This window comes from Micromesistius poutassou (assembly GCF_964030765.1).
Source record: "Micromesistius poutassou genome assembly, chromosome: 12".
NCBI lineage: Eukaryota > Metazoa > Chordata > Actinopteri > Gadiformes > Gadidae > Micromesistius > Micromesistius poutassou.
In genome coordinates this window covers 15,946,201-16,058,700 of record NC_140282.1, presented here as the reverse complement: position 1 = coordinate 16,058,700, position 112,500 = coordinate 15,946,201, and the positions used below count along the sequence as shown (strand labels likewise).

Genomic DNA, 112,500 nt, shown 5'->3' with positions numbered 1-112,500 from the left:
ATCAGTGCTGCTGGTCATCTTCTATTTACTCCACGCGTGTCTGTTTTATATCACCGCTGGGCTTGCTAGGCGCTAGCTACATGGCTTTAATAATCAAATCTCTGCTGGTTCCTGGCTTTCTGTCACACCACTCTGTTTTATCATAATGTTTCTATCCAGGCTGATGCTTTCTGGGCTGAGCCTCAAGGAGTCATGTTATGTGGTTAGAATGATAAAGTGCATGCCTTTGATGTCATTCAATAATAGCATTACCCATTAACACCGCTGTCTGTCTGTTTGCCTGACCATCCGCTTGTCTGCTTGTCTGACTGAACACTCATCTCTCTGGCTGTCTGTCCGATTGTCTGTCTGTCTGACTGCCTGTCTGTCTGTATATCGGTCTAGCTGCCTGTCTTCAACCCTGTCCATCTGTCTGTCGTCTGTCAACATGCTTATATGCTCTACCTGTCTTTCCATGCACATGCTTGCCTGTCAGAAGCCTGTCTGTCTGTCTGCAGCCTGTCGACCTGTCTGTCTGTCAGCATGCTAACCCCAGCTCCAGCGGGCCCCATGGGGTGTTGGTCAGTGCAGATCGGTCATGCCCCAGGAGGCATCGCAAGTTTCCAGCCCCCTCACCCCCCCCCCCCCCCCCCCCCCACCTTCCCGGGTACCAGGAATAGCCCCAATCAGCTGTTTATAACCCGGAGTGGTCCTATAAACAGCCCTGCTGACCAATTGCTCTGCTCCCGTCCTATCTCTCCGGGTTATTTATGATCGGGTGTTGACAGCAACCCTCGCTACGCTTTCCAGTCACCCCGTAACGGGTGGGGGGGGGGGGTCACATGACCTGCAGCCCCAATGGGAATGCACCACAGGGTTGCGAGTGGTGTACTGGAATTAGTCCCCCTCCTCTCGCTTACAGTAACCCCTCACCCCACAAACACACACACACACACACACACATCGCCCCGCCAACACACACACACATCACCCAGCCAACACACATACACAACAGCAGCTGCAGAGCGGTGTGTGACCACTGTGCTCAGATTCTTTCCACTCACTTAGTGTTTAACTCCCCCCCCCACTCACCCCTTCTCCCGCCCCCCCCCCCCCCCCTAATCCCAGCATGCCCTGCTTCACCCTGATGGTGATGAAGGTGATGTCTGTATCACAGCTGTCTCCCTATCACATGCTGCAGTGTTACTCCAGGAGAGAGGGGGAGAGGTAGTGTGGGGGGGGGGGGGGGGGGGAGTGAGGGGGTGAAGGAGGGAGGTTGGGAGGGCAGGAGGTAGGGGGGAAAAGTGTGGAAGGAGGGAGGGAGGAAGAGATAAAGGGAGAGAAGGGGATGGAGGGAGCAATGGAATGAGAGATGGAGGAAGGGAGAGAAGGGATGAAGGGAGAGAAGGGATGGCAGGAGAGATAGGGGGAGAGAAAGTGAGTAGAGGGGAGGGAGGGAGGGAGGGAGGGAGGGAGGGAGTAGGACAGACTTAACTCTCTCATGTTCCGAGGCCGTCTGTGAATGTTAATGATTGTGTAAACGAGGGTAATATTGAGTTGTGTCGCCTCATTAAAAGACTGTACAATACCCTCAGCTCGAGTAGCTTGAAAGAAATTACTAATATAGTGAGTGAAAGTGATGATATTTATTTAACTGTGGACACAGAAAAGAGGCTTGAAAGAGAAAAGGGCATGTAGCAAAGCCAACGCAGATCACAATCGCACCTGCGTGATTGACGTTTTGATGAATGGGAGACATTTGTCTAGATACCACCTGTAAGGATACGCACCCACCCACCCACTTCAACCCCCACAATCAGCACCATGCCAGTTCCTCCTACCCACCCAACCAGGTATCACACGGTTTTGTGCTCATGCGCATGAACGTTAATCTATTGAATCGTGTCCCAGAGCACGATTGTCCAACTTTTTTCATGCTCTCTCTCTCTCTCTCTCTCTCTCTCTCTCTCTCTCTCTCTCTCTCTCTCTCTCTCTCTCACAAAATCGTGATACCGGGTTGACCCACCTGGGATGTAGCCATGTTTCCTATCTGAATGTGTGTGTGTGTGTGTGTGTGTGTGTGTGTGTTATATGTGTTATATGTGCTGCTAATTTCCATGTGGTACTAACTGCTGTGGTACCACTGCTGTGGTAACCAGGCTAACTTACTGGTGGTACTTCAGCTCTGCGGGAACAGCTCTTGCAGAGTCTTGATTGGAAATCAGATGGAAAACGGCAGGAGGGGGGCTGTGATCAGTCAAGCTTAACATTGAAAAGAGAGCAAGACAGCGAGTCATTGAGAGAGAGAGAGAGAGAGAGAGAGAGAGAGAGAGAGAGAGAGAGAGAGAGAGAGAGAGGAGGGGGGGGGGGGGGTGGGCAGTAACAAAAGGGGAGATGAGGTCCAATGTTGAAAACGTTTTTACAACCTGGTTGATTTTAATGGAAAAAGTGAGTTAAAGAGGATCTGTCTCTTACGGAAGAGGATTAGGGCCACACATAAGAAAATAAATTGAAATTGACTTTCTCAGAATTCTGACTTCAAGATCCGAATTTTGAGATTAAAGTCAGAATTCTGAGAATAAAGTCAGAACTATGGAATTCTGATCTTAAAGTCAGAATTTGTTATCGTAGTAATCTTAATAGTTAGCAGATTGTGTGATTTTTCCTTTAAATAGTAATGTCTGAGATCCAAGCAATGTATTCACATGTCGCTCCTAATGATAAAGTCAGCAGAGGAAAGATGTACTCACAGTACTCTCTTTGAGGTAAAATACAGTCATAATACTCTTAAACTTCTGTCAGAATACTCTACCAGTCCTCTCCTACTGTCACAATTTTACCTGAAAATACTGTCAAAGTACACTATGAAAGTACTGTCAAAATAACCTCTTAATGAGAATTGACAGAAAGCACAACACTCTCGCAGTTCTCTATTGAAGTTCTGTCACAGTACTTTCTTAAAGTGCTGCCACAATACTCCCACACAGTACTCTCACAGTCACAATACTCTCTCACAGTTCTCTCTTAAAAGGCTGCCACACTAATCCCTCACAGTATTGTCTTAGTACTCTTCCAGTATTCTACGAAAATACTCTCTGAATGGCCACAATAAAGGGCTGACTTTTATGTTGCCAATCTTCTAAACAAATTACTGTTCATTCTATGGTCCATCCATGAAACATTGGAGAGGATGTTGCTAAAATAGACTAACCAGCGAGTGACGCACAAGCTATTTCATTCAAGTTGCTGTTAAAGACAACACAAGTCGTGGTGGAAATTGAAGTGTTTATTTTTCTATCGTTTTCTCAAACTATATTTAGGCTACCACAAAGATAGTGACTGGGATTCAAAACAGTGAGCAACTAACTAAATACTTGAACGTTTTTTATTTTTAACAGACTGCAAACCACTTGTTTAAATATAGACTCCATTTTTATATTTGACACTTTCATCTCAAGCATATCATACAATAGCATGAGCCAGTAAACAGGTTGTCACCCTGCTGATGGAAGAGGCACAGGCTCTGGAGGAACTTACTCATATCGGTCCTTAGTCCCCTGGATGCTGGCCAATCACACTGTCCTCAGCCTCACACTTTCCTATGGTTTTAAGTTCACTTTAATACACCTTTGATCTATTAAACTACTTGTATTACTGCAACACAACAATTGTTTGTCACTCTACTGCTATTTTGCGACTGAGGTTCAATATAATAATTCCTGCTTAATATTTTGTTTCTAACCATATTCTAAATTTTGAACATGTTTTGTGTTTGTATTTTGCTGGATGGGTTGGAGGGATAGGTGGTGGTTATAATGTCTACCATTTCTGCCAGTGGTAGGCTGACAGATAACAAATAATAAATGTGTCAGTGGCATTACACAGTAAATATGATCAGTTTACAGTGAGAATATAAATAGGTCCTAACTTTTTTTTTGTATGACATAACAGGACATTTCTGATCGATGGGAGTTTCTGATTGATGTGCAGAAAGCCACAGTGATTCTGGCGGGAATCCCACCTGGCTGTGTGATGCAGCTGCACTACTGAGTTCACTGGAACTGTTTTTCCCAGCCCATCGTTCCTGTCAAGGACTCAGGCAGCTGGATACTAGCTCGCACCTCGCTCTAAAAGCTATCGACCACATTTCAGAGAAGGGGAAACTCTCCTGACATCTCTGAACGATTGCTTATTCTGCCGAACACCACATTTACATAAGGATTACACATGGGCTCGTTTAACCTGGACTCTCTATCTGTCATTCAACAATCAAGAATCAAGAGTCATGGCAGCACTGTAACAAACACACATGAGATTGTGTCGGACATACAGCAGATTTACACACCTGGTATGAATAACTAAATGACTCTTATTACTTACATTTACTTACACTTACTATTACTTACATAGTTTACTTTTTTTTTTTTTTACTTTTGTAATCTAGAATCTGTGTGTGTGTGTGCGTGTGCGTGTGCGTGTGTGTGTGTGTGTGTGTGTGTGTGTGTGTGTGTTGTGTGTTTCAAAAACAACAGAAAAAAGTGCACAGTAGCTCTAGGAATCAGTGTGGAGTGTGGAGTAGAACTAGCTCCTCTGTTTTTAGTGACAGTGCATAACGGTTCAATCTGATGTGTGTGTGGACGGGCTGAGCCCCGTCTGACTGATGACGGCCGATTCGAGAGAGGACACTTACACTTTAGGTTTTCGAAAGTACACAACATTTGCACAGCATTGCATGTTTCTTGCAATATAGGAGGACGAAATATCACACCTAGACTTTTTCTGTAGCAAATTAATATTTGTTAATGCATCATCGACAATATGAAAAATGTATTCCTGATATAGTAAGCTTTTAAAATAAATAGTTAGTGACAATTGCCCAAAAAAGTCTACATTTCTTAAGACGTAAAGACTCGCTGTTGAGGCTTTGAGGGGGGTCTCAAGTGTCAACCAAGGGGTCCTGATATAGTGTGTCTGCACCCTGCCTTGTTAATCACCCTGTTTGCTGCTCAGCGGAGCGTCCTGGGCTTTGGTTTCGTGTCTGTTGTATTATGTTTGCTGACTCCAATCCATTCTGGAAGGGGATCCATCTCATGTTCTTTCATTTTCTCAAGGTCTACCTCAAGGGTTTTTCGGAAAGTGATGTTTTCTCCCCATGTCCGTTTAGGCGTGACACAATTTGTTTCTGAAAGGCCATATTTAATCGATGTGCCTGCGAGACATTAACATGTATTTATTCTTATTTTCCATCTCCAGAAGAGTAATTGCGACAAACAATTTCCTGTGGGATTAATAAAGACCTCTGACGCTGCATCTTATACGTAGAATAACCGTTATAAATAAATGTTATGATTTACAAGAGGCTGGCTATAAATAGCCTTCATTTGACAACACACCTCATCTCTGGAGGGCTGAAGTTAACGACGTTTTTGCTACAAACACAACTAACCCTATCTGGGGCTTCAAATATCCTAGAATTGCGTCATGGTGGTTGTCATTGTGGTCGTCATTGGTTACGTTGTGATTAATGTACACTGTTGTATATTTTTATTTGAAACGGTGGAAATTCATTGTTAGTTATTTTTAGAGAAAAGCCCCAGTTCAGTTCCATGCCACTGAAATGTGTTGCTGCTAAACCAAAGGTCGGTGAAATAACGGCCTTAGGGGAAACATGCTCCAAAGTTTATCAGTTTATCAAGAGCTCTTTTTTTTGAAGATGGGACACAAAGATGGGACACAGCCGGCCTCAGAAAGCTCTTCTCCCCTTTCTTAGCCTAACAAAGAGGCAAACACGCTCAGAGGAAGCATGTACAGTGGAGTAGTTTACAGTTAGAAAGATCTCTACTCAAGTATGACAGACAGTTTGCTCTTTGTCTATGGTGCGGCCGGGGCCGCGGCCTGTGGTCATTGGGTTTGAGATCTATTAATAGCACCAGCGTGTATGAAGCTACAGGCCGGCGTTACCGCGCATCACGGCCGCGGCTCTCGGCCCTAACACGATTACAAGGCGTAGGCAGTTCTGCTCCATCTTATTAAGTTTTGAATTTTATTAATTTATATGCTATCATATTATTATCTGTAGGGCGGAGAGAACATTATGGTTTTGTGAAATCTTTGTAGTTTATATTACTATGAATAGCAGCCTACTCAGTATTGAGAGAAATCAGACCTACGTACAGTTATTGTGTAATCATGTCGTGTGTGGCAAAGACGTGTTTAAGAAACGTTGAAATCAACATATATGGTTATACATGTTCTTTGTTTATTATGATCACAATATATTCTTCTTTCATTATAGCAGATGATAAATACAACTTCTGCCCAATTCACAAGCTTCTTTTTGTCCTCAAGAAATTAATTAATTAATTATTATCATTGATAACAACAAACAAGTGAGAATTTGATAATCATATCCATTCATTTCATTATAACAAGTGACATCACATGTGATCTGCAGAGAACTAACAGATTAAAGCATCACAACTCTCGCATGTGGTTTCACAAATTCAAGAAATGAATGAACCGTTAAAACAAGACAGCTGATCATTTAAATGTGATATCCAACCTAAACAATATGTTGGTTGTCAATACGACCCAAAACGACCCATGTGTGTTTGCTGGTAAAGCGCCCCCTTTTTAGAGATGTCCACAGAGTGATCTGAATACACCCCTGGTTGACAGGTCTAACGGCCAAATCCTAATCCCAAAGCCTAACCCATCTATTTAAAAATGTATTTAGATTAATTAATTGCAAAGCCTTTTGTTTTCAATACTTTTAATGTCACATTTGATGATGTTTTGTGAGTCATTTCATGTAGAGCTAGAGTCCAAAATTGATAATCATACATGTCATATGGCCATCGTTCACATAAAGATACCTCAGATCTCTAGCTCACTCCCAAATGTCCTTGACCTCTTAGGTCAGGTACTAAGTTCAATACTTCCTGTAGGGCTCGAGCCTCCAAATTTATAATTTTTGAATTGTATCTAAATCCCAAATCATGCCCCCATGTGTGTGCTTTCATCACTTCCTGTAGGTCTATGAACCCAATGCTGATATTCTTGTGAAATTATTTTTCGTCTTTTTAATTTATTGATTGTATTCATGCTTCAAAAACCTATAAAACACTATTCAGTTCTCATGATTATCTTAATAAAACAATTATTGATAACATTAGGATTTAGAATGGAATAAAAAGTCAGCCTAGTCCGTCGCAAAGAAGAAGAAGAAATGTCATCCCTGGGTCAGTCGAAAATCAATGTTTTTATGAAAGAACATCATCAGTTACATCAAACAACACTTGAAGGCTCAGAAGACTACACAATGCAAAGATTATGATTAGCATGATTCAAAGATTATGTACATTCACCGAACAAAGAAAATTAAGTCAAATGTACATTTCTTGCCGGAAATATTATCAAAAGACAAATGAAAAACAAATGTCATCCATTTGGTTTTTGGCAAAGAGAAATCTGACATACAGATTTTCTTTAACCAGTTTGTTGGCTCTACCAGTGACCATTGACCATTTATTACTATTACTATAACGGTTTTCCTGACTTCCCTGACATGAGAGGACTAAATGAGCGTGTGGCATCGTGTCCTTGACATGGACGTCCTTTCCGTTTGCCCCTTTGACCCCTGATCGCTGGCTTCCCTTCCGGTTCACAGTGAGATGTTGAGGGGAACTCTCTCTTGGCTGGTCTTACTCGGCCGTTTGGGGTTCTGATAGGACAGTCGCACAAAGATCACGACGAGGATGATACCTGGAGGACAGAGAAAGAGAGAACAGGCTGCAGTCACCTGGAAATAAAGTCTAGAAAATGACATTAAAGATTTCACCAATGATGTCCGTTTGTGTTTCCATACGGCTCTTTGTTTGTTGAAGGCAGTAAAACATGTTGTTAGCTTAGCTTGTTGGAGATTTCAATTGTACCTGTATCATTTGCGACATAAAAAAGCTTTTACATTCATTTTTTTCTTTCTTTTTTTTCCCAGTGACTCACTGAAGTGACTCACAGTTCACTGCTCACTGTGTCCTAATGGACCTTCTTTCGCCCGCTCATTATCAACTGAAATAACATCACAACCTTCCGATTCATCAGCACACTGCTTCATTCACATCATAAATGTATGATTCATTCAATAAAACATGTATCTGTCCTCTGTGGTTCCTCAAAGCACTCCAAACAATTAATTCAGTGATTCACATTCTCATTCACACATTAATTCACAGAGCGACCACGGTGAGGGTCAGGCCGTGTGTGTGTGTGTGTGTGTGTGTGTGTTACCTATAAAAGCAAAGGTTCCCAGCAAGATCCCTACGGCAGACTGGATGGTGGGCATCCCCTGCAGCTGCTTGGCCGCCATCTTGCAGTTCCCTCGGATGTTACACGGGCACACGGAAACTAGCACGGGAACAATAAGAAGTTGTAGTATTACATTTTAGAAACAATGCATGCATTCATAAAGGGCTGACGTTGCTTAGGTCGGCAACAGTTTTGAAACAAACATCTTTCCTGCAAGGATAGCCTCATACACCCCCTTCATCACCACCTCCACCATCACCCCGACCACAACCGCAACAACAGCAACAAAACACAGTTGTTCTCTTACTGTGTTTGGATCTAATCACGAGTAATTTAATATCGGATCGTTTCAGCTGAAATTGGCTTAACTCTCTTCCAGACAAGTGGATTGTTTTTCCTTTCGATTGAACAAGCAACATGCATTTCATTCTCACAGTCGCTGGTTTCCTGTTGACCACTGCATGCATTAAGGAGTTCTCCAACAGCTCCCAGTGACCAGCGGGGTCAGGGTGTACAGTTCGTCCATTAAGCACGTCACAGAGTTTCCACTGTTTGTTTATAATAGCCGGAGGAACATTGCTGTGTCTGAATGCTGTGCAGTCCCTCAGCGGTTTCACGCCGGTTTAACCTTAGTTGAACTTTCCTCTCAAATACGGTGACCTTTATATCGACGCGGATCCAACGATAATCAAGGGTTCAAGAGTGACAGAGGTTAGTGGCCTGTGTTTTATCTGAATGAAAACTTCCAGTAACTGAAGTATTTTTAACTATAGGAATGTTTTTTTTTTTCTAAAATAGGAATGTTTGGTATTCTGGTGTGAGAGAGTGAGAGAAGGAGCGAAAGAGCAGAGTGACAGTGAAATGGGTTGGGAGGGTGAGGGATAATACAGCAGATGTGAGAGGGTAAAAGAGTAGAGCCATAGTGTGAGATTGTGAAAGTATGAGAGAGCAAAGTGAGAGTGTGAGACCAATAATCCAGTCATTTTAAGCCAAAATGGGGGTCAACCTAGAAGAAATTGCAACAGAAGCAAACTCAACAGATTTTGTATCCTCAATATGTCCTGACTCCTGAGTAAGGAAAAAAAAGCCCAGAAGAATCCCATTAGGGGAAAGTTTCGAAAAACAAAATATAAATATAGCCTATATAGCCTATTCATTCTTTTTCTCATGTGAATAGGGTAAAAAGTGTAACATTTAGATATCACCATGAAAATGAATGAGTTGATTACTTACATCAAAACAACATGACAAACAAAAAATGTATCACACGTTTTTGGAAATTGTTTGTTAACATGGGCATATGGTGCATAATCATTGGGCCAATCATTATAGCTAGGAGAAAATGTCTTCTTAGTAGAATCTTAGTAGAATCTAGTTGACATCTTACAGTAAAAGACTGTGGTGACAAATGTGGTGTGGACAAACGTCACCACAAGGGGCAGAGATTCAGTCGTTCATTCAAGGTCCACTCAACTGTCAAGGTAAGAAAGATTGACCTATCTATCTATCTCTTGATCTTTTTATTTGACCTACCTTTTGTCTTCTGCATTTTCATGTAATACATTTTTTGTTGGTCTTGATGTAAGTATTTAACTCAGTGATTTTCATGGTGATATCTAAAGGTTAACATTTTTACCCATCTTCACGTGAGAAAAAGAATGAATAGGCGTATGAATAGGCTTTATTTTGGGTGTTTTTCAAAACTTTCCCCTAATGGTATTCTTCTGGGCTTTTTTTTTTCCATACTCAGGACATAGTGAGGATACAAAACCAGTTGAGTTTGCCTCTGCTGCAATTTGTTTGACCTTTTTTCCATAAAACGACTGGACTACAAGTAGAGGGTGAGACAGCAAGACGTGGTGGTGAGGGGAGGAGTGGGTCAGAGAAGCAGCGGGGAGTTTGTTAAAGAGGCAGCTTGACGGGGGTGAGAGAGCAGAGTGAGTGAGAAGGAGTGAGGAGGGGGGTGAGGGAATGAGGGAGTGAGAGTGGGGTACCTCGGGGGAGGATGAAGGTGCTGCTGAGGGGGGGTGGGTGATGATAGGTCTTGTGAAGGGTGAGAGAGGGGTGATAGTGTGAGGAGGTGGAGGCACCTGGTAGGTTGATGAAGGTGCTCCGCGGGGGGGAGCTGCTGTCGGAGATGGTGAAGGGGACGGTGTAGACCTCCGGGGCCAGGTAGGGGATGTTCAGAGACAGGTTGGTGTGGGTGTCTGGAGAGGAGAGACACACTGGTTATACTAGTTACAATGGTTCTGTTGGTTAAGCCGGTTATACTGCTTGCACTGGTTCAAAAACACCCAAGAGGGGAGAAGCAGTGACTACTTGACATATTACACACAAATAAATATGTGTAGGCAGAAGGCACGTGCGTCTGACCTGTGTCACAGTACACGCACGTCTGAATGTGCTTGAGAATTGCGCAGGCGAACGTGCACCGTTGTATTTAATGCGGCCACATGCGTCCGTGTGTACGCATGAGTACCTGCGTATATACACAAGTATTATCTAATCTCAAAAGTCAGCTCCTAAACCCCGTCCTGTGCCTATGACGTAAAAGCGGTGGAGGAGCAAGGTTTTTATTGAACCGCGTGCGAAGTCATATCTCCGGGTTCCCGACCCCGAGCTACGACCCTCCCCTCGCCGCCCCTTCATGTTCCATTAGCTTGTCAGCTCAGTGGAGAGCCGCTGCACACCTCCAGAGAGACCTTTATCTCCCCACCGGCACAGTACAGACTCCCAGTGCCTGTTCTCTGTGTTCCCTGTGTTCCCTCCAAGTGTCCAGGGACAGCTCTGTTAGATAAGATTGGACACGGCGGTGGTGGCCGTTTTTAACATAGATCTAAATCCGGGAGTTCCCGTAGGACATCGAAACCGACAGCATGTTCCGGTTATTAGCATCAGTACCACGTACGTAGACCACGTACTTGAGTAAACGGTGAGATACCTAGTGTAAAAAAAAGAAGTGAAAGTACTCCCTTCAAACATCGACTTGAGTGAAAGTATAAAAGTACTCGGCTTCAAATGTGCTTAAGTATCAAAAGTAAAAGTAATTTGGTGTAATGTAGTTCCAATGTCTTGCTATGTCCTTTATACACTCAGTCAAATAATTTAAGGTTAAAAAAATACCCACTAACACCACTTTAAATAAAATGTTTTCTATTTGTGATATCTGGTACTGATATCTTTTGAAATAATCATAAGCATAATAAATAACATCATAACTAAATGGAAACCACATGGTTAGGAATTAACAGGATGGGGGAAAAACACATTGGACACGTGTTTCTTTAACAATTTATTGTTTGAAGAAATTACTCTTCACTGTATCAAAAACTTATTCACTGAAGTTTACTAACTATGTCTTTTTTCCATTTACCATACCAAACATGACTCTTTATATCTATGGTCATTGGTGCTCCATTTCAATATCTGGCGCTTCTTCCATTATTGTGTGTTGGCTATAAACGTCAAACGTGACAGCGAAATTCGAAGGCTAAACTGAGATACGAGGACAGAAGCAAAGTTGGGAGAAACCGGCCCAAACTGCACGAATCACGATGTGTTCTGATTGGTACACTTGCCGGTGCACGCGCACTCATTTAGTCACTTTACTGTCTATGGTCACGCATGCATGTTGTGGAAAGGAACGTCGAAAGGAACAACAGGTTTTTGGAATGTAGTGGAGTAAAAGTAGCCTATAAAGTCTCACAAAATAATGACACTGAAGTAAAGTACAGCTACGCTAGTCTCACAAAATAATGATACTGAAGTAAAGTACAGATACGCTAAAAAGTTACTTAAGTACGGTAACAAATGACTTGTACTTCATTACTGTCCACCACTGATTGGCATTCAGGAACAGAGGCTGCTTTGATTGTCTTTGACCTTTACTTTATATCTTAACGAGGTCTGACAATGGGGGGCCAGCACTTGGCCAGTCTAACAGCTGCCTGTTGACGATGAGGATATGTTGATCTCAACCAAGCAACATCTGAGACTACAAGTGTACTCACACACACACACACACACACACACACACACACACACACACACACACACACACACACACACACACACACGTGTACCCTTCAGTGGGACTGTGACATGTGGCTTGATTTCTGTGTCCGAGTGCAGTGCATCCTGAGAGATTCCACTTTGAGTGCGAGCGGTAAGCAGTCAGGGAGACGATCAATAGCAATTGGAAGCAAGGCGAGCAAAGAAACACTCTGACACGCCGCAGACGTCATCCAAATGACTTTTCTGGCTATAATTACAGACGTCTCCGTCAATAGCTGCCGGAACAAAGCACTGAAAAAAAATTGAAATGATGGAGAAATAACAACCCACTGCATCAAACGTCAGAACAGATGACAACTTTACACATGTCTGCAGACGAAGAGCCATGTTTGGAGGAGATGACGAGAGATGACGAGGTGGAAAGAGAGAAAGTGAGAGACAGAGGAGGAAGTAGGAAGAGAGGGAGATATGGATAAATGGAGAGAGTGAGATTGAGAGAGAAGGGAAAGAGGGAGAGAGACATGGAGAGGGATGGACAGAGGGAGAGAGAGAGAGCGGGGGGAGAGGGAGAATACACCCAAACAATAAGAACTAGAGGACAATATAAAATCACTTGAAACCAAAATTGCCTGTGGTGCCACTCCACAAAAGCTGAAACAGATTTGGCAATCATCTTGGGCTCTGTGTCAACAACAACCCCAGGAATATTCTCTGTATGATCATCAACCACACACTTCTGCATTTCCTTACGTCAAATAATGTCTAGAGCAATTCACAAATTGCCTTTTTACCAAATTATCGTACAACAGATCATATTTTAACATATATATAATATAATACTAATTCATATAATACTAATTCAACTAAAATAAATAAAAACAAAGGCCAATTATTGTCAGTTTTTTGTTATTTAAAAGAAGCCTTAGATTACATTTTGCATGAGAGCTTGCTCTACAAACTGTTTGAAAGTATTGTTTGAGGAAAAAAAAAATAGGCCATCCTAAACTCAATATACACAAACAGCAAGTTTGGCAAATAAGATTGATTGACAAAATCAAGACCAGATCAGACTGCCTCCTCAAAGGCAGGGTTAGACAGGGATGCAGCTTGAGTCCAACCCTCTTCAACAGAAACAGAAATTCATTGGCAAAGACAGTACAACAGTCTGCAGCATCTGACGTCCCCCCAGTAGACACAGATGTCAGATGCCTGCTGTTTGCAGTAGGCTGGTGCTGCTGTCTCAGAGGAACATCAAGTAAGACATCCCAATTCAACTCTGGTTCAAATTGTGGACTTTGTTATAGAACCTATTTCCCTTAATGGTTGTGAGTTTGGGGGACCACTGGCTAACCAAGATTTTACAAAAAATTTGACATTCATCAAATCCTTGTCCTTGCATCTAAGGCAAAACACCGAATAATACATGCATAGCAGAATGAGGATGATGCCCACTAATTATCCAAAGCCTTTACACTTTATAAACAGTTAAAAAATAATTACCCGCTTTATATGCTTTAATACAGAGTCCTCACCTGCAGATAGACTCTAGAGAGAGACCCCCTCATCCAGCTTGTTTTGGGACTGCTCACAAACACAAGCAGCCACACACAAACCTCCTTAGCACAAACAAAATTCTAAGAAAACAAAAAAAAATGTGTGACTGATCAGCTCTTTGATCGAAAAACTAAGTAAATCCTTGACCAGGGGCGCACTCAGTGAGCAGCCTCCCCATTGAGGTCAACACATGCAGACCTGGCACCCAACAGAAGACATACTGAGCACCTACTGCACACTTAATGAGGTTGAAACTGAAGCTGCCATTCTTAACTACCTGCGAAACATACCAACAAACACAAACACAAACACAAACAACACCTACAATTATTTTTGAAAACATGATTGCAAAAGCGTCTTTATCTGCTGGGTGAAATACAGCAATGTGCAAACAGAGCAGGAGGATTTGTGAGCTGTTCATACAACGGAATACAACTACGTAAAGACCGTCAATTATCAGTATATTCTGCATTATTTGCACCGTCTGATCTCTAGACATAGACATACTGTACACAGAAGCCGAATAGTTACCATGGAATGCAAAGGTAAGCAGATATTCTGCTTACTGCATACTGCTGTATTTACTGCTGCTAGTTGGGCTAGTTGCCGTGTGTTTTTCACCTTTGGTTGGTAGCTTAGTAGCCAATGTGCTTATAAGGTTGGATTGATCAGGGGGCATTGTCACTACCTGGAGCTTGCACTTAAACGGAGCCTGGGTCTGTTGAAGGTGGCATTGCTGTTTTTAGGCTATGATAGCCATAGGATAGGATAGGTATATTGTATTGTATTTATTTATTTATTTTTCTTTTCTTTTCACCCTTGGTTGGTAGTTCGGTAGCCAGCGTGCTTGTAAGGTTGGTTTGGACAGGGGCCTCTGAATATGTGTTTTCCTTGGATTTTGGCACAAGGGATTATAACATCTGATCCTGTGTATTAATGAAATCTGTAAATAGATCTACATTTTTTTTTTTACAGCAAAAGCACCATATTTCTGTTTGTATTTTTTAAGTTAATTTTACCTACTCTGATTTATACTGTATATTGGATTGCAATGTTGCAATTTATACAGTTCTGCTTTCACATGTCTTTATTCATTTCTATTACACATTGCACACTTTCTTTGGCAATGTAAAGGTTTCCCATGCCAATAAAGCCTGATTGAATTGAATTGAAAATGAGAGCGACGGCATGCTGTCCCCTGCAGTCTGCAGGTCAGGTCATCTCGTTCTTTCCTCTCTCTCAGTGACCTCATGGAAGACGTTGCTAATAAAAACACCAGCAATACCCAAATCACTGCATCACTGCCTCTATTTTCCAACCAACTGCATTCTCCTCCTCTGACTTCATCACCACAGAAAAAAACGGTTCTCTACTTTTTGTTAACACGGGGTTGATAACAAATGTTTTTTTAAAGAATAAAATACAGACCTCATCGCCTAAGCTGTTGACGATCATGGGCCGGCTGTGGTTAACAAGAAGGGGATAAATGATGTCTGCTACTGGCAAACCCGTCACTATTGTCATACAATGGGTCCAGGCTTGCGCACTCATGGTGACGCACCCCTTTTGCCCTCTCAATCAACAGCAGCCCAGCTTTCAATTCCACATCCTTCAGCACCCTCCACCCGAGGCTGCGGTTGCCATGGTGAGCTATGAAAGCCGGCGATTGAGCGTGAGCGAGCGAGTTTGACGCCAGTGTTTCGTCGCGTCGACACAAACGGGGGTCTGTGTTTTCTTTTTGGTGCGAGTATAGGATGCATTCAGCGTGCCTTCACTTTTTACTTTTTGCAAATATGTTTGTCCAAAAGTATCATTGTAAATGTTCAGTGATATTAAACCTGTGATCAATCTCGACGTGTGTTCAAATGGAGGGTTTAGGCAACACTAATGAAATTAAATTCCACGACGGATCACCTCGGATCCCCAAACAGTTGGGCTAAGACCAAAAATGTCTCATCAGCCACAAACCCTGCCCTGATTTAACTCAATTTGTCCACAACAAAATGTATATTCCTTTTAAATATGTGACCTCCAATGGTCTCACCACTACAGCGTGGGCCTCACCACTGTGGGGCTCTCCACTACACCATGGGGCTCACCACTAAACCCCGGGCTCACCAGTAAACAACGGGCCTTACCACTACACCGTAGGCCTCACCAGTACACCCTGGGGCTCACCACTAAACCCTGGGGCTCACCACTCCACCGTGGGGCTCACCGCGGGCCTCACCACTGCACTGTGGGGATCACCAGTACACTGTGGGCATCACCAGTACACGTGGGGCTCACCACTGCACTGTGGGCATCACCAGTACACCCTGGGCATAACCACCTCACCCTGGGGTTCAGAACTACACTATGGCACCCTCGACTGCACTGTGGGCCTCTCCACTGCACCCTGGGCCTCTCCACTACACCCTGGGGTTCACCACTACACCCTGGGGCTCACCACTACACCCTGGGGCTCACCACTACACCCTGGGGCTCACCACTACACCGTGGGCCTCAGTGCTACATCGTGGGGCTCACCGTTGATGGGCGTGAGTTTCCAGTTGCGTCGCACGGTGTCGTCGCTGCGGAGGGAGAAGTTGAGGCGCCCGCCGTGCTGGGGCCCGTCGCTGTCGCGCGACGCCAGCACCAGCGCCTGCTCCTCCCAGCGGGGCGTACACAAGTACTTCCAGGAGTAGTCGCCCACCAGCACCGGGCTGTTGTCGTTCACGTCCAGGATCTGCACCGTCACCAGCGTGGACGCTGACAGGTTGGCGTTTCCTGGCAGGTGGAAAGGTGAATCAGTTGATTAACCAACCAATCAAGCTTCATATACTATTTGGGTAAAACTGTGACACAAATTGCAATTCAAAATCGACCCTGCACAATCAAGTGGGAGTTTCAAACACAGATGTTTGGTGGAAAGTGATTTAGTTGATTTATCTATCATACAACTCGGTGGACGCTCCCACTTGTAATATCGGTAAACAGTCCTTTGCTGGTTCCCCTGTAGGCGATAACAGGCGCTTAGAATATTGATCTGGTGTTGGAGCTTTGCGATAAAGGTCTCTAGTTCTGCAGCCTACAGTATCTTTCTTGATGCTCTCAGCTTGAAGCACCAAGTAAAAATATTACATCATACTAGTACATGATCATTGATCACAGTATGCCAGCCATGCAGGTAAGGTAGTTCAAACCATTTTCACTTCTATCAGGGTGAGTTAGAGGAACCACGGAGACCTATATAAAGCTATGTATTTATTCAATTTATTTTATGATAATTGGACCCCAGGGTTCGACAACTCAGCTACATAGATACATAGATACATTCAGATACATTCTGCAAACCTGATATGGTTATTGTTCATTCAAGTGTCAAATGTATTTCTATGTCTCCATGTATATAATATCACGTAACTGTACACCATTCAATGTCAACCTTGAGTGTACAAAGTAAGACCAACAGGCATAAACAGGCAAGGGGAAGAAATGCGTCATGCGTTTGGGGTCAGGCGACGGTGTGTTACCGTTCATGTGTTGTTGTGTGGCATCTTATTGAATCACATTCAATGTTTTTTTGTCATCTAGAAATGCCAGAGATGGATTCATTTTCAACTCATCTGAACCATGGACCAACGTCTGGGATGCACTGGTTAGAAGACTTTGACGTGCGATTCGCCAGCAAAGATGATGACTGAAATTATACATCTCGTCTCTGACAGAGGACGATGACGGTGGTGCCTGGCTGATGTCTTTGTGAAAGCAAACACTTAAGCTGCCGCTAGCCCATTCCCGCCCCTCAAGGTTTCTCTTAATTGTATCTTAAGTATAAATATAGCCCTGAGGAACAGGCTACATGAGCAATGGAGCTTTGAAGCACATGCCAAGGCGATACTGTCATCACGGCTACATGCTTCAAATTAGTATTCAGACTCATAACTTACAGCTGCTACATTAATGTTTTCTTTCTTCTTTTTGTTTTTACCATTCCATCTATTTCAGACAGTGGGAAACTTTACCGATTGTTAAATAATCCTGATATGACATTACATTTAGGGAAGGATAGTCTAGTGATTAGGGTTGTTTTACATCGAGCTGAATGACCAGTCTCTGTATTCACCGTCTAACGTCTAACTGCTCCTTAATGATCTGTCTCTGTATTCACTGTCTAACACTTACCTGACCCTTAATTACCTGTCATTGTAGTCACTGTCTAACCCAAATCTGCTCCTTAATTACATTGTGATTGTATTCCCTGTCCAACCCCTACCTGCCCCTCAATGACCTGTCACTGTATTCACTGTCTAACCCCTACCTACTACTTAATGACCTGTGTCTGTATTCACTGTCTAACACTTCTTACCTGACCCTTAATTATTTACATTTACATTTAGGGCATTTAGCAGACGCTTTTATCCAAAGCGACTTACAATAAGTACATTTGTCATAAGAAGTGAAACAATATATCGCCGTCGGTACAGTAAAGATGTTCATAGAACCAAGTGCAAGTACTGACAATCGCTAGGCTAACCCATTCCCCGTATACAGCAGTGATAGCTAGCTACTGCAGATGCTACACAATTAAGTACATGCTACACAATTAAGTACATGCTACACAATTAAGTACAATGAATGAATACAACATGCATTAAGTGCGTTCAAGTGTCAGGACGTAGAACAGACAATAGTGGGCAGGGGGACTGAATGGCTATGCAGAGTCTAGGTGAACTCTGAACAGGTGAGTCTTGAGTCTTTTGCGGAAGCTGGTGAGCGACTCTGCGACCCTGACATCGGCAGGGAGCTCGTTCCAACCACTGTGGTCCCAAAACATCAACGTATTCACTGTCTAACCCCTATCTGCACCTTAATGACCTGTCACTGAATTCACTGCACAGTGAATTCACTGTACATTCACTGTACTGTACTGTACTGTCCAGTATTTCCAGTCTCGGATGAAATATGAATATGAATATTTTTGCGGTATCTTAACTTAGCCTAAGTCAAAGCAAACCGCTGTTATCCCGGGCAGCCGTCTTACGTCCGTCCACAGCGATGACCTCCATGGTGTAGGTGCTGTTCTCCTCCCGGTCCAGCGCCTGCACCGTCTTCAGCTCGCCCGAATACTTCCCGATGGAGAAGTAGTGCTTTGTGTCTCCTCTCAGGGAGTATCTGGACACGAGAGGGACGGAGCACAACGTTTTAGACCGGGTGGGATGAGAGCAGGAGACACAGTCAAGGCAGGAGTCCTGTTTATTGTAATATTGAAAGGGCAAATCAAATGAGTGAACATAGAGGCGGACCTCACGTGGTCTTGGAGTTTGTTGTCAGATGTGTGGCGGTGTAGATCAAAATGTAAAAAGACGCTTCACCTTGCTTAGTTCGAACCCTGGGAATAGTGAGCAGGCCAAACTCTCTGTATGACACTTAATGTTTTTTTTTTTCCTGTAGCGTCAAATAAACGGGGTGAAAATGATTTCACCCAGTATGACAAGAACACAAGGAGCTTCCCTGTCCTGAATGAGAACACTTTGTATTTCCCGAGCTAGAGGCAAGGAAAGTTTATTTATAATAACCTTCAAACACAAGGCCATGCATAGAGTATGTCAAAAAATGTCCAAAGTCTTTGAACCATTGCTTTTATCCATCATCTAACAATTGATCATTAGTGTGATGTCATTAAGGACCAGGTACAGAGGTAGCCATCTGGCTGAAGGTTGCCTACAGGTAATTGGAACGACCTTTAAAGGTCACTTGTCATACCACCAGGTGTGAGTGTGATTAGTCGTTACAAGCCGTTTTGAAAATCGGGCTCTTCTGACATCACAAGTGGGAGTGTCCACCTAGATGTGTGCTGGATAGACGAGCAACATTTGCTACAGTACAATGGGTCGGCTGGTAGACTGATCTATCACAGCACACGTCTAGGTGGACACGCCAACTCGTGATGTCAGAAGAGCCCGATTTTCAACGGCGTGTAACGGCTACTCACACTCACACCTGGTGGTGTGACATGGGCCCTTTAAGGCTGAGAGTCAAACACCCGGATCACTACGCTATCCTACTCATGTTTCCAATGTCGAGGTAATTCCAAGGTCAAATGTAGAGCTCACCTGATTGGATGGGAGTCAGGGTCATGACCCCGGATGGTGGCGATGACCCGGCCAGGCTCCTCCCCCTCCCTGACTGTGACCTCATAGTGGCTTTGCGACAGGATCGGTCCTTCGTTTATGTCATCGACGTAGATGGAGACGGTTGCCGTGGAGGCGGGCCCGTAGCGACCGCGGACCAGAGCCACTGGGTTGCGAGCGCTGAGAACTAGGATGTACTCACTCTCACGCTCAAAGTCCAGCACCTGCACCGCGCACACACACGCAAACATTCATAAACCAAACACACACACACACACACACACATTCATACAAATTAAAACTCACTCACACACACATCTATATACACACACTTCCACAAACATTCATACACACACAGACACACGCACACACAAATATACAAACACACACACATACACATAATACAAACACACAGACACACACATGTATATGTACAAACACACACACACACACACGCATACACACCCACACATGCACTGACGTACACACACACACACACACACACACACACACACACAACCATGCATAGATATACATGGATACATACAGACAGACACATTCCCATACACACACCAACACACGCATACACGCATACAACACATTTTAACACAGTAATCCCATTATGACTTACAGTTTTTGCCCGTTGCTTGAACACGTTTTGCAAAACTTAGCTCATTGTGTCAAAATTCAACACACAAGCAAATAAGACACAACACTGGGAAATATATCATTCATCATCTATCATTATAGATTATTATATTATTATCTATCATCTATGTCAAATTGAAACTCTGCTATCGAAACCTAACGATCCTTTGTCAAAATGTCACTCTGATGACAAAATGATACACACTTGCATCATATGAATACACGTTCAGATCAGCAGCAACACACTAGTCTACTTTAAAACACTGCAGTCTTTCATGTTCACTGTTTTTCTTCAGTTCCACAGAAAGCACGTTTTTACAACAACCAAAAAATCAAATACTCAATACTGTACATTGCAGTATGGTACTTTACAATGAAGTAAATTCAGTTTAAGCAAAAATAAAACAAAAATACACTACAGTACTGTAAACACAGAAAAACACGGCAATTGTGTGTGGGAGGGCTTATGGATCCTAGCCTTGTGTGCCGAATCCATCCATGGATCGACCTTACCTCAATGTCTCTCGGCCGGTTCCATTGCCTGCAGAAGAGGCATGCGGGCATGTGGTTGTCATATATAAATAGTTTATAGTTTAGAAATGGCGAGTAAGGGGGCAAGTATACGACTTCAAATTGTTCATGGTTGGTGAACCAGTTCCGGACCAAAACAGCCCGATGGAAACTAACATTATCCCAGACAACAACAAACCTGGGCTGCTCTGATCCGTCCTGTACAGCTGCATCATCAAGTGCATCTAGAAAAGTGGTGATATGTTGGGTATTGTAGGGACCTACTTTTGCATAATGGTGCAGTTACCCTCGAAGGCTTATGGCAGCACACAATGAGATATTTCCCCCGCACTGCCCCTGGATGTGCACAATTGCCCTTTGGCCTTTTTGTAGCTGGCTGATTGGTGTTCAGTTTTGTAAGTAAGTGTTTACAGGTGTGTATCTAAGTATTACCAATGTGTTTTGTGTTTTGAATAGATGTGTTTCCCCAATGGTACGCTGAGATTTCATTTTTGAACTAAGTGTCTTAATGTATGTTGCAACTAAAGTGCAAAGCAGCACTTTTATTTAAGGTATGGTTACACGTGTTTAAGGTATAGTAACAAAAACTTCAAGTTGTGTTAAGCATGTCTCTATAGTGTTCAAGCAATGGGCAAAAACGTACATGTAATACATGAATAATCATTGGCACAGGTGTGTAACATGTGTACTGATATAATATGTAGTGATCACATGTGTACAGAAGAGGATGCGGCCTGCATCCCGGAGTCCTGTCACTGAAGGGATGTAAGTAATCCTGTAAAATATCTGTGTGTGTCTGTGTGTGTGTGTGTGTGTGTGTGTTTGAGAGAGGAACAGTGTGTGTGTGTGTGTGTGTGTGTGTACATGTATTTGTTTGAGAGAGAAATTATGTTTCTATGTGAGTGTGTAAGACAGCAAGGAAAGTGTAAATATGGGAGTGTGTATATTTGTATAGGAGAGCAAGTGAGACTGTTTGTATGTGTGTGTGTGTGTGTGCGTGCGTGCGTGCGTGCGTGCGTGCGTGCGTGCGTGCGTGCGTGCGTGCGTGCGTGTGTGTGTGTGTTTGTGTGTGGGTGTGCTAGATGACAATACTTCTGGTAATGCTCCTGGCATAAAGAATCAAAGTGATAGTAATTTGAGTCAGACGCTGTAGAGCCTCAGTAAAGTCCCAGAAGTTTCCCCCCCCCCCCCCCCCCCGCCACACATCTTCTGTGTGATGCATCACCTCTGATTCCCTTCCAAGCCACGAGGCCGGCCCCACCCACTGCTTGCTTGGTACACTGCTTGGAAACAAAACATGAAAATTCCCCGTCCCCCCCCCCCCCTCCTCTCTCTTCCACATACGGTCTTCTGTGTGCATGAATCACCTCTGGTTCCCCTCCAAGCCAATTCGGTATGCCCCGCCCACTGCTTGGTACAGTAACCGTGGCAACGGTGTGAGTTTTCACCCAGGCTCAATAGAACATTGGTCATCTTGTCCATCTTCTCTGTCTCCCTACTGACCTGTTCCCCCTGCTGTGACTGCTGTGACTTGCTGAACACATCAGCGTTCATAATGTTCAGAGCTTTGGGATGCTCCTGTTTAAAGTCCACTGTCAAACCCAGTCTGTTGTATTTCCCTCTACCGCCCCCCCTTATCGATAGCTTTTAAGCTGAATTTTCTGAATCACTATGTTCATAAATGTGTAGGGGGTAACACTCCATCTTGGTTTAACTTGACTTGCGCCACGCTGCCTTTGATACCAATAGTCATACCATCCTAATTAATAGACTCAATGTGGCTGGTGTCTCAGGGAAAGCCCTGGAGTGGTTTGTGCCATATCTTTCAAATATACTGTATATGTTTTTCAGTCTCTATGGGTACCTTTTTTGACCTAACCCGCTCCACTATAGGTTGCCACAGGAGTCAAATCTCTGTCCTATCCTTTGGATGAACGTGCTCCCTTTGGGGCAGTTAATCTGACGCTTTGGTTGTATATCCCACAAGTGTTATGCAGATTACACTCAGCTATATTTATCAGTAAAGCCAGCAACATAGTCACTCTTCACAACTGTTTAGCTATTTTAAAGGACTGGATGGGACTCAACTAATTTCTCATGGAAAACAAATTTATCAGCCAGGAAAATATTACATATTACATTTCTCCAGTGTATTAGTCGGATTGCTCCCAATGTCAAACCAAAGGCTAGGAATCTGTGCGTTATTTTTTTTATTTCAACTAACTAGATCAGTCCTGTGTCTCTCAACTCAAAAGATAACTCACAGGATATTGCAAGAAGGGAATTATTACCGGCCTCTGACGCAGAAATCATTTTTTCTCATCTTGATACGGCAAAGCCCTCTTCCCTTGCCTTAGCTGGCTGCCCTGTCAGGTCTTCAGCTGTACAAAATGCATCCTCTGTTAAATCCATCCGCTGTTAAAGGAGCTGCACATTCACTGTACAAATCATAAAAGGATTCAATTATATTTAATAAAAGATATAGAAAACAAGTCTAAATAGTGGCTTCTCTGACAACAATTCTACAGTCAGTATGTTGTCCTTTGCCCATTCCGGGGTTAACAGCAATGAAACACTTTGGCACACAAACACAGTGTGCTGGAGCCATGGAAGCAGGCAAACAAACTCAATAAACTCAAATTGTAGTAGATTCTACTGGAGCTAAAACGCCTCATCCTGATTCGTAATAGCTCCACAGCCAAAGCTAAGCTAAAACAACGATTAATCTTGGAATTGCAATTTAGAGATGGAGACAGCTTTTGTATATAAATAAAGTTGTACCTACTTACTTTTACTATTATATATAACTGTAGGTAATATGAGCCACCAAGATAAATCATGAATCCACTATCCACATCTATGTATCCCTCCTTTTACTTATCCACTCATCCATTCACACATTCATCCATACAACCATCCACCCATTAAGTCTTATATTCAACCATTCATCCAACCATCCACCCATTCACTCATCCACTCATCCAACCTTCCACTCATCCAGCCACGCATGCGTTAATTCATCCATTTAGACTTAAATCTGTCCATCTATCCATCCATCCATCCATCCATTTCAAGTAATGGAGATGAAGAGAGTTAGTGAGATAAAGAGAAAGAGAGAGTGAGAAATAAAGGGATGGAGCTTCATACGTGAAGAGTGAGCGAGAAACAGGACGAGAGACACCAGGAAGGCGGTCTGGCGGGGGAGGAGGAGGAGGAGAGGGGGTGGAGGGGAGGCGGGCCAATAGATGAGATTGATTAGAATCCTGGAGAACAGGCTGTGTTGTTTTCCAAGAGACGAGACATTCCTTTCCTCTCCCTGTTTACGATTCGTTAGACCGTCGCTAAAGTGCTTTAACCGTTAATGTCTGTTCACACAACCTGACTCCTCTGCTTGGGGGGGGGGGGGGGGCGGTGGGGGTATTATTAATAATGGAGAGGTTCCAGAGGGCTCTCCTAGTCATCCCAGCTATAAAACACACCACGGGTGTCCTTTCAGTGATATTTGAATCAGCTTTCGGCTTATTAGGTCACATTTGCCAATGATGAATTATCTAAGGCATACACAGACACACATACTTACACACGTGTGCATGTGAATGTTTAATGAAAGTGTCTATTCCCCCTAGTCATCGTATCTAATGGTGTGGTCGCAGTGCTGCACAAGTGCTGCACCAGGGAAATGTGTTTATAATCTATTTTTGTAAGCATGTAATATGAGATAAACCCCTTTCTCTCAGTCTCTTCCCCTCTCACCCCCTCCACCCCCACCCACCCACCCACCCACCACACACACACTCCCACACACAAACACACACACACACACACACACACGCACACACACACACACACACACACTCCTCTCTGAACATGCTTTGCAGGTGTTGGAGGAGGATGATGGATGATTGGGTAAAAACAGTCCTGTGTTGTCTAGTCTGTTATTCTCCTGAAATATAATCTGAACACCTGGATAATCAACCTGGGGCTTTAGACAGGCGGTACCTAGCAGTATCTTCCACAATGCAGCTTTATATAAATAATAGTGAGAGAGTGGGCCATGAGTGTGTGTGCGTCAGAGAATGTGTGGGTGAGTATGTAAGCATGAGTAGTAGTATTGTGTAAGAAAATATATTGTATGAGAATGTAAATGGGACCATTGCATCAGTGTGTAAACGTGCATGAATGTTTTTATCTTTGAGAAAAAGAGAGACAGAACCAGCGAGAGAGAGTGGTAGATAGGGAGAGAAAGAGAGAAAGAGAGAGAAAGAGGGACATAGAGTGAGAGAGTTCTAATCTTTTCAATGCTGGAACCATCTGCATCAGCACCAGCCTCCGACCACACCTTTCTATATCACATTTAAAACAACTATCCTATAGTGACACTTTTACTGTACTTCCTATATCACATTTAAAACAACTACTAGTAACACTAGGCCTGTACTTCCTATATCACAATTAAAACAACTTGACAAAATGAATACATTCAAATAGTTAGATCAATGGAAAACTTTGGATTGGAACGTGAATGTGAAAAATATGAATTGGAATGAATGCTAGCGATTACTTGAAAGATATTTTGAAGTGGCTCCATACTTAAAAATAACAAAACACCCTTGTCATTACATTGCATACAATAACAAAATACATGCTGAGTGACCACAGACTGGCTGTTTAAACTGGTCGTCATAGAAACAATTGTTGGATCTAAATAAAATAAAAAATCTCGAGAGTGAGAGAGAGAGAGAGAGAGAGAGAGAGAGAGAGAGAGAGAGAGAGAGAGAGAGAGAGAGAGAGAGAGAGAGAATAGAGAGTGTTAGAAAGAGAGAGAGAGCGAGAGAACGGGCAAGCTAGCGAGAGAGAGAGAGAGAGAGAGAGAGAGGTAGAGTTACTCTGCGTTCACCTTGGAGAGGACCAGTGAGACCTCATTGGTGTGGCGGTCTACGGCCAGGGTGAACACGTCCTCTTCGTTCCCAGACTCCAGACGGTAGTTGACCTGCCAGCTGTCCCCTCCCCTCACATCCGCATCCCCCGCCACCACCGCCGTCACCGTGGTACCCACCAACGCATCCTCCGGGATGTGGTACGGCCCATACTGATGGAGAGGGGGAGTGGGTGGGTGGAGGTGTGAAGGTGGTGTAGAGAGGGAGGTGGGGGAGGGGGGGGTGGAGGTGGTAGAGAGGGAGATGGGTGGAGGGGTGGAGGTGGTAGAGAGGGAGATGGGTGGAGGTGGTGGAGGTGGTAGAGAGGGAGATGGGTGGAGGTGGTGGAGGTGGTAGAGAGGGAGATGGGTGGAGGTGGTGGAGGTGGTAGAGAGGGAGATGGGTGGAGGTGGTGGAGGTGGTAGAGAGGGAGATGGGTGGAGGTGGTGGAGGTGGTAGAGAGGGAGATGGGTGGAGGTGGTGGAGGTGGTAGAGAGGGAGATGGGTGGAGGTGGTGGAGGTGGTAGAGAGGGAGATGGGCGGAGGGGTGGAGGTGGTAGAGAGGGAGATGGGTGGAGGTGGTGGAGGTGGTAGAGAGGGAGATGGGTGGAGGTGGTGGAGGTGGTAGAGAGGGAGATGGGTGGAGGTGGTGGAGGTGGTAGAGAGGGAGATGGGTGGAGGTGGTGGAGGTGGTAGAGAGGGAGATGGGTGGAGGTGGTGGAGGTGGTAGAGAGGGAGATGGGTGGAGGGGTGGAGGTGGTAGAGAGGGAGATGGGTGGAGGTGGTGGAGGTGGTAGAGAGGGAGATGGGCGGAGGGGTGGAGGTGGTAGAGAGGGAGATGGGTGGAGGTGGTGGAGGTGGTAGAGAGGGAGATGGGCGGAGGGGTGGAGGTGGTAGAGAGGGAGATGGGTGGAGGTGGTGGAGGTGGTAGAGAGGGAGATGGGTGGAGGTGGTGGAGAGGTAGAGAGGGAGATGGGCGGAGGGGTGGGGGGTGGTGGAGGGGGAGATGAGGGTGGGGTCGGAGGTGGTGGAGGGGTATAGAGACGGAGGTGTCGGTGGAGGGATGGAGGTGGTGGAGGGGTAGGGAGGAACATGGGAGGGAGGGGTAAAGGTGGTGGACAGGGAGATGGGAAGATGGGATTGAGAGGAAAATGGAATGAGGATAGTGTTTAATACAATTTAACAAACCTTTAAGTATTTATATGATTGCATACATATATATATAGTATATCGGTATTCCCTATGTATCAGAGTACATATATAGATAGGGAATACTAATTAGAATTTTCCTGATCACTTCAAAAAGTAAAGTTAAAAGTTGAAAAAGGACAACAGAACAGTGCATATCTGTCTCTAATTCTCTTAAAGTTCATGCTTTAGATTTACTCACTACATCGTACGCATGAATATTTAAATGCTTGCATCTCACAAGTTTGAATGCGTGTGCGTATATATATATATATATATATACATATACTGTATCCATAACCTGACTAGCTAATGAGATGGAAGTGTACTATACATAAAGAACTGATAATATAATCAATATAAATACTATCAATTCTCCACACACCGCTCCTCGGCACCTGCCGCTATCAGCTGACCTTTCCTCACACACCTCGGGGGCGTATCGGTGCTTTTGGCCCCGGGCCTTTAATCACCCACTCACGGCCCTGCTCCTCCAGCCAAGAGGACCTTCTCTCATGTGGCCAGCACAGTCCCAGGGCCCCTGGCTGGGGGTCTGTCATCACTCCGTCAGCACCCCCCCCCTCCCCCCCCCCAATGGAGCACCATGGAAAATCCAGGGCTGCCCTGCCTGACCCCCGCTCAACAGTTTTTTCCACCTTGGGAGAAGTGTGTGTGTGTGGGGGGGGGAGGGGGGGGGGGGGGGGTCCTACTTTGTGTGTGTTTGTGTGTGTGCCAATCAGGTAATGCTGAACCAAGCTGATGCTTTTTTTCATCATATCACTTGCAATGCAGTTCTTTAATTCCACTTTGGTAATATAACAATGGCTAATGACTTTGAGATAAAATAGTATATCACTTTCCGAATTTCTGTTATTCTTTTAAACTTTTATTCCTACTGATCCCTTAAATGGGACTTTTCCATTTGTGTTTTTCTGTGAAGTGATTTTGAGCACTATACAAGATGAATGTCTTTTAATTAGCATTACTATTAGTATTATTATCTGTAAATCTGTATGTTCTTCCTTCTCTGTATGCCATAATACATAAAGTGATCATTTGCAGGTGAAATGTGAATAGGATGGATCTCATTCACACAGACATAGAGTGAATCCCCACAATCCCGATGAAGAAAAGAGTGGTGGGGAACATGGATGGATGAATGTGATGTGAACGTCAGAAGCAGTCTCTATTGTTACCTGGCCTTCATACACTTCACAATAATACCACGACTAAAAAATAATTCCCGCTCAGGCAATGACCACTATAAAACAGCTGACCTTTGGTTGATAAAAACACACACGCACATTCGCTTGTCCATGGGCATGTGTGGGTGTGTGTGTGTGTGTGTGTGTGTGTGTGTGTGTTCATGTGCACGGCTTTGTTTCCGTGTGTGTGCGTATCGGAGCGGTTGTCTATAAATAAATGAACTAGACCTTGATAGAGGCCTTTATCAGATTAAACTCAGAGAACACAGAGAATAGAAAATAAGTTATACACACACACACACACACACACACACACACACACACATATCCTTCTATCTTTCTGAGTGGGAGATCAGGGAACAATTTTAGTCTCTTGACCGGGAGAGTGACATCAGTGACCTGTACGATGGACTGCATTGCTTTGTGTTTTTGATATATTTATAGGTGTGTGTGTGTCTGTCTGTGTCTAAGTGTATTTCTGTGTTTATATGTTTGTGTGTGTGTGTGTGTGTGTGTGTGTGTGTGTGTGTGTGTGTGTGTGTGCGCGTGTTCTTTTGTGTACCTCGTGTTGCGAGAAGACCGGGGCGTTGTTGTTCTCATCCTGGACTGTCACGACCACCGTGCAGGAGCTGTTCAGACCTAGCGATGACATGATCAGCTAGAGACCCTCTCAGTCTCCGTACACACAGCCTGACGCCTCAGCACGTCTTCATCGTCTAGCCCTGCTGCCGGCACTGCCTGAACCCGACTGCTGGCATTGCACATTCGCACTTTTGGAAGTGAACTTAAAACCTGCACTTTAGGTGAACTTCCACTAAAGTCACTTGCCACTTTTACACTCTTGCCTATGTAGGGACGAGCCATGAATGAATGTATGAATCATGTATGTACTATGTCTTATGTCTATGTCTATGTCTTTGGCTTCCTATTTTTGTGTGGTGTTTGTCTTGTCTGTTGTATTGTAGAGCACACTGCAGCAAATTCCTAACAACTTCTGTTGTATGGCAATTAAAGTATTGAATCTTGAATTGCTGCTGGTGCTACCGTTAAAGACCTGAGTAATAGTAGCCTTGGAAACGTCTATTTGACCATCAAAGCACCCATACCAGAATCGTCTTATAATATCTTCACAGATTCAAAATGTGAGCCAGATGCGGACTTCAGCTCACAAAACCAGTATTGTATGAAGTCTAAGGCTCATGCTATGTTTCGCGCCACTATTTTTACTCCTACTATCTTCACTATATCCAAACTATTTTGGTTCATGACTAAGCTGTTGAAGCAATTTCCTTGTACCTCAAGAGTCTTAACTCGTCTTCTCTTCTTCTTTCAGCGAGTGAGTGACACGGCCCTAATCGGCGGCACGGCTAGACTCAAACCGCGAGATCGATCAAGGTCACCTTTGGCGTCCTCGGCGGTGATGGTGAGGGTGTACTGGGGGGCGGTGCCCTCCATGCTGTCCGCCTGGACGGAGATGACGCCCGAGTCGCGGTCCACCCTGAACAGCGCCCGGGGGGTCTCCGGGATCTGGACCACCAGCCGGTAGAAGATGCGGACGTTGTCGGTCTTGGGGTCGTCGTTGTCCGCCGCCTGCACGGTCAGGATCTCAGTCCCTGTGGGGTGGGGGATGAAGGGGTCTGTGTTGTAAATCGAATGAAACGAGGGAAGCCCCTCTGAAAACGGACCAAAAGCAACATTGTTGTGCAGCATGTTGTACACAGTATGTACATGTCATGTCGCACGTTACTTGCAGCACATAGCATCTAACATTTTGCACGTTGCATTCAGCACACAACACGTTGCAATAACAGCATGGGAACGAGGGGGACATCTATGAATCAGCTATTGTTTTTTTTCCTGTCCGTTTGATCTCCCCTTACTGATTTCATTGAGTCGAAAAAGATTGTCCATCGCCATTCTTTTCCCAGAATGACCAAAAAGCGAGAAAAAAAAAGAGTTGTGTTGTTAAGTAACACAGAGCTACACTACCAGACGTGTTTATTGGGGCCTGGTCGTCGTATCCGTCACCGATAGCATGAGGTCTAATCAGCTTTCCCCTGCTTGGCCATGTTATTACCCTCGCTGGCCCTGCTCCATAGTCACTTCTAAAAAATCCTATTCTCATGATAGAGGACATGGGTCAGATGATGTGTGTCCACACCCCACCTTTCCCCTCATTTCTATGAATCGTAACAGGAAAGAGCGGCGAGAAATACACAATGGTTTCAAATGAACTGTTAGTTAAGCATGAGTGCAAACTAAATATGAAATATCATAATGTTCTTAAGGCTGGCAATGTTTTGTGGTATCTTTTTACAACATCGATGAAGGGCTGACAAATCAAGAACTAATTTACAGGCGGAGGTACCATCAAAACAGACAGGTAGGCACCCCATCATACAGACAGACAAACAGCTAGAGATATGGATTGATACACATACCACACACACACACACACACACACACACATACACACACATACACACACATCTACACCCATACCTAGGGCTGTGCAATTAATCGAATTTTGATCACGATTTTGATTCTTGGGTCAAACGATCTCCAAATTAATAAAATCGAGTTGGAACAATTATTTTGAAAAAAAAAAGAAAGAAAAAGTGGATTCTGAAGTTCAAGACAAGTTAAATGCATTTTATTTTCAAACTCAAAAAGAATCGTTTGAAGAATCGTTTCATTTCAATCTTGACCAAAAAAAACGTGATTCTCATTTTTTCCAAAATCGAGCAGCCTTACCCACACCCACACACACACCCACACCCACCCACACCCACACACACCCACACCCACCCCCACCCCCACACCCACACACACAAACTACCAGAAAGAGAAGCCGACCTCTGTGTGCCAGCTCCTTGACCACCGTGTGGTACTGGGCCTGGGGGAAGGTGGGCCTGTTGTCGTTGGCGTCTCCCACCATCACCCTCAGCTCCACTGGCTTGGCTATCTCCCGCCCGTCCGGTCGCTCCACTACGATACTGATCTGGAACTGAAACGGTTCCAAACACACACACACACACACACACACACACACCTCCTTAAGTAGCCGTGAGTGTAGAATCAGAATTGCAGAATTGTAGAATCACGAAACATAATTCGTAGTGCTATTTCAGATTTGTGAACTTTTAGTTGGTATTTTGTGGTTGCAGAAAAGATTTGTAAACCTGTGAATGGGCTTGCGTATCTGTATCATGCTTCTCTCATGCCTCTCACATTTCGCGATATTTGTGATCCAATAATATTTATTTGAATTCATAACAACTTCAACAAATTGATAAAGGTGTATACACGACTCAATGAATACAACTCCACTCCTTGCGAGTGACTAATCTGCGATTCCCAAAATTATTATTATCATTATTGCTATATTGAGCAAGAGCAATGTTACTTGATTATATGACACATTCACCTTCTCCTTTCGTAGAAGCTAGTACATCTTTTAGTGTCAGAAACAATAATATAACTAGAATAATAGAAAATAATAGAAAATTAAGAAGACCGTGAAACTTATGAAGATGGGCATTGAAGGTTCACACCCATTTAAGCAGGTTACAGATAACCTGTGCGCGACAGACAGACATATGCTGCGATCCATTTGTATGGTACACCGGTACGCCCGCCCTACTCTGGCGAGAACGTAACGTCATTTCCTGGCTTGCAGCGCTTAGAGCGTTCCCGTTCCTCATTGGCTAGGCATTGTTGTTGTTAGCTACATTAGCCTCTTTAGCAAACCAGCTCGAAAACAAACAACACAACTTTACATTGTATTGCACGCACAGCAAGACCGCGCAATGCACACATTGGTGACCGGAATAAAGCAGCAATGTAATAAAGTGTGTAAGAGCATTTAAAATCTACATTCAAATGACCAACGTGGTACAAATACAAAGAAAATAATTCTCTTCACGGGCGCAGCCATTTTTGTTGTCGAGTCGTACGGTCAGCTTCACTGAACTCGGTCTACTCTCAGAACTATGAATGGGAAGGTTTATACAACGACCAAAAGGGAGCGTGCCTCCGTGAAATGCCGCAAGACAGCTAGGAGATTTACACCTTACGACTCGTGCGGGCGGGAGTAACATACACATGGATTGCACCATTAGACTGTGGAGTGTGGTTCTTGGTGTTGATGTGGGTGTTGGTGTTTTGATTGTCACTGCCCGGGTTAGACTGTGGAGTGTGGTTCTTGGTGTTGATATGGGTGTTGGTGTTTTGATTGTCACTGCCCGGGTTAGACTGTGGAGTGTGGTTCTTGGTGTTGCTATGGGTGTTTGTGTGCCACTGATACAGACCTGGTCTTGGGTCTCTCTGTCCAGGGGAGCATTGAGGTAGATTACTCCATCCATGCTGATGGTGAACAGCATCTCTGGAAACTCCCCCTCCAGACTGTACTCTGCCTGGCTGCCACTCCACTTTACCTACACACACACGCACACACACACATGCATGCGCAGACACACACACACACACACACACACACCACACAGACACATGCACGCGCAAACACATACACACATACATACATGCAAGCATGCATCCATGCACAAAAACACACACACACACACACACACACACACACACACACACACACACACACATACATGCACGCGGAAACACACACACACACACGTTTGCAGCCAGAAAACGCATTCAGACACAGATAGAAATACACAGAAAATTACGAAAACAAACACACACATTTACCCGCACACACATAAGCATCATTAAGTCAAGGTATCTTTCCATCAAAAAAACAAACTGTGTAAGTGGTATCATCTGCAGCGAGAGCAGAAGGGGAAAACAGAACAGAAAGAGGTGAGCAGATGTATGATCTTTAAGTCGTGCACCAGGCGACCGCATGTTTACATGATAAAGAACCGACAGAACGAACTGACAATGATGAGGAACAGAGGGTCTCTCTCTCTCTCTCCCACTCTCTTCGACTCTTTCCCTCTCTCTCCCTCTCTCTGTCTCTCCCTCCTGGGATGGGGGGGAGGGTGGGGGATTTTCCACTTCGCTCCAAAGCCTCCTAAGCACACAGCGAGGCCCTGGTTAACCATCAAACAGAACCCAACAAGGAGAGAACAGCTTCAGCACCCCCCCAACACACACACACACACACTCACACACACACACACACACACATACACACATCCAGGGCATGTGAATCCACTACACCACCCCTCTCCCTCACCCCACCTCTTTGTTTTGGAGATTGCTGTGCTTCTGTACATATACACACACATGCGAGGCCACGCTGCTGCACAGCCGACTCCTTCCTGGTGTTCTGGTCACACTTATTGACCGCTACGCCTTTTAAGAGACGAGTGTGAAGGTTTGATTAATGATCAGTCTCGGCTTTATAAATAGGCTCTGTGCTGGACGTCCACACAAGTGGTGAGGTCATCTGTTTTGCCTGGACTGTGTTTTGTGGTTGTTGTGCACTCCAGTGTTTTTCAAAGATAGACTCTACTGCCCCAGTCTTTGCTTGGCTGCTGTGGTGTTTATGTTGGTGCGAGGAATGAGCTTTTAGGCATTAGGAGGTTTTCATGCATCCAAGATCAGGAAAAAAACATCTGAGGTCTGCCTAATGGCTTTACACTTTGAAACCAGTGTAATCATTTTCTGCAGTTTTTTATTAAAATATATACTTGCAATATAATATTTTTCAGTACAATCATATATATATATATATATATATATATATATATATATATATATATATATATATATATATATATATATATATATATAATAGTTCTCTTCTAAATTACTTTTAAGTTAAAATAAAATAGGATAGTCGTAAAAGTTTTAACGATCATCTCTTAAAATTTCTTTAAAATGTACTACAATGTAAATCAATTCTAATGGCCTTGTTTTTGAAGGGTGTATAAATAAAGTGGTCCATTCAGCCTGACTCCAGGTTAACTGAATGTAGACACATGTGATCTAATAATAAAACCTGTGGTTTGGAGTGGTCTCTCTCCAAATCAGACCATACTAGAAGCTTCCATCCAGATTCCCAAAGTTCAAGATCTTTTTTATGTCTTTTGGACAGATAATAAAACAATATTGAAATTCAACCACCCTCTTTTCCTAACAGTATTGCATGGAATTTGGCTTATTTTAATGGTTACCACATCGGCCACATCAACTCCATTTCCCGAAAGATATTAACAGAACGATCCCACTTTTTAAATTTATTGTTTGCCTAAACAAATTTGATGTTGCAGATGGCATGACGCAATAGGCCTACTCTGTAATGCTAGAAACTAGCCGAGTGGGATGGTTCCCCTGAAAAGCATTATTTGTATTATTCAGATATTTATCTTTTCCAGAAGTCTAACATCTCCACATTCATCATAGAAAATAATAATCGTGTTATATACAAGTCATGAATATATTTTGCAATATTCATGTTCTAATCCATGATAATGTAAAAGTTACATGTGGTTTAATGACCCAAAGTATAGCCAAATGTTGTTTAGAAGCGTCTTCCGCTGTTTCAAAAGTCAGTGTGTGTTGACAAGTGATGGAACAAACACATGCACACAAATCCATACCAATGTACAGGCTCAAAAACACACACATATGTCGACGTACACGTCCACATATGTGCGTGTTTTTGTCACATTGGCCAATATACACATTAATTATCCTATTCACACAATAAGGGAACTATTAAGGCTTGAGACCGAATATTAATCCAACATATTTTGCTAAACGACGTAAGATACCCCAGATAAGTATACCTTACACTATATGGAAATATTATATGGAAAGTTTACGAAGGTTCCATGTACTCTAAAGAGAATGATGTGCTTGTGTTGCTGACTGTTTCCATGGTTACGACTGTGACAGCCCACGAACAGAACAAACCGACCGGTAATCCCAGTCTAGGTAACTAGTCAACCAAAGATCCATCAACAAGGACCAGGCAAGATATCATTATTCATAACTCAATAAAACTGCAAACAAAATGCTCTTGTCTACTACCATGATGTCACAGAGACATTGTGTGTAGAAGGTGATTGGACCGGGGCCCGTACCCTGTATGTTCCCTTCAGAGAGAGAGAGAGAGAGAGAGAGAGAGAGAGAGAGAGAGAGAGATAGAGAGAGAGAGAGAGAGAGAGAGAGAGAGAGAGAGAGAGAGAGAGAGAGAGAGAGAGAGAGAGAGGAGAGTGAGTGACTGATGGAGTGAGCGAGCGAGTGCGTGAACATGTGAGCGGTGAAACCCGCCGCCTACGAACCGATGGCCCGGCGGCGGTCTTGTTACGCTGCGTGGGAGAAACCAGGCTTCCCTCCCAGCCAAGGTGAGTAGTCAGCCTGGTACTACAGTACCACATAGCATGGTGTAGTACTAGTCTGTCCGCCTGGTACTACAGTACCACATAGCATGGTGTAGTACTAGTCTGTCAGCCTGGTACTAAAGTACCACAGCATACAGTATTGTCTGACAAACTGGTACTACAGTACCACGTAGCATAGTGTAGTACTAGTCTATCAGCCTCATACCACAGTACCACATAGTATTCTGTGTGTAGTACTGTGTAGAATGGTGTATTATTGTGCAGTACTAGTCTGCCACTTGGTTCCACAATAGGGCATTGTATCATGCAGTCTCATGTTCAGTGTAGTATCCGGCAGACAGACTGCTACCATGATACCATGTAGTAAGGTGTAGTATAGTTTAGAAGTGTATATTATGGTGTATTACTGCCATATAATTCAGTTCCACATATTACTTTGTGTAGTATTGTATAGGGCTGTGTAGTGGCCTGCCTGAACTAATGAAATTTCTTGATATATTATTATATATATATACTTGATATATCATATTTGGAATAGCTCTATCTATCTGTCTCTTCCACTTTGTCAGATCTCAACACAGCACCAGAATGCATCAGAATGTATAATAAAGATAAAACACAACCAGATTTGTATCAACTAAATACTGTGTTTTATGTGCTATATTTCATGTTCATATGTAAATAAATCCAGGAGTTGCAGACATTGTTCATTCACGACACATGTATGACTAAGAAGAGAATATATATATATATATTTTTTTCCTGGAAGCATTCGTGATGGGCTTCTGAATAATGAGATGAAAAGTCGTCACTCCTACAACTGTGAGTACATATTTAGAGTGGGTGGATTGTGCTGTTATTACAGAACAGATAAAAGACTGAGGGGGCGTGTGGGAGAGGTGGAGAGAGAGTAGGTGGAGGGGGAGAGGAGATGGACAAGAGGAGGTGGTGGTGGAGTTTAACTCACCTAATGGAGGGACAATTAACATTTATTGGTCCTTTTATCATCTCCCTTTCTCATTGATTGATTTAAATGAATGTGTTCAACCTATACTATGTTTATACTATGTTTCTTTCTATTGTAGATTGTATAGAAACAAGCAGACTTTATTGTGTTGAATTGGGTTCCACCGACAATGTATATTTCTGCATTATAATCTGTTTCTATTTTTATATGGTACTGGATACTTTGGTACTTTGAGATTTGTTTTATTAACTTCAGATTGCCATAGAAAACCTTTCACAGCAAGATGTTAACAACCATCTCACCAAGCTGTAAACAATATATACTATATAGACTTATATATAGATATATCAAGGATATATATAGACCTCAGCCAGCGACTGGTCAATAAACTTGCGGTCTATATTCACAGTGTACTTCTATAGATAGATATATGTACCTCTGCCAGCTAGTGATCAATTGTACAATTCCTTGTGTTACCAGAGAACGTCTGATCTCAGAGGACAGTCTGTTATTAGATCATACAGTGTATAGTGACATGATGTCAGCTTAAAATCAATCTGATTCTACCACAAGTATAGACACCACACACACACACGCACACACACACACGCACACGCACACACACACACACACACACACACACACACACACACACACACACACATTTCTATATATATATACCCTGTAGATATATATAGATATAGATGTAGATAATGTGGATGTATGGATAGATGATGCACAGATAGATATATAGTTAAGAAAAAGAAACACAACATTTAAAATCAACCCGAAAGAAGAAGTCAAGTAGAAGTCATTGGCAGTAATGTGAGGAAACATGGCACATCTAAAACGCAGACACGGGACTAATGTGTGAAATCAGCTGTGCTCAGCACAGGCGGGGCTTAAACATGACACGTGTTCATTTCCTGAACCTGTTTCCCGACGGACGACTAAACTGATGACATCTGTATATCGTTGCCTGTGGTGAGCAGAGGTGGAGGAGGAGGAGAAGGAGGAAGAGAGGGAGGAAGGAGGGAGGAGAGAAGAGGAGGAGAGGGAGGACGATGAGGAGAGGAAGCATGAGGAGGAGTAAAGAAGGGAGGGTGGAGGAGAAGGAAGAAGTGGGGGAGAGGGAGGGGGAGAAAGGCTGAGGAGGAGGAGGAGGAAGGATGAGGAGGGAGAGAGGATGGGGGAGAGGATGAGGGGGAGGACGTGTGATGGCAGTCAAAGTGACCTCTGAGAGGTCATCTGTGAGGAGACATCTCAGCATCAGTATTAATAATGTATGATACTCTATTTGTTGGGTCATGGTAAGACAATCAGTGTTGATACAGTTGAGTTTGCAGTAAAGTCAGCACCTCTACAAAGTCATACCAACGGTACTGAGGAGCTATACTAACGGTACATATTATGGAACATGGAATACCAAAGTTTTATCTAGCATAGCATCGGGTTAACATAATAATATAACAATGTTTCATAAACAATATCCTCTGAACGAGGTGTCGCGAGATGGTGACCGATAATGATCATGTCACGATTTTGTCATGACTATGTGACTATTATGTCATGATGACGATGATGTCAAGGTGATGTAACGGCCCCTGTCATGGCGATGGTCACACCGCGCTGATGTGGTGCTGATGGTGACCGCGTGCTGACGTCACCTGAGAGATGGGGATGGGGTAGGGCCCGGGCAGGTTCTCCTGCAGGCGGACGGGATCGGGCGACGCCCAGGTGTTGCCCGTGACCTCCACGGTGACGGTGCCGGTGGAGAAGAAGGCGTTTGCCTTGCCGGCCATGTCCTTCACCATCACCAGCAGCTTGTAGCGCCCGCACATTTCCGGGTCCAGCGTGGACGCCCCTGTGAACACATGGCCCCTTTCCTGGTTCACAGAGACATCACTTCCTGCTTCAGAGACCCAACATCACTTCCTAAGATTAGAGGAGATGCAGATACCTAGATAGAAGTAGTGGTAATGTTTCTAGTAGTACTTGGAGCAATATTTATATTATATATTAGTAGCAGTAGTGCTAACCGTCCTCTGTAAGGGACACCTCGCCGTGGATGCTGTCTATAGAGAACATGTGGGCTGCAGGGATGCGGGGAGTCTGGTCCATCAGGAGGAACCTCAGCTCAGCGTGGGCAGTGTTCCTGTCGTCTCGGTCAGACGCCTCCACGCGCATGAAGGGGATACCTGACACACACACACACACACACACACACACACACACACACAATGGTGTGTGTGTTTTACGATGGTAGAACAAGATGTGCTGCATCTCTCTTATCCCTCCTCATCCTTCTTCACAGACATTTCAACTACTCCAGTGTGACCATGAGACACACAGGACGCTGAATTACGCCCAGGCAACCTGACACACAGATACACAACTACACACATACACAACCAGACACATAGATACACAAGGACACACGTACACACAGGTATGCATATACACAACTACACAGATACACATCTACACAACCAGACACACATAAACACACAGCTACTCAGATGCACAACCAGACACAAAGATACACAACTACACAGATACACAACTACACAGATAAACAACTACTCAACCAGACACACAGACACACAACTACTTAGGTAAACAACCATGCAAACGGAAACACAACTATGCAGATACACAACTCTACAGACACAGACCTACAGATATACACAACTACGCATCCAGATACACAGACACACAACTCAGCAACTACACTGCTACACAGATATACAACTATACACCCAGAAACACAGATACAACAGTAGGTAACTACACAACCAGACACAAAAATACACAACAAAACAGATAAACAACTACATAAGCAGACATCCAGATACACAACTAGAAAAATGTACAACTACACAAATACACAACGACACAATCATCTACTTCAGCCTTCAACCTGCTACAGAGAAACACAGCTGCGTAACCAGAAACACAACTGCACAACCAGCCGTACAGATACACACGTTTACACACAACTACACTATAATAGAATAGTACGGTTGTACGGCCATCTGGGAAAGCAGCATTATGCTACTCAGCACTGCAACTACATAGATACACAGTCATCTACGCAGCATTTCGACCCAGAATAGCATCACGCGATGACGTCACGCGATGACGTCATGGGTACCTTTGAGCAGGCCGAGCTGCACACTTCCGCGCATGCTGACCCCGCTGAAGGTGGGGACGTTGTCGTTCTTGTCGATGACACACACCTCTACCGTGAAGCTCTGCCGCTGGCCCGCCGCGCGATACAACATCTACACACACACACACACACACACAGCGGTACACCCACACACACAGTGGTACACCCACACACAAGCACACACAAGCACACACACACAGGCATACATGTAAGCATGCACACACATGCAAGCGTGCACACACAGTGCATACAGTAAATATGAACAAATGGGAAAAAAAGGGTTGAATAAATAAAAACAGAAGTACATGTGCACACAATGTAACTAACATACATTCACACACATGCATACATGCAGCCACACAATTTACACGCACGAGTGTTCTCGCGTTCTTTCGTTGGTTCAACAGAATAGTAATCATTTTCATCGATGACTGCAGAGAGAATAGCGAGGTATACAGGTATCTCACCTGTAGGGAGTAGGAGGGCTGCTTCTCTCGGTCCAGGGGTTTCAGAGCATATAGAAAGGCCGCGTCTACCCCGAAGATCCCCTCGTCGTCCCCCCGGATCAAAAGCTCACTGTAGTTGGTGGTGAGGCTGGGGAGCTTGAGACACAATACTGGTGGATCAACCTGACCATCTCGGTGAACGACCTGACCACTCTGCTGAACCAACTCACCACTCGGGCGAATCAGCTGAACCACTCTGGTGAAGCAGCTGACCACTCTGGTGAAGCATCTGACTACTCTAGTGACCCATCTGATCACTCTGGTGAACCTCCTGACCACTCTGGTGAACCAGCTGACTCCTTTAACACCCTTAACCAGCTGAACACCCAAACATATATGTGATATTCTATTGCATTCACTATTGCATAATCTCACCAATTGTCATAACCATTATATATTAAGAATAAAGCAATTGAAGGCAATATTATGGGTAAGATTATAGACTTGCTAGCATAAATAGAGAGACAGTGATGGGCAGAAGAGATCATGATTATGAACAACAACAACTTCCCTGCAGTTTCTGCTTCTTCATGCTCTATTGTTGCTCCGCTGGTAAGTGTTCCAAGATGGATTCCCTCAACCAATCACTGATGAGATACCCTGACTGGTCAGAAATTAGCAGGGAATGGTCTAAAATCTAAATTGGCTCTTACAGAGGCAGGCTCAGTCAACTTATAACATAACTTATAACTTTATTATATATTATTATATTATATTATATATTATATATTATATCTGAAGGATGGCTATGGCAGTCCTAACAAATAACATATTACATAAAAGAACATGCTGTGCAACCCTTTATTTTGTAAAACAGTATAAAACCTATAAAACAGTTTTTAACCTTTGTATTTATTAATTTCTGTTTATAGTTTAATGAAAGTGTAGGTAATATCAACATATTTGCTTTAACATTTTCTTTCATAAATCGTTACAGTATATTAGTTCATAGGCTGATAATTGTATTAGTCTTAAGTCATAAAAGTCATTCAGGTATTTTGGTCTGTTGTTACCTTTGAAAGATACCACGGGAAGATTCCATCGTAGTTTTCTGGGATTCCTATTTTAACGTTAGCTCCGAAGCAGGGCATAAAGACATGGAACATCCACAACTGTGGAAGACAACAAACTCTCTTAAATTGTTTTCGTTGTTAGCAAACAATGTTTGATTTAATTTCAAAGAATCGTTATAATTATTTAAAATTAAAAAACAGTAGCTTACTGTGAGAGCTCTGAGGAACATCACTAGAGTATGCTGGGCAGCCATTGTCGCCTACAAGTTTAGAAGGTAAATATCAACCACATATTTTCACTCTGATATATGTATTGTTGCAACAGGACTTAATATTGCTACTGATTGGTTTTCTGGCTTCCTGTTTTTACTAACATGGTATGTTTTTTAACAGTTCACTATCTGGCCCAACCCACAATACAGCCAAACAATAAGTATTTCAAACAAATAATATGTTATGAGCTACATTCAATGAAAATCTGTAGCTACATATATACAAATGTAGAATACTTTCTTCTCAAACTGAAAAAAAAGGAAATGCATGAAATGAAAGGTTAGTAGAGCGTTAATGCTTTCTTTGAGCTCAGATGTAGGTTAATAGTAATAATAATAATAATAATAATAATAATGATGATAATAATTATTAGATTTAAAGACGTATTATTATTAATAATAATAATAATAATAATAATAATAATAATAATAATAATAATAACAATACACAGTTGTCCATACCAATGTATCAGGAGCAGGTGTTTCTTTCTGGAAAGTAGTATTGACAACAACCCTCCGCTTTGGTTCAACAACAGCAATACAAGACGTCTGTCACATCCAGACTGGTGTTGTAAGATGTTAGTAGCAACAGTGAACTATCGCACTAACTGCCACACTGGCTCATGCCTTACCCGCGCTAGCTCCGTAATTCTGTACGTGAGTAAAGTGTGTTTGTGTCCTGGCAAAGGGTGTGAGAACAGTTTAAATTGCTGTGGAAAACTGTGTTCTTGTCGTTCTTAGTGGATTAATGGTTAACTCTTTCATCCAGAGCTGCCTAACTGGCCGCGGCCGCTTCCTGTGGCCTGGTAGGCAGACGGCCTCCATTCCGCTGATAGAATCTCATCAATGAAAATTCATGAGACCGTTAAATGCTTAAACTAATTCCCTCTGTGTCCCTTTGTGTTCTGAACCTTGCCTGTTGCCCAAGGCAGGAAGATATCCTGGCCCTATGTGAAGTGTTGTTAACGTATATCTACCATTAAACAAATCTACCCCACTCAACTTTGTTGGCTTCAAAAATAATTTTAAAAAGGTGGTGGTATGGCCCTTATATGTAGTTGAAGCTCATGCTTTAACCCCAACATAACTATATTCAGTCTTAATTCAGAGTCTTTCTTGATAGCTATAGTTTACAGCCCACTTTTTGTGAATGACATCTTCAGTTTTGCATATTGGAGATTTCAACAGTCATGTGTCTGATTCTCTCTTATTTGTTTCTGTCTAACACTGACGCCTTGGGCTTCAAACAGCAGGTCCAGCACCCTACCCACATTGGTGGAAACCCACTGGATCATGTCCCGACCTGTGTTTCTGACCTGGTTGTCTCACCCTGTTCCTCAGCTTTATCTGATCACTTTCCAGGTGGGGGTATCCACTTGGACTACACCCTATGGTTGCACTCTGAAACTAAGCGGCAGAAAGCAGAACGACAGCCTGTTCAGCTACAAAACCACATTAAATATTTCAAGAAACGCTTACTTCTCCGGTGTCGTTAATTTAAACAAAAACAACCCTACATTTCTTTTTAAACACTGTAAAAAGTCTGTAAAAATCCTTGTCTACTGGAACATAAAACCTCTACCCAAGAAGCCTGGTAGACCCTGAAGTACTCAGCATCTATCGGCCCATTTCTAAACTTCAATCATGTTTGAAGTACTGGAAAATATTATAGCTAAGCAAGCCATCAATCACCTGATGAGAAATGACTTGTTTGAGGTTTTTGGGTTTAGGACTTTCTACTCCACTGAACTGCTGTGACCAGAGTTGTAAACAATCTTCTCCTTACCATGAACAGCAATGCAAGCTCCCTGATGGTGATGCTTGACCTCAGTGCCACCCCCTACATCGTCTTGAACAATATGCTGGCCTCAAAGGTTCTGCTCCTAGTGCAGCTCTTATCTCACAAATAGTACGCAATTCATTCTCTGGTAAGCATTCAAATTCACTCACAATTAATCACACTTTTAAAACTTTCTATTTTAAATCCACTCCAATTGAAGTTAAATTTGATTATCAAATTACATTATCATTCATACCAAATGTACTTAATAAGCAAAAAGTAGACCAAGTGATCTTGAGGGAGTTTTATTGACTCACTCAGTGTGGGTTGAATATGAAACATACAGAACACCACAGATTTGAGAATTGTAAACAGGCAGTTAATTAGTACAATTGTAAACCAACAGTTACTCCAAGTGTAGTTAAATTCAAATAAGTAGCGCCACAGATATGGGAATTGTAAACAGGCAGTCACTTACTGCAAGTGTAATTGAATGTAAAGTAATTGGAACTAAAAACAAAAATGATTTCTGATACGAATGTTGACATTCTGTGGGCAAAACCTTTCAAAATCAAAGTAAAAAAAAAAAGAGAGAATGTGCGTTAATGCGTCAATTTGTATTAATCACGTTAAAATATGATTGCGTTAACGCATAATTAACGCGTTAACTTGCCCAGCCCTACTAAAAACGCAATCTCAGCTTTGGTCTCCCCCAAGGGATGCTCCTTGGTTCACTGCACAAACTACATGCTTCCTCTTGGCACAATTTAAAGACTTAAAGGACCCTATCTTGCACCCAGCGCAATTTACTTTCTACACCGACACATGTATCCTTGCTAGTGTGCACCCGGCGTAAAGCTGATTTCCCCCCGCAATTTCCCTCGTGCCACTACACTTGTGCCCTGGAGAGGCGTGTCGGCGAAAAGCAGAGGCATTTTCCAGTGCAAAGGATACTTGCTACGTGCTATTTTAGTGCTCCAAAAAGCAATCGCGCCACTGACCGGCAAATACCTGGTCTAAATGCACTAGCGGATAGCGCAGTTGGTGTTGCTGTTTTGACGTGCAATGGCAGGTCGGAACTGCAACATAAGCTTACACACACATAGGCTATACACAGCACAAACATGCAAATGATTAGCCTAATTGAAATATTATGATGTCAAAGATTTTTCATATGAGTGAAACTGCATAGAACTAGCAAAAAAAAAAAGAAATCATAAGGGCTGCATGAATGAACACTGTAGTAGTCTAATGCCATGCGTTAAAATAATAATAATACCAATAATAAACTTGAGCAAAGTATATCCCAGCCTTCCGAAACAAAATCTAGTTTTAGGGTAAATGATAACGTTGGTTAAATTATTTGTGAAAGAACAGCTGATACAGTGGTAAGAAGTTGTACTTTTAAACAATACATCTGCAAACAACGTACAGCAAAAACATATTTGTGGGAAAAAGTGGGCTACTGGTTAGGGCTTCGGCCTTGAAATCGAAGGGTTGCCGGTTCGAGCACCCAACTGAGTAGGGGAATGTTGGAGGGGGTTGTGGTTGAGCACTGCTGTCCCATGCCCACATTCATGGCTGAAGTTCCCTTGAGCAAGGCACCCAACCCCTCACCCCAAGTGCCACTGTAGCGGCTCACTGCCCCGGGTTAATGTGTGCTCTGTGTGACTCACGGCTGGCATAAATGGAGAGCCCAAATTCCTTGTATGTGTGAGCATATAGGCCAAAAAGCTGATTTACATTTACACATTTATTTTCTTGACACAGACATGGTGTACAAGCCCATAACTTTTAGGATTGATGAGTATTGATCGCGGTTTCACGTGTTTGGTGCGCATTTCAACAATATGAGTGCACCCATCTGGTTAAACACACGTAAACTAAACACGTAACCTATAATACACTGCATGGCAATGTATATTAATGGGGAGACGCATGCAATGTATACAATACTGGTAACAAACGATGTTCGTTAATGTATTGCCGCATATCATTAAATAGACCCACAGTTGCGGCCACAGGACCGCATATCATGAGCTATAAGTTAAAGGGGACATATTATACCAGCAGGTGTGAGTATGATTAGCCATTACAGTCTGGTGGGTAGGCTGGTATACTGATCTATCCAGCACACATCTAGGCGGACATGGCCACCTGTGATGTCAGAAGCGGCACATTTTCAAAACGGCTTGTAATGGCTAATCACACTCACACCTGCTGGTATAATATGTCCCCTTTAAGTTAGGGTTAGGGTTAGGGCCCAAAGTGTTTTAAGGGCTCGGCTATCCCCAAAGTCAGAAATATTCTTTATTTTAATCAACCAATCATCAATCATCAATGTAAAAAAGTATCACCAGAATTATATTCTTTCATCTTAGAAACATTATTAAAATCAGACCAATGTTATCCTCATCCCCTGTTCTTACCCACACCTAACCATCCCTTGAAGAAGGGATCCCCGACTTTGCGTTTCTTCTGAAGAATTCTTCCTTGTTAATAAAGGGAATTTTTCTTGCCATTTGGGGGGCTAGTTAGTGGGTGTTATAAATATATGGCCTGTAAAGCCCTTTGAGAGTGTAACTGGGACTAAGGGCCATTCAAATACAATATATTTGACTTGACTTGAGAGAAGATAAGGATAGTAATAATTTGACCTTTTATTGCAAAAGAAACAAATGTAAACAATAATTTCATAGTAACCATATGCTTCAAACAACCAACATCTGTTTATTGCTGTCATTCATCATGTCATGTCGATCTTTAAAAAACACAAACACAAATATCATGGAGCAATTTAGAATAAACTTCTCTCTAATCCTGACTTGGGCTGGGTACGAACCTGCGCACCACTCATCAAGTAGAACGGACTCCAGAAATCCAAGTTTGAGATCTGGCACAGTGTGCCTTGGACAACACCACGAGTTGTATGTCTTCCTTACACAATCTCTCAGAATACCGTTTATATACACACACTTTGGACCTCAAGACAATCCTACCAAACCATGAGACAAAAAGGACCATATGATGGCAGAAAATCATTTAAGGCAGACACAGAATAAAATAATAGTCTTGAAATAATCATAATAATAATAACAACAACAATAATAATGATAATAAATAAAAATCAACAACATGCGTATTATTCCTCTTGGCGTGGCCAGAATATTCTCAGTCCCACAAGTCCTCTGTTGGCTCTTGTGTTTAGTCTTCTAATAAAAATAAAAAATATATAGCATTTCTGTACAACGATACTAGTCCTTTAAGTGTTAGTGTTAAAACACACACACACACACACACACACACACACAGCTTCTGGTCTTCAGCGGGTGGGGGAGTGGGGGCGGGGGGGGGGGGGTCCTGCGTCCCCTCCCCCACCTCAAAGCACAGAGAGATCGTGGCAGGACTTGGACTTCTGTCTGAAGGCCATCTTCTTGTTCTTGCGCGCGACCATGCGGCCAAGGAAGCGCTTGGCCTTCTTGCTGATGCTCTCGCGCCGCTTGCAGTTGGCCATGCGCCGCGCGTTCTCCTCCTTGGTGTCGCGCCGCAGGCGGATCTGCCGCACGATGCCCTGGAACAGGTCCAGCACGTTGTGGTGCAGCGACGCGGACGTCTCGATGAACTTGCAGTCGAAGACCACCGCGCAGGCGCTGCCCTCTGTGGAGACGGCCGGAGACGGGACAGGTCAGAGGAGAGTCGGGTTGGTTAGTTGAAAGGGGTGCCAACACTTGGGCAGGTTTTAACGTCCAAGGATCAATGGACTGTGCACTTTGTCCAGCGGTTTATGCGGATAATGCAGTGCCGTAACGTTTTGTCGTAGCTGCTCCACTAATCGATTCTTCTTTGCTTTGTGCCTCAATGTAAATTGAGGCACAAAGCAAAGAAAGTAAACCGTGGCCCTGACAACTCCATGACAGAATACCTCGACCCTCCCTTCACCTTTCAGCCTAAAACACCTTTTGAGGCGCGGCCCCTTTTCATAGTCGAAGAAAAACAATAACGCTGACCACTATAAAAGTTTGTTACTCAATCTCTTTGACTGTTGTAAGGAACATATGTACACATGATGGACTATTAGATTTAACTACATTTGTACTGTTACGCCTAATAAGGAACCATGTCGGCTAAAGATGCTTTTCATTGTGGCTGATGTGCTGGCTATTTCTTCTCCACTTTAATGCCGGTATCGCTGCTCTCCCAATACCCTGCTCTTTAACCCTCGACCTCACCCACTCTCTAAACCTCACCCTCGACCAATCTCTAATCTTCACCCTCGACCAATCTCTCACTTTCATCCTTACCCATTTAATAACCCTCACCCTCACCCAGTCTCTATCCCTCACCCTCACCCAGTCTCTATCCCTCACCCTCACCCAGTCTCTATCCCTCACCCTCACCCAGTCTCTATCCCTCACCCTCACCCGGTCTCTAACCCTCACCCTCGCCCGGTCTCACCCAGCCACTAACCACCACCCTCAGAATTAGTCAGGTGGTTCACATGTACCATGATCCTAGGAGTAAAACGATAAAGAGCGTGTTATAAATAAACTCAATCAACCTCAACTCACCATCTTTAGACACCTCTCTGGACCTGACCAGGTCGCTCTTGTTGCCGACGAGGATTATGGGTATGTTTTCCGACTGCCGGGCCCGGCGCAGCTGTATACGCAGCTCGGACGCCTTCTCGAAGCTCGACTTGTCCGTCACAGAGTAGACGATGATGTAGGCGTCTCCCATCTTCATGCACTGCTCCTTCAGCCAGGGACTGTTGTCCTGGAAACAGAGACATACATGGCACACGTCACCACACACTGTCGCTCTGGGCACCGCCGTATCATGATGATAATCAGACCAATGACAATGTCAGTTTTTGCCGTGTATAGTCTGGCTCCTGGCTCACCTGTTCCCAAACGTCGTACAACAAAATGGATGCCTCCTCCTCATCCACCATCACCGATCTGTCATAGGTGTTTCCTAAAGAGTAGAAAACAGATGGAACTTGTATTAATATACAACAAATATACAGTGATATATATATATATATATATATATATATATATATATATATATATATATGAATATGCAGTGAATTCAAATAAATATACAGGCAATACATTAGAGATCAGTGAGTTAAATTAACTTTCAGAGTTTTGGAAATTAGCCTTAGTCTTGATGTCTTAATGGTCTTTATATAGTTAATATATGACATGTGCGGTAAGGAGGCCTACATGTGTATCTATCTATACACTCATCAGCATTTAATGACTATAAATGTTTCCTCCACATTGGGTCCATTAATGGATCTTTAATGGCCTGGAAAAACACAACTGTGAATGTCCACATAGACAAAAAACAAATCGATCCGTCCACTCAGATTCCAAACAGATTAGATACCACGAAGGTTAAAAGATTCAAGCTGCATTGAGAGACGATACAGTTTCATGATTCATTATTAGTTGTATCCATCAATAGGACGTTATTAATGATAAGGTCGTTTATTCATGATGAATAATTAAGTTGTAAACTGTCACTTGAAGCGAGAATCACACTTCGCCCACACCTCAATTATCTCCAGTGGACTTATGAGTCATCTGCGACAGCATCCCCACCAACATCATGATCATGATCACCACCTCACCTGTTTCCTCAGAGTCGTGAGCCTCCTCCACACCGCCGAAGATGCGCGCCAGGCTGGACTTGCCCACGCCGTGTTCCCCCAGCAGGACCACCTTGTACAGCTGGTTCTCGGCGTCGCTGCCGGACGAGATGACCGAGTCGGAGGAGTCGGACACGCAGCTGTCCCGTAGCGGCTCCCCGGGGGAGGAGTAGGAGGAGGTGCAGCGCAGCAGGTTCGACAGCTCGTCCACCTGGCTCGGAGGCAATGAGGCGTGCAGCTCGCGGTCGTCCACGGGCATGCTGCGCCGGTGCAGGTTGGGAAGGTGCATGGGGAAGGGGACGCTGCCTCGCCTCCTCTCCATGTTCCGCAGTTTATCTCCCTTGTTCAAAGTCATGGTCTACTCGAGGCTGTGGATATATGCCCAAAGCACGAGTTAAAACATGGACATTGAAACACCACACACACACGTGATAATTATCTTTTGTCGTTAGGTGAATTTAACTACAACATTACAACACACAAAACACAACTGGTTTAAAATGCCGACGGATAATGTTGAACTTACTTGATGTGGCTTCTGGTAGTAGCAGTAGCAGTAACACCAGTCCTGTTCAAATATCCAGGAGCCGAATGGACTCGGTTATGTTTAATCCTCTGTTGTCGTTAACGCGCTGGAGAAATTATGTGATTTGAGTTTGAGCGCAGAGAGAAGTCCTGCCCGCTCTATTTATGGGGCACCGGGAGTGACGTCGTGAAGGATTCGCCCCGGAGAATCTCGTTCTAGTTTATTATAGCCGTGCGTAACGGTCACATCATAGCGAGAGGGTGGGGGCAGAAGGGAGGGATGACTGGAAGGATATGCGGAGGCGGTGGAGGAATCTCCCCGTCTATCTCTTCCAGGAGTAGGCAGGCATATGTCTGATAGCAGGTAGAGAGATGATTTAATATCACTTAGTGCTTTCTTCTTGTGCAAATTTATTTTACGAATATGATTTTTTATGTAGGTGGATGCGTTGGGGTTTATTTGTATTCACAATTTAAGCAAGTATATTTTTATATTTATGATTTAAATCGATCATAGAACATCGGCACTGCATGGCTATTTATTGTTCATATACCTGCATTTATATTATCATTATTATTGACCAAACTACTGAGACATATCAAACTATAAAAAGGGTAGCTTACATTTTAAACAACTAGGCTACTGCTGAGACGAGTGATGAAACTCAAAGGTGTGTTGCTGCCCCTTGGTGGCCTAAAATGTTACTGCTGTTCTAACGTTCTGCAGTAGCTTACGTACGTACGCCTTTATGAAAACCATCGCACTCCAGCCATCCTTGGGAGGAAGGATCCCAACTTCTGGGTTCCTCTTCAAAGTCTCCTCCATGATATTATTCGAGCCTTTTCTTCTACCTTAGAGAGCTTGGGGTAAGGGGTGTTGTGTAATGCGGTATGTTAAGCCCTTTGAGACTGCAGCTGTTATAAGGTGTATACAAATAAAATTGACTTGACATGATGTATACATTTCTGTTCAAGGTTTAGAATCGATGCCATTCAAGTAAATTTGAGACATTATGATGATGATAATAATGAAGAAGTAGAATAATGATAAGAATAATTATACAATTATTATTCAAATATAAAATAAATGCATGAAATAAATTATATTTCTGTAGGGGATTAGGATCTTTAAATAGTATTAACAAATTACCGGTTTGCCTTATCGAGGCCTTTTTTGAATCCACAGGTTGACAGCTGAATACATATTGGATGCATTTGTTGAAACAACGGTTTGACAGCTGAATGAAAGAAACGCGCTGATTGGTTTAGCCACTGCGTCTTAAACCCGGAAGTTGTCGTTTCTCTTGAGCACGCGCAGTCCTTTACCGTCCGACCTCTGGTACAGTCTGGTAAGTGCTAAACCTCTCCGCTCATTTTCATCTTTAAATTATAATTTCTGGGCCTTGTCAAAGTCAAACAACGATGGAAATTGTGTTATATGGGATGATATTCCATTTCTAAAAGCATGTTTCTACTTATTATTCCGTATTTTTCGGTGAAATCTACCTTCAAGTGTAGCCAGACATGACCTTAGGTTGGCTCGCTGTCTTTTCTAAAATGTGATTTAGCACTCCCATCAATGCATCATCTACAGTGTTCCAAGTTTTCTCATTTTCTTTCCACAGATTTTCTCGAAGTAGTCGTGTCTGTGTATTGGACCACTTTATCCCATCAATATGTACGCCTGTGCTAAATTCGTCTCCACCCCTTCACTGGTGAGTAGAAAAATATAATATATATAATGACTGAATTGATGAATGAAAGCGCTCTTTTTGTCATTCTCAAGTTAAATGGTGTTAGTTTTTTCCACGTAATGAAGCCAAATCTTATGTAATAGCATTCTGCCCTCTATCTACCTGAGGTGAGTTCTCCACCAATGTCAAGTCCACAGCTAGCAGCCCGACTGTCCTCTATGAGGAGGACTTAAGCCTGATGACACATGATCAGATCTGGCCATGGTTTTACCATTTTAAGATGTATGCTGCATATGCAATAGCATTAAATTGGCTACATATATGTATAATTAATTACAAGCCTCTGAAATCATCTGCCCTTGACTCCTAAAGCTTCCTGTACAACAACTGTTATCTGTCTGTTCTCTGCAGTCACTAATATAAATATGACTTCACATGTTGAGTTAGCTTATTTTCCACTGGCTGCCTGTTTTTCTGGACTAATGTTTTTAAACCGATTAATAATCCTTAAGGTCAGACATAGGCTCCCTTTCCCTACACACTGGTCCTTTGCCTACCCTATGGGTTAAGTCAAAGGTCATGTCCCTGAATCTTCTGGCTTCTGCAGCAGAGCCAGCAGGCGTATATGCTGGCCATCTTAAGGACCCTTATCTTAAGATCCAATGTCTTGATAGTCTATGTCGAAGTCAGTAACTTAATGTAACTTTTAATGTCAAATGATTATATTTTAATTTGTATCTATCTTTATACATTGTGTTTAATATAATCAAGTTGTCATCTAATCCTGTTTTGCATATTGTATCTATTATGTTGAGCCGTGCACTTGAAACGGTCCATAATTCCAACCCTTCAATAATTCCAACCCTTGCTGATGCTGTGTTCCCTGACTACAGTTGCGTGCTGGAGCTCGTGCTCTCTACAGACCCCTCGGTGCTAGTGTGGTGTCAGGACGCGATGCTGGCAGCGTGGAGGTGAGTGTTGCTCCGTACTGGGATGGATTCTGAATGTTAACAGCGGGTTTGTATAATACTGTCAAGTGTCAAGTGGTCCCCAATCTTGCAATTGTATGATATGCATATTGTGTTATAGATGGTTGTTTATAAGCTATATGTATTTGATGGTTTTGTCAGTTGGTGACAAGCATTTTATCATCTGCCCTTGACACAGACAGCTTCCTGTATAACAACTGTTATCCGTAATCTGTAATATAAATATGACCTCACACGTTGAGTTCCCCACGTTTTCCACTGGCAGTTTTTTTTGAGGACTAATGTTTATAAGCTCTACATATTTGATTGTCAAAAAATTGGTCAGTTGGTGACAAGCATTTTAGACCTTTTTTAAAAACGGTCAGAACCTAGATTTATTGCTCTGGACCCTACCTTGAACGTGTTCAATAGCTAGAGTCTTGGCTACTGTCTTCATTCTGTCCGTAATCCGCGGCGTCTCCCCAGGCTCCCTCGTTCTTGGCCGCCCAGCAGCAGGTGGCGCTTCGTGGCTTCCAGACCAGCGCGGTGAGCCGGGACATCGACACTGCTGCCAAGTTCATCGGCGCCGGTGCTGCCACAGTGGGCGTGGCAGGGTCGGGCGCCGGTATCGGCACTGTGTTCGGCAGTCTCATCATCGGATACGCCAGGTGAAACATTTTGTGGTTTGCTGTTCTAAAAGATGTCATTAGTGAGCAACGTGCAGGTGTGGGGTGCTCAGTTGATGAATTCAGGGAAAATGAGCACAGAATCTAAACTGAGCATGCAATCAGTTGTGGTAAAAGAAATGCTAGAGCTGCAGTGAACATTAAGTGGAATCCCAGTGTCGAGCCTTCATACGATTTTAAACTTTGAATACAGCTTTCTGTCTCCCACTTGTTTAGCTCTGCCTTTGTACATAACATGTTATGACAACATCCTAAGGCTTTGGCCAGTCCTTCCTGTAAGAAGGAGCGTTTCTCATGGCCTAACTTCCTGAACATTGTGATTTTACATGCCGTCAACTAAAATAAAAAATGGATGGGCATGGGTGTACTGCTTTCCCCACATTAATTAACCAGGAATGCAAGTTGCCCTTTACATGATATCCTGAAGTCAACTCCCGGTGGTCTTGTTCTCTCCTTCTCTCCAGGAACCCGTCTTTGAAGCAGCAGCTCTTCTCCTATGCAATCTTGGGCTTTGCTCTCTCTGAAGCCATGGGTCTCTTCTGCCTGATGGTGGCTTTCCTCATCCTCTTCGCCATGTAAACAAATCCTCTTCCACAACAACCTCTACTGTTGGTCCATACCGTCACCATGACTACCAGAGAAGCACTTGAATATACTCAAAATTTATATATATATATAATATATATATAATATATATATTATATATATATATATAATATAGAGCAGCCGCTCTAGGTTAATTTAGACTAGGATCCTTGTAAAGGCTAGACTGATCCAAGTCGTTGAGAATGAATCCCGGATCCACTCATGTCTCTCTGTCTGTAGTGCTGGCTGTTTTTAAACTGGTGGATTTGTAATGGCATTGTTACTTGTATTTTTGTTGTTAAAAAGAACATGGAACATAACACACTAAAATAAAATAAATGTATTTCAGTCATTTCAAAGTGGTTTGTTTACATCAATGTTCATTTTGTGCTTTGGGAATTTGATTGCAAATTGTAAAATAGGGTGCATGGGGTAAATTTAACTGTTGACCTTATATACCTATGTGTTGTTTTTTTTTAAATAATAAGCCATATAGGGTTTCGATTTTGTTTTTACATCAGGATAGTGGAACAAAGTTCCAACTATTCTGCATTAATGAGTAGGGTTGTAATACAGTTATAATAAAATAACTGAAAACATTGGTTGAATACTGTTTAGTAACTAGAATGCGTTTCGTCCTAACGAACTGCGAAAGTGTGCTTGCTAAATTGCCGCAGATGGTAAACCGCCCAATCTGGCAACACTGCCTGCACGTCCTCCGCGCGCTAACCTCAGAGACCAACTGAAAACGAAGCCGATGTATGGAACTTAAACTGTGATTCTGAAAAAAGTATCAAGGAAATCGAAATTCGGTTTACAGATTATTGAAGATACAAGTGTGTTGATTTGTTAAATGGTTGAACGAAGGTTAGTCCATAGTAAGTGTGAGAGAAGGCGGACGGCTCTGCCATTGACTTACATTGTAAAAAAAAAAAAAAAAAAAGCCGAAAAAGCGTGAGTTATGAGTTGAAAAACGCCGAGAGATAGCCATCATGTCGTTAAAGAGCTGGACGTTTTGATAGTTTAATGGTTTCTGTAGCTGAAAGTATGCATTCGAAATTAACTGCAAAAAATCAGGCAAACGGAATAAAGAAAACGTATGAAGATCAGTAATTATGTAATGATATAATGGGATAATGAATAGAACGCCGGTCATTATGTAAGGGATAATGTATAGAAGGTCATCATCGGGAAATAAACCCCGCTGAAGGGGCTTATTTTAGATAATGACCGGCGACGTTATCCCGCTTATTACACGGCTACTTGCCAAAACGAAAAAAAAAAAAACTACCACTAGTAGTGTTGATCCGCAGAGAATGAGAGAAATAGTCCGCCAAAGACGTTGACGTCGCTTAGCAACCAAATACGCTGGGATGATAAATTACCGGACTACTTGCGGAGTGAGTGACACGAAAGACGTGAAAGAATCCACTTTTCTTGACTTCATTATATGCTTTATATTATATGTCATCATTATATGTCATTATATGCTTAGGTCGTTATTGAAAAATAATTAACTACCGGAAGTCTGGAAGGCCCATACAAGTGAACGGAGCGTTCCACAGCGTTGAGGAGAGCCGTGTAATAAGTGGAACCTTTGATACTTCGGCGCCAATTACTGTTCACGGAGAGCACATTTGGAGAACGCACCGGTTTTACTGTCATGGATCCCATGCTTATTATTATTATCTACACACCTATCTATTGACGTTATTTAATACATGTTATCCATGACATTGCGCGAATGTTGAAGCAGGTTATATCAAGACAAACGTTACATTCAAGGTGGAGTGTAACCTTTTACACAACATGCCTTATAACGCAAATACGGTGTCGTTCCTCAACCTTTGACTCGGTGGAGTCATCACTTAGTGCACAACAACAACCTTCAACTAACAAGGTAATGCATAACCATTATACAGACGGACTCTACGGACATGTTTCGAATAGACACATCGACACCAGTAAGTTTGGATTCCAAGTTCGTAGCAAGCTCTTTTCTTGGGGTTTTTGCTCGCTCCACATATACAGCTGACATTATTTACACTTCTTAAGTGCGTTTGTCAGTGTCTGCAGTAAGGTACAACAACATCAACACTTCTGTCGGTTCTGTATAGAGCTAGGCTTTAACAAGAGACAAACGGGGCTTATATGGTGATTATCATGTCCATATCTGATACACTGAAGTGCTGATACACACATATACATTAGTGCTCAAAGTGAACCTGCTCAACGGATGTTGATCCTAGTGTCGATGTGTCCCTGAGCAAGACACTTCGCCTTGCATGGTTGACTCCGCCGTCGGTGTGTATTAACCGTTGTAAGTCGCTTTGGATAAAAGCGTCTGCTAAATGTAAATGTTGATATAATTATTGTGAGGACATGGTGTGGAATATCAGGCAATATTATTATTGTTATTTACTGCTGCATATTCTGCTGCATCTAATTTCACTACAAATGAATGTATTCAGATGGGACTATTGTCTTTATACCTTTTTGATCAACAGACTCCCAAAGGACTCAAAGGAAAGAAGAAAGAGAATGTGACTAAAATAAGTAGGCCGCCCTGTCAACCCGTACTAGACAGGTTTGATGAACAGTATGGCCGTGAACTTGGAGACATATGGCCTTCTGCAAGGTAATGCTTTGGCTCTGAAGGGGTTATTGTTACCCATTTTGGAGATCAGGACCCCAGACTAAAATCCCATATAAGTTACTGGTACCGGGTTAAAGAATGGAATTTATCTCTAAAAGATAAATAATTATCAAATAATTATCGATGTTCAAACTACTTGGCCAAGTCTATGTTGTTTATTAACAGTGAAGGATTAGGTTGGTACTTTTATAAGGATTGTTGGATGATTTATGGACTCCGTCTTAATAGTGTCAATGCATAAAAGTGAGATATTAAATACTGCTCTCTAATCTCTCTCTATATATGACTTTGTGATCAGAGAGAGATGGCTCCCTCAAGTTATTATAAATAATAGTATACTAATACAGCTCTTACTTAAAATATAACTGTCTCCTGCAGGTCTGTACTCTTAGACCCAGACTCCTGGCAGTACGGTGTCATGCTCAACCGCTTCGCTACTCTGAACGACATCACAGACCTCCTCCAATCAAAAGGCTTCTCCAGCTTCTTGCCACATACACACAGCCCCATTTTACCAAAAACTGGTTCCCCAGCAATCACGTTGCCACAGCAACAAGGAAGAGGAGAAGTTGCGGCTGAGTCTCAATCCAAGATTTCCTCTACAGTAACACCAGACGTTCACAGGACCGTTCGGAACCCACACAACATCCTCGGAGCCAGCACTCTGAGGCCTCTTACAGACACCCTTGCCACCTCTTCCTCCTCCCATCTCTCCAACTTCACCTCCTCCTTTCTGTCCTCCTCTTCTTTACCCTCCTCTTCATCTCTCTTGTCCTCTTATTCCTCCTCCAACATCTCCTCTTGTCCAACCATCTCCTCCCCTCCCTCTTCCACTCTCTCCTCTTCTCCAACCACCTCCTCCTCTCTCTCCTTGTCCCCTTCCTCCCCTCCCTCCGCTCACTCTTCTACCTCCACATCTCCCTCCTCCTCTTTCCCTTCCTCCCTCCTTCCCATTTCCCCCCCCTCTCCCTCCCTGCTACAGTGTTTTCTCCATCCCCGGCCTGTGCGTTTCCCGTCCCAGGTCCACTGGCGAGGTGTGCTGAAGCAGTACTACTTGCTCAACGCTGCCTCCCTGCTACCTGTGCTGGCACTAGAGCTCATAGACGGTGAGAAGGTGCTGGACCTTTGCTCTGCCCCAGGAGGGAAAGCGCTGGCCATAATGCAGACGGCCAACCCAGGTACACAAACAGATGGCTGTGCTTCAACTTTTCTAATATCCTTATAATATTTCTAAGTATGTATAATGCAATGTGACACTATTGTACATAAAGTTCAGAATGATGACAATACTATTATAAATTATTATTATTACTTTGACTTACGTACTGTTGACTTTATAAATTATAAGGAGGGTTATATGGAGGGTTCTAATTGGTTGCCCTGCTGCTTTGTGATTGACTGTAGCGTTGCTCTGCTGTAACGAGTTGGACCTGCACAGGAAGGAATGGCTTGCCCAAACCCTGGAGTCCTTCCTTCCGCGGTCGCTAAGCAACAGGGTGATTTTGTCCAATCAGGATGGTCGTTTTTTTGGGTTGAGTGAAGCAGGGACGTACGATAAGGTGGGCAGAAGTATTCTTTCTTTTAGTTTTTTTTTTATGAGATAGGCTTTCATGTAGTCGCACTTCACTGTCGGGTCCAGCAGGTAGCGGTGAGGAAACACCAGCAAGAATTTGTGAGTGGGACATATTGAATGAACAAAACTCAAGTTGAAATGAAGGAATCAAACTCACCTTTGTTTTACACTTCTGATCCTCAACTAACCCTTTCTGTAACCCAACCATCTCTCACCTAATACCCCAAACTTAACCTTGAGACCTTACCTTTTATCTTTAAGATTATTTCCCTGTGATTGAAAATAACCACCCGATACAACCATTTATCTTGTTTGATTACATGGAGGAGCTTCACCAGGTTATGGTTATGGGTTACTATAAACCTACTATAAACCTACACTGTTATTCCATATCCACCATTTAATCTTTCTGCACCTGATAGGTGCTGGTGGACGCTCCTTGCTCCAACGACCGGAGCTGGCTCTATTCCTCCAACCGCCAGCAGGGGGAGCTTCGACTCAAAGAGAGAGCCTCACTGCCTGCTCTTCAGGCTCAGCTGCTACGGTAACACAGCCCTCCCTAGCGCCACCACCTCCCAGCCCCCATCTAGAGCTGCTCCCTCAGGGCTACCTGCCACTTCCATCCTCCCAGGAATTTACACAGAATCCTGCTGACTGCAGGTGTCCAGGTTGCTCAGCCCTGCTGCAATCATAAAGATATGTTGACCAGTGGACTGAAGGCTATGTTTGACCTTAACATAGGCTGGTCCACTATGTAGTTGTGCGTTTAGTTTAAACAAATAATATTTTAAAGCTCATAAAAAAAGAAAAGAGACAAACCTTCTGTCATCCAGTTACGGTTTAAAATATCAAAACAACACCACAGTTGTTTTGACCAAGAGATTCTTTGTTGGGTACATTTTGACTTGTTTGCAAAAACAAATTTTGCTAACGAATTGAAAGGACTAGTTTGAGGAAAGGCTCACCTGCTAGTTCTGGCTTTACTTTGTCTTTGTAAAGCCCTTTACTGCCCCCTTGTGTACATATTAGAAAAGTCCGGCTTTTTAAAATGACTGGGTTGCAGGTCGGCTCTGTGTGCGGTACGTCCCGGGGGCGTGGTTGTCTACTCCACCTGCACCTTATCCACCAATGAGAATGCAGAGGTGGTGGGGGCGGTGCTGGAGAGCTGCCCGGAGGCAGAGCTTGAGGACTTGTGGGAGGAGCTGGCCACACCCTTCTCAGCTCACTTTACCTTCATCCAGCCCCACCACCAACGCCGTCGCTGTGGGCTGCTAGTGGTCCCGACGCCCGGACGTACCTGGGGACCCATGTACTTATGTCGGATAAGAAGACGAGGCTGACTGTCCCAGAGTACACACAAGAGACTAAACAGCCAATGAACACTTTTAGATCATGCCCAAGGCATTTGGAAAGAATGAGCAAATTGTGAGTTAAATTATTCACTCTGAATTTTATGTTGTCTTTTTGTCATTTTATAATAGACGCAATAAACATAATTTATTTACGTTCTCCCATCATTATGTATTCCCAGGGTTTAGTGATGCGTTTCATACGTGAATAGCACATCCTGATGGATGTAGGCTACGGAGTCATCATGTTGCCTCCATCACTTCATCTCTCTTGAGGGGTTGAGTTTGTTATCAAGTGAGTAATAATCTGAATTTGAAAAACATATACATTAAAATGTGTTCAATTGGCTTACGTTTAATTTGAAGCATAATTTGGGAATAATGCGACCCACATGCTATATTTATCAATTATTTAAGAAGCAATATATCTAATGTCTCATCTTCACCACACAAAGCTTTCCAGAGTGACCTCTTTTTACTGTTGATTGTAGTATCTCTAGCCTGGAAACCACATCTAGAAAGCTGTAGGGTCTGGCAATAGACCTCTGAAGAATAAGTCCCGCCTCCGAGGCTCCCGGTTCCCTCGGTCAAATGTCTATGGGAAATAACATGGGGTTTTTTGAATGATCGTACATAACAAACTCTAGGTGGCGAAGAAGTAAAAGCTGCGGCAAGTTTTGAACTACACACCTTTTCCATCTAGTTTCCACTGAAGTTTTGGATTGTCGGTGCCGTTAAAGTAGTTAACTATTATTATTACGTGACGCAGCTTTTACTTGTTCGCCACCTACAGAGTTTGTAACAACCATTTCAAACAACTGGTGTTCATCCGTAGCAATCTTGCAATGTTTACTCACTTATTCCGGACTGATCCTGACTGAACGAACGACTCTTCTTGGCGAACTGACTGACGCAAACTGATTCATTCAAACATGAAATCCACCACTACTGTTTAGCTTGCTTCTGGCCCGCCTATATCAGATACACCGATGTGATTGGTTAATGTTCAGATCCAGGAGAATCGGGGAATGAGTATATTACTCATTCCCAGAGTGACTGACTGAGCAAATTCAAATTGTGCTCTTGCGAGAACTCCAGGGTAGTATCTCTGTCCAATCTGTATTAAAACATAGTACATCTTTACTGCTGCCATAAAATAGGGGAAGACAATATCAGCCATGAAAAGTCTGGTTTAACCATATTAATTTGGTTGTTAATGGAGTCATTAGTATTTCCACAGCTAGAGCGACTTCTTGAGTGATTTTAAAAGTCACCTATGGAACATGAATATTTTTCACAGTTCTTCAAAGTTTTAGGTATTTTAGGCTGAATCCGAGGCTTCTGCAGTTCTGTGACTATTGCTCTGTGCGGCTAAGCCTCTTCCACCTTATTTTAAGCACCGTAAGTTCATCCAGAACGGCCGAGACAATTATCCACTACTTTACTGAATGTTCTACTTTCCATCTTCTTTATTTTCTTTTTGGGGTGAAAGTAAAGGTATAGCAAACTCTGTCTGTCTTACTGGTTTGAGCACTTCATCTAGCACCGCAAAGACATGGTGAAGTAGGGACAAGTTAGTGGTCTCCAGGGTAACCGTAGCGTTGACCTCGCAGCGAACCCTGCGATGGTTTGCTGCGTTCAGGGAAGGATTCTGTGAGACGCCTCACTTTCACTTCAAAGGTGCAGAATGTAGGCCTGCTTTGCATAATCAGGTGGAGGAGGGGGTGGGGGGGGGGGGAAGGTGCCGCCAGATGTAATCATTAAATCCCCTGCTATTGACGACGGGAGGAGAGGAAATTAGAGAGAGAATTACAAGAACAGCAGACACACAGATCGGGAGGGAGAGGGGGGGGGGGGGGGGGGAGAGAGAGGGACCATGGGGGAGATTATCCCGCTTCCCGTTCCCTCCTCTCATGCGTCCCTTCAGGGTACTGGTTCCGTTCATCAGCACAAATATGTTCCGCCATCACAACACACACCCACACCTCCACAGTCCCCTTGGTTCAGATGGGAGTAGTAGTCCTACTACACCGGAATGTTTAGTTGTGTTGTTGGAGCCAATACTGTTTTCATGGTGGAAAGTAGGTCATTATTGAAAGAAAAGCACAAGCTTGTGATGTGAGAGGTCGATTTGTGTGGTTTTTTGTTTATCAAAGACGGAAGTTTGTGAAGTCTGGGTGGACCCATTGATGTCATCACACATTTAATCTCAGGCATAGCCGGTACATAGGGGGGGTCAAGGGGGGACCCTTCCCGTGAAAACGATGTTGAATTGTTGCGTTAAAGAGGAATTTAAGAATTCTAAAATGGATTGTAGGTAGGGCCCTTCGGTAAAGATGGAACGTAGCTAAGGCGGGCCCTTTGGTAAATATGGACCGAAGCTAGGGTCCTCCTGTAAAGATGGACTGTAGCTAGGGTCCTCCTGTAAAGATGGACTGTAGCTGGGGTCCTCCTGTAAAGATAGACTGTAGCTAGGGTCCTCCTGTAAAGATGGACCGTAGCTGGGCCCCTTGATAAAGATGGATTGTAGCTGGGTCCTCCTGTAAAGAAGGACTGTAGCTGGGTCCTCCTGTAAAGATGGACTGTAGCTGGGGTCCTCCTGTAAAGAAGGACCGTAGCTAGGGTCCTCCTGTAAGAATTTACTGTAGCTATGGTCTGTCAGGGCATCAACAGAAGATTTAATTTAGATAAGTTGAATTATTTTGTGTAATCAGCGTTGAAATCTGGATACGTTGCCCTGAAAACAGTTGGTCCTTCACAAGCCCAAAGACCCGGGGCCCCAGGGCCCTCTCAGCATCAGAAAGCAGGATGAAGCACCTGAGATCATTCCCTCCGTCGTTGATCATAACACTCGTATGATCAATATCGCCTAAAATCTATCTCGAGGAGCATTCAGTCTGACATGGAAACAGACATTTTATCGCTGACTCAAATGAAATTAACTTATGACATACTTGTCAGAAATATCTACACGTGTTCACAGCCCACACAGATTCACAGCCCAGTGGTGTAACCAGAGGGATGTCGTCAGGGTGAGCACGTGAGTGAGCAGAGGGCACAGGGGGGGGGGGTACCAGACCCCTGTGCTCGGTCCACAAACATGGCAATAAAAAAAAACATTGTGCATCATATAGCTAAACCTGTTTTCTGTTAGATTCTGACAACTTAAAACCCTAAACTACCGGATTAGGTTGGGTTAGGTTGGGTTGTCCAATCAAATAATATATTAATTGAGAGGGACTGCAGATGTCACCGCAGCAGGAGCACCCCCCCCCCCTCCCTCGTGCATGCCCCCGTGTACAACACTTTAAAGGTTCCCTGCTGGCTTTTAATAACATGGATCTGAAGCGCTCCCCTCAGTGGTGTTGCACCGTAATGGAGGACTATTGACTTCTCTGGTTCATAATGCATTACACAGCAGGCGGCGGAGGAGGAGGGGGATCAGGGGATCCCGGTGAAGGACATATCCGATAGCCAGCGTGTTGTTTCTGACAGAAACACATCGGCTGAGCTTTAGGTCCCGGGGAGGCGCCGCGTGCCACTGCTGTGACAGCGTCCAGACAGGAGCTTGGGGGGGAGAGAGGAGAATCTAAATGAACAGTTGAGGCGGACGATTTATTTTTGATTCACTCTCTTGGTGTTAAGCCAGATTGGAGAGCACGGGAAAAATACTCTCTCTCTCTCTCTCTCTCTCTCTCTCTCTCTCTCTCTCTCTCTCTCTCTCTCTCTCTCTCTCTCTCTCTCTCTCTCTCTCTCTCTCTCGTCCTATCTTCCTCTCTTGCTCTTTGTTTCTGTCTCTTTCTCTGTATCTCTCTCTCTCTCTCTCTCTCCCCCTCTCTTTCTCTCTCTGCCTCTCTGACATCTATCTCATAAGTCCTCATTATTTTCCATATCTATACTACTAACTACATAAAGAATTAATAAAACTGTTAACTGGCATGCAGCTAGTTTTGTATGAGAGACTTCAACAACTCACTACTCCAATACTGCCTTGTAGTTTTGTAATACAACAAAGTATAAGCCACTTTATACTATTTCATTTATCTGTAGACACGCACGCACACACACACACACACCCTCATACATATCGAGAAATGTGAACGGAAGAGGGGGTGGGGCTTCCTAACATGGTCGCCGCAGCAACCATGTTAGGAAGCCCCACCCCCTCATACATATCAAGAAATGTGAACGGAAGAGGGGCTTCCTAACATGGTTGCTGCGGTGACCATGTTAGGAAGCCACACCCCCTCTTTCATTCACATTTCTTGATATGTATGAGGGTGTGTGTGTGTGTGCGTGTCTACAGATAAATGAAATAGTATAAAGTGGCTTATGGTCACCGCAGCAACCATGTAATCAGACGACGGCGGGCGCCGGCGCCCTCGTCTCCTGGAGCCTGGTGGTCGGTGACCAGAAAGAGACAGAAGACATCCATTAGGATGGTGTCTGGACAAAGCGGCCCAGCTTAGCAGGCCCCGGCCTGGGAGTGATCACTCTATCGCCCTCATCTCAGCTTCACTTTGAAGGGAAAGGCGGGATTGATCCGGGGGATATAAAACTAAGCCCCCTTGATACCCTGCTGCCTGGCAGAGGTAGGGCGGCGGCGGTGGTGGTGGTGTTGGGTTCAAAGCGTCAAATTGAATCTGAATCAAAGCACTTTTTTTGTCTCAAGTAGGTCACAGATTGGCGACGAATTGGTCATGGTTATGTCGATGAGTAGATTATAAATAAATGATATAACGTGAAGCTAATTAGCATACATTTGAAATCTGTAGGATAACAAAAATGATCCCTCGCGAAACGCGTACCGGGAGTTTGTCCTGCTTATCCTGAATCAGGTTCATGTTTCACGTCTGAACTGGAGAATGTGAGTGATGGAAAGCAGGACAGAGCTATGTTTGACCAGTAAGGATATAATGATTAAGGGAAATACATAAAGGTCATGATTTCATGCTTTTGTAGCAGTTATGTAATTCAATGGCAGATGGAGTAGTTCTCATTTTATACAAAACAAATGAAACGGTTGTCTTTTGTTTTTAAAATAGCTCTTGACACCATAATTCCCACTCATGACTGCAATTGGTTAATTAATCAATTAATTAATTAATTAAACCTATCAGGGTTGTGTTAGAACATATTTAATCTATAAAGATGAAGAGAGAGAGCGAAAGAGAAAGAGGGTGAGAGAGAGAGACTATAGAAGGCTACAGTATCCAGGGCCAGAGGTGGGTTGCTGGGAACCGAACTGTTTTAGTGCCTTATTTTCTGGAAGAATCTTCCTTGCATGCCTCCTGTCTTTTCCAACAACGCCTGCTGCTGTCTCTTCCAACTCCTCATCTCTCCCTCTCCTCGTCTCTCCCTCTTCTCCACATCTCTCCCTCTCCTCATCTCTCCCTGTCCTCATCCCTCTCCCTCTTTCTTTCAGTCCTGCACAGTTTTCACCTATCTCTTGCAGTCTCTCTCTCCTTCCCTGTATCTTTCTCTACTCTACATGGACCTCTATATAACTCTATACAGGTCTCTTGGATGCCAAATCTATTTTATCTCACTCTCTATGTTTATGTCTCTCCTCTCTCTCTTTGTTTTTATATTTATTTTACTCTGTCTGTATGTCTTTGTGTGACTCTGTCTCTCTCTCACCCCCCCACCCCTTCTCACTACCGCTCTCAATGTGCCCCCTCTCCCCCTTTCCCTCTTCCCCCACATCTCCACCCCCTCTCTCTACCTAATACTTTGATGTGGAAGCAGGTCCCAGCTCCTAGCCAGACGATAATGCGTTTTGGCTCTCCTCTGCCCTGTTAGTGTATCACTGAGGAGCTCCGTTGAGAGGCCCACCCCTCACCTCACTCTGAATATTAGTCTAATGATTAGACCCTGGTGTGTGTGTGTGTGTGTGTGTGTGTGTGTGTGTGTGTGTGTGTGTGTGTGTGTCTGTGTGCGTGTGTGTGCGTGCATGTGTGCATGTGTCTGCTTACGTGCCTGTGCTTGTGTCTGTGTAAGGGAAACTAGTGGAGTATTCTGTGAGGTTAACAACATTTTTTTGTTATCATTTTTCTAATCAAATCTATCTCAACCTATCTAATCAGGATAAGCATCCAAGAGCACCCTAAATGTTGCTCTCAATATGATCAACAGAGAGACTATTAGTTAAAGATACCTGACCTGGTGGATGTTGAAATTGTAAAGGACACAAATTCAGCTTACCATTACAAATAAAGTCACTCATGGATTGATAGGAAACAGACAAGATGTGTCAAGTTTAAGTGGAATAAAATCTAAATTGTCATGGCATCAAACTCTCGAGACAAGCATTTATCCAAGCGTGTTGGCCCTTAAGCATCTTGTTCTGTCTCTCTCTCCCTTCCTCTCCCCTTGGTGGTTTGTACATCTTAGTCTTGCTGGAGTGGGTCTCAATTCCCTCCTTGGCTGTCAGCTGATGGCAGAGAGGAAGGGAAGGAGAAAGAGGAGGAAGAGGAGCAGCAGCAGCCCGCTGTTAGTATGGAGAAGGAATGTCAACCCAGCCCGACTCCACCACCGTTCAACTAAACACTAGGCGTCTGTTCGGTAGACAGGTTTGATATGAGTCATTTATCAGGTGTTAGCAATGAAGGCCATCATATAATTGAGGTTGAGACACTGGTTTCGTCTCATGTGATGACTGTAGAGAGATACCAGTCAATGTTAAGCCTAAGAGCGGAATCTGTCGCTATCTTGAGACGTCATATCAATAAATCAAAGGTGTAGTTCAGCATTTAGCACTAGCATCTCTCTCTCTCTCTCGGCCAGGCGCCACAGGGACCCTCTCCACTGGATTGTGTTTGATGTCAGACTGAAGTGCACAAGCCGGCTCCACCGCCACAACATGTGGATTGAGCACTGACTGTTTTCAGTGCAGCGCGGCACACAGAGTGGTGAGCGAGCGCCCGGCGTTAACTATTAATGCTTCCTCTCGAGAGCTCAGCATTCTCCCCTCTCCTCCATCTCAACCGGGAGCTCAATCCTCCCATTACTCAGCAAAACGGCACCATTCAGCTCTGCAGGGCGAAGCCCTGAAGTACACGGTAAACAACAAAAATTATCAAAAATAACAAATTGAAACAGGGGGAAACTGATTAGGATCTTCAAGAAGGAGAGGAACAGGAAGGACCCCTTGAGAAGATCAGTGTCCTAAAGTAGATGCTGTTTTTGTTTACAAAAATTATGGTAACACTTTACAATAAGGTACACAGAAACGTAGGTAGTTACTGAGGAACGAATGAGTAACGAATGAGGAACGAATGAGGAACGAATGAGTAACGAATGATGAACGACGAAGTGACAGTTACTCAGTAACTACTGAGGAGTTACTGGTAAACAGACCAGGGGACTACTGAGGAACGAATGAGTAACGAATGAGGAACGAATGAGTAACGAATGATGAACGACGAAGTGACAGTTACTCAGTAACTACTGAGGAGTTACTGGTAAACAGACCAGGGGACTACTGTATTCGTTACTGAGTAACGAATGATGAACAACCAGGGGCCCTAAAGTGACAGTTACTCAGTAACTACTGAGGAGTTACTGGTAAATAGACCAGGGGACTACTGTATTCGTTACTGAGTAACGAATGATGAACAACCAGGGGACAGTTCCTCAGTAACTACTGAGGAACTGTGACAGTTACTCAGTAACTACTGAGGAGTTACTGGTAAACAGACTAGGGGATACTGTATTAATGAATCATTCTGTGAAATAGCAAACTGACCAATTGATTATGAAAGCAACTGAATTTTCCTGGGATTTCACAATTAGTTAATAAATTAACAAGGCACAGACGGGATGATTGTCATATTTTAATAAAGATATTCACAATACATACATTCATATTCACATTTAAGGTTTATTATGTGGCATTAGTAATGTTGAAGGCTTAAAAGCAATTGTCCACCACTGCAGGGCACGCTGAGGGCTGGCTTGGGTCCCACACTGGATCGACTGGTAGAGCTGGATCTGACTAATGAGTTGTTACTCTTTCGCGATCCATTCGTTCACCAGTAGTTAAGCTTTATGAATCATTTGTTTACCATTAGTGAAGCTTTTTGTGTACCTTCATGTAAAGTAATGCATCATACTGAGTTGTTACTCTTTCGCGAACCATTCGTTCACCAGTAGTTAAGCTTTATGAATCATTCGTTTACCAGTAGTGAAGCTTTTTGTGTACCTTCATGTAAAGTAATGCATCATACTGAGTTGTTACTCTTTCGCGAACCATTCGTTCACCAGTAGTTAAGCTTTATGAATCATTCGTTTACCAGTAGTGAAGCTTTTTGTGTACCTTCATGTAAAGTAATGCATCATACTGAGTTGTTACTCTTTCGCGAACCATTCGTTCACCAGTAGTTAAGCTTTATGAATCATTCGTTTACCAGTAGTGAAGCTTTTTGTGTACCTTCATGTAAAGTAATGCATCATACTGAGTTGTTACTCTTTCGCGAACCATTCGTTCACCAGTAGTTAAGCTTTATGAATCATTCGTTTACCAGTAGTGAAGCTTTTTGTGTACCTTCATGTAAAGTAATGCATCATACTGAGTTGTTACTCTTTCGCGAACCATTCGTTCACCAGTAGTTAAGCTTTATGAATCATTCGTTTACCAGTAGTGAAGCTTTTTGTGTACCTTCATGTAAAGTAATGCATCATACTGAGTTGTTACTCTTTCGCGAACCATTCGTTCACCAGTAGTTAAGCTTTATGAATCATTCGTTTACCAGTAGTGAAGCTTTTTGTGTACCTTCATGTAAAGTAATGCATCATACTGAGTTGTTACTCTTTCGCGAACCATTCGTTCACCAGTAGTTAAGCTTTATGAATCATTCGTTTACCAGTAGTGAAGCTTTTTGTGTACCTTCATGTAAAGTAATGCATCATACTGAGTTGTTACTCTTTCGCGAACCATTCGTTCACCAGTAGTTAAGCTTTATGAATCATTCGTTTACCAGTAGTGAAGCTTTTTGTGTACCTTCATGTAAAGTAATGCATCATACTGAGTTGTTACTCTTTCGCGAACCATTCGTTCACCAGTAGTTAAGCTTTATGAATCATTCGTTTACCAGTAGTGAAGCACTTTCGGGTTAGTTATAAAACCCCAAACCACTGTTGATGACAATGAGGGATCTACAGCCACTTTAGTTAAAAATGTATACAACATAGGGAAATATATATACATATACTGCGCTCATGACACATAACATATAACATAATAACAGGATAATATAGAAAATATCAACAATTTAAAACACAAACAGAAACAAAAAAAGGCATTTTAAAATGTAACAAAAAAAGGCACTCTAAAAACAAAACAAAAACCAGCTCTCTTCATCTGACACGGCTGTAGCGATCCATCGCCTCTTCTGGGGTGAGGACTGAAACAAAGAAAATGATAAACATGTATTAACAGTAGTATTTTGTCAGGATGATGGTAGTGCAGTTGGTTAGGGGTTTACTAGTATTAATACTATTCTTGTATTAGGGTTATATAGTGGCAAGTTAGTTCTAAATTACATTCTAGAGTAATGAATGTACAGAGGTATAATAATAATAATTATTAAATTGTAATTTCCAGTAGTATCAAGAGTACTGTGAGTGTACTGTCTATTCAAGTAGTATTATCTGTACTCTTTAACAGTAGGTTATTATAAATCAAATGAGCACGACTAGAGAGTAAAGTGGGAGCACTGTATAGTTTAGACAAGTGGTAGAATAAGTGGATTATATTGTTTAGTGTTATTTGAAAGCCATGTTCCTGCTGTAGCTTCATCCATTATGCTGCTTTGAACAGTCATGTTCAGACGTGGCTTTGATATTATAAGCAGACTTGGGACCAGCTGACCACCTAGCTCGTTAAAGAAATGGGTAAGAATTGATCAATTAATCCAGCACCATGACCATAACCATAACCAAAAACTTTTTTATTTTCTACTTAGTAGACTAACTTAAAGTGGCTTAACTGACCTCAATCTAATTCATGTCATTGCTGTTCTAAGTTCCTTCCCATTCCCAAAGCACTTTCCGGTTACGATATCATGTAAAGGTAGATACTTGGTTACTGCAATGTTCAAGTACAAATGGAGTAAATATTACTAGCATCCTCTTGTCTTGGATCCCCTCTAGACACTAGCCTTCAACCAGTTAAGGTGAGCACCCTTATTTTAACATCATAAAACCAGGAAGTAGAAAAGAGGTTTAAAAATAACACTATTATAGTGTTTTCATAGTGACGTTCATCAGTTATTAATCATTATACTGTGTACAACTAAATTTCACAGTCACATGAATCTGAGTATATCTGTTAAGTATGCTTAACATTTAAAATAAAAAATTAATTACCTGCTTCCTCTGCTGCAGTTTGGCTACTGCGCTGTTCGGATTGTTCCCGCTGACTCGATGGCGCTGTAACATTTTGGAGCACAGAAAGAATGGTTGGTGTAAGGGGCTCAAAACCTCATGAAGGATATTGATGAATGCATACAGAGTGACGTTTTTGTTCATTTGAAAATTGTATGGATACCTTAAAAACATATATATACAGTTAGTTAAGAAATAAGGGTTTTATTCACTTTGGGCAATGACATTATCCATTGTCTTTAATGTTATAATATGTAATAATAATATGTATGATCATATGTAATTTTGATTTAAGACAAATCATCATCAACTCATTTGTCATGGTTCCACATGCAGTCCATTGTGTAGAAGACATGTTTGAGAGATTCAGTTGTTAACATTACATACTGTAACTATGGACTAAAATGAAAAGAAAAAAAACAGGGAGAAAGGTATTACCGTAATAGCACTATAACAGTGTAATGTAGCAGTCTTCGGGTTTTTTAGTAGTTAAAAACAACTCCAAAAACTATTCAAAGACGTGGTAACTGGCGCTAACATAATAACTTTACAAGTCCAATTTCAAAGCTTGGACCACATTTTCATCGCATATCGCCTAATTTAACATTAGATAAGTGGTTGAACCGTCGGTCTTTTGACCTAGTTAAGAGTTAAACTTTTGTGTTTGACAGATAATTAAAATTTGCTTGCAACGTCGGCTATCTAGCCAGCTAGCAATCCATTGGTTAGTGACAAGGTTAGCTAGCAAGGCCAAAAAATACGTGATAGAACAGACGTGGTACGATGTCAAATTAGCTCATTTTAGGAAGCTAAGCAATGTGACCGAATCATTACACTCTCAATTAATAATGAAATAACTTTAAAGCATGTACTTACATTCTAACATGGCTGTCTCTACATGTGGAAGCTCTTCCGTGGGCTGCCTTTTTCTCTTACTCTTTCGCTGAGTCTCCATTGTCAAGTCCTTCTGCACGACCTCCTTGCCCGTCGACGGAAGAGAGTGGGCGTGTCCGACGCATGGGGTAAAACGATCTGCGTATAACGTGCCCCCTACCCACTGTACACGTCCGTCGACGACAAGGGACGCTCCCGAATTGCATTGTGGGTCCGCATGTGCAAGACAGGAAGACGGTTTGATGCGAAGTTATCATGACCCTGCACGCTGAAGTACTCAGTCTTATTGAGGGAAGACAGACTTTTAAAAAGAAATTAAAATTGATAAAAATGGCTCCAAAAGAAGAAGTTACTTAAAGCCAAAATAAAATGCAAACTCTGCAAAAAGAGCATGAAAATGAAGGAAAACGCAAACGTTGACGGACTGCAGTGGTAAGTATTCTTTTTTGGTACGGTTTTTATCGATGACTTCCTTTGTTTACTGATATGTCATGTTATAAATTCAAGTTCAGTAACATTAATATTTATCATGAAGAAATGTGTTGTCTTCTGTAGGCAGTGCCGACGTAATAAACATAGAGGGAAAACGACGAGGAAGTCAGTGAGGTGCGGGTCACTTTTTGAGAGGAGCAAATTGTCCCTATTCAGCTGGATGAAATACATTTATAGGTAAGGTATGCAGTAGGGCTGTACGGTATGGACTACAATTTATATCACGGTATGATTTGAGGCATATACGGTAATGCCGTATTATATCACGGTATGTTCATTTTATCTTCTAATTTCTATATAAATGTTTCTGAAGGGGTATCATCATCACTACCATCATCCTGACAAAATACTACTGTTAATACATGTTTATCATTTTCTTTGTTTCAGTCCTCACCCCAGAAGAGGCGATGGATCGCTACAGCCGTGTCAGATGAAGAGAGCTGGTTTTTGTTTTGTTTTTAGAGTGCCTTTTTTTGTTACATTTTAAAATGCCTTTTTTTGTTTCTGTTTGTGTTTTAAATTGTTGATATTTTCTATATTATCCTGTTATTATGTTATATGTTATGTGTCATGAGCGCAGTATATGTATATATATTTCCCTATGTTGTATACATTTTTAACTAAAGTGGCTGTAGATCCCTCATTGTCATCAACAGTGGTTTGGGGTTTTATAACTAACCCGAAAGTGCTTCACTACTGGTAAACGAATGGTTCAAAAAGCTTAACTACTGGTGAACAAATGGTTCGCGAAAGAGTAACAACTCAGTATGATGCATTACTTTACATGAAGGTACACAAAAAGCTTCACTACTGGTAAACGAATGATTCATAAAGCTTAACTACTGGTGAACGAATGGTTCGCGAAAGAGTAACAACTCAGTATGATGCATTACTTTACATGAAGGTACACAAAAAGCTTCACTACTGGTAAACGAATGATTCATAAAGCTTAACTACTGGTGAACGAATGGTTCGCGAAAGAGTAACAACTCAGTATGATGCATTACTTTACATGAAGGTACACAAAAAGCTTCACTAATGGTAAACAAATGATTCATAAAGCTTAACTACTGGTGAACGAATGGATCGCGAAAGAGTAACAACTCATCAGTCAGATCCAGCTCTACCAGTCGATCCAGTGTGGGACCCAAGCCAGCCCTCGACAGCGCTTGAAACCAAGGGAGGCAGGTTTAAAGCGTGCCCTGCAGTGGTGGACAATTGCTTTTAAGCCTTCAACATTACTAATGCCACATAATAAACCTTAAATGTGAATATGAATGTATGTATTGTGAGTATCTTTATTAAAATATGACAATCATCCCGTCTGTGCCTTGTTAATTTATTAACTAATTGTGAAATCCCAGGAAAATTCAGTTGCTTTCATAATAAATTGGTCAGTTTGCTATTTCACAGAATGATTCATTAATACAGTATCCCCTAGTCTGTTTACCAGTAACTCCTCAGTAGTTACTGAGTAACTGTCACTTTAGGGCCCCTGGTTGTTCATCATTCGTTACTCAGTAACGAATACAGTAGTCCCCTGGTCTATTTACCAGTAACTCCTCAGTAGTTACTGAGTAACTGTCACTTTAGGGCCCCTGGTTGTTCATCATTCGTTACTCAGTAACGAATACAGTAGTCCCCTGGTCTGTTTACCAGTAACTCCTCAGTAGTTACTGAGTAACTGTCACTTCGTCGTTCATCATTCGTTACTCATTCGTTCCTCATTCGTTACTCATTCGTTCCTCAGTAGTCCCCTGGTCTGTTTACCAGTAACTCCTCAGTAGTTACTGAGTAATTGTCACTTCGTCGTTCATCATTCGTTACTCATTCGTTCCTCATTCGTTCCTCATTCGTTCCTCATTCGTTCCTCATTCGTTCCTCATTCGTTCCTCAGTAACTACCTACGTTTCTGTGTACCTTATTGTAAAGTGTTACCAAAATTATAAACGATAATAAGAGAAAAAACTTCTCACCGTCTCTCCCTTCTCCCCCTCTACTATTCTCTTTCATCCCTTCCAGCCGTCTGCCCATTCTCTGACACTTCAACTACTTAAGACAACGTAACTTGGTCAAATTTCAACAGTTAACCTCTATCAAACAATTTAACAAATATACACACTTTTATCTTCAATAATCTGAAAACAGAATTGCGATATTTCTTTTAGATTATTAGATAATTTCTTCAGAATCACAGTTTCACACCGGCTTTGTTTTCAGTTGGTCTCATTGAAGCTGTCTGCCCATTCTGACGCTTCAACTACTTAAAGATCCCATGGCATGCTACTTTATGGATGCTTTTATATAGGTGTTACTGGGCCCCTAATACAGTATTTGAAGACGTTCAAGAAATTCAGCCTTGGTGCAGAATTAAAGCCACTACGAGCCAGTCCCACAATGAGCTTTCAACAAACGTGCCTTTTTTTTAGAGGCGGATCAAGGTGGAGGGTGGGGGCGTGGCCCTGAGCAGCTTGTGGCCACGGTACCATGCACAAGTGTTTACAGTGGATGTATCGCAAAGTCTAGTCTTTTCATTTTTCACCAAATGCAAACTTTACGCAAGCTTGCATTATTGTGTTGCGTGTTATGCGCCATAACACCCAACAGCAGAACGGTTATCCAAATGACAAAGAAGTGTACAACACTTGCGTTACAGTGTGTGTATTCACACACACGTGGCGCTCACATGGTTGTAGCTCATTGTCTCATTGGCGGGCCAAATTCTCTGGGCGGGCAAAGCAGATAAAGGGGAGGTAACCTTATGACGACATATGGGACCAAATTCCAAATTGGATAATCTCCGGCTATCCCCTCATTAATATTCATGATTTTCCGAGATTCCGCCTACGAAAAACACATTCGCTTACGGAAGAGCATAAGGACGTTCAGCAGTGTTGCCAGATTGGGCAATTTTCCCGCTTTCTGCATTTTCGGCAATGCTTTGCGCCTTTCATTCAGCTGTCAGCATTCACACGCGTTTTCTGCAGGAAATGCAATTTCTAGTTATCTCTCTGGTCCCCTGGTGTCCACTGTATTCTGTGCTATCTGATAGAGAGTGTCTGAGCGGTAGACTGGTGATCTTTAGTTTGATCAACTGGGTCACCTAGGACTTCAGTTTAAGATGTTAAACACAGCTGTGCCTTAATGATTGCTTTTACATACATACATTACTGCCATTAGAAGACTAAAGAAGAAGATTAAAACTTGACCAATGTTAGAGCTGCCTGTAGTACAAAACATAGTCCTACAGCCCGAGCAGGGTCTGGCTGTGCATTATAGATAATTTCTAAGATATATATAAACATTTAAATAATTATGAATAGCATAACATTAATTCATAATCTGAACAAAATAATTAACATATTATGAATGATTAAAAACGTTTTTAATTAAAAAGAGATACATTTTTTATTTTGACACTTTAATTTTGAAATTTAATTTATAGTGTAGGACTACTGGTTGCAGTTCACGTATTGACCTATAGATGGCCAACTCCCTAGTGCAGTGGTTCTCAAACTTTTTATACCGTGTACCACCTCAGAAAACATTTGTCTCCCTAAGTACCATCTTTAGGAACAATGTTATAAGATAACAATAACAAACTACAGTAGCGTAGGCCTACGGCCCTATTCTGCTACACACAGTTCACGCCAGAGGCACATTTAGTCTTAAAAAATATATTATTTATTGTCAACTGTGGTCAGCTGTACAAAGTGGTAACACTAGAACAGACACAGAGACACACACGCACACAACAAGTGAGAACATTAAGAATAACAACTGTGTACCAACAACCTGTTGTAAATGTACGGCTATATACAAATAATATTGAAAGTTGGCCAGCCCGCTGATAACTGAACTTCCATAAGCCTCATGAGACGGGCGCGCCTGCCTCTGCAAACACAGTCCTGCGATGTCTGGATACATTGAGGTCAGCTTCAGTCTCAGGTGTCGCTGGCGATCTCTCTGCTCCACTTCACCGCTTTTTTTCCAAGGGGAGAATAACACCATCGAAAGAGGTGAAAACCATTATAAGTCGGGGCATGTGGAGAGTCTCAGTTATGCCGATGGGGAGATTGACGGTCTTGTCCACGCCAGTCGCAGGGAGCATGACGTCGCATACATGTAGTCTTTCTCATTGTGTATTCTCTACAGCCTTTAACTGAACAATTGTACAATAAATGGTCAAACTCTTGACATGAAAAATGATCATTTAAATCCACAAACATATAAAGGCATATAAATACTGGGACCAGAAAATAATTACTTTCTCTCTACTTTCTCTTGAAACCCATTCGTATTTTATGATCTCATCTCATCATGGGGTCTACCAGAAGGGGTGGGATTTTGCCACTCTATACCACTTCCTGCTACCCTAACTTCCTGCTACCCTAATACCACCTCCTGCTACCCTAATAACATAGTATCATTTGGTGATACCTTAATTCCTGGTGAGGCTCATTTTTGGCAACCTAACAATATTAATTCGATTTTATTTAACTTTCACACACTTGCACGCACAAAAACACACATGCACACACACACACACACACACACATACATGCTGGCACACACACACACACACACACATACCCACAACCTATTATATTATAGGAAAATAAAATTTGTACTGGTTGCCTTTTGTAATTCTTAAATACGTCATTGGCCCTGAGGGAATGTGGGGTGTGTGCATACTGGTATGCATGCATACATACCAGTGTGTGTGTGTCCTGTTATTGGTGCTCACTGGTGTTATTGTATGAAAACAGTCAGTGGCTGTATGCCGGTACCTCATGCATTATGCATGGTTAGTTAAAATGAATAATGCAGGTGACTAAACTGTTCTACAGAACTTGTTCAATTATCACCACGCATAATAAATTCATTACTAAAAGCCACTTGGTGAATACAGTCGCACAATAATACTGCCAGGTTCATCTCTTTACACCCTGGCTAGCTATTCAATCCCAAACTGCAGTAATTGTATTTTTAAACACAAAGTGTGGCAAAGGTTAAATATTTGCGGACTATATTGCAGATTTACACCAAAAACACATAAAACAGTCATGACAGTAATCTGGATTATCTGGGAAATGTAACTCTGACAGGAGGTAATGTAGGCTTTCTTCACTTTAAATAAAATGGCCATGCTCAATATGAGTAAAAACGCTGCATGGGGTTGGCGCTGCACGCTCTTAATTAGATGGTCACATAAAACATTCATCCGGTAGCCACAGCCACCTCACAACCTAACGACGATTCACAACCACAACCCTGCTTGTTATCTCCAGCAGGGTGACACTCCATGTTCCTAAGACGCTGGGACACGTGATCATTCACACCCATAGTGCTCGTCTCCAAAGTCGCGTAATTCAGTCGGATAACAGTTTGCATGCCAATAACAAATCTCAACTGTTATTATTATTTTTTATCCAAATCTTACCACTGTAAATTCCTCTTGAGTTAGTTACCAATTTACTGATTTAGATGTGTATGAAGACGATATCAATGAAATACCAGTTACTCCAGTTTGGATTGTTTCCATTGATTGTTCTCAGCTTCACTCGTAAGACTCGTGTGGATAATAACTCCAGCTAGATAACGTAACGTGTCTGTAACATCCACCGTCAAACCACATACTCACATTTCTTCCCAGACATTACGTTTTTGCTTGTAAATGTTACGGAAGTACGATATTGTTGATAATATGTTAGCATCAATCAAACACATACACACACACACACACACACACACACAAATAACATGGCCAAATTAGATTTGACTGGGGGAGGGGCAAGCTGTCCCAGTGTGTCGCCATACACAAATACAAAAACTCTAGAAAGTGTAGTGTTCCTCTAATTGCATGCCTTCTGTTGTGTCCCATCTCTTCTACTTCCCCACCTCTCTCCTCCGTTATCCAGCTCTCTCCTCTTTTTTTTTTTTTTTTGCCCACCACCACCCCCCCTCTTCGGAGGACAACTTTATTTTTAATAAAGCAATATATTTTTCCAATGCAATACAATATGATACATTACATTAAGTTAATTTACATGTTTGTCCTACCGCAACCATTTATGTGACCCTGGAATCATATAGCACCACGTATGAAGTGAAACATCAAACACATGAAACGCAACAAGGTAACAGACAGACAAGTGAGATGGAGAGACAGACAGATAGACAGACAAACAGACAAACAGTGGGACGGGACGATGACAACTGACAGGACGGGACTAGGCAGTTACGCATAGGGATGTATTCTTAGTAATTGAGTGGAAAGGTCTGTGAGTGTTCATGGTCGGGTTATGGGAAAGGGCTTTGGTAACACGCTATTTTTGAGTGTTGCTAGTGTGTGTCTATATGTAGAATGGTGAATGTAGGGGGGAAAGGAGGAAATATAGTTAAATAAAATAAATAAATTAAGTTTAATCAATTGATTAATCAATCAATTAATTAATTAATCAAATAAATAAACAAATAAGACAGAAAGGGGGGCAAGGAAAGGGGGGGGGGCTTATGGTTATGTTTTTGTTGAATTTAAAAATTATAGAAAAGGGGACCAGGTGTTTTCAAAGGCTGCCATTTGCGTCCCTCTATGTGCATGATGTTTTTCTATTGTAATGTATTCTGTGATTACCGGTAAGTTTTTCCAGTGATTGATATGGCATGATTTCTTTGATTTCCAGTTTTGGAGGACTACTTTCTTAGCAACAGTTAGAGAGATGAGCAAGGGGTTTTTGAAGTGTTGCGTAATGTGGATTTTAGAGATGTCATTAAGAAGACAGAGTGTTGGAGATTATGGGATTCTGGAGTCCAGGAGTCCAGGATGGTGTTGATTGTGATCCAAAAAGAGTAGACTGGTTGATAGTCGACTATAGGCTGATAGTCGTCTGTGCTACCTAAAGTACATTGTGAACAAATATCTGTGTTGGCTAAGCCCATTTTAAACATTTTACTTTGAGTGATGTGAGATCTATGAATGACTTTATACTGTATAAGCTGTAGGTTTGTGTTAGTGGTCATGGAAAATGTGTTATTGCAAATTTGTTCCTGAATAATCAGGGTTGGGAGAGAATGCCAAGTCATTTTCCCACTTGGTTGTTGGGAGTGTTATTGTTATTTTTAGGTTTGTGATCATTGTATATAGCTGGGAGGTTAATTTTTTGAAGTTATCAATTTTCATGAGTTTTTCTACAAGTTCAGATGGTTGTAATGTGTTGTTGGTGAGGCTTGTTTTATCTTTAATTTTAGGTTTAAGCTGTTGATATTGAAGGAACTGTTCTCTCCCACCCCATATTTCTGTGTCAGTGTATTGAATGACATGAATTGGTGGTTGTCAAACATGTGGTGAAGATGTGAGATTCCTTTTTGCGCCCATGTGGAGAAGTGAAAAGGCTTATTCTGTAATGTGAACACGGGGTTGTGCCAGAGTGGGGTGTATCTGTTTGGTGTTTGATTGCTGTTTGATTTTGTGATTTGGTTTGTTTCCCACCAGGCTGTCAGAGTTTAATTGATGGTAATGAGTTGGCAGAAGTTTTTTTATTTTTTGATTGATTGTGAGAGGAAGGGGAGGTCTGCTATTGTGATATTTGTACATTGGTTTTGTTCTAGTTCCAGCCATGGGTAATTGTGATTTTGTATGTTGATCCATTTGTATTGTAACTGATTTGCCAGGAAGTAGTGATGGAAGTTTGGTGCCTCAAGCCCGCCATGTGATTTTTTATTTTGCAGTGTTGATATTCTGGGTTTTTTATATTTCCAATAAAATTGTGTTGTTAATGAATTTAGAGTTTTTAACCAATTGTCTGTGGGAGTAGTGGGGATCATAGAGAAGAGGTAGTTAATCTGAGGGAGAGTTTTCATTTTGACAGCAGCTATTCTTCCGATGAGTGTGAGTGGGTGTTTTGACCAGCGTTTGAAATCGTCTTCAATTTTCCTGAGGAGAGGAGTATAGTTGAGGCTAAAAAGCTCTGACAGCCTGGGGGAAATATGAATCCCTAGGTATTTGATGTTGCCAGTTCGAAAGTGGGGGGAAGTGTCCTGAGCTCCAGAATCCCATGCATTATCGGAGAGGGGCAGTAAGATTGATTTGTTCCAGTTGATAGTGTAATGTGAGACATGATATTGAAAGTTTCTTTAAGTGACACCTGTGGGTTCTGTATGTAAAGTAAGAGGTCATCTGCATATAAACTCATTTTGTGTTGTACGTTTGCTACCTGAATTCCTTTGATAATGCTGTTTTGTTGTATTGCTGCTGCAAGAGGGTCAATGAAAATGGCAAAGAGGGAAGGCGAGAGAGGGCATCCCTGTCTGGTGCCCTGGTGCAGTGTGAAACTCTGTGAAGTGATTCCGTTAGTGGTAATTGTGGCCCTTGGTGTTTTAATCCAGTGGATGAACGACTCTCCGAAGCCAAACCTCTGGAGAATGTTGAATAAAAATGACAAGTTTACCTCATCAAAAGCTTTTTCTGCATCAAGTGAAATGATAATGGTTTTCTGTTGTGTTTCTTGTGATATATTGAATAGGTTGAACAGTCTGCAGACATTATCTGTGGCGTGTCTATTTTTTATGAAGCCTGTCTGATCTGGATGAATGAGGATGGGAATGACTGTTTCTATTCTGGTGGCTAGTGCTTTGGTGATAATTTTCAAGTCAGTGTTCAATAGTGAGAGCGGTCAGTAGCTAGAGGGATGAGATGGATCTTTGTTTGGTTTTAACAGTTAAGTCATTGCTGCTGTATTCATGTGTGGAGAGGAGATGGTGGAAGAGGTTTTAATTTCTATAGTTACTCTGTTTAATAGTGGTGCTAATATGTCCCAAAAGTGTCTGTACAATTTGGCTGGGAGTCCATCTAGTCCAGGTGATTTGTTGCTAGGAATTTTATTGAGTGCTTCGGTGAGTTCATTGAGGCTAAGAGGTGCATCTAAAATGTCGGTTTGTTCTTGAGTTAATTTGGGTAAAGTCACATTGTCTAGGAAGGTGTTTATTTCCAGTTGTGTTGGTTGGTGGGTGGGCGAATAGAGGTTGATGTAAAAATTCAGAAAAATGTTGTTTATATCCTGTGGGTCTTGATTAATGTTTCCTGCGGAGTCCGAAATGGATGGGATGATTGATTTCTCTTTTTTGTGTTGGAGTTGTAGATTTGCTAAATATTTACTGTTTACTTTATTGCTGTATTGAAAACCATTATATTTCAGTTGTTGAATTTGGAATTGTGTTTTTTCTGTGTGATATCGTCAAGTTGTGTTGAGTTTTTATTATTATTTTTGTTTTGGTTCACTGGGGTGGTGGGATATTTCATTTGTTAAATGTTTGATGTTTTATTCCAATGTGTTTCCCAATTGCTGTTGCTGTTTTTTCTTGTATGAAGAGTATGAAATGATTGTGCCTCTGATTACGGCTTTCCCAGTTTCCCATAGCAGTGAAGGTGAGGAGTCCGGAGAGTCGTTCATCTCCAGGAAGAATGCCCACTCTCGCCTTATAAGGGTTGTAAAGTCGGGGTCTTCTAACAGTGAGGTATTGAATCGCCATGTGGTTGAAGTTTTGGTATATGTCTGAGTATTTATAGAGAGGGAGACGGGGGCATGATCACTGATTACTATTGAGTGGATTGTGTTATCTGATGTCTTGGGTATTAGCGAGTTACTGACTATAAATAGATCAATTCTAGAGGAACATTGGTGAACTGTTGAAAAATATGAATATTCTCTTAGAGAGGGGTTGCTCATTCTCCAACTGTCGCTATAAGGCCATAGTCCTCCATATATTGTTTTATTGTGTTAGTCGAATGCCAAGTTCTTGAGTTGCCAGAGGTGCTTGAGCGGTCAATTGTGGGATTAATGACAGTGTTGAAGTCTCCTGCTATGATGAGGTTGTTGGAATTTGATAGCGTGGAGAAAAGGTTGTGGAAAAAAGATGGATCGTCATTGTTTGGGCCATAAATGTTTGCCAGTGTAAATGTTGTATGGTTGAAAACTGCATTTATGATGATGAATCTTCCTTCTGGGTCTGTGATAGATTGGTTTAGTGATAACTGAATGTTTTTATTAATTAGAATTGAGAGACCTCTTTTTTTGCGGTTGTATGTTGAAGAGTAGATTTTGTCAAATTGACCGAATTTAAGATTCTGTTTTTCTGTGACGATTAGATGTTTCTTGTAGGAAGCAAATGTCAGCCCTTAATTTTGTCAGATGATTAATTACTTTAAGTCTTTTGGATTGGTTACGGAAGTCGCGTATATTCCATGATATCAATTTAAGTGAATGCATGAGTGTATGCCAGGTATGTCAGAATTGTGTGCTGGTGTGTGTATTTGGGTTAGGGGACATTTAAAATGGCAAAAATAAAGGGAGAGGGAGGAAGAGGAGGAACGAGATAGAGGGGTTCAGTTGAGGGGATATGTTGTGTGTGTTTTTGGTCATCAGTGTTGGATGAATGTGTGTTTTCCATTCTTTTCCCTTGAGGTTGAGCTGAGAGGTAATTATGGTGCTGAGGAGTACAGACCTAAACAGACACTGAACAAGGGGATTTTACACAAATTGACAAAGACAGACAAAAAGACAAAACATAAACAGGCAACGTGCAGAGTGGTACATTATGAGAGAGAGAGAGAGAGAGAGAGAGAGAGAGAGAGAGAGAGAGAGAAAGAGAGATAAAAAAAACAACAACTGAGGGAGCAAGTAGAGAGAGCAACCCTGGCATAATTGTGTGGTCAGAAAAGCCAGGGTCTGGGCTTCTGAATAAGTGTCCGTTTATGTATAGTTTGTCAACTGCCATAACTGCACGTATGTTGTTTTTCCGTTGTTCCTTTAGTATGGGGTAGAGAGCTTTCCTTTGTTTGTTTATTTCCCGTGGGTATTGGTCGTTCATTCCGAAATTGTTGTCCTTGAGTAGTTTTCCTTTGCTTTTGAGAAGTTCCTTATGCTGATAGTGTTCAAATTTTGAATCGAATGATGGGCCTGATTTAATCCTCCTGCACTTTGCCGAGACGGTGAATTCGGTGGAAGGTGATGTTACGGGCAATGTCGGCTGGTAGTTTGAGTTGAGTTTGCATGAAGTTTTGAATATATAGTTCTGGATTGTCGGGTGTCGTTTCTGGAATTCCTGAGAAGATGAGATTGTCACGCATCGAGCGGGTTTGGATGTCTAGAATGGTTTCCTTCATTTGTTTATTTTCGACGGTGACATTTTGCATTTGCTGAGTGAGAGTTGCGACGGAAGTTTTGAGATCCTGATTTGACTGTTGTAGTGTTTCGATCTGGTTGTGGGCGAATTCAAGGCTTTTGCGCAAATCGTTTAACTCTTCGTGAATAGTGACCAACATGTCCAGTTTTTTATTGATGCTTGCAAGTACACTAACCTCAACTGCGGTGGTGTGCAGATTGTCTTTCTGTTTCCATGGTTGAATGAAGTTGGTAATAGCAGTTGTCAATGAAATCTTCCAAGTCCGTTAAATCCTCCAGAGTGTAGTCCAATTGTAGTACGTGTGTGACAGTTGATGTAACGTTTATTTGTTATGTCCGGGAAAAAGAGAAATAAGTTTTGAATCGAAAAAAAATTGCTCTCCTGTTTTGGTTGTCAGCAGCAGTGCGCCGCCATGTTGGATCTCACCTCCCACCTGACTCTCATTGGTGCATCAGGTGCATTCAGGGTCCAGCTCTCTCCTCCGTTATCCAGCTCTCTCCTCCGTTATCCACCTCTGTCCTTCGTTCTCAACCTCTCTCCCCCTTTGTCCGACTCATTCGTCTCTCCTCCTCCATTTGTGTTGGAAGGCAGTGAGCCAAGAGAGTGGTGGAGGGATCATAGCAGTCGCCTCTCTTCCTCCTCCATGCTCCCCCTCTTTCCTCCTCCTCCTCCTCTCTCACCCTCCTCACTCCTCCCCTTCCTCCCTTGTCTCTCCTTTCTCCTCCTCTCAGTGTCCTCCCTGTGTGTCAGCGAGCCCAGAGAGTATAGAGGAGGGATCATAGCAGACTCAAGCTGTCTGGCTCACAGCTGGCAGCTGATTACAAGTGAAGGGCGCATACCAGTCTGCAGGTTTGGTCTGATCCCTGACCCTTCACTGTAAACCAGCCATACAGCCGCAGGTCACACTGTCACTGATTGTCTTGTTTTCTCCTTCTCCTCCACTGTCTATAAGTACACTTTTTCCCCCCTCCCGTTTTATAATATAGTTTTTGTCTGTGATATAAAAGTTTAACTTATTACAGTGGAGTCATTATATTCTTTCTGTCTGACGAAGATGTGATTCATGCCTTATTTACAATTCTCTATTTAAGGCTCTTCTTTCCTCTCACTCTTCCTCCCTCTCCATCACTCTGTGAGAAAGTGAAACCCTTCTCACTTGCAGCCAGAGGACCGGTGTATTGGGTTATGTGTACTTCCGTGGCAGTAGGGGGTGGTAGAGGTGCCGCATGCAGCCTTGGCCATTGAATGTCCCCCCCTTGGTAAATGGTATGGCCTAACTGGCCTTGATTGGTCCACCTGAGACCAATTAGTGAGCTTACTTAAGGGGAGTCTCAATTCGTGTTGAGGAAAGAGGAAGGTAAGAGGTGGTTTGATGCGAGGCCACCACTTGGATCTCTGTTAGGATATTTAAGTTTAGTTTATGCTGGGCTATGTTAAGCTGCTAAATTAATAAGTTTTTTTTGTTTTTGAAACATTAATTTGTATTTTTGTAACCAGTGGATTTGTTTTGATTATTTAATTTTGGACCCTGGGTTTGAAGTATATAAAACTTCATTATTTTTGGCCAAACGGAATTGCCTCGTTTTTCTTAGCACATCTCGAATACATGAGGTGACCACAACGGTCTTTCACACACTCCCTCTGTCTCCCTTCATTTCCTTCTTTCTGCTCGCTCACTCACTCTATATCTATCCCCCTCGCTCCCCCTTCACGCTTTCTATATCCCCTCTCTCCTCCCAACCCCGACCTGTTTCTCTCCCTCTCTATCTCTCTCTCCCCCACCCGTCTCTGTCGCTCACTCCCTCCTGTCCCCTCTCTCTTAACATCTTCTCGATAACAATTCGATGAAGCTGTCAGATGCTCTAACTTGTTTACCAGGGCGATCAAAGTGTTCATGTGAACATCAGCAGGATGAGGAATGACGGGGGTCTACTCACTATAAACACCCACTGTGCCACACACTATCCTCGCTTTCCCAACCGCACTCACATGTCATAGTGGTCTGGTACACAACACAGGTGTGTAAACACTTCTCACTGGAAGTGGTTTGGCACCTTATTGAACCGTAAAAGTTTGAATTGCAACCACTTTTTTGCATGGGAGAGGGTGCTTGAGCTTTGTTTAAATGAACCCCAGAGGACACAGCCATTAGCCTGATGACTTCAACCATCCTAGCGACAGTAGCTTAGCTGCTAACGTTTCACAAACATCCTCACCGGCCTCCCCCTCTGGATATGTAAGTCTACATACACATCTCATTCATCATACATCACGCGCCTCCTCTTAGCATCTACATATGCAGCTCTCTGCACAGGTACATGAGAGCACGTTTTGATTGAAAAGGCACCAGCGTCAGTGCCCGGGTGGGATTCCAAACCATCCCACCTTTCTTTTATGTGCATTCATTCCTCCCTCGGTCCCAGCAGGGGGGCTTCTGCTACGTGGTTTGCATCCCGAACGCTATTGATCACAACAATGATGCACTCCGTTCAGCTGCCCCGTGAGCCCATAGGCTTTCAGAGAGCCGAGGCCGCTGGCGTCTAGGAACAGAGGACGTCTCCTGGCAGTCTCCGCAGGTACGCTCTTTCCTTTTAATGGATCAGACATCAATACCACGTAATCCGGAGGGCTTCCACCACACGACGACTGCTGTAGCTGTGGCCGTCTTCAGACAGGGAATTCGGGAGAGTGGAGCACCGGCGTTTAAGGCAGAGTTATCCTTGGACAGGAGCTGACGTGGTATTGTGCAAACGTTTGCAGAAATGATAAGCCTGCGTGTGTCCTTGTGTGTGTTCTCAGTGGCAGATTTCAGCGCGTAGTGTGTTGAAATCCCTTTTGTATACAGTGGGCTTCCATGGTAGGCTAGCGCCTTAGCCCACAGAGGCCATTGCCGTATGTGATGAAACTCCATGTCAGGGCGAACAGACAGCCCGCTTTGTCTTTCCTGCTGTGGTCCGGTTCATTGATGATCCACTATTTGAGGAGGTTTACATATATGTACATTTGTGGCCCATCATCTTCACATTATAAACATCACCAGATGTCCCTGAATTAGTAATTAGAGCGAACTTCGCTCATAATCACAGACGCAGAAACATTAACATGGAGACTCAGGGCGTACCTCCGGTGGCTATTTGATGAGGAAGTATAATTCAGGCTTAACAGACGGACTCCTCCGGCTGCTCTGCCGGCGGAGGAGTCCGCATACGACCGAGAGGTCGGAACAACGGAGCGTCGGAGAAATGACATGGAGCCGAAGTGAACTGACAGCTGTCTGCTGAAACATCGCTTTCTCCTCCATGTTCCTTTCAATCTGGACTTCAGAGAGTCAAAGCCAAAGTTAATTTCCCTCAATTCCTTTTTTCCCCCATAGGCGAGATAAACCCCACTACGAGTCTTTACTTGTTGTGGAAGTACCCGAGAGTCTGAGAACCCAACGCAGTCTGTAAGATTCATAATATCAGAGAATACCCCCGTCAGTTCGGCCGCGGCACAATGAATGAATAAAGATTGTAGTTATTTTACAACCTCGTTGATGAGAAACATTTAGAAAAACATGTACTTTTAATTCAGCCTTTGGTGAAATCGAAGCGTAGTGTGTAGCCTACTGAATGCACTTTGATGATGATACACTCCTTATAGGGGGTAACTACATTGCCACGACACCGGCTTCCTCCATCTTCTGCGCCAGCTTTTTAAATAAATCGCCTATCCGAAGTGAGTTGACAGCTGTCTACTGAAAACATCTTTCTCCTGCCGGAGCAGCCCCTCCGCTGCCCGTCCGTATACGGCATTCCCCGCCGCATCACAAGGAAGGAATAAAGATCATAAACACGTCGGGAGAAAAAAACATTTATTGCGACAGATGTGCCCGAAGTTACTCCTTTACAACCTCGTTAATGACCCACAATTAGAAAAACATGTACTTTTAATTCAGCCTTGGGTGAAATCGAAGCGTAGTGTCTTCCACCTTTAATGAATGCATGCCATGCGCGCTCCCGCGGCCGGGACACAATTCTTTCACCGGCGACAACAACACGACTATCGTCTCCTTCTACTCCCGGCTCACGGCCCGGGAAAATATCTCGAGCATGCGCAGAACGCAATTCAACGCATAATCCTATCCCATTCCGTACATGCACGCTTAACTCGACTATGAATTGAATTATCTAGGGGTCTTAATTCGACTATGAGAAACCCAATTTGATTCGATTTTAGCTCGACTAATGTGTATACATGCATCTTAGTAATCCAATCATAGTTGGACTAACCCAATAATTCGACTTTCTTGAGTGTCATGTAAACGCGAGAGAGAGATGTGTGTTAGGGTGTGAAAAGCTTACAGATGGAGATGTCAAAACTAGTGCGTCAAAAACACCAGAAGCATCTGAAACAGCTGGGCGACTGTAGCAGACAGCACATACTTACTTATGTGGGCCACCAACTCAACACCTTCCTCACTCATGAATTATTCAATACATTGATATCAAATTCATTCTCAGCCTACGGATTTTACTCTAACCATTGCCTAACCCCACATTGACTAGTGGATAACCAGCGGCCAACCAGTGACCAAGGAGTGAATAACTACTGAATAACCAATGACCAGTTACTGACTATGCATCATTGCTGGCTATGAAATTTTATTTCACATCATAAAGATGACCTCCAATACACAGATGCTTGGTGTCTGAGAACGATTGAGGTGTTATGAGACTAAAAATTCTTAATTCATAAACCTGTTACCTGCCTTCTCCCGGTGATGCAACACTCGGACACATAGCAGACTGTTCACTGCGCCAGGGCTCCATGCATAAGACATGTATGGAATGGGACTTGCCTGGTAAAATAAAGGTAATAAAAAATGTATGCATTTCGCTAATATACTGATATGAAGAGGTAATACTTATTGTGAATGGGTCAAACTGTTCAGTTGAGGTAGTCCGGATCAGGGGAATGTCTTGATTTCGGCTTGGGTTTGCTCCTCTGAGTTCACTTTCATTTGAACCAAGGGATGTTAGTGGGATGCCTTACTGTTGTTGGACATATCCCAGTGTCGGCCGAACCACATATCACCATATTGTAAAAGCTTATAAATGTGTTGTGAAAGACCTCAAGACTTGTGAACTGCACAACCCACCCCCTCCCCACCATCCTTCTCCATTCCCTTAGCTGACAAAGGACAGAAAAACTAAAAGAAAATGTCTAAACTTATTTCAGTTGAAGGAGCAGTTGCATATATAGACAGCTTTTAGAAGTCATTTTTTCAGTGTAGCCGTATTTCCTCTTACTTCCTCGTAATCTCCAACTAACTCTAAATGACCAAAAGTTGCCAAAGGACCCTGGAAGAATACAAAGGATTATACGCTGGAAGAGGGGGGACATGACAACTTAACTCAACTGTTGCACCGATACAACTTCAAACTGTTGAGGATTCCAAACCCACAACAAGCTTCCTCTCAAAAAGAACACACTCTCACTGCTGCTGATGTCAACAGCCCTCACTCAAACTGACAGCGATGTGAAAGGTGATTCTGGTACCATATTTGTGATGTCAAAACCCAGTACATGACCCCTCTGAATGTGCCACATACTAACCAAGGCATATGGAGGCAACTGCACCAGCTGATATATCTTCTCTTGCAGGGCAAAAAACACAACATTATACTCATTCGATATTCAGGAGCTGGCAGCCGGTATTCGTAAAAGCACCCCTCCCAAGCTTACAAAACAGACAAAACAAAGTTGCTTCCATAAAAGCACACCTGTCTGCCAAGGCTGAGGGCATGGACTTGATTCATCCCCAATGGGAATTGTGTTGCACTGGTATTAATGATGAAGCCAGGCGAAACAAACAAATGATTCCAAGAAGAAGATAATTGGCTAAAACAACCCTGTTTGAGCACGTACACTCATCTAGGCAATCTCATAAATGCTATAAACATAAACTATAGTAGATTCAGGGGGATGTAAACTAGTTCAAAATAATGCTGTTTGTATTATGTTCTTTGTTGTTTGGTCTTTAAAGAGTAACTATTTAGAAGATTCCCTTGGGAAATGGCTGCCATCTATTGGCTCAATATTGGATGGACCAAAACACCAGCAAATCCTGGACCAATGACATCAATGGTCCAGCATTTGTTTGTGAAATTTGTTTGTTTGATTGAACTAAGTTTGATCTGTTAAATTATAGGTTATATGGTTAAATGCCTAAATCTTATCACTATTTTAGGTATTGTTTGTTATTGTTAAGTGAAGCCGAAATGCCCACTGAAAAGAGGCGAGAGAGAGAGAGAGAGAGAGAGAGAGAGAGAGAGAGAGAGAGAGAGAGAGAGAGAGAGAGAGAGAGAGAGAGAGAGAGAGAGAGAGAGAGAGAGAGAGAGAGAGAGAGAGAGAGAGAGAGAGAGAGAGAGAGAGAGAGAGAGAGAGAGAGAGAGAGAGAGAGAGAGAGAGAGCTCAAGGAGGCAGCAAAGGGGAGCACATCACTGCAGGGTTGGCTACGAAAAAGCCAACCAGCAGGTGAGACAGAGACTTTGCATTGTGTCAAGACGACACTGTGTAGGCTAATTGATTAATTAATCAGACTCATATTTTAGCCCACTAATGGCAATTTTTCATAATTACATTACATTTAAGATGAGGAGCAGCCACAAGCCTCCAGACACAAGGAAAATGTGGACCAGGAGGCACATAGGGCAGGTAGGCCTGAGTGCTGATCACCAAATATGAGATGAGAGGACCATGCTAGAAAGTACAGGTTAAGGAGCCACATGCTAAATAATTGTAATCTAAAAAAAAACCTAGGCTATTTTAGAGATCCTTTCAAAGATCTTGCCTGAGCAGAACATAAATACCACTGCTTCTAGTGGGCATTAAAATAATAGTGATAATGGTAATAATAATGGTAATGGTATGATAATGGTAATCATGTTATGTTCTTCTTCTTCAAGTCATGTTTTTCTGCGTTTTCATTAGTAGTAGTTAGGGTGATTGAGTGCTGTATTTCAGTGTCTTACTTTTAAGACCCTGTTATTCTCAGTCCTTCATATAGCCTGTGAGGATTTTTTTTTTTGGGGGGTGGGGGGTGCCCTTTTTTCAGGTCAGAGCAACTGCCCCTCAAAATTCCTGAGCACATCTCTGCTGAGTAAACACTCAGTAAAATCAGTGATGGATGATGAAATAAAGAGCCGTGTTACACTTTCTAACAAATAATCTATATAATATGCTCTACCTTGATATTCTTCAAGATGGATTGGATGTCCAATTGGACTTCCAATCCTTCTTCAAAAAGGGGTCTTGAAAAACACCACAAATCCGTCTTGAAAAAGCGAGATCTTGCTGTGGTGGCAGATCTCCATCCTTATGTGGAAGTTATGTAACATGTCTCCAAAAGAAGTATAGTCTGACCTCATCAACACGTATGTTCAGCCAGGCAAAAGTCTCAGCCTTTATTTCAGCCCCTACCCATACTGTGCTGAGCTGCAAATGAAAGTCTCTGGTCTCTCTGGTCACAGCTGAGCCTAACCAAGCTGAAGTTCCTGCTTTTCGTCGTTGAAGGAACTGATCAATAAATAAACACATTTTCCACTTGGTTTCCCGGCCTCTGTGGAGGGGAAAATGATGTACGAAGCAGGTTTATGACAGCGTTATCAATAGGCCAAGCCTAGTGTGTGATTGAAGTGAGTATGGGAAATCTATGTATCTTTGCATGGTCTGAATCAGGACTTGAAAATAAAAAAACGGTATTGTATTCCATATTTGATTTATTTACAGAATCAACAAACATTGAGAAACTCATTATGTGAAAGCTTAGCTGGCAATAAAACATTTGATAGGCGAGCAGAAAGGCAATAAGTAATAGTTTCCACTTCTGTAAAACACTGAGTTTTTATCTATGGAGCATACATACACAGGCCTGCTGTGTGTTCCATGATCTAGCTTGAGCTGCTTTGAGTAGATAGTGGACTAGTAGTGTTGTCTTCAGTGAAGCTCTTTGGATGGTCCTTTCTCCCGTTTACCGTGCAGACTGGGATGGGCAACTTTCATGATAAAGAGGGCCAGGACTTTTTCATCACCACCATCAGAGGGCCACATGACCACACACTTCAACTAATCGGATATGAGAGAAGCTATAAAACTAAATAAGAACAAAATATTTGTATATACGTATATGTGTGTCTGTTAATTGAACCAACATACATTCATTTAATATTTTCCATGCTCAAATAAATTTTTAACATGTCTTTAAACAACAAATACAAGTTGGTTTTAAAAGAAACAACAACAGCCACATGAGTGATTAGTATTTTTTTCAGTGCAAAGGGATCGCATACATCATAATTGAATGATGGCACAAAACTGAAAAACAGGCCCAACATTAAGTGCAACAACTAGCATCATTATATTCAGTGCAGTTGTAGTGGCGACTTAAGTTGAAATCTTTCATGACTGATATTGTTTCTAAGCAAACTAGACACATGGGTTTGCCTTTGAATTCTATGAACAGATACTACTTCCCATCTTGATTGAAAAGTATGGTTTTCTTGATCAAGTTTTTTGTAAAAAAAGAGTTACAGAGAGTTACATATGCATGCTGAACGTGAAAATGTTCTTCTACCTCGATTGCCTGCATTAGCAAATGAAAAAAATAGACGCATAAACGATCAAATTCACCAACTGACGTCAGTTGGTGAATTAGTATTCATGGCCTCGCCCACCTTGGCTTGCAGGCCGCACTGAGTGAGGATGTGGCCAACGGGCCACCAGTTGCCTATCCCTGGTACAGGGTATAATATTGCAGCTTTAAAGGTCAGCATAGTTGTATTTATCTTATTATCAGCCTCCACAAGCAATACTACTACACAAGCAATAATCCGGCACACAAATATTGTCTGTCTAGCATCTAATAGTCAGCCAATAGATGATGGCCAATAGATTGTAATTTGGCCATCACGTTTTCAACAGCTCTTGATCTGCGCCGTCAGAAGATTTGTTTACCTCCCTTGTCTCACTGTCAACCCTGTGCCCCTCAGGGGCTGCAGCCCACCCTTTGAATACCAGCTGCCTGTGGTGTAATCGGCAAATAATACCCCCACATGGAACCTTTTGAATAGTCGGCATCTGCATCATTTTCACCAGGCTCTGAGATGTACAGTATATCAGATCCCTTACCTTGACCCTTACCTTGACCCTTACCTCCTCCCTCTCCACTTCCCACTTCCCCTTACGTCATACCCTTACATCAACCCTTACTTCCTCCCTGACCTCACCCCATTACCTCCCCCTCAACCTTACCCTTTACTTCACCCCTAAACCCACCCATTTTCTCAACCTTAACTTCCCCTTTACCTCCCCTCTCATCTCCCTTATTACGTCACCCCCGTGGGGTGATATCCAGGCTGGTGGGAGGTTGGGAGAGGGGGAGAGGGTGAAGGTTTTCATCCCTGTTGTTATCACAGGGTTGAAGGGGAGGAGGAGGAGGAGGAGGAGGAGGAGCAGGAGGAGGAGGAGGAGGAGGAGGAGGAGAGGGGATTGTCAGTATTAAAACCTGTCACCAACTGTCAGTTTCTCAGCTCCTCACCTGAAGTCCCAGACCACCGGGTCACCGTGACAACACAGCTCAATGTGACATGCAGCATATGGCCGGCCTATATAAATATATAAATATAAACATAACACACAAACAGTTCTGCTGGAAAGTTTTATAGAGACACACAACTAACTTCAAACTGTCCACAGTAGGGACAAGCCTCTGTTAAAGAGTAAGTAAACCTTAGATAGGACTTCCACCCAGGAGATCAAAAGAATGCCTTCCGAGGCCAAAACAATCAGTAAAGGTTTAAGAAAACAACTTTGTCAAACGTCAAAACACACTAAACAGTCATATGAGCAAGGACGTAGCATAGTATATGCCTACATGAGGCCGTGTAGCACAGTTAACAGAGCTGAGGTGGTGACGTCATCGAGTCGGCTGCTGGTCCAATTACAGGTGCGTACTCCCGTCCTCGGAAGGTTGTACTTGGTACTTGGCAAGTCCGGACTTGCCAAGTTCGCACTTCCAAGTCCGCGAGTCCGCAGTTCGCATACTTTTATTGTTTTTATTTTTTTATTTTTTTGTTGTTTTTATTGGTATTGAGAAACGGCTTTACTCTTACATGTAAGCTATGACCTATTAGCCAGACATTACTGGACCAATTTGCACATCTCTATTAGACTGAAACCTCTCAGTTAATTTTCGACTTGCAAGAGGCGTTATAAACAGGCGCAGACCAAAATGCCTCTGGCTGCAATTGGATTGACCTACAACCAAATCAGAGCAATGAAATGTCTGACACATCAGCGGCTGCCATCTTGGTTGTTTATGAGAATTCCTCAACGGCACTCCTCTGTTCTGTCATCGTCAAACGCACCATATTAAATAACCCGTTGTGATTGGCCCGACCCAGCCCAGCTCTACTGGAAGTCTGTCTGAATGGGAGGGGGCGGGCAGATGTATATACCGGAGAAAATAATTCAATAAATAGTATAAATCTATCAAGGAACCTCTTGATAATCGTAGCTTCTCATATGTTGTTGGCAAGGTAGGGGTGAAGGGTATTCAGTTGGTTGCATTCTGCAACTTTACAGCTAAATGCCTCTTAATCCTACAGACTGCACCTTTACCTTATCAATACATTTTTGTATAAATATAACAGAAATGTTCACCAGCTCTCACCAGGCATACTAGAGATATATAGAGGTATACTAAGAGCTTGCTCTATAATCCGACAGCCATTATTGATATCAAGTGTTTGCTCAGTAACATGGGTCTCCCAGTCCCCCCCAGCTCTGCATTAAACAGAAAGAAAAGCCTGGTATCCGATTCCCACTTTATCCAATCAGGAGAGAGCGCTCCAACAAGAGGCAGTCCTCAGCAGTCCTGCAGCAGGATGTCCATGTTGACTGACAACGGCAGAACAGGCACAGCTACCAGTTCCAGCGCTCCCAGGAACGGTTTGGGGAACGACAACATCGCTTAGGGTGCCTAACCAATGGAATATGTTATACCCAAATTGGTTGTTTTAACACATAGTATCAGTGTTCATAGTCATTGCTTGATTTTTTAAATAATAATGTTTACATTTGTAAGAGGCCATTTCTTGACCTCACTGCCACAAACAAACACATAACAACAATAACAAAAACAAAGATATGTCCCGGCTTTTACAGCTTAATGCCACTAGCTTGATTATGTGTCTGTTCAGAGAGAGGTTTGCATATCAAATGGTATCTATACATTTTCATTGTTGCATCTCACCTATTTTGACTTTACTAAATAAATAAAGCTCTCTGATTAGGAACATTTTGTCTCCTCAAATGTTGGGTCTAAACTATTATTTCACTGTCTGTTCACTGTGGTCTGACAGCCAGCTGTATAATGTCTCCTGTTTACTGCTGTGCCAAAACACAATGCCAAGAAATAGATATTTGCTTATTAGCTCTCAAAAAAAAATCAGTCTTTTGATACATATATAAAAAACTCTGTCGGGGGCCAGTTGCCAGAAAATAACACGTCTAACTACAGCAGCAAACTGACGTTTGAAGGACACAACGTCCTCTCTGACCCCTCTGTCACTCACAGGTTCCAATACCCACCGACCCCCCACACACACTCACCACCACCACCACCGCTCACCCTGGCTCTGTCCAACTCTTTAAGCTCAATCTTACCTCCCCTCCCTTATCCTCCCGACACCAGTATCGATCTTGTCAACAGGCTTCTGTCCACACTGCGGTCACATTGTGCAGACCCTTGAAGGCTTCAAACCAACCAGGTCCGTCTCAAGGATGTGCCAGTGGGGGGGAGGTATAGGGGTAATGTTAGCGATCATTGTTTGCCCTGGAGTAGAAGTCCAATTGGATGAGATATCTGTTTTCCTTAGTAGGATGGCGATGAAGACATCTCTCTGGTCTTCTTTCTAATTGAATCAGCTTGACTAGAACAGGAGTCTAGAAACACAAACAGCCGCCGGAGTTGAGATAAATTCTCACGTGTTACAGAAGAAGACACGTTGACCTTCTGTTGAATAAACCACTCACTCAGAGTCTGGGACACTGCAGAAGTCTCTCACTTTCTCTGCATGCTATTATAAGTCTCTTAAAAATCTCCAATCAATAAAATGATTGGAGTATGAGCTTTTTACTGTGCTAGTTAAAAAATAATCCTAGATACCTTGTATAGTTTTAAAACATCAAGCAAAAAGTTTTTTTGAAATCCTGAGAATGGATGCCCTAGTCGTTAAGTTACATTGTGCACAGTTCTAGTTGTAGTGATTACTCACAGTTCTAGCGATTACTCACAGGCGCTTAGCATCTCATAATTATTGGTACCCTTTCTTTTAAATAAGTTCATCAACAATGCATAAGGTGTTATGTAGTCACAAATTAAAGTTACAAACTTTATTATGGATGATAAAACCTGTGCATATGAAATGATAACTAAATATTATTCCCCTGATGAACAATGGTCAATAACACACACACACACACACACACACACACACACACACACACACACACACACACACACACACACACACACACACACACACAATATACTCAAACTCACAAGTTATACAACTTATAGACATACTCACAGGCAGACATCCACCCCTACAAACACACACACACACACACACACACACTTTCACTAACACACACTGCGGCAACCCAGCCGTGGCAATTAGCCAAATGCAGAGCACCTGAGGAACAGGTGGAACAGCAGGGCTTAAATAGCCTGCTTCTCCACTCATTCAGGGCTCTCCCAGCCATGGGGCTCACATGTGGAGAGACCGGTCCTTCCGGGTGACGGGACCGTCAATTCCACCCAGTTTTGGTTGTTTTTGGTAAAATACTTGATTTTGCAATAAACGTGCCTTTTTTGGCTTTTGCACAGTTAAATTGTGTCCTGATTGGAGCGAGGCGGTTCACTCCCCAAGGCGGGTTGCCACAACACAGACACAGACTCAACATAGGCTACTTTGTGACAACCCCGATCGTCAGCGGCTGGGATTTCTCAAATCACACCTTCAAACAGGGTTGCGGTGCAGCGGTTTTTTATTTCGTGCAACTCACAAAAAAAGGGAAAAATCATAAAGCAACACAGGTTCTTCCCCAGCGGGGGACAAAAAAAGGGGAGGCGTCTCTGAATCGGGTCCGTCCGTCCGGGAGGATGGCGTGGCTCTCGCTCCTGGCTTCTCCCGCTCAGCGCTGTGGGGGAAAACGTTCCAGCGTTAGTGCGCTATGTGGATATTTATCCCTTACCCCGACTGTCTTCCACTCGACTTCCTCGTCTGCCGCGTGCCCGGCCCTTAAAACCCAACTCTGCCGTCTTGCTCCCCCAGGTGATCGCAATGTCCCTGATTGCCCTGGTTTGCTGGATGAGCCCTCTAGCGCCGCCGCGCTGAAATGGCACGTATCTCCCTCGGACTACCTGTCCGCGGACAGGGAGCTGTTCAGGGTGCTGGCGCCGTTCGTCCACGCCAGACAGCGCGGGGTTACCACAACTTACACATGCATACACACACTCACACAATCTCACTATCACACACACATGCACACACACAGGCATATATATACGCACACAAATACAAACACACACACACAAACATAATTACAATCACAGACTCACTCAACATACTTACACACACACACGCACGCACGCACAAATATATACTTGCGCAAATCACACACGCAGATGTGCATATACAAACACAATCACAGACACACTTAAAACACATACATACAGACACACATACACACACATAGGCTGTAGACAAACCACAAAATGACACGCACATGTTTTTACATCACGCAGTATATGTGTGTGTTTTAAAGGGATGTAGGCCGTTGGCACAAGTGTGTTGCTGTTCATTGACTTCCCAAAATGAGGATTTCCTCTCTGCTTGACTTCATCTCCATCGTCCTGTTACAGTCCGTCTCTCTCTCTTCTCTCGCTCTGTCTCGGACCCATCTCTCTCTTTCTCTCTCTCTTCTGTGACTATCTATCTCTCCCTACCCACTAACTGTCCCACAACTTGCTATGACTTCCTCCTCTCCCGCGCTCTGCCCTGCTACAGTCTACGTCTCTCTACCTCTCTTTTCTCCTGCTCCCTCTTGAGCGATTGCTCACTTGCTAACCTACCCTCCCTCTCTCCACCACTCTCTGCCCTCCCTCACTCTCTCCACCAATCCTGCTACCATTCTCTACCACAACCCCCCCCTCTACATCGCTCCCTCCGTCGTCCTCTTCAAGCTCCACTTCCTTCCTCGTCCTCTCTCTCTTCTGCTTGGCCGCCTGCATGTCACTCCCTAATTGTGTTTTGATGTTGTGCTAGACCTGCAATTGAGCTTCAGTCTCACAGCCAAAACAGAATAGACGTTTGTCAATGACTCACAGTACTCCCATCTCTCTCTATCCATCTTTTTGTCTCTCGCTCTATCTCACCTCGATGCCTCCTCCTATGCTCTCTCTTCTCTCCTCGTCTACCTTTTCCCCCCCACCTAATCCCTGTCTGTTTATTCTATCTCGCTCTCACTCTCACTGCCTGCACTTCTCTGTATCTCTGTCTGTCTCTCTCTCTCTATCTCTCTGCCTCTCCCTGTCTGTCTCTTTCTGTCTCTGTCTCCATCTCTGGCTGTCTCTCTCTCCTTCACTCTTATTTATCTCTCCCTCCCTTTGTTCCTCTGTCTCTCGCTCTCTCTCGCTTTCTCTCCACTGCCTGTCTCCCCTGTCTCTTTCTCTCTCTCTGTATCTCTGTCTGTCTCTGTCTCTCTTTCACTCTCTCTGTCTCCCTCTGCCTGTCTCTCTCTGTCTCTCACTTTATCTCTCCCTAACTATCTCTGTCTTTCTCTATCTCTTACACTCTCCCTGTATCTCTTTCTGTCTCTCTCACTCTTACTCTCTTTCTCTCACTCTCTCCATCTCTCTCTCCCTCCCTCTCTTTCTTTCTCTCATCTGTCTCTCTCCCTCTCTCTCTATCCTCTCTCTATCCCCTCTTCCTCTCTCTCTCAGCACATCACTCTCTCCACGTCTCTTCCCCTCTTTCTTTCTTTCTATTTATCTTTCTCTTATTTATCCTTTGTCCCTCCCTCTCCCGCTCCCCCCCCCCCCCCCCCCACTCTATTCTGTATCCCTCCCTCTCCGTCCTTCACTCCCACCTCCTAGAAGAGTGCTGTTTAGAAGAGGAGGAGGAGTGGACGAGGAGAGCAAGAGAAAAAGAGGAGAGCAGGAGAAGAGGAGGGGAGCAGGAGAAGAGGAGGGGAGAAGGAGAAGAGGAGGGGAGCAGGAGAAGAGGAGGGGAGAAGGAGAAGAGGAGGGGAGCAGGAGAAGAGTTGCAGTGGGATGAGACCCCTCCGGCCCTCTGGCCTCATGTCATATATAATCACTGTTATTTATAACACGCACACACACACACACACACACACACACACACACACACACACACACACACACACACACACACACACACACACACACACACACACACACACACTCTTGATCTCACTCTTTCTCACACACACACACACACACACACACACACACACACCGAACACTCACAAACACTCTTGAGCTCACTCTCTCACACTCACACACTCTCTTTGTCTTGCACTCTCTCACATAAACACTCTGTATCTCTCCAACCCAGACACACACAGACACATACACACACACACACTAAAATACAATCTCTGTCTCGCACTTTATCCGATACACACTCTGTAGTTTTCGATCAAAGGCACACGCACGCACACACACACACACACACACACACACACACACACACACACACACACACACACACACACACACACACACACACACACACACACACACACACACACACACACGTGCGTGTGTGCGTGTACGCTGGCCGTGCAGGGCCTGCGTCATTACTCTGAGCTAAGCCCGGCTCAAGGAGTAAATATTTGTGCAGTTTGAGTCTTCAGCAGGAACCTCTCCCACCTCAACACGGTGTCACAGCTCATCAAATATTCAGAGAGTAAGGAAGGAGTGAGAGAAACACACACACACACACACACACACACACAGAAACAGAGAGCGCTATGGGGAAAGAGACGCAGAGAGAGAAAGGAGGGAGAGAGAGTCAAAGAGAAAGTGAATAAGTGAGAGTGAGACAGAGGTCACATATAGAAAGAGAGAACTAAGGGAAGGATATATGAGAATAGACAGATAGAGAGAGGGGGGGGGGGGAAGAGTGGGTAACAGGTGCACATCAACTAAGATGAACTCTACCTAGATGGAGAATAAGATCAAAATAAGATGAAGGGAGGAGAGGTCAGTAACAGAATCAGGTGGTGGGCTGTTGGGGATTTGGTTTACACACAACCTTTTAGAAGTTGTAAATTAGCCTTCAACAGAGCATCGCACTAGTCCATGGAACTCATTCATATTCAGTCCTTAATAACTTTCAGTTACTATCAAACCGGACCTTGAAAAAGCTCATAACATGAAGATGAACTATCCATTGAGAACTTAACGGAACAAAGAAAATGTATTTACTTTGTCTTACAAGAAGATACAAGAAGTCACATTCCTTCCCCATTGACTTTGAACGGTGTCAGAGTGTCAGCCTACTGTGAACCCCCTCAAGGCCGTTAGAGGAACTACGTGCTAGGTTCTTCCACAGGATACTCACAAACGGACGGTCATGGTTGCTGCTCGGAGGTCAACCAGGTGTAAATGGAGGGGGCCGGGGGGGGGGGGGACATGTTCAGAGAGATTTGGACCCTGGAGTGGCGCAGAGGTGTGATGGCGAAGTGGATGATGATGTCTGCTTCTTATGTCACACCACCCCCGTGGGCCAGGGTGTGATCATCCTTCATCAGTCCTGAATTATGATTCTTTCCCAGGTCGGACTGTCCCCCTCTCTCCCTCGCTCTTTCTCTTTTTCTCTCTTTCTTGCTCACTCTCTCTCTCGCTCACTCTCTCTCTCTCTCTTTCCATGTGTGTGTGTCTCTCGCTCTCTCTTTCTCTCTTGTGCTCTCTTGCTCTCTCTCTCTCTGCCTCTCTATCTCTCTCTTTCTCTTTTTGACTCCCCTCTCTTTCTCTCGTTTTGACTCCCCTCTCTGACTGGTAGAGAGGAACTGATACAGCATCATCCATCAAGCACCATCTGAAAGATAGCTTATCTCTCTATCCCCTCTGTGTCTCTAGCTCACTCTCTCACTCTCTCTCTCTGTCTTTCTTGATCTCTTTATATTTTGCACATTATCATAGCATGTAACTTCGTTTTTCTCGATTGTTTTAGCACACCCAATTACTAATTGGTCTCACTCAGTGCGTTTACATGACACTCAAGAAAGTCGAATTATTGGCTTAGTCTATGATTGGATTATTAAGATGCATGTTTGTATACACCTTAGTCGAGCTAAAATCGAATCGAATTTGTTTTGCCAAAATAGGTAACATTGGTGTATTCTCAGAACAATGTTGCAGTATCAACTATAGGTGTACAGTATGACAGTATTCCCATTGGAGCTCATTGGATAGACAAATGCATTGTATCCTATTCTGATACGATTGTGTCAATGCAATATTTATATGGTATATTCACAGTATTGTATTACAATATGGCAACAGTCTTTATACTGTATGTACCACCTAATTGCAACTTTAAAAAAGGAAGCTATTAGGAAGCTATAAAGGAAGCTATTTCCAAAAATTGTTATACATTTGAATATGTAACATGAGGCCTCATGAAGCCAAAACATATGTAAACAGTATTTTGATGGAAGTGTTTTCAATTGATCAAACCAGTGTTCAATTGATGCTCTCTAAGAGTTATTCATATGAGAGCTGTGTTTGGCGTTTTGGTGGGGAAAAATCTGTTTTGAGAAGAGAGAACATGGTTTTGAGTGCAGTTTTTTCATTTTGAAAGAGATTTGTAGAGTTTTGACAAAACGTGTTTAAACGATTGAGAAAAACTGTAAGCAAACCTTATCTCTCCTCTGTTGCTATTGTGGAATATCTATCTAAATAACAATATTCACATCTTTGTTTACAGTTTTTCACCATTTGATTTTGTTTAAACACATTAATTGGAACATCAGACACAATGTGCACAACCTGAAACTCATGTACCAACTGCCAAACCAATTCTGCTGAACTCCAAGCACATTCTCTGCTTTAGACTCAGATTCCCATTCCAAACCACACATTTTTCACAACACTACACACAATTCTCTATATCTTGCACACTCTTCCTGAATTCCCTCTATTGGTGTTCTCACAGAACACACTGCCAATCACATTTCTAAACTCCAAAGGCTGTTGTGCAATTAGCAATCTGCAATTTGCTATTTGCACAGAAGAAAGACATGACACTTAAGTACAGCCATTGAGTATCACTCTATGAGAATGTTGATAATGGTGATGATGATGAACATCATGATCATTATTTAGGATATTATCCATCTTATGGTGGAAATGTACTGGATATAAGTATTGACCCTTATGGGTATGTGTACGTGTATGTATTTATGTAGGTAAGTGTATGCGTGTATATGCAAACACACTGTATGTATGACATTTGTTTGTTACTCTTAAAAATGTGAGAAGGGGGGGCTTGATATAAGCTGAAGCTTCTGCCCTACCGTTTGGTTATTACCAATAAAAATGCATTCATTCAATCATTCATTCATTCATTCATTCAGATGTTTTGTTTACAGTATTGCCTATTTTCTGTTATATCTTTCATTTCATCCCGTTTTCATCCTGTTTGCTGTGATTTATATAGAATACACATTTTGGATACAAATACAATATTTGTTACTGTAAAGTATTGTGTGTTGTTTTCTATTTGAGTGTACCTAAAAACATTAGCTGGTAATATTTTACACCCAACAGGTGACAGTGTAACACTGAACATGCAAAAGCATAATTCTACTGATGAAGCATTCATATAGTGTTTTCCATTCATACTATAGTGTTTTCCATTCTGCACACCTGTGTTCAATGGGTGATTAGAAATGTCTACTCATATGATGTATGTGTTTGTCATTTGAAAAGAAAATACCATTTAGTGAAGAGTTAACAGTGTTTTGAGGGCAAAGTGTGCTTTTGCAAGAGAAGTGTAGGATTTTGCATTTTGTGTGTGAGTTTTGAGATTTGTGTTTAGGGTTTTTGAAAAAGTGAGGTAGTCTATCAGGAAATGTGTTTAAGCAATTGTGAAAAACTGTAATACCAGAAATAAATCTAATAAAAAAAAAAACCCTAATCAAAGTTATAAACCTTTATGTCAGGAAGAATGTATGTTCAGTTAAGTCAAGGGCCATAGTGATATCAAGAGTCCTCCCATTGCTCTGATTACACACAGATAATAGGCTCATGGCCCAATAAGAGCGGTCATATCCTCATTTGTGATATTTCCGCATGCTTATTGAGTGGAAGAAATTGACTGTCTGTCTGTGCATCTATCTAGTTATACTAGTAATATATATATCAAGTATACTTTCATACACTGCTGCAACATTGAGCTATCAGATGTTCTTTTACAAAAATCGACAAGTGTTGAATGTCTTGAAACATGAAAATGTTGTACAAAATGAGTATGGATTCCTTGTTTTACCTCCCACCTCCAGCCTGCTACCACCACTCTGGTTGCTTCCCAATAGTTCAGCATTGATCAATAGTCATTGCTGGGTTTGGTACACACACACACATCCCTTCTAACAACGCATCACAGACACAAACACCCGATAACAAAAAAAAACATCCTAACGCACATACACACTCAAAAACCACACGCAACCCCTTTAACACACACATCCACTCTAAAATAATACACAGCTACTTTGACAGACACACATCCACTCTAAAACAACACACAACCTCTTAAAAACAGCATCCCCTCTAAAACACAAACCCTCTAAAACCCAACACATACCCTCTAACGCACAAATTAAAAAACACACACAAAAAACAAAGATTCCCTCTAACACACAACACACATCCCCTCCATCAGAAATCACATCCTACCTAACAACACACATCCACGTTATCACAAAACCACGTCAATTTTCAACCACGTCAATTTGCAGACGATAAACACTTTCACCCGATACGTTTTTATGACTTTTATTCCTCATTGTGTGTCGTACAGATGGATGCGTGCACTTATAGCAAGCCCGACAGCCATCTCAAACAGGACAGGGTTCTAGGGGTGGGGGTATGTGAGTGTGCTCTACAGTAAGACGGGGCCCGGGGGCCCCCAGGAGTAGCCCAGTAGATGCCAGTCCCGGGGCCTCGGTCTGCGGGAGGTAAATGGCTTAACATTGATCGCTGCTGGAAGGAATCGATGAGCACCAAGCTGGAGTCACACAGCGGGAGCTAGCAGACAGGCAGACATGTATACAGACAGACAGACAGACAAAACAGACAGCCACATGGCCAGACAGACAGACACACCCACACGCTTGGACAGGCTGATGCTTGGGGTAATAGAAAGACAAATAGAGACATGGCCAGATGCACAGGGACAAACAGGCCATACATACATGAAACATGCATGAAGAGGAAGTCTAATCAAACATCTCTCTGTTGAGCTGCTGCTTTTACTCAATCTCTGTCCATTGTGCTGAAATAATGGGCTCGTTCATAGAAACAAAACCCTTTCATTTTTTGAGATAAATATGTCTGCGTGCTCAATACACACACTTAAGCGTCTCTATGCCAGGCCCATTAGTTTTCCATGAAGACGTTGGATCCAGGCATTTCTATCAGCTTGCAACCGCATAGCATCACATTGAACCTCTTGCCAGGAACCTCTGACAATGTCATTATGTTTTAATAGTCTCCATGGTGGATGGACTGCATTTATACAGTGTTTTCCTAGAGCTTTACGAGGCCTCAAAGTGCTTCACAATTAAAGCCTTTTGTTTACTCCTCCACAGCCAGTCCCCAAGATGGAGATGGACACCCCACACATGTGGCTGAGAGGAGCCCCGGGATTCAACCAACAACCTGCCGTTTACCAGACATCTCTACATTCAACCTGATGTACATTCAACTTGCTCCCCATCCACCCTGATAAACATCCAACCTGCTCCTCATCCAACCTGATATACATCAAACCTGGTCTTCATTCAACCTGCTCCTCGTCCAACTTGCTCCTCATCCTACCTTCTACTCATCCAACCTAATATACATCCAACCTGCTCCTCATTCAAACTAATATACATCATCCAACCTGCTCCTCATTCAAACTAATATACATCATCCAACCTGCTCCTCATTCAAACAGTGCATATGCCTACAAAAGCCATAATGAAACATCTATCCACATATCAATTAGTCCCTTCGGGCGTTTCATTTTCAGTCAGGGCCTTACTCAATCAAGGTCGCCATGACAACACATGCACGTAGAGCAGTCAAAGGTTTTTTTTCTCCTTCTCCTCTAGGCCAGCCCCCAGGAATCCCCCAGGAGCAAAGTGGGAGACCCCAAGTCTCATCCTCTCAGCGAGGGGGAGGGGCAGCAGGAGAAAGTGGCTCTACTTTGAGGTCATGTCAGGTCACTGAGCTACTCACTCACTACCCAGATCTTGCAGACTAGGCGAGAGCTCAGCTTCCTGTTTACCTGTTTCCTTCCACGAGTCAAGCTTCACTCCGCACACTCTGCACACTGCACAGATATTGCCCTCACTATTGACACTAAAGACCCAGGGATGTAGATCAACAAAATATAGAGCTTTCTTTTGACCAGAAAATAAGGACCGCTATCTGATAGAAACGTTCTGCTGTGTTTGTAAAACAGTGTTCAGTGTTCAGAGTTGTTTAGGTTTTTAAGGTTAAAAAACTGCACCTTACAAGATAAAACGTTGATACAGAACTATTTGTTTTCAAGATGTTTGGAAGACTTAATATTGAATTACTGAGGTCAATGGAAACCCATCATGTGGCAGTTAAAAAATTTGATTGTATTTGCTGCCATAATGATACCAAGAGGGAAAGATAATGACCAATATGCCGGTCGGACACCCATGCAATTATTGTTCCCTAACAGCTCGTCAAGGGCAGCATCCCGCTATGCAGGCAGAACCTGGGTTTAAATTAGTTGTGCAAGTGCAGGTTCATGATGCAGTTTCTCTGCGTGTTGGAACAGCTCATCACTGGACCCTCTTCAGTTTGCCTACCAGCCGAGACTAGGAGTGGAGGACGCCATCATCTTCCTGCTCCACCCGTGCCTGCGCCCACCTGGACAGACCGGGAAGCACTGTGAGAATCATGTTCATGGACTTCTCCGGTGCGTTCAACACCATCCAGCCTGCTCTGCTGGGGAGTAAGCTGACGGCGATGCAGGTGGACCCTCCCCTGGTTTCCTGGATTACGGACTATTTGACGACGAGTCGACCGCAGTATGTTAGACTGCAGGACGGTGTGTCTGACACTGTGGTCAGCAGCACTGGGGCGCCACAGGGAACTGTTCTTTCCCCCTTTCTGTTCACCCTGTACACCTCGGACTTTCAGTTCCTCTCTGAGACCTGCCCACCTGCAGAAGTTTGCGAATGATTCTGCAATTGTCGGCTGTGTCAGTGAGGGGAAGGAGGAGGAGTACAGGGGCGTTGTGGACTCCTTTGTCGAGTGGTGTGTGCAGCTAACCATCTGCATCTCAACTCGACCAAGATTAAGGAGCCGGTGGTGGATTTCCGCAGGAGGAAATCACCCCCGTCGCCATCAACGGTGTGACTGTGGATGTTGTCCAGGATTACAAATACCTTGGAGTATACCTTGGATAACAAACTGAACTGGGCCAAGAACACTGAGGCTGTTTACAAGAAGGGCCAGAGTCGTCTTTATTTCCTGAGGAGGGCTCCGGTCATTCAACGTACGTAACATCATGCTGAGGATGTTCTACCAGTCGGTTGGTAAGCCAGTTCCATCTTCTTTGCTGTTGTGTGCTGGGGCAGCAGGCTGAGGGCAGCAGACGCCATCAACATCAGCAGGATCATCAGGAAGGCTGGCTCCGTCCTGGGGGTCCAGCTGGACCCGTTGGTGGTGGTGTCTGAGAGGAGGATGCTGTGTAAACTGCACAGTATCCTGGACAAAAACGCTCACCCTCTCCACCAGGTGCTGACCTCGAGCAGAAGCACCTTCAGCAACAGACTCATCCCCCCCGGTGTAACACAGAACGCCAGAGGAAGTCTTTTCTTCCTGTGGCCGTCAGACTGTTTAACACATCTACCTCCGGCCGCAAGAGGGACAGTGGAGACACTGTGTCCTGAGCCAAATGTCACTTTATCATTTTTACCATCATATCACTTCATCACTTTTCTTTGTGTGTACTATGCCGATACAATTTTTTCACTTTATCACTTTAAACAATTGATCACTATATTTAGTTGTACTTATTTTATTTCAACTTATGCAGCAAACTTGCATATTGTTGTATATTATATATACCTACGTAAACTGTCATTTTTGTGGCATTGTTGCATTTAGTTACTGTTGTACTTTATTTTATGTTAGTCTTATCCTACTGTGCTTTTTATCCTATTGTGCTTTTCACTTTGTTGCATTTTGTTACTTGTTTTATTTTCTTGTATTACTTCTCCACTTTCATATCGCAACTGTTGCACAGCAATTTCCCTCGGGATAAATAAAGCTTCTTGAATCTTGAATCTAGAACTGTCTTTAGTTCTGTAGATATAGTCATCAGAACCACATGATCGATCGATCTCTCTCTCTCTCTCTCTCTCTCTCTCTCTCTCTCTCTCTCTCTCTCTCTCTCTCTCTCTCTCTCTCTCTCTCTCTCTCTCTCTCTCTCTCTCTCTCTCTCTCTCTCTCTCTCTCTCTCTCTCTCTCTCTCTCTCTCTCCCTCCCTCCATTTATCACTGCATAATCACTCATCACTCTCTCCCATCTATGGTTTCCTGTTGTCTTTGACGTGTTTTGTTTCATGCGAGAGGAGCGTTGTGATGTCACTGTCCATGGCACAGTGCACACACAATCCATGTCTCATGAGGTCCCGGCGGGCCAGGTTTATCTGAGGGGGCCCGCATACGTATTGTGTCAGGATTAGTTTGCTCCGTGGCTCCGTGGCCCCCGTGACTGATCATAAATGTACATAATACAGACGTAGACACGCACATACACACTCAAAATAGTGTGATGATGAACACGTATGACACACAAGACCATATTATGATTTCATAACTCAACTTCGACAATGTGGTTTTTTTTTCGGACTGACTTAAACTCTGAGAATTATATATATATATATATATATATATATATATATATAATTCTCAGAGTTTTAGCCTCTGCTGAGAACCAATGTTTCTCCAAAACATTTTTTTATTTTATATATATATATATATATATATATATATATATATATATATATAAAAAATAAAAAAATGTTTTGGAGAAACATTGTTCTCAGCAGAGGCTACAGACCCCAGCCTGGGGCCCTCCCAGGGACTGATTACCTAACCCTAGCTTCATGGTTGTCCTTCAGTGCGCCACCTGGTGCATTGGCTACGCTGCAGAAGACCGGGAACTGCAGAGACTCATTGAGAGCCCAGGGATATTCTACCTAGAGCTTTAAAACGCTCCAGAGATATAGAATTCCAGTTCCAGCGAGAGATATCCTGTGTGTGGTCAGCAGTCTGCCTGCCTCCTCTTTTTCTCCTCTATCCTCATACCTGCAAACACAGGGAGATTACACTAATCAATTGTGAATTATATATATTTATTACTTGTCAATGCTGTGGAACGCTCTGTTCACTTGCATGGGCCTTCCCGACTTCCAGTGGTGAATTATTTTTCAATAATGACCATATAATAATAATGATATAATAATGATACATTATATCTAAGCATATAATGACCGCTGTCAAGGAAAGTGTATTTTTTCACGTCTTTCGTATCACTCCGCAAGTAGTCCGGTAACTTATCAACCCCAGCGGATTCAGTTGCTAGGCGATGTCACTTCTTGCAGACTATTTCGTCCGCTTTGAATGCCGGTCATTATCAGGAAAATAAGCTGTGAAGCATTTTCCTTGACAGCGGTCATTATATGCTTAGCAACGGTCAATTACGGAAAATAAGCCGCGTTGGTGTCCTGTTCGCCCTGTCTGGGCTTATTTTCCCGATAATTTTCCTTTATATACTGTATATATGCATAGTCAGGTCACGGCAGACTCTGTGCTTCACATAGAAAACATGTCATACAATCAAATAAACACGATTTAAATAAAATGCATTAAATAAAACAGGATTTAAAAGAACGCATTTGAATAAAATAATATGGTAAAATTAATTATAGTTTAGCAGAAACATTTGCACCATCATGCTGCTCTCTGATTGGCCGGCCGGCTCAAACGGCCCACGAGAGCCCACGGCCCCTCTGGCATTTGCCAGAATGCCAGAGGCCCAGTCCGTCACTGGCGTGCAATACAATGTAAAGTTGTGTTGTTTGTTTTCGAGCTGGTTTGCTAAAAAGGCTAATAGCTAACAATAACAATGACCAGCCAATGACTCACAAATATAAACGGGAACGCTAAGTGCTGCAAGCCATGTACGATTAGGGAACAATTAGCTGTCTGGTCCCAGTTGATCTTAAGGTATAGAGACTCTAGAGGGTTCATATAGCAGAAGCATGGCAGTGATATACTTTGACCCTGAACCGTTCATTGATTTATATGTGAGCAGCAGTATTTTGAAACCAATCCTTTGACATACTCGGAACCGATGCAGGGATTGGAGAATTGGTGTAATGTGTTCAAATTGTTTGGTCTTTGTTAGAACTCCAGCAACGGCATTCTGTACAAGCTGTAGCTGCTGAAGAGCCTTTTTTTGAAGGCAATAATCAAACCTCACCTGTTTGCACTCAGCTGCCTTTGATCACCAATCAACCCGGTATGTAGACTCTCCCCTCAGTTCACTCCTTGCCAGATTGTTCTATGTCGCCGGTGCTAGTCTCTCCAGCGGTTTCCGGACTGATTCCTGTTATCTATGTCCCGGGGATCGACTCTGCCTTCCGCCCCCCCGACAACGGATCCTGCCTGCTCCCAGCCTGTCTTCTGTCTGCCCTGCAAATAAAAGACTTTACCGACAATCTGCCTGCCTGTGTGTGCTGCATTTGGGTCCTCTCCCGAGCCATTACATTATAGATGTGTCTGCATACCAATGGCAAGCAAAGCCTTTTGCACGGTTAGGCCTTGTGGGAGCATGTTGAGGTTGAATAAAGGTGGTCCTATGATCGAACCTTGGGGGACTCCACGAGTCCATACGTCATGTTAGTTAGTTCAGATACAAAAGGGGGAGGGACTTTTCCCTCTAGTGAGCCGCTATGGGTGTGGCTTGGGAGAGAGGATCCGCCCAACTTCGCCATTTAGTGGCTCAGGTAGTACCTGCCTCGGGGTAGGAGCTTTCTGAGGCGCAACTGAGCCGCTCCTAACTAGTCGACGCTGACTGGATATGGTTGAGGCGGGATATGACGTGAGTACGACGTATGATTAAGGCGGGATATGATGTGAGTAGAACTCGTCCCAGCCACAACATATAAACAGCGCCATTTAAAAAAAACAAGCAGAGCAGACAGAGACTGTGAATAAATGTATTCATAATAAATAAATTATTGTCATAAATGAATGCCTTTTGTCCCTCGCATTCATAAATGAACACATAAGACAAAAGTGTCACAGAACCAATTACGTCACATTTGAACTCCGTTGAGAAGCCGCTACAAAGGTTCCTGTATCGGGACGGATGCAGAGGGGAACTAAGTTAGTGGGCGTAGCCAAAACACTGAGCAGCTTTCCGAGAAGTCCCTCAGTCGGAACGCGCCTATAGTTACCAATGGAGACAAGAAGTTCCTGTCTTGTAGACATGAACCAGTTTAAGACGACCGGAAAGCCAAACCCAATTTTCCAATCTTTCCAAAAGTATTGAGTGGTCAACAGTGTTGAATGCAGCACTAAGGTCCACTAGCATCAATAAAGTCTGTGTTAAGACCAGGAACGTGCCGTCCATATGGGCAGGTGGGGCAGCGAACTACTTGCAAAAGCATGCTCCCAAAAAAACAGTTCCTCAGTAAATCATTGCGCCAAGTCTATTTTTAATAATGTGATTGTCGTGATTGTCACATTAACTATCTATAGTTTCTGTAGGCTTTAACTATTTTTGGTTTGTTGATATCAAATTGTGGATGATGGTGGCGATTCTAGTTGAGTTTAACGTCTCATGCAATGTTGGAACAGGGCACCTCAGCAACCGCATTCCTCCGTATGTTTATCGCATAACCTTGCAGGCTGCAATAAGAATTGCAATCCTCTCTAAAAGACGCCTATATGGTCATAAAGTAGTCTGCCCCATGGTCATATTCTAGAACCACCAGTATCTTTCATCATTTCTTTCATCAGATGCAGATATGGCGAGTGGTGTTGCACCTGTGATTAACAGTGTTGAGTTTCTGTTAAAAAATCAATTTGAGAGGTTAAAATTGGAAGAGAAGTTAGCCATTAAACAACAGGACAAGGGGATTTATGGACCACGAGTGGGAGTGATGTGAAGCCTATGTATATAATATTTACATATTAAAAAAACATATAAATTGTGGGTGTGGTCATATGTCAGTAGATTCTGCCCCACTGAAATTTAGGGTCACCGCATGCTACTGGTTAAGACTAATATAATTGACCAATTATATTAATTAATTATTAATAAGAGCGGTTTCGTTGCTATGAAGGGGTTGAAATCCTGACTGGAAGTAATCATAGCAGCTAGTTGAGACCAAAAAATCATTTTGCTTGAGGACAACTTTCTCTATTTTACTAATGAAGGGGTAGATTTGATATTGGTCAGTAGCAGTTAATGATAGAAACATCTGATGCTTTTGTCATCTTATGACAAATGTACTTATTGTAAGTCGCTTTGGATAAAAGTGTCTGCTAAATGCCCTAAATGTAATCATGCATCTAGGCATGATTGATGATTAATAAATACATTTTTTTAGGCTCTTGGAAAGTTGCCTGATTGGAGAGAGCTGTTTACTATTTGCAGTATGTCTCATGCCAGGCAGTCAAGGACGTTCTTAAAGAAGCTGGTAGGTAAAGCATCAGGGCAGCACGTTGATGGCTTGACATCTATAACATTCACAATTCAAGAATTCAAGTTATCCACCAGATCATCAGCAGAGGTGAGGGGTGGTAGAGATGGCTTTTTCAAAGAGTGCACTAGAATTATCATTGAAATACCGTTCTCCTAACGGTATTTGATTTGATTTGTGGGGCAGGAATAAAGGATATATCAAAGAAAACACAGAAATGGTCAGCTAGGGAAGGATCAATCACATAGACATCAGAGACCCTTTTGATAATCATGTCTAAGGTATGTCCCTGACTATGAGCGTGTTGGGACAATTCAAATGTGTCCAGGATAGCAAAGAGTTCTTTCGCACTATGGTCATTGGAATCATCAATATGAATATTAAAGTCACCAGTTATAACCCGACAGTCAAAGTCAGTGGAAATGCTAGACAGTAGGCCTAGTTCTGTAAAGTCATGAAAAAAGTTTTCTGAATATTTTGATGGCCTGTATATGATTAGTGGGGGAACATTTCAGTACAACACTGTATGTATTCAAAGGATGAGCAATCACCAAGTGACATCTGTTTGCCCTGAAATACATTCTTAACTAAAACAGCGACCCCTCCACTTCTTTTTCCAGATTGCCAAACATCCATAAAGTCAATGTAGCAATTCTCGCTAGCGTCGTGGACCGTCTTTGGTGCCCGCGTAGCATCCTTTGGCTTCGTTGTGTTGACTGGATATCTGGTCCACTGGTCTTTTGCCATTAGGTGGCACCCATTTTTTGTTCAGCTGGTACATTTAGTATTGTGCAGGTTTGTGTGTGTGTGTGTGTGTGTGTGTGTGTGTGTGTGTGTGTGTGTGTGTGTGTGTGTGTGTGTGTGTGTGTGTGTGTGTGTGTGTGTGTGTGTGTGTGTGTGTTTATGTGTGTGCGCATGTGTTTGCACTTGCGTGGGTGGGGGTGTTTTCTGCCCTATAGCTGACATGGAGGGTAGCAGCGCTGACCAGCGGGGTGATGGATGAACGCACGCTTTAATTATTGAGTACAGCCTAGCCCTGCGCGATAAACTTCAGTATCCGCACTCCGACGTGCGAGCCGTTTCTAATGTCAATATCGTAAACATCTTACTTGCAATTCCAAGAAGAACCGATATCTTAATGTATCTTTTTGGGGTAAATTTCTGCCTGTGGAAATCAAGGTGACGCCAAAGCGACGCTCTCCCGAAGCTAAAGGGGGCAGAAGGGGGGGGGAGAGATGATATGAGAAAGAGAGACAGAGAGAGACAGAGAGAGAGAGAGAGAGAGAGAGAGAGAGAGAGAGAGAGAGAGAGAGAGAGAGAGAGAGAGAGAGAGAGAGAGAGAGAGAGAGGGGGGGGGGGGGGGGGGGGGGGGTTGGGGGGAGAGAGAGCGCGAGAGAGCGAGGGAAAGAGAGGGTGCATTAGCTCCATGTGAGAGCGGGAAGCCGAGTGTTTTCCCGTCTCTCCGTGTTCTCGGGACCCGCGCCAGGAAACTCAACACCCGCCAGACTGTCTGGTGACACCGGTCGAGAGCAGCCCAACTCTCAGCCTCTCACAACTCTTTGACTCTTTTCTACTTCCAATAACAAGCCTCTATAGCTTGTTAGACAGTAGTGATTGTGAGTCCCTCCAGAGATCCAGGGTTAATTTCAACTTGAGAGGCGCCGTGGTAGATGTGCGCAATGACCGCCAGTCGTTCGGCGGATGCCTCGTCTGACGGTGGAGGAGAGCGGGATATCGGCTGGGAAAGACAGCAACGCGGATCTCACACTACCTTTTTTTTGTATGTGTTTTGGGGGGTGTATTAACTTATTTAAGGTCTTCTTCGGTGCTGCTCCAACCGATCGGGCTCGTGGGATTTACTGAGGCTTCTCCTGTGTTTTGTCCGCTATCGGTGTGAACTGAGATCACGCGGTGGATGCTTGCCTTAAGAATGACTTCTGGATGGAAATGCTTCGTGTTTTTCTTCCTGCTGAAGAGCATCGTGATGGATCCAGGTACAGGTAACCAAGGTGAGCACCAAGGACGGAGCAGTTTTGCGTCTGCTGCTCTGGTCGTTCAAGAACGGTTTTTTTTATTATTTTTTTATACAAAATAATATAAAACTTAAAAAAATACAAAAAACTATAACCAGTAAACCAACTGTATTGTTGAACTGGGTGTCACTCTTTGTCTGATATTCCGCGGGTTACACAAACAGCCAAGTAGGGCAAAGTTAATAAGGAGCTGTCAAGGCATCTCTAATGCCAT

At 43.0% G+C, this 112,500-nt stretch overlaps 5 protein-coding genes and 1 long non-coding RNA gene across 7 annotated transcripts in view; 3 read left to right on the top strand and 3 right to left on the bottom strand.

The window, feature by feature from the left end:
• Positions 1-7,623: 7,623 nt before the first annotated feature.
• cdh16 (cadherin 16, KSP-cadherin) lies at positions 7,624-41,698 on the bottom strand (the record flags this gene model as incomplete). Its single annotated transcript, XM_084475796.1, has 17 exons — positions 7,624-7,743; positions 8,269-8,385; positions 10,377-10,493; positions 16,384-16,623; positions 18,881-19,011; positions 19,953-20,194; positions 26,047-26,238; positions 29,021-29,097; positions 29,859-30,071; positions 31,315-31,465; positions 32,769-32,894; positions 38,421-38,617; positions 38,793-38,951; positions 39,908-40,037; positions 40,393-40,527; positions 41,445-41,543; positions 41,654-41,698. 17 exons carry the CDS (start codon positions 41,696-41,698, stop codon positions 7,643-7,645), a joined length of 2,472 nt encoding a protein of 823 aa, XP_084331922.1. The 3' UTR covers positions 7,624-7,642.
• A 4,508-nt stretch (positions 41,699-46,206) lies between these two features.
• Positions 46,207-49,819, bottom strand: rrad (Ras-related associated with diabetes). Its single transcript, XM_084476031.1, has 5 exons — positions 49,679-49,819; positions 49,135-49,520; positions 48,397-48,470; positions 48,065-48,269; positions 46,207-47,153 (listed from the first exon to the last, which is right to left on the bottom strand). Exons 2-5 carry the CDS (start codon positions 49,505-49,507, stop codon positions 46,876-46,878), a joined length of 930 nt encoding a protein of 309 aa, XP_084332157.1. The 5' UTR covers positions 49,508-49,520; positions 49,679-49,819; the 3' UTR covers positions 46,207-46,875.
• A 1,157-nt stretch (positions 49,820-50,976) lies between these two features.
• LOC311356195 (ATP synthase F(0) complex subunit C3, mitochondrial-like) lies at positions 50,977-53,972 on the top strand. Its single transcript, XM_084475954.1, has 5 exons — positions 50,977-51,026; positions 51,303-51,392; positions 52,265-52,342; positions 52,826-53,007; positions 53,490-53,972. The coding sequence occupies exons 2-5, from the start codon at positions 51,354-51,356 to the stop codon at positions 53,602-53,604; spliced, it is 414 nt and encodes a 137-aa protein (XP_084332080.1). The 5' UTR covers positions 50,977-51,026; positions 51,303-51,353; the 3' UTR covers positions 53,605-53,972.
• Positions 53,973-55,279: 1,307 nt separating this feature from the next.
• nsun3 (NOP2/Sun RNA methyltransferase 3) lies at positions 55,280-65,640 on the top strand. 2 transcript variants are annotated; one of them, XR_014637621.1, is made up of 8 exons: positions 55,280-55,510; positions 56,118-56,248; positions 56,645-57,444; positions 57,671-57,825; positions 58,262-58,383; positions 58,903-59,264; positions 59,371-59,483; positions 65,582-65,640. XR_014637621.1 is itself a non-coding variant. In XM_084476109.1 (6 exons), the coding sequence occupies exons 1-6, from the start codon at positions 55,355-55,357 to the stop codon at positions 59,177-59,179; spliced, it is 1,641 nt and encodes a 546-aa protein (XP_084332235.1). In that variant the 5' UTR covers positions 55,280-55,354; the 3' UTR covers positions 59,180-59,319. The 2 variants fall into 2 exon arrangements, 1 of the variants encoding a protein (XP_084332235.1); XM_084476109.1 differs by lacking the exons at positions 59,371-59,483; positions 65,582-65,640 and having other exon boundaries at positions 58,903-59,319.
• A 2,656-nt stretch (positions 65,641-68,296) lies between these two features.
• Positions 68,297-71,658, bottom strand: LOC311356208. The gene is made up of 3 exons (XR_014637597.1): positions 70,451-71,658; positions 69,557-69,619; positions 68,297-68,592 (listed from the first exon to the last, which is right to left on the bottom strand). It is a non-coding gene; the product is annotated as an uncharacterized lncRNA (long non-coding RNA).
• A 40,510-nt stretch (positions 71,659-112,168) lies between these two features.
• Positions 112,169-112,500, top strand: part of LOC311356186 (ephrin type-A receptor 6-like) — a gene marked incomplete at both ends in the record, with an annotated part of 66,993 nt that continues 66,661 nt past the window's right edge. Inside the window, one exon of the mRNA XM_084475942.1 lies at positions 112,169-112,262. Coding sequence (XP_084332068.1) covers positions 112,169-112,262 — 94 coding nt within the window. The remainder of the gene's footprint in view (positions 112,263-112,500) is intronic.

Coding starts and splice junctions, on each gene's coding strand:
- LOC311356195 (XM_084475954.1), top strand. CDS start 51,354: ATGTACGCCTGTGCTAAATTCGTCTCCACCCCTTCACTG. Junction 52,343..52,825: donor GCGATGCTGGCAGCGTGGAG/GTGAGTGTTGCT, acceptor GCGTCTCCCCAG/GCTCCCTCGTTCTTGGCCGC. Junction 53,008..53,489: donor CTCATCATCGGATACGCCAG/GTGAAACATTTT, acceptor CCTTCTCTCCAG/GAACCCGTCTTTGAAGCAGC.
- nsun3 (XM_084476109.1), top strand. CDS start 55,355: ATGTTGAAGCAGGTTATATCAAGACAAACGTTACATTCAAGGTGGAGT. Junction 57,445..57,670: donor AATGCAGACGGCCAACCCAG/GTACACAAACAG, acceptor GATTGACTGTAG/CGTTGCTCTGCTGTAACGAG. Junction 57,826..58,261: donor AAGCAGGGACGTACGATAAG/GTGGGCAGAAGT, acceptor TGCACCTGATAG/GTGCTGGTGGACGCTCCTTG.
- rrad (XM_084476031.1), bottom strand. CDS start 49,507: ATGACTTTGAACAAGGGAGATAAACTGCGGAACATGGAGAGGAGGCGA. Junction 48,270..48,396: donor TGTACGACGTTTGGGAACAG/GTGAGCCAGGAG, acceptor CTCTGTTTCCAG/GACAACAGTCCCTGGCTGAA. Junction 47,154..48,064: donor CAGAGAGGTGTCTAAAGATG/GTGAGTTGAGGT, acceptor CCGTCTCCACAG/AGGGCAGCGCCTGCGCGGTG.